The sequence below is a fragment of the Salmo salar genome, chromosome ssa18 (assembly GCF_905237065.1).
Source record: "Salmo salar chromosome ssa18, Ssal_v3.1, whole genome shotgun sequence".
Taxonomy (NCBI): domain Eukaryota; kingdom Metazoa; phylum Chordata; class Actinopteri; order Salmoniformes; family Salmonidae; genus Salmo; species Salmo salar.
The window spans coordinates 70,898,780-71,042,958 of record NC_059459.1 but is presented as its reverse complement, the minus strand read 5'-3'; the positions used below and the strand labels follow the sequence as shown (position 1 = coordinate 71,042,958).

The 144,179-nt window shown below is 43.4% G+C and overlaps 4 protein-coding genes, 2 long non-coding RNA genes and 1 other non-coding gene across 18 annotated transcripts in view; 4 read left to right on the top strand and 3 right to left on the bottom strand.

Moving 5' to 3' along the window:
- Positions 1-6,618: 6,618 nt before the first annotated feature.
- On the top strand, positions 6,619-7,565 carry LOC123728666 (uncharacterized). The gene is made up of 3 exons (XM_045700601.1): positions 6,619-6,685; positions 6,898-7,217; positions 7,344-7,565. The coding sequence occupies exons 1-3, from the start codon at positions 6,619-6,621 to the stop codon at positions 7,563-7,565; spliced, it is 609 nt and encodes a 202-aa protein (XP_045556557.1).
- Positions 7,566-10,127: 2,562 nt separating this feature from the next.
- LOC106596604 (uncharacterized) lies at positions 10,128-14,334 on the top strand. Its single transcript, XR_001326720.2, has 4 exons — positions 10,128-10,220; positions 11,780-11,804; positions 12,023-12,139; positions 13,008-14,334. It is a non-coding gene; the product is annotated as an uncharacterized lncRNA (long non-coding RNA).
- Positions 14,335-37,386: 23,052 nt separating this feature from the next.
- On the top strand, positions 37,387-43,940 carry LOC106578004 (uncharacterized). Its single transcript, XR_001322256.2, has 3 exons — positions 37,387-37,580; positions 42,219-42,326; positions 42,831-43,940. It is a non-coding gene; the product is annotated as an uncharacterized protein (transcript).
- An 11,994-nt stretch (positions 43,941-55,934) lies between these two features.
- Positions 55,935-93,816, bottom strand: ndrg2 (NDRG family member 2). The gene is made up of 16 exons (XM_014156516.2): positions 93,328-93,816; positions 69,477-69,570; positions 67,300-67,341; positions 66,980-67,085; positions 66,605-66,725; positions 66,389-66,451; positions 66,076-66,136; positions 63,722-63,808; positions 62,653-62,709; positions 61,037-61,140; positions 60,664-60,702; positions 60,482-60,533; positions 60,316-60,363; positions 59,661-59,696; positions 59,482-59,533; positions 55,935-59,232 (listed from the first exon to the last, which is right to left on the bottom strand). Exons 2-16 carry the CDS (start codon positions 69,549-69,551, stop codon positions 59,069-59,071), a joined length of 1,107 nt encoding a protein of 368 aa, XP_014011991.1. The 5' UTR covers positions 69,552-69,570; positions 93,328-93,816; the 3' UTR covers positions 55,935-59,068.
- A 57-nt stretch (positions 93,817-93,873) lies between these two features.
- LOC106577999 (uncharacterized) lies at positions 93,874-111,156 on the top strand. The gene is made up of 3 exons (XR_001322254.2): positions 93,874-94,013; positions 110,081-110,176; positions 110,679-111,156. It is a non-coding gene; the product is annotated as an uncharacterized lncRNA (long non-coding RNA).
- A 16,167-nt stretch (positions 111,157-127,323) lies between these two features.
- hnrnpc (heterogeneous nuclear ribonucleoprotein C) lies at positions 127,324-137,724 on the bottom strand. 9 transcript variants are annotated; one of them, XM_045701446.1, is made up of 12 exons: positions 137,560-137,709; positions 137,347-137,420; positions 135,920-135,953; positions 132,525-132,578; positions 131,941-132,057; positions 130,843-130,970; positions 130,551-130,623; positions 130,331-130,378; positions 130,050-130,252; positions 129,069-129,182; positions 128,794-128,942; positions 127,324-128,465 (listed from the first exon to the last, which is right to left on the bottom strand). In XM_045701446.1, the coding sequence occupies exons 4-12, from the start codon at positions 132,527-132,529 to the stop codon at positions 128,382-128,384; spliced, it is 921 nt and encodes a 306-aa protein (XP_045557402.1). In that variant the 5' UTR covers positions 132,530-132,578; positions 135,920-135,953; positions 137,347-137,420; positions 137,560-137,709; the 3' UTR covers positions 127,324-128,381. The 9 variants fall into 9 exon arrangements, with proteins under 9 accessions (XP_045557402.1, XP_014011984.1, XP_014011982.1 ...); XM_014156509.2 differs by having other exon boundaries at positions 131,941-132,060; positions 137,560-137,708; XM_014156507.2 differs by lacking the exon at positions 137,347-137,420 and having other exon boundaries at positions 131,941-132,060; positions 137,560-137,724.
- Positions 137,725-139,003: 1,279 nt separating this feature from the next.
- Positions 139,004-144,179, bottom strand: part of LOC106578003 (FH1/FH2 domain-containing protein 1) — a 6,398-nt gene continuing 1,222 nt past the window's right edge. The window contains exons 2-9 of one of the 4 annotated variants that reach the window (XR_006760503.1): positions 143,780-143,920; positions 143,297-143,479; positions 142,765-142,884; positions 142,069-142,230; positions 141,635-141,826; positions 140,920-141,160; positions 139,468-139,576; positions 139,004-139,324 (exon numbers count right to left, since the gene is read on the bottom strand). Coding sequence is in view for 3 of the 4 variants with exons in the window: in XM_045701443.1 (XP_045557399.1) it covers positions 139,296-139,324; positions 139,468-139,576; positions 140,920-141,265; positions 141,600-141,826; positions 142,069-142,230; positions 142,765-142,884; positions 143,297-143,479; positions 143,780-143,920 (1,317 nt within the window). In the remaining variant the exon portion in view is untranslated. Of the gene's footprint in view, positions 139,325-139,467; positions 139,577-140,919; positions 141,266-141,599; positions 141,827-142,068; positions 142,231-142,764; positions 142,885-143,296; positions 143,480-143,779; positions 143,921-144,179 lie in introns of all 4 variants that reach the window. The other 3 variants (XM_045701443.1, XM_014156517.2, XM_045701444.1) reach the window with 3 other exon arrangements.

Sequence of the window (144,179 nt, the reverse complement as noted above, 5' to 3'; positions counted from 1 at the left end):
ATCAACATTTTGTAGAGAGTGGCCTGGGGTGGTTTAGCTATAATCATCAACATTTTGTAGAGAGTGTCCTGGGGTTGTTTAGCTGTAATCATCAACATTTTGTAGAGAGTGGCCTGGGGTGGTTTAGCTATAATCATCAACATTTTGTAGAGAGTGGCCTGGGGTGGTTTAGTTATAATCATCAACATTTTGTAGAGAGTGGCCTGGGGTGGTTTAGCTATAATCATCAACATTTTGTAGAGAGTGGCCTGGGGTGGTTTAGCTATAATCATCAACATTTTGTAGAGAGTGGCCTGGGGTGGTTTAGCTATAATCATCAACATTTTGTAGAGAGTGGCCTGGGGTGGTTTATCTATAATCATCAACATTTTGTAGAGAGTGGCCTGGGGTGGTTTAGCTATAATCATCAACATTTTGTAGAGAGTGGCCTGGGGTGGTTTATCTATAATCATCAACATTTTGTAGAGAGTGGCCTGGGGTGGTCTAGCTATAATCATCAACATTTTGTAGAGAGTGGCCTGGGGTGGTTTAGCTATAATCATCAACATTTTGTAGAGAGTGGCCTGGGGTTGTTTAGCTATAATCATCAACATTTTGTAGAGAGTGTCCTGGGGTGGTTTAGCTATAATCATCAACATTTTGTAGAGAGTGGCCTGGGGTGGTTTAGCTATAATCATCAACATTTTGTAGAGAGTGGCCTGGGGTGGTTTAGCTATAATCATCAACATTTTGTAGAGAGTGGCCTGGGGTGGTTTAGCTGTAATCATCAACATTTTGTAGAGAGTGGCCTGGGGTGGTTTAGTTATAATCATCAACATTTTGTAGAGAGTGTCCTGGGGTGGTTTAGCTGTAATCATCAACATTTTGTAGAGAGTGGCCTGGGGTGGTTTAGCTATAATCATCAACATTTTGTAGAGAGTGGCCTGGGGTGGTTTAGCTATAATCATCAACATTTTGTAGAGTGGCCTGGGGTGGATTAGTTGTAATCATCAACATTTTGTAGAGAGTGGCCTGGGGTGGTTTAGCTGTAATCATCAACATTTTGTAGAGAGTGGCCTGGGGTGGTTTAGCTGTAATCATCAACATTTTGTAGAGAGTGGCCTGGGGTGGTTTCGCTATAATCATCAACATTTTGTAGAGAGTGGCCTGGGGTGGTTTAGCTATAATCATCAACATTTTGTAGAGAGTGGCCTGGGGTGGTTTAGCTGTAATCATCAACATTTTGTAGAGAGTGTCCTGGGGTGGTTTAGCTATAATCATCAACATTTTGTAGAGAGTGGCCTGGGGTTGTTTCGCTATAATCATCAACATTTTGTAGAGAGTGGCCTGGGGAGGTTTAGCTATAATCATCAACATTTTGTAGAGAGTGGCCTGGGGTGGTTTAGTTGTAATCATCAACATTTTGTAGAGAGTGGCCTGGGGTGGTTTAGCTATAATCATCAACATTTTGTAGAGAGTGGCCTGGGGTGGTTTAGTTGTAATCATCAACATTTTGTAGAGAGTGGCCTGGGGTGGTTTCGCTATAATCATCAACATTTTGTAGAGTGTCTTGGGGTGGTTTAACTGTAATCATCAACATTTTGTAGAGAGTGGCCTGGGGTGGTTTAGCTGTAATCATCAACATTTTGTAGAGAGTGGCCTGGGGTGGTTTAGCTATAATCATCAACATTTTGTAGAGAGTGGCCTGGGGTGGTTTAGCTATAATCATCAACATTTTGTAGAGAGTGGCCTGGGGTGGTTTAGTTGTAATCATCAACATTTTGTAGAGAGTGGCCTGGGGTGGTTTCGCTATAATCATCAACATTTTGTAGAGTGTCTTGGGGTGGTTTAACTGTAATCATCAACATTTTGTAGAGAGTGGCCTGGGGTGGTTTAGCTGTAATCATCAACATTTTGTAGAGAGTGGCCTGGGGTGGTTTAGCTATAATCATCAACATTTTGTAGAGAGTGGCCTGGGGTGGTTTAGTTATAATCATCAACATTTTGTAGAGAGTGTCCTGGGGTGGTTTAGCTGTAATCATCAACATTTTGTAGAGAGTGGCCTGGGGTGGTTTAGCTATAATCATCAACATTTTGTAGAGAGTGGCCTGGGGTGGTTTAGCTATAATCATCAACATTTTGTAGAGAGTGGCCTGGGGTGGTTTAGCTGTAATCATCAACATTTTGTAGAGAGTGGCCTGGGGTGGTTTAGTTGTAATCATCAACATTTTGTAGAGAGTAGCCTGGGGTGGTTTAGCTGTAATCATCAACATTTTGTAGAGAGTGGCCTGGGGTGGTTTAACTGTAATCACCAACTATTGTGTGTGTGTGTGTGTGTGTGTGTGTGTGTGTGTGTGTGTGTGTGTGTGTGTGTGTGTGTGTGTGTGTGTGTGTGTGTGTGTGTGTGTGTGTGTGTGTGTGTGTGTGTGTGTGTGTGTGTGTGTGTGTGATGGGGTAAGAGATTTGTACTAAGCTAATGAGATCAACAGTAAATACAACAGGTTGTAACTGTAGGAGTTGTTTTGGTTTATGTTTCATGTAATGTGTTGTGTATATGTTGTCTGTCAAGGGTAATTTTAGCTTGTTTGTACACTAGAGGGTGTAATATGTTGGGGTCAATAAAGGGGACAACAGTAACGTTTGGAAAGCTAATTCTTGTGGATGCATTATGGACGGCTCTCTCCTGTGCCAATGGCTTTTCATAGGTAATTGCCACTACAGCAACTTTAACATAACACTACACTTACTTTTGGGAACTTATTTGGTTTCTCTACCTCCTGAAAGTTTAAGATTGCAGTGATTGGTGAAGAATTCCCCATGGAATACACAATTAGTGCTTGAAGATCAAATACTGAGGAAGTGTCACGTCCTGGCCAGTATAAGGTTAATTGTTTTGTAGTTTGGTCAGGACGTGGCAGAGGGTATTTGTTTTATGTGGTTCGGGGTGGTGTGTTTGTGTAAAGGGTGTTTGATTTAGTATTTCCGGGTTTTTGGTTGATGGTCTATGTGTTTGTATTCTATGGTTAGTCTGGTGTGTGTGTTTCTATGTTTGGTTAATTGGGGTTGGGACTCTCAGTTAAAGGCAGGTGTTGTCTATCTGCCTTTGATTGAGAGTCCCATATATTAGGTTGTGTTTGTGTGTGTGATTTGTGGGTGATTGTTCTGTGCTTAGCCGTGTGCCTAGTCAGACTGTTATTGTCGTTCGTTCGTTTTTCGTGTTTGTTATTTTGTATGTTCATTTTGAGAGTAATTAAAAATCAAGATGAGCATTCACGTACCTGCTGCGTTTTGGTCCTCATTCACCGACGACAACCGTGACAGAATCACCCACCACTCAAGGACCAAGCAGCAGAAGAAGGAGCAGAGGGACTTCGAGTTGGACTGGCGGGAGAAATGGACCTGGGAGGAAGTTCTGGACGGGGCCGGACCTTGGCACCAGGCTGGGGATTATCGACGCCCGCAGTGGGAAATTGAGGCAGCCAAGGCAGAGAGGCGGTGGTAGAGGCCATGGACGCGCTGAAGGAGAAGCACGAGAGGCACCCCCAATAATTTTTTTGGGGGGGGCACACGGGTAGTTTGGCTAGGCGTAAGAAGAGCCGGAAGCCAGCTATCCGTGGTTATATGGAGGAGCGTATGGGGTGGAGAGCGCTATGTTTCACTGAGGAGCGCACTATCTCACCCATACGCACGCACAGTCCGGTGCGCGTTATTCCAGCCCCTCGCAGGTGCCGTGCTAGAGCGGGCATCCAGCCTGGTAGGAGGATGCCTGCGCAGCGCATCTGGTCGCCGGTACGCCTCCGAGGACCAGGCTACCCAACTCCCGCTCTACGCACGGCTACCATCAGGCCCCTGCACAGCCCAGTCTGCCCTGTACGAGCACCCCGCTCGTACAGGGCTACTAGTTCCATCCAGCCAAGACGGGTTGTGCAGGAGGTAAGATCGAGACCGACTGTGCGCCTCCATAGCCCTGGGTTTCCAGCTCCTGTCTCTCGTGCGGACCCGGAAGTGCGTCAACCCAGTCCAACTCGTCCTGTTCCTGCTCCCCGCACTAGCCTGGAGGTGCGTGTACATAATCTGGTAAGCCCAGTACCAGCACCACGCACCAGGCTACAAGTGCGTCAACCCAGCCACGCCAGTCAACAGTCACCAGAGCTGCCCGCCAGTCAACAGTCGTCACCAGAGCTGCCCGCCAGTCAACAGTCGTCACCAGAGCTGCCCGCCAGTCAACAGTCGTCACCAGAGCTGCCCGCCAGTCAACAGTCGTCACCAGAGCTGCCCGCCAGTCAACAGTCGTCACCAGAGCTGCCCGCCAGTCAACAGTCGTCACCAGAGCTGCCCGCCAGTCAACAGTCGTCACCAGAGCTGCCCGCCAGTCAACAGTCGTCACCAGAGCTGCCCGCCAGTCAACAGTCGTCACCAGAGCTGCCCGCCAGTCAACAGTCGTCACCAGAGCTGCCCGCCAGTCAACAGTCGTCACCAGAGCTGCCCGCCAGTCAACAGTCGTCACCAGAGCTGCCCGCCAGTCAACAGTCGTCACCAGAGCTGCCCGCCAGTCAACAGTCGTCACCAGAGCTGCCCGCCAGTCAACAGTCGTCACCAGAGCTGCCCGCCACTCAACAGTCGTCAGAGCTGCCCGCCACTCAACAGTCGTCAGAGCTGCCCGCCAGTCAACAGTCGTCAGAGCTGCCCGCCAGTCAACAGTCGTCAGAGCTGCCCGCCAGTCAACAGTCGTCAGAGCTGCCCGCCTGTCAACAGTCGCCAGAGAGGTCGGACTGCGCTGAACTGCCGGAGTGGCCGGACTGCGCTGAACTGCCGGAGTGGCCGGACTGCCCTGAACGTCCCGAGTGGCCGGACTGCCCTGAACGTCCCGAGTGGCCGGACTGCCCTGAACGTCCCGAGTGGCCGGACTGCCCTGAACGTCCCGAGTGGCCGGACTGCCCTGAACGTCCCGAGTGGCCGGACTGCCCTGAACGTCCCGAGTGGCCGGACTGCCCTGAACGTCCCGAGTGGCCGGACTGCCCTGAACGTCCCGAGTGGCCGGACTGCCCTGAACATCCCGAGTGGCCGGACTGCCCAGACTGCCCCGAGTGGCCGGACTGCCCAGACTGCCCCGAGTGGCCGGACTGCCCCGAGTGGCCGGACTGCCCAGACTGCCCCGAGTGGCCGGACTGCCCAGACTGCCCCGAGTGGCCGGACTGCCCAGACTGCCCCGAGTGGCCGGACTGCCCAGACTGCCCCGAGTTGCCGGACTGCCCAGACTGTCCCGAGCTGCCGGACTGCCCAGACTGTCCCGAGCTGCCAGACTGCCCTGAGCCGGAGCCACCTCCAGAAATAGGTGGGTTGGGGAGGGGGGGTGTAGCACAGTGCCGTCATTGACGGCAGCCACCCTCCCTTCCCTCCCTTTAGAAAAGGGGAATTTTTTTTGGTGTTGCTTGGGGTTATTTTTTGTTAAGGTGCTTCTGGGGTAGCACCTTTAAGGGGGGGGGTACTGTCACGTCCTGGCCAGTATAAGGTTAATTGTTTTGTAGTTTGGTCAGGATGTGGCAGAGGGTATTTGTTTTATGTGGTTCGGGGTGGTGTGTTTGTGTAAAGGGTGTTTGATTTAGTATTTCCGGGTTTTTGGTTGATGGTCTATGTGTTTGTATTCTATGGTTAGTCTGGTGTGTGTGTTTCTATGTTTGGTTAATTGGGGTTGGGACTCTCAGTTGAAGGCAGGTGTTGTCTATCTGCCTTTGATTGAGAGTCCCATATATTAGGTTGTGTTTGTGTGTGTGATTTGTGGGTGATTGTTCCGTGCTTAGCCGTGTGCCTAGTCAGACTGTTATTGTCGTTCGTTCGTTTTTCGTGTTTGTTATTTTGTATGTTCATTTTGAGAGTAATTAAAAATCAAGATGAGCATTCACGTACCTGCTGCGTTTTGGTCCTCATTCACCGACGACAACCGTGACAGGAAGTGAAGTTGTACTGATAATAATTAGAAGTATAATTTCTCAGTGAAACCCTGTTTTGAATCCAGTGTCTCTTATGGGCTGCATGTCTGTCTGCCTGTCTGGACAATTGTTCCTAGATGCAGTTTGTTGATATTTGAAGTTGTGTCTTGACTGCTGACATTACGGATGGAATCAGCCTGTTTAGAATGCTTTACATTGTTCAGAATTGCTCTTGTAGACTCCTGATCTACCAGACTGTTCAGGGTTTTCAGTCGTTAACAAACATTACCATCTCTGGATCAATTATACTGTCTCCACTGGACCTAACTAGTACAGTGAGTATGTTTGACAGGGGATTATCACTGGTGGAACATTTTAAAAAATATAGTCTTCTGTTGAAATAGAAACACCATAATGTGTTACATTTCTGTCAGTGAATGTTATGTGAAATAGAGTCAGTGAGTCAAGTTAATGTTAAGGGATGGATGTGTTTAGAAAAAAATGTTTCTTCTCCTTAAAAGATCTCTACAGAACATTCCACGTATAGTTTCTCACCTACATCTACATGAATCAAAGCACGTCATGTCCCCCAAGAAGATAGGTTTATCAATTTCCTCCTGTGTGATGAGCCTCTCTCTCCAGAATACAACTAAGAGCTGCAGCTTATGGTGAACCATCTTTACAGGGAGACAATCTAACAAGGTGAAACATGGAAGTCCAACCAGCTTGTGATGGCAGCGATTCAAGTGATGACAGTATGGAATTACACCCTCTGAGTGAGTAAGATTTTTTTCATGTAAGTTTTAAAAAATGAACACATTTTATTGACTATCTCTTAATTACTTCTGGACTGTAATGCAAGATCTATTGACACTTGTACCCTTCTGAAAGCACAATGTAACATTTCGTTTTAAATTTAACTGGGATTTATAACAGGTCTTTTTGTGATCTTTATTAATTACTGTCTAACTACACCCCTTGTTTGCAGTGTCTTCTTCTGACCTGCCAATCAAACTAGTTGAAAATATCACAATATTCAAAAACCTTCTTGATGAAAGAATAAATGATCTGCAAGCAAACGTGAATGAGCTTTGTGAGATAGCTGATCATTTTGAAGCTATGCACCGGGAAACCACCATAGGTAGTCTGTCTGGTAGTGTTATTGGATCAGTTGGAGGAATCACCGCTATAGTGGATACCATCCTGGCTCCCTTCACTCTGGGTGCCTCCCTGATCATCACTGGGGTGGGTGTTGGGGTGTCTGTCGCTGGTGGAGTCACTGGTGCTGTGTCTAACATTACTGACATGGCAAGTACATCCACAGATTGACTGACCATTGACAGAATTGTGAAAGAAATCCAGGTGAAGATGGAACCAACTGTGGAAAACCTAGATAATATCAATTTGAGTTTCAAGTCTCTACCCACATTTCAGAAAGATGCTGCATTTAAGGCAGGAAGATGTTCAACCAATTTTGCACCAGAACTAGTCCGCATTATTTGGTTTGCAACAATTGGCAAAGGGGCTGCCCAGGCGTCTAGAACTGTGCGAGTGGCAGGTGCATTGTCAGGGGTTCTCTCTGGCCTATTTCTTGCTATGGAAATTTTCTTCATCGCCAAAGAATCCATGGAAATCCATCAAATTAATCAGCATTAAAGTGAAGCGAATCAGCACCGAAGTGAACCAACAAAGTCTGACACACTGAAATTCATTGCGTGTCGGTCAGGGAAACAGCTGAACGTTATCAACAGACAATAGATGCATTTAAACCTTGAGAATAGAACTTGACAAATAAATGACAGTAATAAAGTCTACATTCATCCACTTGTTCTTTTTGTACCACAATATGTTAAGTGCTTCTATGTGAATTGTGGGACATTTACTCTGTAATACTTTTAATTTATTCAAAATTCATAAGCAGCATTGACAGGGGTGATCTCTTAGTTCTTGACATAATCTCATTGTCAAGGATACCAATAAGCTCAGTGAAATGGATAAGTTTGTTCAGAAAGTCATGGAAATGTCTGATAAGTATGAGCAGATCATTTTTGGGGAATTGATAAGAAATCAAATCAAATTTTATTTGTCACATGTGCTGAAAACTACATGTGTAGACCTTACCGTAAAATTCTTACCTACAGGCCCTTATTGTAAAAAAAAAAGTAATTATGAAAACATTTGCTAAGTAAACTAAAAGTAAAAAACTAACACAATAAAATAACAATAATGAGGTTATATACAAGGGGTACCGGTACCGAGTCAATGTGCAGGGATACAGGTTAGTCAAGGTAATATGTACATTTTGGTAGGGGTAAAGGGACTATGCATAGATAATAAACAGAGACTAGCAGGAGCATATGTGAAGGAATGTGAATGTATGAATAAATATTAATAATACAGGGGTTAATACAAATAGTCCTGGTAGCCATTTGGTTAACTGTTCAGGAGTCTTATGGCTTGGGAGGTAGAAGCTGTTCACAAGCCTTTTGGTCCTAGACTTGGCCCTCCGGTACAGCTTGCCGTGCGGTAGCAGAGAGAACAGTCTATGACTTGGCTGGCTGGAGTCTTTGACAATTATTAGTGCCTTCCTCTGACACCGCCTGGAATAGTGGTCCTGGACGGCAGGAAGCTTGGCCCCAGTGATGTACTGGGCTGTACACACTACCCTCTGTAGCGCCTTGTGTTCAGATGCCGAGCAGTTGCCATACCAAGCGGTGATGCAACCAGTCAAGATGCTCTCAATGGTGCAGCTGTAGAACCTTTTTAGAATTTGAGGACCCATGCCAAGTCTCCTGAGGTGCAATAGGTGTTGTCGTGCCGTCTTCACGATTGTCTTGGTGTGTTTGGACCATGATAGTTTCTTAGTGATGTGGTCACCAAGGAACTTGAAGCCTTGACCCATTCCTCTACAGCCCTGTTGATGTAAATGGGTGTGTGCTCAGCCCTCCTTTCCTGTAGTTCAAGATCAGCTCCTTTGTCTTGCTCATGTTGAGGGAGAGGTTGTTGTCCTTGCACCACACTGCCAGCTCTCTGACCTCCATATAGGCTGTCTCATCATTGTCGGAGATCAGGCCTACCACCATTGTGTCATGGTAAACTTAATGATGGTGTTGGAGTTGTGCTTGGCCACGCAGTCATGGGTGATCAGAGAGTACAGGAGGGGACTAAGCGCGCACCCCTGAGTGGCCCCCGTGTTTAGGATCAGCGTCTCAGTTGTGTTGTTGCCTACCCTTACCACCTGGGGGTGGCCCATCAGGAAGTCCAGGATTGTGTTATGGGGTACTACAGTATTGTTGTCCCTCTTCTGTTATGGGGTACTACAGTATTGTTGTCCCTCTGTGGTGTTATGGGGTACTACAGTAATGATGTCCCTCTGTGGTGTTATGGGGTACTACAGTATTGATGTCCCTCTGTGGTGTTATGGGGTACTACAGTATTGCTGTCCCTCTATGGGGTTTTACTGTATTGCTGTCCTTCTATGGTGTTATGGGGTACTACAGTATTGCTGTCATTCTGTGGTGTTATTGGGTACTTCAGTATTGTTGTCCCTCTATGGTTTTATGGGGTACTACAGTATTTGGTGGAACTGTCCCTCTGTGGTGTTATGGGGTACTACAGTATGTGGTGATATTGTCCCTCTATGGTGTTATGGGATGGTACTGTCCCTCTGTGGTGTTATGGGGTACTACAGTATGTGGTGATATTGTCCCTCTATGGTGTTATGGGATGGTACTGTCCCTCTGTGGTGTTATGGGATACTACAGTATTTGGTGGTAGAGTGTGGACCTTGTTATCAAGTCAAGTGAACAGGTGAATTAATATGACAGGTGAATTAAGCAGATTGTTTTTGCTTTTTTCCCACACATCCCTATTCTGTTAAATGTTAAAAAAAAATATGATTCTCACAATAACATGCATTTGCGTAAACATGTCTTTGACTGCATTTATCTATGACTGAAATCAAGCAATGAATATTGTTGACATTACACCGTGATCAAGTTACTTTGACTCCTAACATCACAGTCATGGGTCAGACCAGTAAATGGTAATGTTTAACTACTGTACTAAAATCCTCACAGTGTAGCAGTAAACACAGGTGCTTTCTGGTACCTGCATGGACAATGTCTCAAGTGAACATTGATACACTCAGTCATCATTAAGTCATAAAATAACTCCTTATCAATGATGGACCTTGATTTGTGATTGGACACAACTGTTGTTTTTATTTTCAGAATCCAGAATCTCCAACACAGTCAAGTTGTTACTCCTCTGGATAACCCATTGTACCTCCACTGCACCTAACTAAACACTGTGAGTATGAAATGATTTCCACTGGTGTAGTTGTAGGAAATGTAAATTGTTCTGTTCTAATGTTGCATTAATATAGAACTATTCATGAAAATGTGTGTGTATGTAAGAGTGTATATGTCATACTGTGCCAGGCCACACCTGTTACTGTGCTACTTGGTGGACAGCTATGGCCTCTTTCATCAACATGTCTGTAGAAAATGTTTATATTTACAGCGAATTTGATGTGAGATGTATTATTATATATCATGTTGAGTTCAGCTCATGAATCAATTTATAGTCTTCAAGAATCAATGAGGTTGACATTTTAGTCATTTAGCAGATGCTCTTATCCAGAGTATCTTACAGCAGTGAGAGCATACATTTGCATACTTTTTTCATACTTGACATCAAATATGCACGATGATGCATACATACATACATACATATGATATAATATGTACTGCGTGACTACTTGACTGTGTGTTTACACCAACAAATCAGTCTGTAATTTACCTCTTCAAATTATTTAATATAGTAGTAAAATTGTCTGACATTTGATCCTGATACAGATAGAAAAAGTAAAAAATGACTACAAAACCCATCTCTATCTATCTGGCATTGGGAGTCATCACACCTTCTGAGCAATTATATTGTATTTTTTCTACTGTATTTGCAATATTTATTGTAATTACTTTGCGAACACTTAAAGACGTCCTCCAGCTATTTTGGAATGTTTACTGTTGAAAAGTGATACAGTAAAGTACACACACTAAAGAGTAAAAAAATATGTGTTTTGACACAAACTTCATTAGAGGAGTTGATCTGATGGGAATCTGTGATGTCATTGGCCTCCCCTGTGCATGAGGAACAATAGAGGAGCACTACACTCTTAGAAAAAAAGGTGCTATCTAGAACCAAAAAGGGTTCCTCGGCTCTCCCCATAGGAGAAGCCTTTGAATAAACCCTTTTGGTTCCAGGTAGAACCCTTTTGGTTCCAGGTAGAACCCTTTTGGTTCCAGGTAGAACCCTTTTGGTTCTAGGTAGAACCCTTTTGGTTCCAGGTAGAACCCTTTTGGGTTCCATATAAAAGCCTTTCCACAGAGGGTTCTACATGGAACCAAAAAGGGTGCTCCAGAACCCTTTTGGAACCCTTTTTTCTAAGAGCGTAGACAACAAAAGAGGAAAGACCCCCACTTGTGCCATGTCATGACTTACCCGGACCACCTATTGGGCCTTTTGTTAAGTAAATCTGGTGATAAATGAGGTGAAAAGGAGACTCGAGTGTCACTTAAAGGGGCCATCTGCAGTTGCTACATACATTTTTGGACATATAAATTAATGATATGTACCCATTGATTTTTGAAGAATATAACTTATAAATGCATAATGTGCTGATTGGTGCTTTAACAATATGTATAACATTGTGTTCAGACATTTATAAACTTGTTACAGGATTGTATATTACAATTGAAAAGCATATACAAAATGTATAATAATACCAAAAGTAAAGGTTTGAATTATCCCTTAAGTAATAATGTAACAAGTATTTCCATTTAATTAATCAGAATGTTCTCCCATAGTCTCATCATTTTGGCTTCTTTGAAGGTAAGACCAATCGAAGATACTGTGATTATATGAAAATTATGAACATTGATTAAATGTATTTAATGTGTTAATTGTACAAGTGAATTGTAGGTGTCTGTCATATTTCCTCAACTATCTACATATTCTAAAACACTTCAAATGAGACTGAGAGAATAGATTAATACTTTAACACAGTTTTTGTTTCTCTTTATGAATCACTGTCTACCTACATCCTCCAGTGGGATTGAAGTCTTCCTCTGCTCTGAAAACCCCAACTCCAAGCATGGAAACGAGAACTCAGTCAGACAGTCATGATAAGGATTCAAGTGATGACAGTATGGATTCACCACCTTTTAGTGAGTAAGATTGTATGGAATAAAAAATAAATAAAATAGCTTCAAGGACGCTTAAGCCCACAGCAATAGAATTTTATAGTATCACAATTCTGTGGACATCTCTTAAAAATATTATTGGACTATGCTTAAACTGAATTAAAAGAACACTAAAATAAAATAATGGGAAATGATTAAGTGTAATCCAGTATTATGTGCATGCAATACTAAAACCTTTACAATGGCAAGGCCAATGGCCAGGTTTAATTCATAATGAACACATTGTTCAACTCATCTTTACCTAAAATCCACATTAAAGTCGCAACGATTAGACACAGATGAAGTGTAGTCCTACGCTTACGCCAAGAATGAATTTCACTTTAAATCAAGAAATATAATAGTTTTGTTTTAGTTGAAATTATTAGAAATATTCCTTTATAATGCTTCAGCCTCATAAAAAAAAACAATAAAATATAGGTGTGATCCAGTTTTAAAGCTTGTTTTGCCGGAGCAGGGATGAACACATTTTCCAACACTATCTACTGTAATCTTTACAGTGGTGTAACATATGAAGTTAAGCAATGGTTAATTAGATTGGACAGATTAGTACAAGAAATCTGGCTATTACTGTGGTGGGATTTCTTTGTGGATACGTATCAGTGTAACACTGGGCTACCATTGCATGTCTGGTATATTTAATCAGGTTTGACAGATAAGTTACTCTTTTAGATTTTTTCTTGATCTGGGTGAGTGTGTTCTTTCTATGAATAACTGTCTGACTATGGCTGGGATTTAATACAAGGTTTTAGAGAAGCGCACTGCCCTTGACTTACGTCATTTGTGCTAAAGCCAACAGTGACAGTGAATGAATGTATGTCTTTTTGTTTTTCAGTGTCTTCATCTGATCCTCCGAATCAAAACCTCGGGTCACTCCATCAAAACATCAGCTCATACAACAGACTCCTTGATGAGACTAAAAATGATCTGAAAACATTGGCAGATGAATTTACAATGATAGCTGAAAAGATCAAATTGGAGAAAAATAAAAGAGGGTCTCCTTACAAGAGCAAGGAGGCTATTGCAGTATATACGGCTGGGGGAGTGTGCGCAGGAGTGGGATGCTTGCTTGCCCCCTTCACAGGGTTTTTCTCTGTTGCCGGTGCAGGGGTGGGCATCACGTTGTCTATTTTGGCTGCTGTTATTTTATACTTTAGAAGAATTATTAGTGACGTCACAAACCAAGAGACCTTGGCGGATTATGAGAAAAAGTTCTTGGCCAAGAGTGGACCAATTGTGGATCATCTGTATTGTATCGATGAAGATATTAAAGAATTTGTTAGAATGTCCTCCATGTCCCCAGCTGGAGATGAGCCACATCAGTTTAAGAGTGCATCTGAACTGAGTGCTAGAATTCTTAGTGAAGCAGTAGACTTGAAAAGGGAGTTATCTGTCTTCTCAGGTATTGTTAGTGTTATCTTTGGTGATGTCAGAGAGATCGGCAGTGGCCGTGATATTGGTTCAGAGTTTATGACAAGTATCAAGAAATCATCTGAATTGTGTCAGGAGACTATAAGCAAATGTGAAAAGATGAGAGAAGAACTTGAAAACATGTCTGATTCATGAGGAACAAAGTACAAATGAATAATTAGTTAAAATAAACCAATTAGTTGCAATAAATCATTATCATTACCTGGCATGATCTTGGGCATCATCCAGATCGCTGAAAACAATGATATTGAAAGAGAGATCCCTGGGAGAATAGAGATTCAGCTAGGCTCAGTCAGAAAACTATAGATGACTTTGGAACAACGACAAGAGAAAAATAATGTTAGAAATAGAAGAATATTCTGAAATTGGGTTTAGATTTTGTTTACTCAGCTTATCTCCCCTCCATCATACAGTGTATTATGTTACCCTAAGGATAGTGTAAATAATTCAGCATATTAATGTTTAAAAAAATCTATTTTGTAAAATGTACTGTGCGTGATGTTATATGAGTAACACATTGCAAGGTAACATTTAATTTTACATTGTTGTTAAATGTATTGAAGTGTATGAAAATGTACAGTTAGCTTGAACTAACTTTTGTAAAATACACATGACGCTTGAGTGACAAGTGAACTTCAAGTGAACTTTTAAATGAATTTATTTTGAGAAAATATATGTACAGTCAACTTGAACTAAAGAAAAATAAAATAAATACATATTTGTTTAACAAATACCTGCTTTCAATTTTACATTTCCATCACTCTTTGAAATATGTGTAACATTGTAGCCTTATTAGGGTAAGGTTTGGGATATTAGGGCATAGCTGTAGGATTTCTTTGCTGGAATGTACTATGGCTTGTTCCAATAGCACCACAGGACCTAGATCAAGACTAGCCTGACTGAAGTACGTTCCACATGACTACACATAAAGGCTGGTGTTAGCAAGACTGGTTGATTCGATTTAACACTCCACATGTAAATGTACACTATGTACATGTAGGTTTAGGAAAACATAATGTTCTCTGAAAATATCAGCGATCCCCCAACAGTCAGAGTAAATTGAGATTCTTGGAGATTCACATGATATCCTGCAAGGGGAATATTATATGGAATGTCGAGAGAAATGGACATGGGAAGAAATTCTGGACGGGGCTGGACCTTGGCACCAGGCTGGGGAATACCGTCACCCACGTGAGGAAATAGAGGCAGCCAAGGCGGAGAGGCGTCAGTACGAGGCCTTGTACGCGCTGAGGGAGAAGCACGAGAGGCACCCCCAAGAAATGTTTTGGGGGGGGTCACACGGGTAAATTGGCTGGGCCAAGGGTGAGCCCTAAGCCAGCTCCCCATGCTTATATGGAGGATCGTATGGAGTGGAGGGCGCCGAGTTTTGCAGAAGTGACCACGATCTCGCCCATACGCACGCACAGTCCAGTGCGAGTTATCCCAGCCCCTCGCAAATGCCGTGCTAGAGTGGGCATCCAGCCTGGTAGGAGGATGCCTGCGCAGCGCATCTGGTCACCGGTGCGCCTCCTAGGACCAGGCTACCCTACGCCCGCTCTACGCACGGCAACCATCCGGCCCCTTCACAGCCCAGTTCGCCCTGTACCAGCACTCCGCTCATACAGGGCTACTAGTTCCATCCAGCCAGGACAGGTTGTGCCGGAGGTGCGATCAAGACAGCCTGTGCACCTCCATGGCCCGGTGTTTCCAGTTCCTGCTTCTCGTGCTGACCCTGAGGTGCGAACCCCTAGTCTGGCACGTCCAGTACCAGCACCACGCATCAAGCTTCCAGGGAGTCCGCCCAGTCCTACTCAGCCTGTTCCCGCTCCTCGCACTAGCCCTGAGGTGCGTGTCCCCAAACTGGCACTTCCAGTACCAGCACCACGCATCAGGCTTCTAGTGCGTAAACCCAGTCCTACTCGGCTGGTTCCTGCTCCCCGCATTAGTCCTGAGGTGCGTGTCCCCAGGCTGGTACCTTCACTACCAGCCCCACGCATCAGGCTTTCAGTGCGTCAGCCCAGCCTCGAGCTTCCGACGACAGTGCTTCGTCCAGAGTGTCCGGCAACAGTGCCCCGTCCAGAGGGTCCGGAGACAGTGCCCCGTCCAGAGTATCCGACAACAGTGCCCCGTCCAGAGTATTCGGCAACAATCCCCCGTCCAGAGTATCTGACAACAGTACCCCGTCCTGAGTATCCGGTAAGAGTGTCAAGCCCGGAACCAAGGGAGACGGCCCACTGTGCAGAACCGAGTGAGACGGTCCACAGTTCGGAGAGGTGTGAATGGGTCTACAGTCCGGAACCGAGCAAGACGGCCTACAGTCCGGAACCTAACGAGAGGGCCTACGGTCCGGAACAGAGTGAGTCTGCCTACAGCTCGGAACCGGATGAGTCTGCCTACGGTCCGGAACCGAGCGAGTCTGCCTACAGTCCGGAGCCGAAGGAGTCTGCCTACAGCTCGGAACCGAAGGAGTCTGCTTATGGTCCGAAACAGAGTGAGTCTGCCTACAGTCTGGATCTTCTGGAGTCGGCCCACAGTCCGGAGACATTCTACAGCCCTGAACATTCTGCAGGGGTGGACTGGTCAGGGGGTGGCTGTAGACTAGAACCTGAGCCACCTCCAGTATAGGTGGGTTGGGGAGGGGGGGTGTAGCACAGCCACCCTCCCTTCCCTCCCTTTAGTTAGGGGTTATTATTATTTTTTTTTAAGGTGCATACGGTGTCCGCACCTTTGGGGGGGGGGGTAATGTCACGTCCTGACCAGTATTAGGGATTATTTGTATTGTAGTTTGGTCAGGACGTGGCAGAGGGTATTTGTTTTATGTGATCCGGGGGTTATGTGTAGTGTAGAGGGGTGTTATATTTATGTGTTCCGGGGTTTGGGTGTATGTTTTGGTTTTCTAGGGTTTTCTGGTTTGTGTATTTCTTTGTTGTCTGTGTGGCTCTCGATCAGGAACAGCTGTACTTCGTTGTTCCTGATTGAGAGTCATATATTAGGAGCTTGTTTTCACCTGGGTTTTTGTGGGTAGTTGATTTTGCACTGCTGTGATATAGCCTGTAGAACAGTCGGTTTGTCCTTCGTTATTTTCTTGTTTTTCCGTCTTTTCATTATTTTATCAATTATGATGTTGAGCACGCAACCCGCTGCCCCTTGGTCTTCTCTACAGTACGACAACCGTGACAGTAACACCACACACCCACACACAAAATATGTGACTACCGCACAAATCACTTTCCATGCCCCTCATCACATTACAATATGTTTTTAAGTAAAACTAACACCAAGTTACACTGAACGCTGACAAAAATACTAATTTTTATAAATGTCTCATTAAATGCCCTTTTGAAGGACTTGTTGCAATTACAGCAAATTAAAGAATACAGGAGGGATGCTGAAAAACAAACAAAGAAACTCGTAATTTGGAATAGTACAGTTTCCACTCTGATATTTTATATGCATACAGTAGGTGCCTACTCCTTGAGATAGGCTGTGAAAAATATTCTTGTAAACAGTTACCATTTGAATAAAAGGTGGGTTGTAGATCTAGAAAGTTCATATTTACCTACTGAACAGGATCTACTGTACAAACTTAAGTGATAATGCCCGAGAAGCCAGGGTTCGGAGGATATATTGGCACGGGTGTTGTTAGATCCGAGACGAAGTTGAGGCCCGAGATGAAGTCCCCACCCCCTCTAATTTCCTTAATTTTGAGGCTGGAGTCAAATAACTTCTGTGGCACACATCAGCGTCAAATACTTTCTATAGAACAAAGTTCACGTCAGGATAGGCAACCGAAATTAATAATTCATGTCTGTGTGTTAAAAGAAACAGAGGAGGGAGTAGGGCGGCATCTTGCCGGGGGCTTCGCCCAGGGACCCATACAAGGGGGCTTCGCCCAGGGACCCATACAAGGGGGGTTCGCCCAGGACGCTGAAGGGGGGGGTTTCCCAGGGCACCATACAAGCTAGAACCGCCACATACACTTGAAACAAATAGACAAACCGAAAACTGCAGAAAAAAATGCTTTCTGCTACTAAGATCAGTGAAATGTAGGCTATACTGACAACGGAGTGAAGAGCAGAAATCTCAACTAGCAAGCAAGTCACAGCAATGAAGAACTCGAAGGGGGGAGAATTCTGGCAGTGGGGAGATTTTCAGCCAGATTTTCTGCTGGTCGTTCGTTCTATAGGTTTGGTTGCCAGAGACGCAACCCAGTCATTCAGTATTTTTGTTCTGTATCTATGGACGCGACCCAGTCCTAAATGTTCCATTGCCATATTGACTGGCAACGTTTTTATCCCTTGCTTGCTACCCAACTACGGCTAACTTACAATCACGTCAAACAGTGCAGCCAGAATGACACCGAAGTAGCTGAATTTGCATTTGTTTAACTGTTTTCTAATGACGTTTAATTGGATACATCCATAACAATGAGCTAATGATGCGCAATTCCACCTGGCATAGAAAATGTGCTCTCTCGTCAGGACACTGTTGTTCAGAGGAGCTAGACAACAACACAGCTAAAACAATCAATTCAAACTGAAGCTGGAAAGACTTCAAACTAGCTGCACTGCGTTTCGTTTGACCTGTTTTTTATTGATAGTTATTTGTATATATCCATCAAAATTACGCTGATTCATGATTTCGACTGGCTGAGAAACACTGCCTACCTGCCTGTCTTATCCCGACTCCTGACATGTTCATTACTATAGGACAGCTGGAGATTGAATTTTAATATTGAAACAATGTTGCAAATGTCGGAGAGATAGACAGCAAGTTTATTGCAAATCCACAGGCCGGAGCCCTCCTCTGCGCCGATGTCCAGTCCAGGCACGGCGTCCAGTCCCGCTCCAAGGCCGGAGCCTTCCTCTGCGCCGGTGCCCAGTCCAGGCACGGCGACCAACTCAGCTCCATGGCCAGGCCTTCCTCGGCACCGGTGCCCAGTCCGGGTGCGGCGTTCAACCCAGCTCCATGGCCGGACCCGTGGTCTGGGCGGGGGCAAAGTCCCGCACCAGAGCCGCCACCGACGTTAGATGCCCACCCAGACCCTCCCCTATTGAGTCAGGTTTTGCGGCCGGAGTCCACACCTTTGGGGGAGGGGGGGGTACTGTCACGCCCTGACCATAGAGAGCCTTTTATTCTCTATGTTGGTTAGGTCGGGGTGTGACTAGGGTGGGTTATCTAGGTTGTTGTATGTCTATGTTGGCCTGGTATGGTTCCCAATCAGAGGCAGCTGTTTATCGTTGTCTCTGATTGGGGATCATATTTAGGCAGACATTTCCCCACTGTGTTTTGTGGGATCTTAATTTGAGTTAGTGCATGTAGCACCTCTGTCGTTACGGTTAGTTGTTTGTTTCCTCTGTTGTTTTTTTGTAAAGTTTCACACAAATAAAGATGTGGAACTCAGAGCACGCTGCGCCTTGGTCCGTCTCTCTACACAACCGTAACACCCGGTTTTTAAACCTTATCTACAGATATGTATTGTTAATTATAGGTCTATATATTCTGCATTGTCAAGTGCCTGGAAATTAAATGATATTACTTACCGGTACCTTTATTTAACTAGACAAGTCAGTTAAGAACAAATTCTTATTTTCAATGATGGCCTAGGAACAGTGGGTTAACTGCCTTGTTCAGGGGCAGAACGACAGATTTGTACCTTGTCAGCTCGGAGATTCGATCTTGCAATCTTCCAGTTACTAGTCCAACGCTCTAACCACTAACCCCATACAACAATGTTTAAGACTAAACACAAAGATATTTTAAGACATCTGTATTGATAATTGAATGTGTCTGTTTAAGGTGTTGTACTTGTTGGTTCTTACCTCCTACATGATTTGTCACACAGTTTCATCATGATAACATGTGTAACCTAACTAGCACATTATTGATTTGGTTGACTTTCATTGAGGTGACATCATAAAGGTTTTCTGTGATTGTATTGACTAGGTCCTGAGCTCAGTAAGGGGAATTTCCAATGCTGTAGTTTAACTTAAAAGATGTCTATATTATGCTGATATTTTGTAACTTTTGTAATATATTTAGTCGTTTGGGGTGAATAAAAATTACAGTTAGTACAGAATGTGTACTAACGGGGGAGGGGGTGTATGCCTTATGATTAACGATCTCGTGGTGTAATCATAACAACATACAGGAACTCAAGTCCTTTTGTTCACCTGACCTAGAATTCCTTACAATCAAATCCCGACCGCATTATCTACCAAACTAATTATCTTCGATTATAATCACAGCCGTGTATATCAATAGCCAGACGGCATCCCTAGCCGCATCCTCAGAGCATGCGCAAACCAGCTGGCTGGTCTGTTTACGGACATATTCAATCAATCCCTATCCCAGTCTGCTTTTCCCACATGCTTCAAGAGGGAAACCATTGTTCCTGTCCCCAAGAAAGCTAAGGTAACTGAGCTAAACGACTATCACCCCGTAGCATTCACTTCTGTCATCATGAAGTGCTTTGAGAGACTAGTCATGGATCATATCACCTCCACCCTACCTGTTACCCTAGACCCACTTCAGTTTGCTTACCGCCCCAATAGGTCCACAGACGACACAATCACACTGCACACTGCCCTATCCCATCTGGACAAGAGGAATACTTATGTAAGAATGCTGTTCATTGACTACAGCTCAGCATTTAACACCATAGTACCCTCCAAACTCGTCATTAAGCTCGAGACCCTGGGTCTCGACCCCGCCCTTTGCAACTGGGTCCTGGACGTTCTGACGGGCCGCCCCCAGGTGGTGAGGGTAGGAAACAACATCTCCACCCCGCTGATCCTCAACACTGGGGCCCCACAAGGGTGCGTTCTCAGCCCTCTCCTGTACTCCCTGTTCACCTATGACTGCGTGGCCATGCACGCCTCCAACTCAATCATCAAGTTTGCAGACGACACTAAGGTGGTAGGCTTGATTACCAACAATTACGAGACGGCCTACAGGGATGAGGTCAGGGCCCTCGGAGTGTTGTGTCAGGAAAATAACCTCACACTCAACGTCAACAAAACAAAGGAGATGATCGTAGACTTCAGGAAACAGCAGAGGGAGCACCCCCCTATCCACATCGACAGGATAGTAGTGGAGAAGGTGGAAAGTTTTAACTTCCTTGGTTTACACATCGCGGACAAACTGAAATGGTCCACCCACACAGACAGCATGGTGAAGAAGAAATTTGGCTTGTCACCAAAAACACTCACAAACTTTTACAGATGCACAATCGAGAGCATTCTGTCGGGCTGTATCACCGCCTGGTACGGCAACTGCTCCACCCACAACCGTAAGGCTCTCCAGAGGGTTGTGCGGTCTGCACAACGCATCACCGGGGGCAAACTACCTGCCCTCCAGGACACCTACACCACCCGATGTCACAGGAAGGCCAAAAAGATCATCAAGGACAACAGCCACCCGAGCCACTGCCTGTTCACCCCACTATCATCCAGAAGGCGAGGTCAGTACAGGTGCATCAAAGCTGGGACCGAGAGACTGAAAAACAGCTTCTATCTCAAGTCCATCAGACTGTTAAACAGCCATCACTAACATTGAGTGGCTGCTGCCAACATACTGACTCAAATCTCTAGCCACTTTAATAATAATGAATAATTGGATGTAATAAATGTATCACTAGTCACTTTAAACAATGCCACAATGCTCCCTGGGCCACAATGCTCCCTGGGCTTTTTGGCCCAGGGAGCCATACAAGCTAGAACTGCCACTGATAACAGGTTATACAGAGAGAGGAGTTGGGTTTCTCTTGCTATGCCAGGAAGTACTATTGTTCTCTGTAGTAAAATGCAGCGTGTGGTGGGATTTGTGTCGGTCAGCAACGAGGGGAACCACGGCAACATAACAAGTATATGGATAAGTACAGCAGAAGACACCTGATTGGTTGATGTCGTTCTCAAACAAAAACATAGCCTACACACAATATACATTCATACACATGTTTGTACAAGCAATTCCCAATCTCCTCTCTGATGTAAACTCACTCCAATATCCTCTCTGATGTAAACTCACTCCAATGTCATTTTGAATATGACAAATTGGACTAATAAAGAAAAGAACATAGTCAAGATTTCTTCTTGTCTTTTATTACTACTCAGTAATGTTTTAGGTTGTTCATTTTATTACACAGACAAATTAGCCACACAAGTACATTTGATTGTGTTCTGTTATAAAAATGTTGTGAATAATTCATATTATTCTCCCATTTGTTTAGTGCTGTTGCTAAAAAAGTTACACAAGAACTAACACACTGTTGTCTAACTTGAGAGCACACTGAGGCGGTAAACTAACACTTCACTTAATAAAACTAAATGGTCAACAACAAAATAGGAAAATAGTGTATGACTGAAGGAAAAACGAGAGTGAAAAATGAAGTGTATTCTGTAATTGGGTCAAATAACAGTGTGTTCAGTCCATTGGTTAGGATCAGGGCAGTGTTAAGCTTCAATCGTATAAAACTGTTTTTAGCTTTGACTTTGAGTATATGACAAGTCTACAAAACTTCTAAATGTTCTAACTGGCAATCATACAGAGAAGGGTTCCTATAGTATGACTTGATGAGTGTGGACAGTCACCCTCTAGGTTTAGGGTGTAGTGTAAGGGTGTAGGGTTAGGGAGTTGGCAGTGTAGGGGCTGGTTCATTGTTGATTTATAAGAAGGTCCAATGGGACAGGGGATGGGTTCTATCCTATCTTCATCTCACCTCTTAAATTGTGCTTAGAACGTATGAGAGCTTTCAAATGCACACACACTTGCACGGCACATAAACACAGTCACAAACGTGCCCAAACACCCAGGAACACACAAAGAGTCACACAATAATGCCTTATTTCACACTCCCTTTTCTATATGGATACCTCAATACTCTAGTCCAGTACTGTCCACTCCACATACCTCCTGACTTCAGAGAGACATGCTATTGGTTCTCTCAGCTGATAGTCAAACAGACAGACGTGGTATTGGTTCGCTCAGCTGTCAGTCATGGTCAGTGCATCACTATAGAGCTATGCAATGCCTACATCTAGCTATCAAACAACATGTACAGTGTGCTTGTTCAACAAGGTATTAGCTATCTTATCTCTTTGATGAAGACTAAAGTATGTTAGTAGTGAGGTATATGCAGGCTGGAATAGGGGGAAGTTGCCCCATAGATGCTGATCTTGGGTCAGTTTAGCATTTTCTTCACTAATGGTTAAGGTTAGGATTGGTGGAGGGGAAGCGTATTGATAAAATAATTTTCTATCCTAATGATAATAATTAACAATCATTAAACTTTGACTAATCCCCAAGGTTTGTAAGACAATGGGTTAATAATTAGGCAAAGACTCAGCTTTTTGCAAAAGGTTCATTCAGCTTTATTCAGAGAACGTTCTGAGGTCCAAATAACAAAACATCATTATATACCAGGCTCCTCATTTACACACACTCCTCCACACAAACAGTAGATAACCTACGCACATATATACACACAAATATTAGATGTATGTTTCACTCCCCGGATTTCTCACAACCGTTAATCACTATCCAGCGCTGCCCATTCCTTCCCCCCGAGATTAGAGAAACCTTGGAGATATCTCCCTGTTTAAACACACACACATTTTGTCCCGGCCTCCCACTAGACCTTATGGGACTAACCATTCAGTACATTAATTATTCATTATCCATGCTACATAACTACTAATTTAATAATGGATTATTGATTCATTTACCTTTATTAGATAATTCTCTTATCACGTATCAATAAGCGTGGAGGGGGAATTGTCCAATAAGCGTAAAGCCTATTGGACAAACTCAGTGACCCCTGCTGGTCGAGTCTGGGACTGCCAGCAGCATTGGAAGCACTTGTTACTGATTTACTAGTGTAGGAGTTAACAATGTCACTCTTCTTCATCCATCCTCATCATCGTCATCAGCTAATCTTTCCCAAAAGCTTAATAACAAACACACATGTGCACATGTGCACACACACACACACACACACACACACACACACACACACACACACACACACACACACACACACACATACATTCACACCCCCCAACAAACCCATATTTGCATACAGGAGAAAAGGAAACATTCTGTCTATATTCACATTGGCTGAAATCAGATCAGTCAAGCAGATGATCCACACAGTCAAACAACCACACCCCTCTTACCCGCCCACCCCAATCCCCTCATGGGAACAAAAATGTGTCACTTGAACAGGGCTAATGGAAGACATGATCTACCTGGCAACAGTGAGGAGGAAGTAGACTTTCATTGGCTGTTGCTATGGTTAAGGTTCCCATGACCAATGAGAAGCCTCACCCTTTCACTGAGGCAAGTTACAAAAAGCAACAATACAAAAAATCATAACAAATTGATTAAAGGAGTTGACATTTTCATTATAAGTATTTCTGCTAAAGTCTTTTCTTCTATTTCATAATACATAATTGTCAGTATAATTATTAATAGCATCAATATCATAGTCATATTTGTCATTATCATAATTATTACTATTGGTTAACACTACGGTGAGGTCACCACAGACCCCTCCCACTCCATAGGTTAAAGGGCTCTATTGGCTGACAGACTTTCCAATAGAGGGAGGGAGAGAGGACTGGCCTACGCCCCTAAAATGCCCTTCCCTTGCTACCCTTTTTTCTATATTCCCTTGTTCCTAAATTCTCCCTTTCTTCCATTCCCTATTTTCATTTATCCATTCCCTCTATCCTTCGCTGTCTAGGTGAAGATCTCTCTCTCTCTTTCTCTAAAGAGAAAGGTGAGAAACTTACTTGAAGTTGCTGTTACGGTCAATGATCAGATCCCTGCGGCTGTAAGAGAGGAAAGGAGGAAGGGGAGGTTACACTAGTGTAGCTTTGTGTGTGTTTGTGTGTGTGTTTGTGTGTGTGTGTATTCTTGTGCACAAGAACAGTAAATAAACAAACATTTGACCAACTGGGGACATTTTGTTGGTCCCCACACGGTCAAATGCTATTTCTAGGGGGTTTAGGGTTAAGGTTAGAATTAGTGTTAGGATTAGGTTTCTTCTAAACCTAGGGTTAGTTTTAGGGTTAGGGTTAAGGTTAGGTTTTTGGGTTGAGGTTAGGGAAAGAGCACGGGTTAGGGGTTAGGGAAAATAGGATTTTGAATGGGACTGTGTATGTGTGTACCTGTTGTAGCTTCTCCAGAACAGCTCAATGTTGATGAGGTTTGGGGCTTTAGAGATGCGATCTCTGTGTGACCTCACCAGGTCTGCATTCGCTGACATCTCCTCCTATAAACCAAGACACAAATTACACAACAGTATTGTGCTTACTAAACTTTATTATCAGCAAACTTCACATGTGTAAATATTTCTATGAACATAATAAGATTAAAAAACTGAGACATAAACTGAACAGGTTCCATAGACGTGACTAACAGAAATGGAATAATGTGTCCCTGAACATAGGGGGGGTCAAATCAAAAGTAACAGTCAGTATCTGGTGTGGCCACCAGCTGCATTAAGTACTGCAGTGCATCTCCTCATGGACTGCACCAGATTTGCCAGTTCTTGCTGTGAGATGTTACCCCACTCTTCCACCAAAGCACCTGCAAGTTCCCAGACATTTCAGGGGGGAATGGCCCTAGCCCTCACCCTCCAATCCAACAGGTCCCAGACGTGCTCAATGGGATTGAGATCCGGGCTCTTCGCTGGCCATGACAGAACACTGACATTACTATCTTGCAGGAAATCACGCACTGAACGAGCAGTATGGCTGGTGGCATTGTCATGCTGGAGGGTCATGTCAGGATGAGCCTGGACAGAAGGGTACCACATGAGGGAGGATGATGTCTTCCCTGTAACGCACAGCGTTGAGAATGCCTGAAATGACAACAAACTCAGTCCGTTGACGATAAATGCGAATCCGACCATCACCCCTGGTGAGACAAAACCGCGACTCGTCAGTGAAGAGCACATTTTGCCAGTCCTGTCTGGTACAGCAACGGTGGGTTTCTGCCCATAGGCGACGTTGTGCCAGTGCTGTCTGGTGAGGACCTGCCTTACAACAGGCCTACAAGCCCTCAGTCCAGCCTCTCTCCGCCTATTACGGACAGTCTGAGCACTGATGGAGGGATTGTGCGTTCCTGGTGTAACTCGGGCAGTTGTTGTTGCCATCCTGTACCTGTCCCGCAGGTGTGATGTTCGGATGTACCGATCCTGTGCAGGTGTTGTTACAGGTGGTCTGCCACTGCGAGGACGATCAGCTGTCCGTCCTGTCTCCTTGTAGTGCTGTCTTAGGCATCTCACAGTACGGACATTGAAATGTATTGCCCTGGCCACATCTGCAGTCCTCATGCCTCCTTGCAGCATGCCTAAGGCACGTTCACGCAGATGAGCAGGGACCCTGGCCATCTTTCTTTTGGTGTTTTTCAGAGTCAGTAGAAAGGCCTCTTTAGTGTCCTAAGTTTTCATAAATGTGACATTAATTGCCTACTGTCTGTAAGCTGTTTGTGTCTTCATTACCGTTCCACAGGTGCATGTACATTAATTGTTTATGGTTCATTGAACAAGCATGGGAAACAGTGTTTAAACCCTTTTCAATGAAGATCTGTGAAGTTATTTGGATTTTTATGAATTATCTTTGAAAGACAGGGTCTTTTTTTGCTGAGTTTATGTCCATACTATGTCAAATATTGTGTGTTTTATAGGATAAAGATAGATAGTTCAATAGTAAAAAAACATCAGGTTACAGTCTATAATAACACACACAATCTTTTTTACCACACACATACACACAGACACACGCATACACACACACACACAAACCTGGCTGAAGAGATGACTCAGGATTTGCTCTGTGAGGGAGGAGGTCAGGGTAGTGATCTAGAGACAGACAGACAGATAGACAGACAGACAGACAGACAGACAGACAGACAGACAGACAGACAGACAGACAGACAGACAGACAGACAGACAGACAGACAGACAGACAGACAGACAGACAGACAGACAGACAGAGAGACAGACAGACAGACAGACAGACAGACAGACAGACAGACAGACAGACAGACAGACAGACAGACAGACAGACAGACAGATAGATAGACAGACAGACAGACAGACAGACAGACAGACAGACAGACAGACAGACAGACAGACAGACAGACAGACAGACAGACAGACAGACAGACAGACAGACAGACAGACAGACAGACAGACAGACAGACAGACAGAGAGATAAGAAAAAGTAATAACAGCTTAGTCAATATCATACAGCACAGTAACACCACCATGAATACAATTCCACTCGCTGTTTTCCTCCTCTAAACGCTACTTGATGAACTTGAATAAGATTTTGGACTGATATTGGATCTAATAGTCAAATTGATGGAAATGCTGCTAGTATTCATGAACATATGAACATTTATGAACCCACCACCTCCTGTTCCCCTTATCCTACAGTCGTGGAGAAACCAACTTTTAGTGTTCAGAGATAAAACACTTCAGTTCTGACTGGAGTGGAAGGTGGTATGGAGTCTTCAGAGGGGTAAGGATAATTAGGAGTCTGAAACTAGGGGATTTGGTGGTCAATATAATTACTGAGGATAATAGCAGACAATTTTGCCACTTCTTTTGCCATGCGCTTCAATTTAAGCCTACTAGAAAGTGTGTACCCTCAGGCCTGGAGGGAAGCAAAAGTCATTCCTACCTATGGGAGATTGTGCAGTACTACATAGAGCCATGACTACATTAAACTCTATTCCACATCAAGTAACTGATGCAAGCAGTAGAATTTGATTTAAAAAACATATAGCGGGGACTGTGAAGAGACATAGGCACAGACACATGCACACACACAATAACATACGCACTATACACACACGTACACATGGATTTTGTGTGTGGTGAGCAGAGGCCTGAAGGCACACACTTAATGTGCTCTGAATGTATTGTGATGTTTTTAAAATGTTAAAAACTGCCTTTATTTTGCTGGACCCTGGGAGGTGTAGCTGCTGCCGTGGCAACAGCTAATGGGGATCCATAATAAACACAAATACAAAATAACATTCTGGGCTTCTGAGTAATGATAATTTTTAACACTAATGTTGCCTGTAATCATCAACATTTTGTAGAGAGTGGCCTGGGGTGGTTTAGCTATAATCATCAACATTTTGTAGAGAGTGGCCTGGGGTGGTTTAGTTATAATCATCAACATTTTGTAGAGAGTGGCCTGGGGTGGTTTAGCTGTAATCATCAACATTTTGTAGAGAGTGGCCTGGGGTGGTTTAGCTAATCATCAACATTTTGTAGAGAGTGGCCTGGGGTGGTTTAGCTGTAATCATCAACATTTTGTAGAGAGTGTCCTGGGGTGGTTTAACTGTAATCATCAACATTTTGTAGAGAGTGGCCTGGGGTGGTTTAGCTATAATCATCAACATTTTGTAGAGAGTGGCCTGGGGTGGTTTAGCTATAATCATCAACATTTTGTAGAGAGTGGCCTGGGGTGGTTTAGCTATAATCATCAACATTTTGTAGAGAGTGGCCTGGGGTGGTTTAGCTGTAATCATCAACATTTTGTAGAGAGTGGCCTGGGGTGGTTTAGTTATAATCATCAACATTTTGTAGAGAGTGTCCTGGGGTGGTTTAGCTATAATCATCAACATTTTGTAGAGAGTGGCCTGGGGTGGTTTAGCTGTAATCATCAACATTTTGTAGAGAGTGGCCTGGGGTGGTTTAGCTATAATCATCAACATTTTGTAGAGAGTGGCCTGGGGTGGTTTAACTGTAATCATCAACATTTTGTAGAGAGTGGCCTGGGGTGGTTTAACTGTAATCATCAACATTTTGTAGAGAGTGTCCTGGGGTGGTTTAGCTATAATCATCAACATTTTGTAGAGAGTGGCCTGGGGTGGTTTAGCTAATCATCAACATTTTGTAGAGAGTAGCCTGGGGTGGTTTAGCTATAATCATCAACATTTTGTAGAGAGTGGCCTGGGGTGGTTTAGCTGTAATCATCAACATTTTGTAGAGAGTGGCCTGGGGTGGTTTAGCTATAATCATCAACATTTTGTAGAGAGTGGCCTGGGGTGGTTTAGCTATAATCATCAACATTTTGTAGAGAGTGGCCTGTGGTGGTTTAGCTATAATCATCAACATTTTGTAGAGAGTGGCCTGGGGTGGTTTAGCTATAATCATCAACATTTTGTAGAGAGTGGCCTGGGGTGGTTTAGCTATAATCATCAACATTTTGTAGAGAGTGGCCTGGGGTGGTTTAGTTATAATCATCAACATTTTGTAGAGAGTGGCCTGGGGTGGTTTAGCTGTAATCATCAACATTTTGTAGAGAGTGGCCTGGGGTGGTTTATCTATAATCATCAACATTTTGTAGAGAGTGTCCTGGGGTGGTTTATCTATAATCATCAACATTTTGTAGAGAGTGGCCTGGGGTGGTTTATCTATAATCATCAACATTTTGTAGAGAGTGGCCTGGGGTGGTTTAGCTATAATCATCAACATTTTGTAGAGAGTGTCCTGGGGTGGTTTAGCTATAATCATCAACATTTTGTAGAGAGTGTCCTGGGGTGGTTTAGCTATAATCATCAACATTTTGTAGAGTGGCCTGGGGTGGTTTAGCTGTAATCATCAACATTTTGTAGAGAGTGGCCTGGGGTGGTTTAGTTGTAATCATCAACATTTTGTAGAGAGTGGCCTGGGGTGGTTTAACTGTAATCATCAACATTTTGTAGAGAGTGGCCTGGGGTGGTTTAGCTATAATCATCAACATTTTGTAGAGTGGCCTGGGGTGGTTTAGCTGTAATCATCAACATTTTGTAGAGAGTGGCCTGGGGTGGTTTAGTTGTAATCATCAACATTTTGTAGAGAGTGGCCTGGGGTGGTTTAACTGTAATCATCAACATTTTGTAGAGAGTGGCCTGGGGTGGTTTAGCTATAATCATCAACATTTTGTAGAGAGTGTCCTGGGGTGGTTTAGCTATAATCATCAACATTTTGTAGAGAGTGGCCTGGGGTGGTTTAGCTATAATCATCAACATTTTGTAGAGAGTGGCCTGGGGTGGTTTAGCTAATCATCAACATTTTGTAGAGAGTGTCCTAGGGTGGTTTAGCTATAATCATCAACATTTTGTAGAGAGTGTCCTGGGGTGGTTTAGCTATAATCATCAACATTTTGTAGAGAGTGGCCTGGGGTGGTTTAGCTAATCATCAACATTTTGTAGAGAGTGGCCTGGGGTGGTTTAGCTATAATCATCAACATTTTGTAGAGAGTGTCCTGGGGTGGTTTAGCTATAATCATCAACATTTTGTAGAGAGTGGCCTGGGGTGGTTTAGCTATAATCATCAACATTTTGTAGAGAGTGGCCTGGGGTGGTTTAGCTATAATCATCAACATTCTGTAGAGAGTGGCCTGGGGTGGTTTAGTTATACTCATCAACATTTTGTAGAGAGTGGCCTGGGGTGGTTTAGCTGTAATCATCAACATTTTGTAGAGAGTGGCCTGGGGTGGTTTAGCTATAATCATCAACATTTTGTAGAGAGTGGCCTGGGGTGGTTTAGCTATAATCATCAACATTTTGTAGAGAGTGTCCTGGGGTTGTTTAGCTGTAATCATCAACATTTTGTAGAGAGTGGCCTGGGGTGGTTTAGCTGTAATCATCAACATTTTGTAGAGAGTGGCCTGGGGTGGTTTAGCTATAATCATCAACATTTTGTAGAGAGTGGCCTGGGGTGGTTTAGCTATAATCATCAACATTTTGTAGAGAGTGGCCTGGGGTGGTTTAGCTATAATCATCAACATTTTGTAGAGAGTGGCCTGGGGTGGTTTAGTTATAATCATCAACATTTTGTAGAGAGTGGCCTGGGGTGGTTTAGCTATAATCATCAACATTTTGTAGAGAGTGGCCTGGGGTGGTTTAGCTATAATCATCAACATTTTGTAGAGAGTGGCCTGGGGTGGTTTAGCTATAATCATCAACATTTTGTAGAGAGTGGCCTGGGGTGGTTTATCTATAATCATCAACATTTTGTAGAGAGTGGCCTGGGGTGGTTTAGCTATAATCATCAACATTTTGTAGAGAGTGGCCTGGGGTGGTTTATCTATAATCATCAACATTTTGTAGAGAGTGGCCTGGGGTGGTCTAGCTATAATCATCAACATTTTGTAGAGAGTGGCCTGGGGTGGTTTAGCTATAATCATCAACATTTTGTAGAGAGTGGCCTGGGGTTGTTTAGCTATAATCATCAACATTTTGTAGAGAGTGTCCTGGGGTGGTTTAGCTATAATCATCAACATTTTGTAGAGAGTAGCCTGGGGTGGTTTAGCTGTAATCATCAACATTTTGTAGAGAGTGGCCTGGGGTGGTTTAGCTGTAATCATCAACATTTTGTAGAGAGTGTCCTGGGGTGGTTTAGCTATAATCATCAACATTTTGTAGAGAGTGGCCTGGGGTGGTTTAGCTGTAATCATCAACATTTTGTAGAGAGTGGCCTGGGGTGGTTTAGCTATAATCATCAACATTTTGTAGAGAGTGGCCTGGGGTGGTTTAGCTATAATCATCAACATTTTGTAGAGTGGCCTGGGGTGGATTAGTTGTAATCATCAACATTTTGTAGAGAGTGGCCTGGGGTGGTTTAGCTGTAATCATCAACATTTTGTAGAGAGTGGCCTGGGGTGGTTTAGCTGTAATCATCAACATTTTGTAGAGAGTGGCCTGGGGTGGTTTCGCTATAATCATCAACATTTTGTAGAGAGTGGCCTGGGGTGGTTTAGCTATAATCATCAACATTTTGTAGAGAGTGGCCTGGGGTGGTTTAGCTGTAATCATCAACATTTTGTAGAGAGTGTCCTGGGGTGGTTTAGCTATAATCATCAACATTTTGTAGAGAGTGGCCTGGGGTTGTTTCGCTATAATCATCAACATTTTGTAGAGAGTGGCCTGGGGAGGTTTAGCTATAATCATCAACATTTTGTAGAGAGTGGCCTGGGGTGGTTTAGTTGTAATCATCAACATTTTGTAGAGAGTGGCCTGGGGTGGTTTAGCTATAATCATCAACATTTTGTAGAGAGTGGCCTGGGGTGGTTTAGTTGTAATCATCAACATTTTGTAGAGAGTGGCCTGGGGTGGTTTCGCTATAATCATCAACATTTTGTAGAGTGTCTTGGGGTGGTTTAACTGTAATCATCAACATTTTGTAGAGAGTGGCCTGGGGTGGTTTAGCTGTAATCATCAACATTTTGTAGAGAGTGGCCTGGGGTGGTTTAGCTATAATCATCAACATTTTGTAGAGAGTGGCCTGGGGTGGTTTAGCTATAATCATCAACATTTTGTAGAGAGTGGCCTGGGGTGGTTTAGCTATAATCATCAACATTTTGTAGAGAGTGGCCTGGGGTGGTTTAGTTGTAATCATCAACATTTTGTAGAGAGTGGCCTGGGGTGGTTTCGCTATAATCATCAACATTTTGTAGAGTGTCTTGGGGTGGTTTAACTGTAATCATCAACATTTTGTAGAGAGTGGCCTGGGGTGGTTTAGCTGTAATCATCAACATTTTGTAGAGAGTGGCCTGGGGTGGTTTAGCTATAATCATCAACATTTTGTAGAGAGTGGCCTGGGGTGGTTTAGTTATAATCATCAACATTTTGTAGAGAGTGTCCTGGGGTGGTTTAGCTGTAATCATCAACATTTTGTAGAGAGTGGCCTGGGGTGGTTTAGCTATAATCATCAACATTTTGTAGAGAGTGGCCTGGGGTGGTTTAGCTATAATCATCAACATTTTGTAGAGAGTGGCCTGGGGTGGTTTAGCTGTAATCATCAACATTTTGTAGAGAGTGGCCTGGGGTGGTTTAGTTGTAATCATCAACATTTTGTAGAGAGTAGCCTGGGGTGGTTTAGCTGTAATCATCAACATTTTGTAGAGAGTGGCCTGGGGTGGTTTAACTGTAATCACCAACTATTGTGTGTGTGTGTGTGTGTGTGTGTGTGTGTGTGTGTGTGTGTGTGTGTGTGTGTGTGTGTGTGTGTGTGTGTGTGTGTGTGTGTGTGTGTGTGTGTGTGTGTGTGTGTGTGTGTGTGTGTGTGTGTGTGATGGGGTAAGAGATTTGTACTAAGCTAATGAGATCAACAGTAAATACAACAGGTTGTAACTGTAGGAGTTGTTTTGGTTTATGTTTCATGTAATGTGTTGTGTATATGTTGTCTGTCAAGGGTCATTTTAGCTTGTTTGTACACTAGAGGGTGTAATATGTTGGGGTCAATAAAGGGGACAACAGTAACGTTTGGAAAGCTAATTCTTGTGGATGCATTATGGACGGCTCTCTCCTGTGCCAATGGCTTTTCATAGGTAATTGCCACTACAGCAACTTTAACATAACACTACACTTACTTTTGGGAACTTATTTGGTTTCTCTACCTCCTGAAAGTTTAAGATTGCAGTGATTGGTGAAGAATTCCCCATGGAATACACAATTAGTGCTTGAAGATCAAATACTGAGGAAGTGTCACGTCCTGGCCAGTATAAGGTTAATTGTTTTGTAGTTTGGTCAGGACGTGGCAGAGGGTATTTGTTTTATGTGGTTCGGGGTGGTGTGTTTGTGTAAAGGGTGTTTGATTTAGTATTTCCGGGTTTTTGGTTGATGGTCTATGTGTTTGTATTCTATGGTTAGTCTGGTGTGTGTGTTTCTATGTTTGGTTAATTGGGGTTGGGACTCTCAGTTAAAGGCAGGTGTTGTCTATCTGCCTTTGATTGAGAGTCCCATATATTAGGTTGTGTTTGTGTGTGTGATTTGTGGGTGATTGTTCTGTGCTTAGCCGTGTGCCTAGTCAGACTGTTATTGTCGTTCGTTTTTCGTGTTTGTTATTTTGTATGTTCATTTTGAGAGTAATTAAAAATCAAGATGAGCATTCACGTACCTGCTGCGTTTTGGTCCTCATTCACCGACGACAACCGTGACAGGAAGTGAAGTTGTACTGATAATAATTAGAAGTATAATTTCTCAGTGAAACCCTGTTTTGAATCCAGTGTCTCTTATGGGCTGCATGTCTGTCTGCCTGTCTGGACAATTGTTCCTAGATGCAGTTTGTTGATATTTGAAGTTGTGTCTTGACTGCTGACATTACGGATGGAATCAGCCTGTTTAGAATGCTTTACATTGTTCAGAATTGCTCTTGTAGACTCCTGATCTACCAGACTGTTCAGGGTTTTCAGTCGTTAACAAACATTACCATCTCTGGATCAATTATACTGTCTCCACTGGACCTAACTAGTACAGTGAGTATGTTTGACAGGGGATTATCACTGGTGGAACATTTTAAAAATATAGTCTTCTGTTGAAATAGAAACACCATAATGTGTTACATTTCTGTCAGTGAATGTTATGTGAAATAGAGTCAGTGAGTCAAGTTAATGTTAAGGGATGGATGTGTTTAGAAAAAAATGTTTCTTCTCCTTAAAAGATCTCTACAGAACATTCCACGTATAGTTTCTCACCTACATCTACATGAATCAAAGCACGTCATGTCCCCCAAGAAGATAGGTTTATCAATTTCCTCCTGTGTGATGAGCCTCTCTCTCCAGAATACAACTAAGAGCTGCAGCTTATGGTGAACCATCTTTACAGGGAGACAATCTAACAAGGTGAAACATGGAAGTCCAACCAGCTTGTGATGGCAGCGATTCAAGTGATGACAGTATGGAATTACACCCTCTGAGTGAGTAAGATTTTTTTCATGTAAGTTTTAAAAAATGAACACATTTTATTGACTATCTCTTAATTACTTCTGGACTGTAATGCAAGATCTATTGACACTTGTACCCTTCTGAAAGCACAATGTAACATTTCGTTTTAAATTTAACTGGGATTTATAACAGGTCTTTTTGTGATCTTTATTAATTACTGTCTAACTACACCCCTTGTTTGCAGTGTCTTCTTCTGACCTGCCAATCAAACTAGTTGAAAATATCACAATATTCAAAAACCTTCTTGATGAAAGAATAAATGATCTGCAAGCAAACGTGAATGAGCTTTGTGAGATAGCTGATCATTTTGAAGCTATGCACCGGGAAACCACCATAGGTAGTCTGTCTGGTAGTGTTATTGGATCAGTTGGAGGAATCACCGCTATAGTGGATACCATCCTGGCTCCCTTCACTCTGGGTGCCTCCCTGATCATCACTGGGTGTTGGGGTGTCTGTCGCTGGTGGAGTCACTGGTGCTGTGTCTGACATTACTGACATGGCAAGTACATCCACAGATTGACTGACCATTGACAGAATTGTGAAAGAAATCCAGGTGAAGATGGAACCAACTGTGGAAAACCTAGATAATATCAATTTGAGTTTCAAGTCTCTACCCACATTTCAGAAAGATGCTGCATTTAAAGCAGGAAGATGTGCAACCAATTTTGCACCAGAACTAGTCCGCATTATTTGGTTTGCAACAATTGGCAAAGGGGCTGCCCAGGCGTCTAGAACTGTGCGAGTGGCAGGTGCATTGTCAGGGGTTCTCTCTGGCCTATTTCTTGCTATGGAAATTTTCTTCATCGCCAAAGAATCCATGGAAATCCATCAAATTAATCAGCATTAAAGTGAAGCGAATCAGCACCGAAGTGAACCAACAAAGTCTGACACATTGAAATTCATTGCGTGTCGGTCAGGGAAACAGCTGAACGTTATCAACAGACAATAGATGCATTTAAACCTTGAGAATAGAACTTGACAAATAAATGACAGTAATAAAGTCTACATTCATCCACTTGTTCTTTTTGTACCACAATATGTTAAGTGCTTCTATGTGAATTGTGGGACATTTACTCTGTAATACTTTTAATTTATTCAAAATTCATAAGCAGCATTGACAGGGGTGATCTCTTAGTTCTTGACATAATCTCATTGTCAAGGATACCAATAAGCTCAGTGAAATGGATAAGTTTGTTCAGAAAGTCATGGAAATGTCTGATAAGTATGAGCAGATCATTTTTGGGGAATTGATAAGAAATCAAATCAAATTTTATTTGTCACATGTGCTGAAAACTACATGTGTAGACCTTACCGTAAAATTCTTACCTACAGGCCCTTATTGTAAAAAAAAAAGTAATTATGAAAACATTTGCTAAGTAAACTAAAAGTAAAAAACTAACACAATAAAATAACAATAATGAGGTTATATACAAGGGGTACCGGTACCGAGTCAATGTGCAGGGATACAGGTTAGTCAAGGTAATATGTACATTTTGGTAGGGGTAAAGGGACTATGCATAGATAATAAACAGAGACTAGCAGGAGCATATGTGAAGGAATGTGAATGTATGAATAAATATTAATAATACAGGGGTTAATACAAATAGTCCTGGTAGCCATTTGGTTAACTGTTCAGGAGTCTTATGGCTTGGGAGGTAGAAGCTGTTCACAAGCCTTTTGGTCCTAGACTTGGCCCTCCGGTACAGCTTGCCGTGCGGTAGCAGAGAGAACAGTCTATGACTTGGGTGGCTGGAGTCTTTGACAATTATTAGTGCCTTCCTCTGACACCGTCTGGAATAGTGGTCCTGGACGGCAGGAAGCTTGGCCCCAGTGATGTACTGGGCTGTACACTACCCTCTGTAGCGCCTTGTGTTCAGATGCCGAGCAGTTGCCATACCAAGCGGTGATGCAACCAGTCAAGATGCTCTCAATGGTGCAGCTGTAGAACCTTTTTAGAATTTGAGGACCCATGCCAAGTCTCCTGAGGTGCAATAGGTGTTGTCGTGCCATCTTCACGATTGTCTTGGTGTGTTTGGACCATGATAGTTTCTTAGTGATGTGGTCACCAAGGAACTTGAAGCCTTGACCCATTCCTCTACAGCCCTGTTGATGTAAATGGGTGTGTGCTCAGCCCTCCTTTCCTGTAGTTCAAGATCAGCTCCTTTGTCTTGCTCATGTTGAGGGAGAGGTTGTTGTCCTTGCACCACACTGCCAGCTCTCTGACCTCCATATAGGCTGTCTCATCATTGTCGGAGATCAGGCCTACCACCATTGTGTCATGGTAAACTTAATGATGGTGTTGGAGTTGTGCTTGGCCACGCAGTCATGGGTGATCAGAGAGTACAGGAGGGGACTAAGCACGCACCCCTGAGTGGCCCTCGTGTTTAGGATCAGCGTCTCAGTTGTGTTGTTGCCTATCCTTACCACCTGGGGGTGGCCCATCAGGAAGTCCAGGATTGTGTTATGGGGTACTACAGTATTGTTGTCCCTCTGTGGTGTTATGGGGTACTACAGTATTGATGTCCCTCTGTGGTGTTATGGGGTACTACAGTTTTGCTGTCCCTCTGTGGTGTTATGGGGTACTACAGTATTGCTGTCATTCTGTGGTGTTATTGGGTACTTCAGTATTGTTGTCACTCTATGGGGTACTACAGTATTTGGTGGAACTGTCCCTCTGTGGTGTTATGGGATACTACAGTATTTGGTGGTAGTGTGGACCTTATTATCAAGTCAAGTGAACAGGTGAATTAATATGACAGGTGAATTAAGCAGATTGTTTTTGCTTTTTTCCCACACATCCCTATTCTGTTAAATGTAAAAAAAAAAATATGATTCTCACAATAACATGCATTTGCGTAAACATGTCTTTGACTGCATTTATCTATGACTGAAATCAAGCAATGAGTATTGTTGACATTACACCGTGATCAAGTTACTTTGACTCCTAACATCACAGTCATGGGTCAGACCAGTAAATGGTAATGTTTAACTATTGTACTAAAATCCTCACAGTGTAGCAGTAAACACAGGTGCTTTCTGGTACCTGCATGGACAATGTCTCAAGTGAACATTGATACTCAGTCATCATTAAGTCATAAAATAACTCCTTATCAATGATGAACCTTGATTTGTGATTGGACACAACTGTTGTTTTTATTTTCAGAATCCAGAATCTCCAACACAGTCAAGTTGTTACTCCTCTGGATAACCCATTGTACCTCCACTGCACCTAACTAAACACTGTGAGTATGAAATGATTTCCACTGGTGTAGTTGTAGGAAATGTAAACTGTTCTGTTCTAATGTTGCATTAATATAGAACTATTCATGAAAATGCTGTATATGTAAAAGTATGTTTCTACGTCATACATTGTTTCAAGCCACTCCTTGCAACAAATCTGATGTGAGATTCATGTGAGATGAATTATTATATTTTGGGTTAATATAATGATGCAAGTTATATTCCTCAAGAATCAACGGTGTATATCATTAATTGAAATGACCTTCGAACAGCAGTAAATATAGCAGATTGTAACTAACATAACACTTGGCCTCCAGTTCTCCTTACTGTACCTCCCTAAAGCTGAAGTGTGCAGTTATTGGTGGAGAATTCCCCATTGAATACACAATTAATGATTGAAGTTTGAATACCGAGGAAGTGAAGTTGTACTGATAATAATTAGAAGTATAATTTCTCAATGAAACCCTGTTTTGAATCCAGTGTCTCTTATTGGCTGCATGTATCTGTGCCTGTCTGGACAATTGTTCCTAGATGCAGTTTGTTGAGATTTGAGGCTGTCTTGACTGCTGACAATATGGCTGTAATCAGCTTTTTAGAATGCTTTACATTGTACACCCTAACAGGCCTTTGAACCCTGATACACCGGAACCAATTACAGTGCGCCCACTCTGTAGTAATAAACTGTACTGCAGTTTGAGGGGTAAGTGTGGCTTGTAGGACGGAGTTACTTGGACTTGCAGTCAGTGAACCATAATTGAATTCTTGAGAGATTAAGTGCAGATTTTTTTATGCACCTTTCCCACAATTGTTTTAATATTTTTTTTTGTTATTTAACCTTTATTTAACTAGGCAAGTCAGTTAAGAACAAATTCTTATTAACAATGATGGCCTACTTGTAAAGTCCCCTCAGTCAAACCCTCCCCTAACCCGGATGACGCTGGGCCTATTGTGCACCGCCCTATGGGACTCCCGATCATAGCCGGTTGTGATGCAGCCCGGGATCGAACCCGGCTCTGTAGTGACACCTCTACTACTGGGATGCAGTGCCTTAGACCGCTGCGCCACGCGGGAGGAAAACAATTATTTCCACATCCACAAAATATATCATATCTATACAAATACGGACATTATCATGTATGTGCCTAAACATATATTTGACTGCACTTTGAAAACATATAATAAGTCTCTGGCATTTCACCCTGATCAAGTGACTTTTACTTTCAGAATGACTGGTGTGAGGCCGACCTAGAATGTTAATATTTAAATTCTGAACCCTTCTCCACAAAAGAAAAAAAATTATGATAGAGGTATTGCATTTAATCCTTATCATGTCGCTGTTTGAATCAAAGGTGATGGACATAACAAGTAAATGTTCAACTAAAAGCAGTAACACTAAGACAGGTGGTCTATATTATGTTGTCCTGAAGAGGCATAAATCTTTTATAGTGAAAACCATGACACTTTCAACTGGTGGTGATGTGCAGTGTGATGTAAGTGTATCTAGTTATTTGACTTTAACAACAGGTGCAGTGTGGCTATGTAGGTCGTTGGAAGCTCAATACTACAATTAACTAATCCTACAATTCTTTCCTTGGGCATGTTTTTACCAGAATAGTAAAAACTGTTTAGTTGAAATGATTCGACTGCACCTGTAGGCAATAATTCAAAACTGCCTTGCCCTTCATTTCCCATATATATTGATTAATATAAAAACATTATAAATATCTATAAATGAAATGCACATACACACTACAAATACACTACAAATGTAGTGTCTTCAGAAAATATTCACACCCCTTTACTTTTTCCACATTGTGTTGTGTTACAGCCTGAATTTAAAAGGGATTCAATTGAGATTTTGTCTCGCTGATCTACGTACAATACCTCATAATTTCAAAGTGGAATTTGGTTTGTTGAGCATTTTTTAAATTAAAAAAAATAAACGCTGAAATGTCTTGAGTCATTAGTATTCAACTTCTTTCTTATTTCAAGCCTAAATAAGTTCAGGAGTAAACATTTGCTGAAAAAGTCACATCAGTTGCATGGACTTATTCTGTGTTCAATAAAAGTGGTGAACATGATTTTAGAATAACTACCCCATTGCTGTATCCCACACATACAATTATCTGTAAGTTCCCTCAATCAATAGTGAATTTTAAGCACCTATTCAACCACAAAGACCAGGGAGGTTTTTCAATGCCTTGCAAAGAATTGTTAGATAAAAAAAGCAGAATATCCCTTTGAGCATGGTGAATTTATGAATTAGGCTTTGAATGGTTTATCAATGCACCCAGTCACTACAAAGATACAGGCAGAGAGGAAGGAAACTGCTCAGGGACTTCACCATGAGGCCAGTGGTGATTTTAAAACATTGAAAACTTTAGAGAGTATAATGGTTGTGATTTGAGAACTGAGGATGGATCAACAACATCGTAGTTACTCCAAAATACTAACGTAAATGACGGAGTGAAAAGAAGGAAGCCTGTACAGAATAAACATATTCCAATACATGCATCCTGTTTGCAACAAGGCACTTAAGTAATCCTGGATAAAAAAAAATGGCAAAGAAATTAACTTTTGTCCTAAATACAAAGCATTATAGTTGTGGATATCACTGAGTACCACTCTTCATATTTTCAAGCATGGTGATGGATGCTTCATGTTATGGGTATGCTTGTCATTGGCAAGTACTAGGGAGCTTTGTAGGATAAACATACATGGAATACAGCTAAGCACAGGCAAAATCCTAGAGGGAAACCTGGCTCAGTCTTCTTTCCAACAGACACTGGGAGACATTTACCTTTCAGCAGGACAATAACCTAAAACACAAGGCCAAATCTACATTGGTGTTGCTTACCAAGACAGCATTGAATGTTCCTGAGTGGCCTAGTTACAGTGTTGACTTAAATCATCTTGAAAATCTATGGCAAGAATTGAAGATGTATTTCTATCAATGATCAACAACCAACTTGATTGTTCTTGACATTTGTTTTAAGAATAATGGGCAAATATTGTACAACCCAGATGTGCAAATCTTAACTTCCCCCAAACATACTCACAGCTGTAATTGCTGCCAAAGGTGTTTCTAAAATGTATCGTCTCAGGGGGTGAATAATTATATAATCAAGATATATTAGTTGTTTCTTTCTTTTTTCTTTCTATTTTTATAAATGTTAGAATTCTTCCACTTATATATTGCAGAGTAATTTTTGTAGATTGTTGACCAAAAATGACAAATCCATTTTAACCCCATTTTGTAACACAGAATGTGGAAAAAGCGAAGCGTGTGAATACTTTCTGAAGGTGCTGTAGCTACATTTTGGTAACACTTCAGTCCACTACATCCTCCTGTCTGATGATCCATCATTGTGTTCCATCTGCTTATACAGCCTCTCTCCAGAATACGACTGAGAGCTTATGCAACCAACATTTCCACGTGGGGCCCATATGGGTTAATGAATGACTGTTCCAAGGGCCCAATGAGAGAAACCCAACAGGAACCCACAAAATGTTGTCCTCAGTATCCACTTTGGCCCCACATGTGGTTGCCATGTTGGTCTTTGTGTGGGTTCACGTCGGTCTTATTGAGGGACCCCATCTGGTTATAGGGTGGGTGTGTAGTGTAACCTATATGGGCAAGAAGTAGACTGTAAATGTGGTTTTCAATTGGGACCAAACTGGTTTTGTTCTCAGTCTCCATGCAGGCCCCAGATGTTGCTGCCTAAGCAAGCTTTCCTAACCCTCTACAGTCTAAGCCCTGCCTAAGCTAACATGTGGAAAAGTTTTAAGAAGGTCATACTACCTATTTGATTTAGAATTTCCAGACCCCTTGAAGAATATATATATTTTTTAAAGAATGAAAAATGTAATTTGGCCTTAGGGCTATTAGCCCATACAAACGCATTGAATAACAGATTCATTACATGGAACAACAGATGGTCCCCCAAAAAATCTAAAGCAAGTTTGTTCTGAAGTGTCTGTCCTATATCTAAAAGATATAAGAACAGGATTTCTTATTGTTTTTTATGTATTTGATCCCTTATTTTTAGCACTAAACTGTCTTCATATATACTTCCATAATTATTTTAACTGGTACCAGACGAGTCTTGTGAGGCCTGTGGGCGTCCTAGAGAAAAACAACAGACATGTACATGTTAGTGTGGAGCCCAAACTGTTCAGATGCTACAGACAGAAGTTGGCAGATCGTATCGACTTCAGACGAGACCCATGACACTTGTTTGGACACTGCAGATTATTTTATGAGAAGACTGATGTTCGGGATGTCTCATGGTTTAATTAACAAACTCCGTTCTAGCTCTGCCACCTTTCACCTCAGATGAGGAAGTGTGACATCGGCAGATGTGGTAGATTGAGATGCATCCAATGCAAAAGGATATCTCTGTCTTAAACGGACAGATTTTTGGGGGGGATGTTTTTATTATGCTAATATGATTTCTGAAGGGCAATTCTAGGGGGTTAAGAGATGACAGAAGCAGTTTTCTTTATCAAATAAATTAATGTTTATTTATAGCACATGCTCAGATCCTATTTTCTCAACTATCTACACATGCTAAAACACTTCAAATATGACTGAGATAAAAGGTTAATATTTTAACACTGTTCTTTGTCTCTTTCTCCAGTGGGATTGAAGTCATCTGCTCCCCCCAAATCCATCAAAGCAGAAAATAACCTGTCAGTCCATCATGAGAGTGGTTCAACTGACGACAGTATGGAATCACCATATGACGGTGAGTAAGATTTTATGGAGCAGTTTCACCTGTTAGCCCATTACTACATTATATTATCGAGGCAAATTTCTGTGGACATCAATTAAATAATGTCTAGGACTATTCTTAAACAAAATTCAAAGAATACTAAAATAATTATTTATGTGTAATCCAGTATTATTTGCACAATTATTAAACAATTTGGAGGTTTAATTTAGGATTAACGCATTGTTCAACTGATCTTTTCTACCCATAATCAACATTAGGTGCAACCCATACGTTTTGTGTCCATTGTATGGTACTGAATTATTTGATGGTTACAGGAATGACCAAAGTAAATTATATTTAATCCATGATTCACATGCGATTTATTATTTTGCGTAAGGGAATTGTCTTTATGTTGTCAAAACTCATGTGTTTACATAGCAATTAGCAATGTGATTTTTTTATTACCTAAATGGAATATGGCAGGTCTTTTGTATTCATTTCATGGAGCAATGTCTAAATAAACACTCTGTTTTTCAGAGAGATTGAAAAAACTGAAAAAGGAATTTGAGGAAAGTGTTGAAGTATTCAGACACCTCCTTGATGAACATTTGAAGGACCTTCAGGCAAAAGTGAAAGAGCTTCGTCAGATAGCTGACAGTTATGAGAATTGGTACCGTGCCACTACTAGAGGTAGTCTGGCAGGGGGTGTTATGGGGGCAGCTGGAGGGATCACTACTTTAGTAGGCCTTGGCCTGGCTCCATTCACTTTAGGCACCTCCATGGTTGTTGCCGGGGCGGGTATGGTGATGGGTGTAACTGGTGGGATTACTGGCGCTGCTTCTACCATCACCAGCATGGTGAGTCAACGAAGCGACCGACAGAACATTCAGAACATTCAGAAACATTTTCTGGAAAAAGTCAAACCAATTGAGGAAAGCTTGAGTAAAATCAACTGGAAAGTTGAAGAATTAAAGGCAATGGCCAATGATGCAGCTAAAACAGGGTTTGGAATTTGTAAAATAGCAGGTAATCTGGCTTTTTTAGATGACTTTGCAAATATTGCCAAACTAAGTGCCTCATCTGCTAAATCTGTCCGTGTAGCAGCATCATTGACAGCGGTGCTCTCTGGCCTACTCCTAGTTCTTGACATAATCTCTATTGTCAAGGATGCCAAGGAACTTTATGCAATGGAAAATGGAAACCAAATTCAGTCAGACACACTGAGCTTTATTCGGACAATCAGGGACATGGCTGAACAGTATGAGCAGACACTAAAAACGTTTGAACAGACAAAGGAAGAACTTCTTCGAAAAAAATGTTGATTAAGAAAATACATATATTTAAATTAAAATAATCTGATTATATTGCTTGAAAGGGGTCTGATTTTACAGTTGAAGTAGGAAGTTTACATACACCTTAGCCAACTACATTTAAACTCTGTTTTTCACAATTCCTAACAATTAATCCTAGTAAAAATTCCCTGTCTTAGGTCAGTTAGGATCACCACTTAATTTTAAGAATGTGAAGTGTCAGAATAGTAGTAGAGAATGATTTATTTCACCTTTTATTTCTTTCATCACATTCCCAGTGGGTCAGCAGTTCACATACACTCAATTAGTATTTCGGTAGCATTGCCTTTAAATTGTTTAACTTGTGTCAAACGTTTCGGGTAGCCTTCACAAGCTTCCCACAATAAGTTGGGTGAATTTTGGCCCATTCTTCCTGATAGAGCTGGTGTAACTGATTCAGGTTTGTAGGCCTCCTTGCTCGCACACGCTTTTTCAGTTCTGGCCAAAAATGTTCTATAGGATTGAGGTTAGGGCTTTGTGATGGCCACTCCAATAACTTGACTTTGTTGTCCTTAAGCCATTTTGCCACAACTTTGGAAGTATGCTTGGGGTCATTGTCCATTTGGAAGACCCATTTGCGACCAAGCTTTAACTTCCTGACTGATGTCTTGAAATGTTCTGTCAATATATCCACATAATTTTCCTGCCTCATGAAGCCATCTATTTTGTGAAGTCCCTCCTGCAGCAAAGCACCCCCACAACATGGTACTGCCACCCCTGTGCTTCACAGTTGGGATGGGGTTCTTCGGCTTGCAAGCCTCCCCCTTTTCCCCCCAAACATAACGATGGTCATTATGGCCAAACAGTTATCTTTTTATTTCATCAGACCAGTGGACATTTCTCCAAAAAAGTACGATCTTTGTCCCCATTTGCAGTTGCAAACCATAGTCTGGCTTTTTTATGGTGGTTTTGGAGCAGTGGCTTCTTCCTTGCTGAGTGGCCTTTCAGGTTATGTCGATATAGGACTCGTTTTACTGTGGATATAGATACTTTTGTACCTTTTTCCTCCAGCATGGAGGTCGTTTCACTGTTGTTCTGGGATTGATTTGCACTTTTCACACCAAAGTAGGTTCATCTCTAGGAGACAGAACGCGTCTCCTTCCTGAGCGGTATGACGACTGCGTGGTCCCATGGTGTTTATATTTGCGTACTATTGTTTGTACAGATGAACGTGGTACCTTCAGGCATTTGGAAATTGCTCCCAAGTATGAACCAGACTTGTGGAGGTCTACAATTTTTTTTCTGAGGTCTTGGCTGATTTCTTTTAATTTTCCCATGATGTCAAGCAAAGAGGCACTGAGTTTGAAGGTAGGCCTTAAAATACATCCACAGATACACCTCCAATTGTCTCAAATTTTGTCAATTAGCCTATCAGAAGCTTCTAAATCCATGACATCATTTTCTGGAATTTTCCAAGCTGTTTAAAGGCACAGTAAACTTAGTGTATGTAAACTTCTGACCCACTGGAATTGTGATACAGTGAGTTATAAGTGAAATAATCTGTCTGTAAACAATTGTTGGAAAAATTACTTGTCATACACAAAGTAGATGTCCTAATTGACTAGCCAAAACTATAGTTTGTTAACAAGAAATTTGTGGAGTGGTTGAAAATCGAGTTTTAATGACTCCAACCTAAGTGTATGTAAACTTCCGACTTCAACTGTATAATTATGTTCAGAGAAAATAATTTATTTGACAAAGGTAACTGTATCCTGGGTTTAGAATTGTAGTGTATGAACTATGTATATGGACTTATCAAGATATATGGTGGTATTATCCATTACATATGGTCTATCTTGATTTTATATTTGTACAGAAACATATTGTGTTTGATCTTTCTTACCTTTTATAATGTTATTTGTTAAACACTTTGAACTGAATTTGTTAAAAGAAATGTGCTAATGTGTGTTTGATTGCTTGGTTTTATCTACTTGAATTTAAAAAATGACTAATGTATACATTGAAATGTAAATGGCTACAAATAGTTCGTAATGTAGCTACAGTATGTGTCCTGAGGATGTACAAGTAAAAATGTAAATGTCAAATATGCATTTGAACTGTAAATATCAACATAATATTCTGGTGTGTTTAATCTGCTAGCTCCCAATGTACCGTATGTGCAATACTTTGAGGAAGCCATGTACCGTAAATTCCGGACTATAAGCCGCAACTTTTTTCCCACGCTTTGAACATCGCGGCTTAAACAATGACGCGGCTAATATATGGATTTTTCCCGCTTTAAATGTTTTGTTCTCCAAAAAAACACATTCTGTGACGTGCTCAGTTTTTTGGCGGCATGAAGCTTTCATTAGACCAATGAAATTGCCGAACGGGTTAAGGGCAAACAACTTTTTTGTTTACTGTTTAGATTAAGTCGAGCGCTCTCAAACTTCCCATCATTCTGATTACGGTAGTCATTTTGTCACCCTCATCATGGCAAAGACACGGAGAAATGCATATGATGCAGCTTTCAAGTTGAAGGCGATTGATCTGGCTGTTGGAAAAGGAAATAGAGCTGCTGCACGGGAGCTTGGTCTTAATGAGTCGATGATAAGACGTTGGAAACAGCAGCGTGAGGAATTGACTCAGTGCAAAAAGACAACTAAAGCTTACTGCAATTTTTTATTTTTGTTACAAACCATGTTTCGTTAAAGCCTATTTATTTTTGTTACAAGCCGTGTTTCGTTAAAGCCTATTTATTTTTGTTACAAGCCGTGTTTCGTTAAGGCCTGTGTAAAGTTCATTTGTTTGAATGTACCGGTAGGCACCTGCAGCTTATAGACATGTGCGGCTTATTTATGTTCAAAATAATATCTTTTTTTAAATTCAGTGGGTGCGGCTTATATTCAGGTGCGCTTAATAGTCCGGAAATTATGGTAAGCAATGTTCATTATTGATGTTTATTTTCTCCTTTTAATTTTTTAAGTACTTTGAAATGCGTCATCTGTTAGAAATGTGCCATATAAATGAAGTTAGATTATATTTTTTATTTTTAAATGTTCACCTTTATTTAACCAGGTAGGCAAGTTGAGAACAAGTTCTCATTTACAATTGCAACTTGGCCAAGATAAAGCAAAGCAGTTCAACACATACAACAACACAGAGTTACACATAGCGTAAAACAAACATACAATCAATAATACAGTAGAAAAATAAGTCTATATACAATGTGAGCAAATGAGGTGAGATAAGGGAGGTAAAGGCAAAAAAGGCCATGGTGGCAAAGTAAATACAATATAGCAAGTAAAACACTGGAATGGTAGATTTGTAGTGGAAGAAAGTGCAAAGTAGAAATAGAAATAATGGGGTGCAAAGGAGCAAAATAAATAAATACAGTAGGGGAAGTTGTTTGGGCTAAATTATAGATGGGCTATGTGCAGTGATCTGTGAGCTGCTCTGACAGCTGGTGCTTAAAGCTAGTGAGGGAGATAAGTGTTTCCAGTTTCAGAGATTTTTGTAGTTCGTTCCAGTCATTGGATTAGACTTAACTTTTGTCTCTTATGAAAAGTACATTAACAGCAAATGTCAGCAAACTATTCATTTGAAATTAAGGTATTATTTAATGAATACACGTGTATAGTCAAATATTGTATAACAAATGTATTTGCTGATGCTTTTCACTGATAAAATAAAAAGTCATGATCAACAACAAAGCCTATTTTTGTCTAATAATTTTTTCCAAAACCTACTTGAAGGTAACAGCGCTCAATGTTGCCCCTAGTGGCCAGTTTCCACGTCATCACCTAACGTCCTCAGACATGGATGGACTTCGAATACTGACTTGTAACACGGGTGACCTGACTGTTATATCCTGTGTTGTATTCTCCACTTCCTCATCACCTGCTCCAAAAGGACCATAGGGCCCACATCAAGACACCTGTAAGACCACACACAAAAGATGTGACTATTGTACAAGTCACTCTCCAGTCCCGCCCCACATTACAATACGAAACATTAAGGATGACTGCTCTTTCCATTACATAGACTGACCAGGTGAAAGCTATAATAGTTTATAGATGTCACTTGTTAAATCCACTTCAATCAGTGTAGATGAAGTGAAGGAGACAGGTTAAAGAGGATTTTTAAGCCTTGAGATAATTGAGACACTAATTATGTAGGTGTGCCATTCAGAGGGTGAATAGGCTAGACAAAATATTTAAGTGTCTTTGAATGGTGTATGGTAGTAGGTGCCAGGCGCACCGGTTTGTGTCAAGAACTGCAAAGCTGCTGGGTTTTTCACGCCCAACAGTTTTCTGTGCGTATCAATAATGGTCCACCTCCCAAAGGACATTCAGCCAACTTCACACAACTGTAGGAAGCATTGGAGTCAACATGGGCTAACATCCCTGTGGAATGCTTGTAGAGTCCATGCACCAACGAATTGAGGCTGTTCTGAGAGCAAAGTGGGGGGGTGGTATGCAACTCAATATTAGGAAGGTGTTCCAAAAGTTTGATATGCTCAGTGTACTTTGAAGTAAAACTAACACCAAGTCACACAAAAATACACATGGAAAAAAAAAACACCAACGAAATGTATTTGTCTTGATAAATGCTTTTTTTATTACTTGGTGGAAATACAGCAAATGATAAAATAACAGAAGGGATGCTCAAAAACAAGAATTCAGTTTCCACTCTGATGTTTGTGCATACAGTGGGTGCCTAAAATGACTTTCAGTACAGCTGGTCAACACACAATGCTACAGGACACACCTTCTATACACAATCATTCATAAAGGTTCATTCTTTCCCATACAGTAGACTTCAGTTTCTCTCAGACAAACCTCAACCATCATCACCTCTAGATGTTCTACTACCACCAGACCTGCAGTAATTCAGCTGAGTATGTTTAGACAGAAGTTTATGATTGGTGCTGTTGAGGTGAATGTATGTATAGTCTGTTCATTTGAGACTTTTACTATTTGCAATCGAGTCAGTTTTAGGGATCTATATGGACAGTACTTATATATGCATATTCATATCCTGTGTGTGTGTGTGTGTGTGTGTGTGTGTGTGTGTGCCAATATCCTAAAGTTTTTGTGCCAGGCCACAGTCTACCCAGTTTTCTTTACATTATTACATAATTCATTTACATTACATTTACATTTAAGTCATTTAGCAGACGCTCTTATCCAGAGCAACTTACAAATTGGTGCATTCACCTTATGATATCCAGTTGAACAACCACTTTACAATAGTGCATCTAAATCTTTTAAGGGGGGGGTTAGAAGGATTACTTTATCCTATCCTAGGTATTCCTTAAAGAGGTGGGGTTTCAGGTGTCTCCGGAAGGTGGTGATTGACTCCGCTGTCCTGGCGTCGTGAGGGAGCTTGTTCCACCATTGGGGTGCCAGAGCAGCGAACAGTTTTGACTGGGCTGAGTGGGAACTGTGCTTCCTCAGAGGTAGGGGGGCCAGCAGGCCAGAGGTGGATGAACGCAGTGCCCTTGTTTGGGTGTAGGGCCTGATCAGAGCCTGAAGGTATGGAGGTGCCGTTCCCTTCACAGCTCCGTTGGCAATCACCATGGTCTTGTAGCGGATGCGAGCTTCAACTGGAAGCCAGTGGAGAGAGCGGAGGAGCGGGCTGACGTGAGAGAACTTGGGAAGGTTGAACACCAGACGGGCTGCGGCGTTCTGGATGAGTTGTAGGGGTTTAATGGCACAGGCAGGGAGCCCAGCCAACAGCGAGTTGCAGTAATCCAGACGGGAGATGACAAGTGCCTGGATTAGGACCTGCGCCGCTTCCTGTGTGAGGCAGGGTCGTAATTCGAATCAAGATCCATCCCTTGACTTTAGAACAATGACAGGATAATTAAAAAATACTATCAGGTTAATTACAAGGAAGCAAGGAATACTATGTGCCCTGCTCTTTGGTGTTAAGTGGTACTACAGTATTGGTGGTAGAGTGGGAGGGGAGAGTCGCTCTTAGCTGAGTTGACTGTGCTAGTTAGATACCTTTAGTGAGCCAAAATCTAAGAAATGTATTAAGCAGACTAGTTCATTATTAATCTGTAACATATAATTACAATACTCACAGTTAACATGTATGTGCCTAAACATGTTTGACTGTACTTTTGAAAACAAGTACTGATTCTATGACATTTCACCCTGATCAAATTACTTTCACTTCCAGGACCACAGGCGTAGTGCGGAACTAAAAGTTGATATTTAGCTGCTTAATCCTTAGATAAAGGGGTCATTGATATCTAACTGTAATCAATAGACATTAAAACACACACCTCCACAATGTCTCGCTGTGGGATTAATAGCTTTATCACTGAGCAATAGTTCTCAACAACTTTTCACCACTACTGGTGTAGGTTCCAACGTCCTTGTGTTCTATCTGTTTCCTCTCTCTCCAGAACACAACTAAGAGCTGCAGCTTCTCTCTGGTGAACCGTCTTACAGGAACACAACTTAGCAAAGTCAGATATGGCAACTGGTGCAAGGAGATGGAGCATGGAGAACCCCCCCCCCGCCCACCTCTTAATAAGTCATATTTATTTACTTTAAAAAAATGGACTATGAAGAAAATAAACTATTTTTCTATTTAAATACATGATTAAGTGTAATTCTGTATAATGTGTAGGCAGAGGCCTAGTTAAATTAAAATGTTTTTCAACACTACCTGAGATGTTAAAAGTTGCTTAACATTAAACATATGGTGCATGTTAATGTAGGCTTCAAGTTCAAGAACTCAAACGTATTGATTGTGGGTTTATGTTTTTCCTCTGGATGACACTGTCTGACTACATCTTCTGTTTTTCACTATCTGATGATCAACGAAAACTCAATGACAGCATAACATCATTCAAGAAACTCAACAACAACAAAATATTTATAAAAATAGCAGATGAGTTTAAAACGACAGCCGGTGATGTTGAAAATATTCAGGAGAATGCTTCTACAGTCAGGAAGCCTGGGATTGGAATTGGGATAAGTGGCTTAGTGGCAGTATGTCTAGCCCCCTTTACAGGAGGTGTGGCCCTGCTTGTTGGATCTGTGTTGGTTGCAGCTGGTGGAGATCATTTTCGTTCTTAATCAACATTGACGATGTTAAGAAAGGTGTATAAGAATTCCAAGATAGTATTCAACAAACTGTTGAATTCCTGAAACAAATCAAAGTAAATATTAAAGCATTAGAGGGAATGTCCTCCAGTGCATCCATGACGGTAGCTGGAGGTCTAAGTAGAGCAGAAGAAGTCATCTGTCTGCTTGAGAGAGTGGCTGAACTGAGTGACATAATTGTGCGTCGAGAAGAAGAATTGAACGTGGTGTTAGTTACCATCTACCGTATTTTTGACATGTTCATGGCCATCTTCAGGATACCTAAGGATGATGCTCTTGAAAGAGAGTTTGTTTACAATATCAGAACATCAGCTGAGATGTGTCAGAATAGTATAAATGACTTTAAAGAAATGACAGGAGAATTTGACAAGCTGTCAGATTGCTTAGAAGCTTTTAAAAACTGAAAACAATCAGGTCATACACTGAGACATGATAGATGTGAGCATCAGAAAGAGACCAGGGACTCACTGGGACTGAAATCAGATCTGGCATTTCTAACACACCAGATCATTCTCCTTGAGGCCCCCATTATTTGCCTAATAATGGTCATTCTGCATTAAAACATATTAAGACAGACCTACAGGGTAAAAGAAGGAATTATTGCTGGCCCGTTTCTTCTTGATTGAACAAACTGCTCTCATTTGTCAATGCTGTGGTGCCTAACACATCTGTATGATGCACAGTTGATTGAACATCTACTTTAACTGAAATATGTGTAACATTTGTTTCTGAGTGTGAATATATAGAGTACGTTTAGTTTGTTTCTGCTGGAGAGGTGTGTTTCTCCTTCGATGCCAAATGTTGATCACAGTGTAGTCCACAATATACTATGGTTTATCCCAATAGCAGAGAGAGAGAGATAGTGTGTGAGAGAGAGAGCGATAGAGTGAGATAATTTATAAGTTGTCAAGCTGTCAACAACCCCTCACCAGTGAGAGTAAGTTGAGATTCTTGGAGACTGGAGAAGGAGTTGAGTATCATCTCTGCTCCATCATTATAGTACTAGTTACGGCTGTTGTCTTTGAGACGTTGGTAGTTGATAAAGTGGTACTCCTACCAGTAGATGTAGTCTTGATCGTAGTATATACTGACCATGTAAATAAATGACCAGTTTTGAATGTTGTTAGAGGAATAGTGTTTGTTGTTGCCATAGTGACAGCTGTGGTTGTTACACCAGATTCAGTCGTTGCTCTTGTTGTAGCTGTTGATATGAGTGTCACAACATGGGAAGTTGTAACTCTTCAGTTGGCCGTTGCATTTACATGTGCAGCTGTATCCTCTGTGGTGGTTGTCTCATCAGACGTGGTTGAAAATGGAGAGATGGTGTTTGTACTTGCTGCTGTAGTTACAGATATGAATGTAGTAACTGTTTCTATAGATATAGACATACTGTTGCTGTAGTGGTGGTAAATGGTGTGGTTGTTGAAACAATTTAGGTGACATCTTTGAGTTTTGTGTAAAGCAATTTCCGTACCCATGGTTTTAATCTCGCTTGTAATTGAAGTGGAGGTTGTAGTAGGAGAGATGGAGGTTGTTGTAGTGGAGATGGAGGTTGTAGTAGTGGAGATGGAGGTTGTAGTAGTGGAGATGGAGGTTGTAGTAGGAGAAATGGAGGTTGTAGTAGGAGAGATGGAGGTTGTAGTAGGAGAGATGAAGGTTGTAGTAGGAGAGATGGAGGTTGTAGTAGGAGAGATGGAGGTTGTAGTAGGAGAGATGAAGGTTGTAGTAGGAGAGATGGAGGTTGCAGTAGGAGAGTTGGAGGTTGTAGTAGGAGAGTTGGAGGTTGTAGTAGGAGAGTTGGAGATTGTAGTAGGAGAGATGGAGGTTGTAGTAGGAGAGATGGAGGTTGTAGTAGGAGAGATGGAGGTTGTAGTAGGAGAGTTGGAGGTTGTAGTAGGAGAGTTGGAGATTGTAGTAGGAGAGATGGAGGTTGTAGTAGGAGAGATGGAGGTTGTAGTAGGAGAGATGGAGGTTGTAGTAGGAGAGATGGAGGTTGTAGTAGGAGAGATGGAGGTTGTAGTAGTGGCTGTTGTAGTGGTGGTTTTATTTTTACAGGTGTACGCTCACCGGCAGAGTAGAACAATATGAAAACAACAAATGCTCCATCTTCAAGTGACCAACAATACAATAAGTATTTCTATAATGCCTATACCAATGTTATGAATGTCTTATAAACAAACCTGAGTAAATGATTGTAAAGGTTAAAGGTTTCATGTATTGTTAGGGTTGCAAAAATCTGGTAATTTAAAAAAAAAGTCCCAGGTTTTCCAGAATCCTGGTTTTAATTCCCAGAATAAGCAGGAATAAGGAGGAAATGTAGCATCTTCCAACCAGGAGTTCTGGAATATCTGGGAATTTGGGGAAAGTTACCCGGTTATAAAACCCTCTCTACAGATTTGTATTGTTAATTATAGGTCTATATATTCTGCATTGTCAAGTGCCTGGAAATTAAATGATATTACTTACCTTTATTTAACTAGGCAAGTCAGTTAAGAACAAATTCTTATTTTCATTGACGGCCTAGGAACAGTGGGTTAACTGCCTTGTTCAGGGGCAAAACGACATATCTTGTCAGCTCGGGGATTCGATCTTGCAACCTTCCGGTTACTAGTCCAACGCGCTAACCACTAGGCTAACTGCCCCCCCATATAACCATGTTTAAGACTAAACACAAAGATATTTTAACACATTTGTATTGATAATTGAATGTGTCTATTTAAGGTGTAGTACTTGTTGGTTCTTACCTCCTACATGATTTTTCACACAGTTTCATCATGATAACGTGTGTAGCAAAACGATTACAACCTAACTAGGTCCTGAGCTCAGTAAGGGGAATTTCCAATGCTGTAGGTTAACTTAAAAGACATCTATATTATGCAGATATTTTGTAATATATTTAGTCTTTTGGGGTGAATAAAAATTACAGTCAGTACAGAATGTGTACAGAATGTGTACTAACGGGGTGGGGTTGTATGCCTTACGATTAACGACTCGTGGTGTAATCATAACAAGTCCTTTTGTTCACCTGACCTAGAATTCCTTACAATCAAATGCCGACCGCATTATCTACCAAAAATTATCTTAGATTATAATCACAGCCGTGTATATCCCTAGCCAGACGGCATCCCTAGCCGCGTCCTCAGAGCATGCGCAGACCAGCTGGCTGGTGTGTTTATGGACATATTCAATCAATCCCTATCCCAGTCTGCTGTCCCCACATGCTTCAAGAGGGCCACCATTGTTCCTGTCCCCAAGAAAGCTAAGGTAACTGAGCTAAACGACTATGGCCCCATAGCATTCACTCCTGTAATCATGAAGTGCTTTGAGAGACCAGTCATGGATAATATCACCTCCACCCTACCGGACACCCTAGACCCACTCCAATTTGCCTGCCGCCCCAATAGGTCCACTGTTACGGATACAGGTATCCTGTGTATGTATCCTGTGTGTGTATTTTCTTTCCTTCTGCCCTATTCACAGGTATCCTGTGTGTGTATTTTCTTTCCTTCTGCCCTATTCACAGGTGCCGCCAATCAGTCACCAATCTGTCACCAATCAGTCGCTAATCTGAAGACACACCTGCTCCTTTTCACTTACCCAAACCAGACGACACTACAGCGGTAGTGAGGTGAGGGCTCTCGGAGTGTGGTGTCAGGAAAATAACCTCACACTCCACGTCAACAAAACAAAGGAGATGATCGTAGATAGTGCCTCTTCAACCTCAGGAGGCTGAAGAAATTTGGCTCGTCACCGAAAACACTCTCAAACTTTTACAGATGCACAATCGAGAGCATCCTGTCGGGCTGTATCACCCCCTGGTACGGCAACTGCTCCGCCCACAACCGCAAGGCTCTCCAGAGGGTAGTGAGGTCTGCACAACGCATCACCGGGGGCAAACTACCTGCCCTCCAGGATATCTACATCACCCGATGTCACAGGAAGGCCAAAAAGATAATCAAGGACAACAGCCACCCGAGCCACTGCCTGTTCACCCCACTATCATCCAGAAGGCGAGGTCAGTACAGGTGCATCAAAGCTGGGACTGAGAGACTGAAAAACAGCTTCTATCTCAAGGCCATCAGACTGTTAAACAGCCATCACTAACATTGAGTGGCTGCTGCCAACCTACTGACTCAAATCTCTAGCCACTTTAATAATGAATAATTGGATGTAATAAATGTATCACTAGTCACTTTAAACAATGGCACTTTATGTAATGATTACATACCCTACATTACTCACCTCATATGTATATACTGTACTCTATACCATCTACTGCATCTTGCCTATGCCGCACGGCCATCACTCATCCATATATTTATATGTACATATTCTTATTCATACCTTTATACTTGTGTGTGTGTGTGTGTATAAGATAGTTTAATTTTAGATACTTGTTAGATTCTGCACTGTCGAACTAAATACACATTTCGCTACACTCGCAATAACGACTGCTAACCATGTGTATGTGACCAATAAAATGTGATTTATTTGAATGGTGCTTTTTGGCCCAGGGAGCCATACAAGCTGGAACCTAAACTGATAACAGGTTATACAGAGAGAGGAGTTGGGTTTCTCTTGCTATGCCAGGAAGTACTGTTGTTCTCTAGTAAAATGCAGCGTGTGGTGGGATTTGTGTCGGTCAGCAACGAGGGGAACCACAGCAACATAAGTGTATGGATAAGTACAGCAGAAGACACCTGATTGGTTGATGTCGTTCTCAAACAAAAACATTGTCTATTGTGTGTAGGCTTTCATACACGTTTGTACAAGCAATTCCAAATGTCCTCTCTGATGTAAACTCACTCCAATGTCCTCTCTGATGTAAACTCACTCCAATGTCCTCTCTGATGTAAACTCACTCCAATGTCCTCTCTGATGTAAACTCACTCCAATGTCCTCTCTGATGTAAACTCACTCCAATCTCCTCTCTGATGTAAACTCACTCCAATGTCCTCTCTGATGTAAACTCACTCCAATCTCCTCTCTGATGTAAACTCACTCCAATGTCCTCTCTGATGTAAACTCACTCCAATGTCCTCTCTGATGTAAACTCACTCCAATCTCCTCTCTGATGTAAACTCACTCCAATGTCCTCTCTGATGTAAACTCACTCCAATCTCCTCTCTGATGTAAACTCACTCCAATCTCCTCTCTGATGTAAACTCACTCCAATGTCATTTTGAATATCACAAATTGGACTAATAAAGAAAAGAACATAGTCAAGATTTCTTCTTGTCTTTTATTACTACTCAGTAATGTTTTAGGTTGTTCATTTTATTACACAGACAAATTAGCCACACAAGTACATTTGATTGTGTTCTGTTATTTTTTAAAATTTTTGTTAATCATTTATATTATTCTCCCTTTTGTTTAGTGCTGTTGCTAAAAAAGTTACACAAGAACTAACACACTGTTGTCTAACTTGTGAGCACACGGTAAACTAACACTTCACTTAATAAAACGAAATGGTCAACAACAAAATAGGAAAATAAGAGTATGATTGAAGTAAAAACAAAAAGAAGAAATGGACAAGTGTACATTCACACAGCCCCGCCCACTGTCAATTCAAACAGTAAGCTCCCCCTTCTCCCTTTATTGGTAAACTATTAGGCTCCACCCATTTCCCCTTTGTTAGTCGAGGCTCCCATTCCAGATTGGTTGATTCTCAATGCAAGACTAGGAGGAGCCTAAATATCATTAACATAACATTCCAATTTATCTAGGAACATCATCATCACCCCCATCATCATCATCACAATACTCTTCTCATCCGACCTATCCTCAGTATCTTCATCAACAACCATCCAACCAGACTACTATAAAAAGACAGGAAGGGGGAGGAACTCTAAAGAGAATCGGAAAGAAACGAGCAAACAGGTTTGTAAAATTCAAAGTAATTATTTTTAAATGTTATATAAGCCATATTAATGATTGCACTGAACTATGGAAACCAAACACACACATTGCACGCACACACACATTCACACACTCGAAAACCTACACACAGCTCTCCAAGTGTATTCTGTAATTGAGTCAAATAACAGTGTGTTCAGTCCATTGGTTAGGATCAGGGCAGTGTTAAGCTTCACATGAATGTACTTTTAGTCTATGACCTTTTACTATATGTAGATCACATGAACAATTTAAAATTCAGTTTTCACTGAAAGTGTATTACAATCCTATAAAACAATCGTATAAAACTGTTTTTAGCTTTGACTTTGAGTATATGACAAGTCTACAACACTTCTAAATGTTCTAACTGGCAATCATACAAAGAAGGGTTCGTATAGTATGACTTGATGAGTGTGGACAGTCACCCTCTAGGTTTAGGGTGTAGTGTAAGGGTGTAGGGTTAGGGAGTTGGCAGTGTAGGGGCTGGTTCATTGTTGATTTATAAGAAGGTCCAATGGGACAGGGGATGGGTTCTATCCTATACTCATCTCACCTCTTAAATTGTGCTTAGAACGTATGAGAGCTTTCAAATGCACACACACTTGCACGGCACATAAACACAGTCACAAACACGCACAAACACCCAGGAACACACAAAGAGTCACACAATAATGCCTTATTTCACACTCCCTTTTCTATATGGATACCTCAATACTCTAGTCCAGTACTGTCCACTCCACATACCTCCTGACTTCAGAGAGACATGCTATTGGTTCTCTCAGCTGACAGTCAAACAGACAGACGTGGTATTGGTTTGCTCAGCTGTCAGTCATGGTCAGTGCATCACTATAGGGCTATGCAATGCCTACATCTAGCTATCACACAACATGTACAGTGTGCTTGTTCAACAAGGTATTTGCTATCTTATCTCTTTGATGAAGACTAAAGTATGTTAGTAGTGAGGTATATGCAGGCTGGAATAGGGGGAAGTTGCCCCATAGATGCTGATCTTGGGTCAGTTTAGCATTTTCTTCACTAATGGTTAAGGTTAGGATTGGTGGAGGGGAAGCGTATCCTAGATCTGTACCTAGAGGGGAACTTCACTCCATAGCATGCAGGTACTGTACATGTATGTATGTATGTCGTCATAAAGCCTATTGGACAAACACAGTGACCCCTGCTGGTCGAGTCTGGGACTGCCAGCAGCATTGGAAGCACTTGTTACTGATTTACTAGTGTAGGAGTTAACAATGTCACTCTTCTTCATCCATCCTCATCATCGTCATCTGCTAATCTTTGCCCAAAAGCTTAATAACAAACACACATGTGCACACACACACACACACACCCCAACAAACCCATATTTGCATACAAAAGAAAAGGAAACATTCTGTCTATATTCACATTGGCTGAAATCAGATCAGTCAAGCAGATGATCCACACAGTCAAACAACCACACCCCTCTTACCCGCCCACCCCAATCCCCTCATGGGAACAAAAATGTGTCACTTGAACAGGGCTAATGGAAGACATGATCTACCCGGCAACAGTGAGGAGGAAGTAGACTTTCATTGGCTGTTGCTATGGTTAAGGTTCCCATGACCAATGAGAAGCCTCACCCTTTCACTGAGGCAAGTTACAAAAAGCAACAATACAAAAAAATCATAACAAATTGATTAAAGGAGTTGACAGTCACACATTTTCATTATAAGTATTTCTGCTAAAGTCTTTTCTTCTATTTCATAATATTTCAAACTTTAAAATTAAAGAGAAACATTGTTATAACGTTACTATTACATCATTGTCAGTATAATTATTAATAGCATTAATATCATAGTCATATTTGTCATTATCATAATTATTACTATTGGTTAACACTACGGTGAGGTCACCACAGACCCCTCCCACTCCATAGGTTAAAGGGCTCTATTGGCTGACAGACTTTCCAATAGAGGGAGGGAGAGAGGACTGGCCTACGCCCCTAAAATGCCCTTTCCTTGCTACCCTTTTTTCTATATTCCCTTGTTCCTAAATTCTCCCTTTCTTCCATTCCCTATTTTCATTTATCCATTCCCTCTATCCTTCGCTGTCTAGGTGAAGATCTCTCTCTCTCTTTCTCTAAAGAGATGAATAGATGAGGTTGAGATGAATTGTGGGAGGACAGTGTTTTAGAATGAGATGAATTGTGGGAGGACAGTGTTTTAGTAACGGTCTTTCATTTTCCCTCTGTCCCTCTACTTTTACAATATCTACTTTTGCATATCTCTCCCTCTGTCTGTCTGTCTCTTTCTGTTAGCTGGTCTGGGGGAATGACAGGTTTAAGAGATGTGGGAGTGGGTTAGTGACAAATGCTATCATCCCACTCTCACCCACCACCCATACATCTAGCTCTCCATCCCTCTAGCTCTCCAGCTCTCCATCCATCCATCTCTCTCTCTCTCTCTCTCTCTCTCCTCTCTCTCTCTCTTCAGCAGGACACCTCCATGGTATGGGAGGGGCTGGGGGGCATCTGCCCGCCCTGAGAGCTCTGAGACAGGGTACGAGAACGCTGACGCTCCCCGTCCATGGAGTAGGAGGAAGACAGTGAGGCGGTGCGCGAACGAGACAGACGGGTCATAATGGACGATGCCACTGTGGGAGAGGGAGGAGGTAAAAGTGAAAGGGAGGAGGTAAAAGAGAAAGGGAGAGGGTAAAAGAGAGAGAAAGAGGGTGAGATGGAGAGGAAAAGAGAGAGAGAGAGGGGGGAGATGGCAAAAAAGAGAGAGGGGACAGAGAGGAGAGGAGAGAGGGGAAGGTTATTAGATTGATATAGAGAGAAAGTAGCACAATAGGTCACAGTAGTTCCTCATTGCCACAGATTAGAAACTGAGGAGAACTTACTGTAGCCCATCCCCTGAATGAAGTACTTGAACGCCTCAGTCAGTTTGCTGGGCTGTAAGCAGACAATAAGATCCATCATATGTATAGGTAATGTAGAAGAAGATATGTATATGTAATGTATAGATAAACATTGTGTGGTGTATCTGAATCGTAACACAGTTAAGTGTGAAATGTGTTACCTGGGTGAGTTGGGGAAGACCACCAGCATCGGCCATCTGAGGAAGAAGAGGATGACAGAAAGGTTAGGATGTATTGCATTGACAGAGAGGTCTGATACCGATGCCAGAGCTACGTGGCAGCAACTAAAGCCCCATTTATACCTGGTTCTAACTTGCATCCGTTGTCCTGATCTTGTCCTCATTCTGATTGTGCCCACATTTTCAGACAGGTGTAGACGATTAAAGACACATTGTGATCCGATTGTGATCCCATCTTCCTGACCACCTCCGGGGGAGTCAGGCATGCATTGTGTCTGGATATCTTACAAGTGTAGACGGATATGGACAGTGAAACTATTTAAATCATAATTTTTCTGCCTTCTAAAATCATTGACAGGTGGCACCTTTGACTTATGGCATCAATGTGTCTTAAAATCAATATTATTTTGAAAGAATAGCTGTAAAAAAATAAAAAAATAAACGCATATAGGGAGGGACCAGGAAATCTGGTGGCAATGCAGACAGTGGCCGGATATGAGACACATTTTAATACCATACTTCTGAAAACGTGGGCACAATCAGAATGTGGACAAGATCAGGACAAACGATGCATGTCAGCAGCAGGTAAAAACAAGGCTATTATGCCAGACCAAAGGGATGAGTAGAGCTTGAGTACCTTGAGGAATGAGGTTGTTGTTGGGTCCAGTTTGCTGTTGCACTCCACCTGGTGGACAAGAACAGAATAACACATTTATTATATCATACCACGACATTCACATTACCGGTGTTCGATGGTTAAATTGTAGGAACATACTGAGGTCTAACGTATGTAGAGGACTTACAGCAGCCTCCTCATGAGGTGCCTGATCCCCAACCACCAGCATCACGGGACACCTGAGAGAGAGAGAGAGAAAAAGAGAGAACAAGAGAGAACAAGAGAGAACAAGAGAGAAAAAGAGAGAGATCGAGTGAGAGACATATTCCATACTGTTGTCACAGCTGATTTAAGGGGTGAGAAACTTACTTGAAGTTGCTGTTACGGTCAATGATCAGATCCCTGCGGCTGTAAGAGAGGAAAGGAGGAATGGGAGGTTACACTAGTGTAGCTTTGTGTGTGTTTGTGTGTGTGTGTGTGTGTGTATTCTTGTGGGGACCAGAAGTCCCCACAAGAACAGTAAATAAACAAACATTTGACCAACTGGGGACATTTTGTTGGTCCCCACACAGTCAAATGCTATTTCTAGGGGGTTTAGGGTTAAGGTTAGAATTAGTGTTAGGATTAGAAGCTAGGGTTAGTTTTAGGGTTAAGGTTAGGTTTTTGGGTTGAGGTTAGGGAAAGAGCACGGGTTAGGGGTTAGGGAAAATAGGATTTTGAATGGGACTGTGTATGTGTGTACCTGTTGTAGCTTCTCCAGAACAGCTCAATGTTGATGAGGTTTGGGGCTTTGGAGATGCGATCTCTGTGTGACCTCACCAGGTCTGCATTTGCTGACATCTCCTCCTATAAACCAAGACACAAATTACACAACAGTATTGTCCTTACTAAACTCAGGCAAAAAATAAACGTCCTCTCACTGTCAACTGCGTTTATTTTCAGCAAACTTAACATGTGTAAATATTTGTAAGAACATAACAAGATTCAACAACTGAGACATAAACTGAACAAGTTCCACAGACATGTGACTAACAGAAATTGAATAATGTTTCCCTGAACAAAGGGGGGGTCAAAATCAAAAGTAACAGTCAGTATCTGGTGTGGCCACCAGCTGCATTAAGTACTGCAGTGCATCTCCTTATGGACTGCACCAGATTTGCCAGTTCTTGCTGTGAGATGTTACCCCACTCTTCCACCAAGGCACCTGCAAGTTCCCGGACATTTCAGGGGGGAATGGCCCTAGCCCTCACCCCCCGATCCAACAGGTCCCAGACGTGCTCAATGGGATTGAGATCCGGGCTCTTCGCTGGCCATGGCAGAACACTGACATTCCTATCTTGCAGGAAATCACGCACAGAACGAGCAGTATGGCTGGTGGCATTGTCATGCTGGAGGGTCATGTCAGGATGAGCCTGCGGGAAGAGTACCACATGAGGGAGGAGGATGTCTTCCCTGTAACGCACAGCGTTGAGATTGCCTGAAATGACAACAAACTCAGTCCGTTGACGATAAATGCGAATCCGACCATCATACCTGTTGAGACAAAACCGCGACTCGTCAGCGAAGAGCACATTTTGCCAGTCCTGTCTGGTCCAGCGACGGTGGGTTTGTGAGAGTCCAGCCTCTCTGCCCCTATTGCGGACAGTCTGAGCACTGATGGAGGGATTGTGCGTTCCTGGTGTAACTCGGGCAGTTGTTGTTGCCATCCTGTACCTGTCCCGCAGGTGTGATGTTCGGATGTACCGATCCTGTGCAGGTGTTGTTGCACGTGGTCTGCCACTGCGAGGACGATCAGCTGTCCGTCCTGTCTCCTTGTAGTGTTGTCTTAGGCGTCTCGCAGTACGGACATTGCAATTTATTGCCCTGGCCACATCTGCAGTCCTCATGCCTCCTTGCAGCATGCCTAAGGCACGTTCACGCAGATGAGCAGGGACCCTGGGCATCTTTCTTTTGGTGTTTTTCAGAGCCAGTAGAAAGGCCTCTTTAGTGTCCTAAGTTTCCATAACTGTGACATTAATTGCCTACCATCTGTGAGCTGTTAGTGTCTTAACGACCATTCCACAGGTGCATGTTCATTAATTGTTTATGGTTCATTGAACAAGCATGGGAAACAGTGTTTAAACCCTTTACAATGAAGATCTGTGAAGTTATTTGGATTTTTACGAATTATCTTTGAAAGACAGAGTCTTTTTTTGCCAAGTTTATGTCCTTACTATGTCAAATATTGTGTGTTTTATAGGATAAAGATAGATAGTTCAATAGTAAAAAAAACATCAGGTTACAGTCTATAATAACACACACAGTCTTTTTTACCACACACATACACACACACACACGCATACACACACACACACAAACCTGGCTGAAGAGATGACTCAGGATCTGCTCTGTGAGGGAGGAGGTCAGGGTAGTGATCTAGAGACAGACAGACAGACAGACAGACAGACAGACAGACAGACAGACAGACAGACAGACAGACAGACAGACAGACAGACAGACAGATAAGAAAAAGTAATAACAGCTTAGTCAATATCATACAGCACAGTAACACCACCATGAATACAATTCCACTCGCTGTTTTCCTCCTCTAAACGCTACTTGATGAACTTGAATAAGATTTTGGACTGATATTGGATCTAATAGTCAAATTGATGGAAATGCTGCTAGTATTCATGAACATATGAACATTTATGAACCCACCACCTCCTGTTCCCCTTATCCTACAGTCGTGGAGAAACCAACTTTTAGTGTTCAGAGATAAAACACTTCAGTTCTGACTGGAGTGGAAGGTGGTATGGAGTCTTCAGAGGGGTAAGGATGATTAGGAGTCTGAAACTAGGGGATTTGGTGGTCAATATAATTACTGAGGATAATAGCAGACAATTTTGCCACTTCTTTTTGCCATGCGCTTCAATTTAAGCCTACTAGAAAGTGTGTACCCTCAGGCCTGGAGGGAAGCAAAAGTCATTCCTACCTATGGGAGATCGTGCAGTACTACATAAGAGCCATGACTACATGAAACTCTATTCCACATCAAGTAACTGATGCAAGCAGTAAAATTTGATTTAAAAAAACAGATAAAAATACACCTCATGGAACAGTAGGGACTGTGAAGCAACACAAACATAGGCACAGACACATGCACACACACAATAACATACGCACTATACACACACACACACGGATTTAGTACTGTAGATATGTGGTGAGTAGTGGCCTGAAGGCACACACATAATGTGCTGTGAATGAAATGTAATGTTTTTAAAATGGTATATACTGCCTTTATTTTGCTGGACCCCAGGAAGTGTAGTTGCAAATGGGATCCATAATAAATACAAAAGAACCTTCTGGGCTTCTGAGTAATGATACTATTTAATACAAAAGACTTTAAAATATATATTTTTAAACATATTAAATGGACAGTAACCTTCTGGGCCGCCCAGTCCATCCACCCTCTGGTCTCAGGGTCCATGTTGATGAGAACCAGACCTTCAACTGAGTCTGGATGGGCCATCTGAGAGAGAGAGAGAGAGAGAGAGAGAGAGAGAGAGAGAGAGAGACACAGACACACAGGCAGGCAGGCAGGCAGACAGACAGACAGACAGACAGACAGACAGAGAATGACAGAGAGAGAGAGAGAGAGAGAGAGAATGAAAGAGAGAGAGAGAATGAAAGCGAGAGAGAGAGAACAAAAGCGAGAGTAAAACATTTGTCAGTATTAACAGTGCTTTCGGAAAGTATTCAGACCCTTTGACTTTTTCCACAGTTTGTTACACTACAGCCATATTCTTACATGGATTCAATCTTTTTTTGTTGTTGTTGCAATCTACACATAATACCCCATAACGACAAAGCGAAAACAGGTTTTTAGATACACAGAAATACCTTATTTACAAAAGTATTCATACCATTTGCTATGAGACCCAAAATTGAGATCAGGTGCAGCATTGAAGGTCCCCAAGAACACAGTGGCTCCATCATTCTTAAATGGAAGAAGTTTGGAACCACCAAGGCCTTCATTGTAAATAAGAATCTGTTCTTATATAAAATAAAATCTAATAATTAAAATGACTAGATCTGGCCGCCCGACCAAACTGAGCAATCGGGGGAGATGGGCCTTGGTCACGGAGCTGACCCAGAACCGGATGGTCACTCTGACAGAGCTCTAGAGTTCCTCTGTGGAGATGGGAGAACAACCATCTCTGCAGTACTTCACCAATCAGGCCTTTCTGGTAGAGTGGCCAGACGGAAGCCACTCCTCAGTAAAAGGCACATGACAGCTCGCTTGGAGTTTGCCAAAAGGCACCTAAAGGGGGCGGGGGTCGACCAGTTTCATTATTGCAATAATTAATCGATATTAAATAAAGATGATTGTTTGAAGAAATGACCAATTCTTTCTCAGTACTGAATTTCCACGGCAATAGTTCATATATAGTATGTTTAGACTGCTGAATTGTATGAATTGACAAAAAGAAGCAAGCACTGGGATACACTGAGGAGATAACTATATAGCAATATTTTGCTAATGCTATTTGCTCTTTTGCTAAGGCAGGCTCAACCAAAACTATGTTCTCTCTGCTCAGACTGGGCTTACAAACTTGCGTAAATCATATTTGATTCACACAAGCAGCGGGTGAGCTTTAGATCTCACACGTTATATTCTGAATGTTGCTGTCATCCTCATCTGATAGAAGGCGACCTGCTGAATATAGCACAGCTTTAAACTAATCTTTGAATGTGATTTTGTCAGGTTTAAAATACATTTTGTTGACAGCTCTGTCTCTCAAGACAAAACAGTGGTTTAGTCATCTACCATTTCATCCATGTTTAACGACACAGTCAAGTCTCTACTTCCTGATTGGGTCTAAACACACTTTAACACATTTATTTTGCAGACCCTCTGCTCTAATAGAAATCAATTAGAAATTGCAATTGCTCTTATGACCTGTCGGTGGAGAACATGGAGATAACTTAGCAACTTAGCAACCAAACACATTCGTGTTTAAATTATTATTATTTTTTAATATTGTTTGATGCTAATTCTCACTACACATAGACATAGGGTTTACATGCCTAGAGTAATGCCTCGTAATGCTTGTTAATGGTTTGTAACTTAAGCTTTATGCCTTGTATGTGAATCCATTCATTTTACAAAGTTATTAAAATAGTACTTGATTTGATATTCACTTCTCATGACCATTCCTTGATCTTAGCCAGCTAAACCCATAATAGCTGATTGTACCTGGTTCAACGTTAGGCTCTGGCCTATTGCTCTTCATCTAATGGAGTCAGATCATTCATTTAATGGGCTAATTGCTTAGCCTTACTACGGATCACATTTGAGGGTTTACTAGAATGTTAAATGGAGTCCGATATACGTTCTAATAGACTTTGTCCATTAATTGCTTAGTCTTATTATGGGTCTAATATGGGGTATATATAATATGGTTATATGATAAATATTACCCCACTACACTAACACATGTTAGTTCAATGCACAGACTAGTACCAAGAGACTACATAACAGAACTAACAGCATAGTATACTTAAGCAATATTGCTATTATTGTTATTATTGTTATTGCTAATTTAAACTGGTTACCAACTTAATTAAAGCAGTAAAAAGTCATTTTGGTAATACCTGTTGTATATGGTCTGATATACCACGTCTTTCAGCCAATCAGCATTCAGTGCTCGAACTACCGTGTTTATAATGTGATTTATGGCAGGGCAGCTGTATGAACTGATACAGGGGGAAGTAACATGATAAGAACACACTCACTGTGAACCTGGAGAGAATGTAAGAACCAGATCCCACTCCAATTCCGATGACAGTACGGAAACTAGAACAGGGAGTACAGACTTAAGTGATAGTGTTTCTGATAGTAACAACATGGATAGACATGTCTGGACTGTAATATACATCTGTATTTCAGTACAAAGTACCGACTTAGTGACAGAGTTTCTGTTAGTGACCACGTCTGTTGTGAATGACAGTAGACATTTGAGAATACTAAGTAATCCATTTTTTGGTGGTGGACAAGACAGTAAACAAGCAAGTATTATGTAATGACGATGAAATAAGTCTGACTCACTTGAAATATGTCAGGACAGCAGGGATCATCTCTGCAATTTGCTCCATGGACGGATATTGGTATCTAAGACACATGAGCGAGAACATGTTTATATGAACAGTTAAATACACACACACACACACACACACACACACACACACACACACACACACACACACACACACACACACACACACACACACACACACACACACACACACACACACACACACACACCCCATAGGATAGGCAGTGGCCCCCTCCTCTTGGCCAGGAGCATCGATGTGGACCAGGGTAAAGTTCTTCACTATCTCCTGCATCTCCTCAAACTTAAACAGAGGAGAGAAGCAGCTTTTACCTGGCAGAGAGAGAGATACAGAGAGAGAGAAAGAGAATGGGAACGATAGAGAAAGAAAAAGTGAAAGTCAGAACTTGAAAAGCATAAATCATTCACCATAAAAAAGAAAAAAACTGAAGAAAGGGCAGTCGCAGAACTGAAGAGAAACTCAAAATTAAAAAAGGCATATTGCTGTATGGGATGACTGAGGAAAGGGAAACAAAGCAGAGATGAAAGGTAAAGACAGAGTAATAGAAGGAGAGAGAGAGACTCACTGTCCAGGCCCACGTCGTGGAAGGTCAGGATGGCGGGACGGCGTGTGTTGGAGGTTCCATGGAGAGTCACGTGGAGGAGACCATGTGGAGTCTCAATACTGTGTTCCTGAGAGGGAGGGAGAGAGAGTTACACACATAAACTACCATAACACTAAGCTACACACACACACACACACACACTCAAATATACACAGTGAACATTCTTCCACATACAGAAATAAAACCATACACACACAAACATATGTTGAACAAACATACTTTCACTGACACAAGACACGACACATACATACACACGGTCATTTATTCAGAAACAGTGTTACCTGGCCCTGGTCCAACAGTATGCGAGCTGCAGCCTCAGCATCCTACAAAGATGGAGAAAACCGTTCAGGTCTCTATTGGTTTTGGGTACAACGGTAGGCAGAACCAGACATATTTCTGACACACAATATCATTGTGAAATACATCTGGGAACCTCTCTGGGAAGATCATTGTGAAATGAATATGTACAGCTGTTCATTGGAAAATACTTTTCACAGTATCAACCCACTAACATGAGTCCTGTGCCCGTCTTCAAAAAGTAGGGTCAGTTTCTATCTTTTACATCATAATGAATAAGATCAACGTATTATGATTATGGACACGGCGGACCTGAAGTCTTAGATTAGCACTCCTACTCTGAGACACTTTTGGAATATGGTCCTGGATCATTCATTTGAGTCTGTAATTCCCCTAACAGTCCACCGTCAGCAGATGGCAGCACTGAGACAACACATCTCAACCCTCCTCTCCAGCTCTGTTCTGCACAACAACAGAAGAAGAGCTTCTCATCTTACACACCCTCAGGGCTATGACATCAACCAAGCTCTCATGTCTGAGCCAGCCTAGACCAGCAGCTACACAAGTACACACACGAGAACACATGCAGTCACACATGCACACACACACCCCTTAACTTTGTCTACATTTTGTTGCCGATTTAAAATGTATTAAATTAAGATGTTTTTTGTCACACGCAATACACCATAATGTCAAAGTGGAATTATGTTTTTAGACATTTTAAAAATGTTTTAAATGGCTAGCTGAAATGTCTTGAGTCAATAAGTATTCAACCCCTTTGTTATGGCAAGGCTAAATATGTTCAGGAGTAAAAATGTGCTTAACAAGTCACATAATAGGTTGCATGGGCTATAATGGTGTTTAACATGATTTTTGATCCCTGTACCCCACACATACAATTATTTGTAAGGTCCCTCAGTCCAGCAGTGAATTTCAAACACAGATTCAACCACAAAGACCAGGGAGGTTTCACAATACCACGCAAAGAAGGACACCTATTGGTAGATGGCAAAAAATAAATAAGTAGACATTGAATATCCCTCTGAGCATGGTGAAGTTATTAATCACACTATGGACGGTGTATCAATACATCCAGTCACTACAAAGATACGGGCGTCCTTCCTAACTCAGTTGCCGGAGATGAAGGAGATTTCACCATGACTTTAAAACAGTTACAGTTTAACGGCTGTGATAGGAGACAACTGAGGATGGATCAACAACATTGTAGTTACTGCACAATACTACCCTAACTGACAGAGTGAAAAGAAGGAAGCCTGTACAAAATAAAAAGATTCCAAAACATGCATCCTGTTTGAAATAAGGCACTTAAGTAAAACTGCAAAAGATGTGGCAAAGAAATGTACTTTATGTCCTGAATACAAAGTGTTATGTTTGGGGTAAATCCAACGCAACACATCACTGAGTAGCACTTTTCATATTTTCAAGCATGGTGGTGGCTGCATCATGTTATGGGTATGCTTATCTTCGGCAAGGACTAGTTAATTTATGATAAAAATAAACGGAACAGAGATAAGCATAGGAAAAATCCTAGAGGAAAACCTGGTTCAGTCTGCTTTCCAACACCTTTCAGCAGGAAAATAACCTAAAACACAAGGTCAAATATACACTGGAGTTGCTTACCAAGACGGCATTGAATGTTCCTGAGTGGCCTAGTACTGACTTAAATCAGCTTGAAAATCTATTGCAAGACTTGAAAATGGCTTTGTAGCAATGATCAAAAACCAACTTGACAGAGTTTGAAGAATTTTTCAATAATGTGCAAATATTATACAATCCAGATGTGCAAAGCGTTTAGAAATGTACCCAGAAAGACTCACAGCTGTAATCACTGCCAAAGGTGATTCTAACATGTATTGACTCAGGGGGATGAATACTTATCTAAATCAAGATATATTAGTATTTTTTATTTAACAAATCTTATACTTTTTCTTCCAATTTGATATTACAGAGTATTCTGTGTAGATCGTTGACAAAAAAAAAGACAATTCAATCCATTTTAATCCCACATTGTAACACAACAAAATGTGGAAGAAATCAAGTGGTGTAAATACTTTCTGAAGGCTGGATGTGTCAGCCTGCATGCGGCAGCGTGTATGTATGTGTGTATGTGCCTGTGTGTGTGTACAGCATGTGTGTGTACCTTTGTAGGATCGGGCTGACCAGGAAGTAAAGGTTTTTCCTCTGTGATGGCGATCTCCTGCATCTCCGTCGTCATGGCGTCACTTGTTCAAGTCCTAGAGAAGATAAACACGTTTATGAATGAATAGACATCACAATTCAAGCGTCTCTCTAACGTGCACGCACACACACACACACACACACACACACTCTGCCTTTATCCACTGGGACTTTCGCAGTTCCGCGGGACTTCATGGAAGTGATTTACTAATTAAAGTTAGCAATATAATTAACTGGGAAGAATAAGGGATGATGGAGGGATAGCGTGAGAGAGAGAGAGAGAGAGAGGACAGAACAAGCAGAGAGGGATGTACGTAGGCCACATTAGGCAGAATGCAGTGCCAAGGTGACATTATTCAACTGTAATCCCAGTGTGTGTGTGTGTGGCCCCTAAGGTGCCTGTGTGTCTCAAACACAGAGAACATCCCTCAACACTCTGCCCGTCTCTCTCTATCTCCCCCCTACATATCTCTCTACACAGCGACTTGGAGGTTGAGTACTCCTGAATCGTCTTAATATAATCATCACTGTCACTGTTTGATAAATACCACATCATCAACTTGTGAGCCTAATATAGCCTGTTTTTGTATTCTTTCCATATCAAAACGACCATGCCCAAAACAGTAGCCTGTCTGAAATGAGGAAGTGCACATTGAAAGCTGATGGATGATGACATGGCGGGTTGTAGCTTGGCTTGTGGCTAACCATTGGCACATCCCTTCCCTAGATTTGTGTTTTCTATTCCATTAGGCTGTTGCAATTTAGGGACAAGATATCCCTCAGAGAAGAAGAAGGTTACGTTTTTAAATATGTTACCCATTTCAGGAAATTAATCATTCTCATCAATATGTGTTTTTTGGCTGAAACGCCTCCTGGAACATGTGGACTTTCATGTGCCTTAATAACAAACTTGTATGCATCTGTAAATACAAATACAAATGTTAAATTACAAGCCTAGTTGGTTCAGCCACAGAAAAATACAAGAACCATCCCGCTTGCCATGGATGGACTGGACATGCCCGAGAGATGAGTTCGGATTGGTCTGCCATGTAGCATGCTTCTGTCTATAACATGAGCTTCTCAGTATGTGCAGATAATCCTTGCTACCGCAGCTTTTTTGAAAGATATCATGGAGAACTGCAAGTGTTTCTACTGCTCTCAACAACATTGCTGCCCTGAATTTAGCAGGTGCTATTGACAAAGATCAGTGGGAAAAAGTTGTGACGGACTACTTTCTTGAGGACGATCGTGCATACTGACTCTCTCTGACTTCGAAAATGAACGAGAAGATGAGGAAATCCCTGATTTATGTATAACATTTTTAATGAATGAGAAGATGAGGAAATCCCTGATTTATGTATAACATTTTTTTAAAAAGGAACCAGACAATGTAGAGTCTTCTGATGTTGCTTCAAGATGTCCACCATTGTTCCTGTACCCAAGAAAGCAAAGGTAACTGAACGAAATGACTATCGCCTTTGCCTTGTAGCACTCACTTCTGACATCAAGAAGTGCTTTGAGAAACTAGTCAAGGATCATATCACCTCTACCTTACCTGACACCCTAGACCCACTGCAATTTGCTTACCACCCCACTCCACAGACTATGCAATCGCCATCACACTGCACACTGCTCTAGCCCATCTGGACAAGAGGAATACCTATATAAGAATGCTGTTCATTGACTATAGCTCAGCATTCAACACCATAGTACACACCAAGCTCATCATTAAGCTCGCGGCCCTGGGTCTGAACCCCGCCCTGTGCAACTGGGTTCTGGACTTCCTGACGGGCCGCCCCCAGGTGGTGAAGGTAGGAAACACACACCACCACTTCGCTGATCCTCAACACTGGGGCCCCACAAGGATGCGTGCTCAGCCCTCTCCTGTACTCCCTGTTCACCCATGACTGCATGGCCACGCACGCCTCCAACTCAATCATCAAGTTTGCAGACGACACAACAGTAGTAGGCCTGATTACCAACAATGAGGAGGAGGTGAGGGCCCTGGGATTGTGGTGCCAGGATAAAAACCTCACCCAACGTCAACAAAACAAAGGAGCTGATCGTGGACTTCAGGAAACAGCAGAGGGAGCAGCCCCCTATCCACATCGACTGGAGCACCGTGGAGAAGGAAACAAGGCGCAACAGCGCCTCTTCAACATCAGGAGGCTGAAGAAATGTGGCATGGCACATAAACCCTTACAAACTTTTACAGATGCACAATTGAGAGCATCCTGTTGGGCTGTATCACCGCCTGGTACGGCAATTGCACCGCCCTCAACTGCAGGGCTCTCCAGAGGGTGGTGCGATCTGCCCAACGCATCACCGGGGAAAAAGTACCTGCCCTCCAGGACACCGACAGCACCCGATGAAACATGGAAGGCCAAAAAGATCATTAAGGACAAAAAGCACCTGAGCCACTGCCTGTTCACCGCGCTATCATCCAGAAGGCAAGGTCAGTACAAGTGCATCAAAGCTTGGACCGAGAGATTGAAAAACAGTTTCTATTTCAAGGCCATCAGACTGTTAAATAGACATCACTAGCACATTAGAGGCTGCTGCCCTATATACAGACTTGAAATCACTGGCCACTTTAATAATTGGAACACTAGTCACTTTAATAATGTTTATATGTCTTGCATTACTCATCTCATATGTATATACTGTATTCTATTCTACTGTATCTCTGTCTATGGCGCTCTGATATTGCTCGTCCAAATATTTATATATTCTTAATCCCATTCCTTTACTTTGGATTGTGTGTATTGTTAGATATTACTTGTTAGATATTACTGCACTGTTGGGAGCTAGAAACACAAGCATTTCTCTACACCCGCAATAACATCTGCTAAACACGTGTATGTGACAAATAGAATGTGATTTGATGACAGTGATGGGGAAGAAATGCTGATCAACAGTGTTGTTGTCATGGAAGAAGTTGACCGAGTTTTGAAATCAGTGAAACATTAGCTGGCTGGCTCGCTAGCTAACGTTACATGTATGATCTGTGTAGTAATATTATTTGTATCTCAGAAATCTTTTGCATTGCTAGTTATGGCCTAATGTCAGCTAGCTAGTTAACATTGAACCTTGTTGGTTAGCTTTAGCTACCTGCAGATTCATACTACAGCATTTCATGCATGGTGGCTAGCTAGCTAATTTTCCCCACAACTGCAGACACTCTCTAGCGGTTGGAGAATTAAATCACCTTGATCTCAACATTTAAATGGACTGAAAAATAACTGTACGTTTTGCGACTTAAGACACCCTTCTAGCTAGTTGACCACCGATTTTCATTGCAGTTTATGTAAGTTAAGTTAGGTTTTATTTATATATATATATATATATATATATAGACATATACACACACACACACATTTTGTGGGACACGCTGTATATAGGAAAGTTGACTGCGGGACAGACCACACATCATTTAATATCCAACTTTTTACCTAAATTATTCATACTCATTTATGTTAGTATTAAACTGTTATCTACGTTCTCAAAACATAAGATTCATCTGTAAAACAAATAATGACACATTATTTGGTTACAATGCTGAATAAGATTTTTAAGAGTCTACAGGAGGGCGCACCAGGCTACGCAATGAAAAGTTGACAGGCAAGTCATTTTTTTTACTGGAAGACGAGCCAACTATCTAGTAAACACTTCGGATATGAGGTTATTGTCTCTTTTTTGAACAAAATTAAACGGATATATCATGTAATTTAACAAAATAGTAAGGTGGCCAATAACTGGGTATGCCGATAATACCGGACTTACTTTGTTTACTAAACCGCTTATCAAATAGTAGTATTTCCACTGAAATGTCAAACATGCTAATTGCTAACACGTTAGCTAACATTTTTACAACACCAATAATCACAAAACATTGACGGCTTGATCACAAGATAACACTGTTGAAGGTAATATACTTCTCAAAAACGCTGTTGAATATGCCGATAATATGGGGTGCTACAATATGACCATCCATTTGTATTGCTAGTACTGTATGGCTTGGCATTATGGTTCATTGTTTAGCAGCTAATTTACATGTCCAAACAAGACTCCACTTCACCAGATGAGTACATGGCCCATCAAGTTAGCCAGGTGTGTCTTGGGGTGATGACGGCCATTTATTTTATTTAATGAACATGTGAACAGGTGTAGACATTTGAGACCCATCCACGTAGCTAGATGTGGCTGGGGGATGGCTATATAGCCTCTCTTTCACATGACCCATCAATTTAGACAAGTGTGTCTGGGTAAGCATCATCTAATAATGATAAATATATTATCTGGACACTTTCTGTTTTTGATATTGCTACTATGCAAGTAACCATTTCACACATTAAAAAATACACCTTCTGTATCCTGTGCATGTCACAAATAAACATATTTATTTGATATAGTGTGTGTTTACCGAAGATGGTAATGTGAAGAACAACATGACCTGCACCAAAGTCAGATTAGGATGTAGGCCAAAGACTAGATAAAGTGTATTTTTACATGGAGTTTTTCCTTATTGTAGACTACTATCTTCACCACTTTTACTCTTGAAATCTTTGGTTGTTTACTACACTACCTTGCTCACTCTGCTAAGCACATGGCCACACATGTGAATCCTTAAAGAGATGGGTGAGGCTAAGGCTTAAGAGGGTGTGAACAATGCTGAATGGGTGTAGACAAAGAAGAGCTCTCCAGTATGTGTACCAAAACATTCAAGGCTAATTTTGTCAAAAGTGGGGTTACAAGTTTATCAACTTTCAAAGCAGAACTACTTTCCCATTGTTGCTCAACTGCAGTGTTTTTGTAGAATCTCAACTTTTATCCAATGTGAAAAACACAATTTCAAATGTTGCTACATGAGACTGAAAAGGGGTGCTGGGTCACATATATAGATTTGTATGACATTTTCAATTTTTAGACAGAGAGGATAGAGCGAGAGAGAGGATGACAGTGGGTGAAGATAGAGGTTGTTTTAAAGGACAGTAGGCTGGATTCCAACCCTTGCTGACAGCATAGATACGTGAGCCGGATGCGGCGATGCTACCACATCACAAGCGTCTTTATTCCACTCCATTATTCAGAATGTAGAAGATATTTTATCCCCTTCATAATATTATTACTTTCAAATACTGAAATTAACATTTTAATAGCGAGCGACTAGATGTCAAATCTAATGCCACATGACAGGAAAGTAATTGTATGGAATGGTAACGGAATAATAATCAGAGAGACAATCACCCGGTACAATTTGGTTGTACACAAGTAATTAATTACAATACAAGCCATAATCTTGGATAACAATGTCAATCAGCTCTCTGCAAATCAACAAACAGTGACATCATCCCAAATTCCCTATATAGTGCACTACTTCAGACTGGAGCTCTACACAGGCAGCAGCATTGCATCCCACTGTTTCACAAAATGATCAGCCACAATGTGTCATGTGCCAGAGCTAGTTGGTTAGCTATCGACTGGAATGTGGCAATCATTCAGTCATGTGACTAGCCGCTAGGTTGATTATGCATAAGCCTCTCTCTCTCTCATCACAACCATTAAACTCTTTAACTGTTTTAAAGTTAACACTGGCCTCATGGTGAGTGCCCTTCTTTGCGAGGCATTGGAAAACCTTCCTGGTCTTTGTGGTTGAATCTCGATGCTCGACTGAGGGACCTTACAGATAATTTTATGAGTTGGGTACAGAGATGAGGTAGTCATTAAAAAAAAATCATGTAAACAGTATTATTGCACACAGAGCGAGTCTATTCAATGTATTAGGTAACTTGTTAAGCTCATTTTTACTCTTGAATTTATTTAGGGCTGCCATGAAGGGGTTGAATACTTGCTGATTCAAGACATTTCAGCTTGTCATTTGTAATTAATTTGTAAAACTATTGAAAAACATTCCACTTTGAACTTGGTCTAGGCCAGTGACAAAACAATCGCAATTTTAAAAAAAATTCAAGGGGTATGAATACTTTCTTAAGGCACTGTATGTATATACAGCCAATTTGTCATTTGCTATCTCTCTCTGTTCATTTCTCTTTTGCTCCCACCCTCCTTCTATCTCTGTCCGCCCCTCTTTATCTCTTCTCTCTCTCTCGGTCTCTCTCTTTTCCTCTATTGCCCTCTCTCTCTCAAGCACACTCTCTCACCCTCTCACTCCCTCATTCTCCCTGTGTGTGAGTCAGTGTGTTTTAGAGCGTGTAAAAATGGTTAAACTGCACAGGAGGGACCGTCTGTCACTACATAGAGATGGAGTGAGAGAGGGAGAGAGAGAGATGGGGAGCTAAGAGACTGTTGGCTGCTGAACCCCCCCCCTATCTTTCTATGTATATCTCTGTCTCTAGCTCTCAACAGTTTGCTCTTTGTATTATGGATGTTATTCAACAGCTGCTTAGCTTCCGTTATCGGTCCTGAAGCGCTTGGTAGCCTGACACGCAAATCAGCTTTTACGCATCAGGAAATAGCTCTCGCTGGATAATTGTGTTTACACAGGCTTTGGATATAATCTGACCGTTCGGTAGAGTAGTCAGTACAGCGGCCATATGTAACTCAATGTGTTCAGTTTAAAAATCATGAAGCTTATGTAGGCGGCATGATTGCGTTCAGGAGGGCGCAACATTCTGAAAACGTGAGATAGAAATGTTGCGCACTGCACAGCAAATACTCCCAGTGTTAAAGCAACACTGAGAGTGTGAAATATAAAACTGGTCCAGTGTCTATACAGGTCCACACTTATCAGTGTTAAAATTAACACATTGCTTTGTGTAAAGCCATATTTGAATATTTCCCAGAGTGCCTTGCCTTTCGAGTGAATTGTAGAGTTATCACCCATGACTGTATTTGTTTGTGAAGAGACATTTTTTTGTTGCATTCATCCATTTTCAGTACTGTGACCTTCACTAAGTGAGATCCTTATCAAATATTTTATCATTAAGGCTTGCCTGACTTCTACTTGTTCCTGGGCAGCCGCTACACAGCGTTACATCGCACTCTTGCCACCTCCCCGGTCAACAACAAGACCCAGGCCCTCGTACGGTTCTGGCTGGGATCTTACCTCAGGACCCTGAGGCTGATCCCGGTCGACCTGCGAGCCCCAGTCTCTTTCCTGCTCCCCACACACTACGTCCAGCTCCAAATGTTTTTAAGACATTTTAAACTGGAAAAAGAGGCAGTCACGGTTTTAACTAAACACCGCTCTCTTCTCTCTCTTGTGCAGTAGCGGGAACCAGTGTGTCCAGTGCGCGGGCTTGCTACAGGCGAGCCCACAACAGTTTGGCGCAACGTGGCCCATCCTGCTAGGCTGAACCGGCACCGGGACCTGTCCTGGATGGTCGCCCATGAGATCCTCTCGGTCAGGGCCGTTATGCACTCCCGGGGGCATGGTGAGGACACCCGCATGCCCCCGACCAGGCTGCGGCCAAGATGAGTTAGTGGGGCACTCACAGCCGCCAGGGACCTGTGGAAGGAAGCAGGCCCCCTGGTCTCCCCGTGTCTGCCAGCAGGGGAGGACCTAACGTCCCAGCTCGTGCTGTATGGGGTGGGCCGAAGGCCTATTCCACCGAAGGTCTTCACCAAGCTCTGGCCCACCCTCACGTGTCTGAAGGATGCACTGTGGTCCTCCCGCAACCTGCTGGTAGCGAAACGAGTAGAGACCACCCTGGGGTGGTACAGAAGAAAGGGGGCCTCGACCCCAGGCGAAGGGTCCCCCACAACACCCAAGGCCCCGGCGGCCACGGCCTGACAGTGCTGCGGCTCCTAGGGCGATGCGCCTAGGGGAGGCATCTCCTCTGGGCCCCGACGGACAGGACGGAAATTGATTCGGAGGAGCAGGAGGAGGCGAGTTTGATAAGGACTCACCCTGTTCCTGTACAAAGGACCGAAGACAGCCTTTTAACAAAGTGACTTTTTGACATGTTTTTCATGTCTTAAAAATGTTTTACCTTAGTTAAACCATTTGTACACATTTTAAATGGCTTTTACAGAACTGGATGTTTTTTTTTACCAGAAAAAGTACTTTTATTCATGGTTGTTTCTAACAACATGTACTTTTTAACAAATGTAAAATTAAAATACTGTGTTTTATACTTTTATGTCGTTTTTATGTGTATAAAATGATGTGCAAAAATATGAGCTGTTTTAAAGGAAATGCAACAATAAAACTTTTCCAAAAGAAAAAAAAAATCATTAAAATTAAAAAGGATTTAACACAATACAACACACATTTCATAAGGACTTAATTTGAGGGCCTAGTTTTACCCTAATAGAGTGGCCTGAAACTCATGATTTACAGGCAACATCAGACCTCCAAGTCACATTATCCTGACTTGCAAAGTGATGTGTAATTCAAGTTTCAATGTCACATGCACAAGTACAGTGAAATGCCTTTCTTGTAAGCTCTAACCCCAACAATGCAGTAATCAATAACAATGTAATACTAAAAATAACAAGGTAGAACAAAAACACAAGTTATAAAATAAGAAGAACACAATGAACACGAAGTAAGCTATATACAGGGTCAGTTCCAGTACCATATTTACAATGGGCAGGGATACTGGAGTGATAGATATGTATAGGGGTAAGGTGACTAGACATCAGGATATATGATAAACAGAGTAGCAGAAGCGTAGATGACGATAGTATGTGAGTTGGTGTGCATGTGTGTAGAGTCAGTATAGAGGTCCTGGATGGCAAGGAGCCCGGTCCGAGTGATGTACCAGGCTGTCCGCACCACCCTCTGTAGTGTTATGCGATCGTGGGCGGTGCTACTTCCATACCAAGCAGTGATGCAGCCAGTCAAGATGCTCTCAATGGTACAGCTCTATAACTTTTTGAGGATTTGAGGGCCCATGCCAAACCTTTTCAACCTCCTGAGGGGGAAGAGGCGTTGTCACGCCTTCTTCACGACTGTAAGCATGTGTGTGGACCATTTTTAGTTCCTAGTGATTTAGACACAAAAGAACTTGAAACTTTCGACTTGCTCCACTGCAGTCCTGTCGATGTGGATGGGCGCGTGCTCGACCCCCATTTTCTGTAGTCCACTATCAGCTCCTTGGTCGTACTGACGTTGAGGGAGAGGTTGTTGTTCCAGCCCCACACTACCAGGTCACTGACCTCCTCCCTGTAGGCTGTCTCATTGTCGCCAGTGATCAGGCCTACCACCATCGTTTCGTTAGCAAACATGATGATGGTGTTGGAGTCATGCGTGGCCAGACAGTCGTGGGTGAACAGTGAATACAGGAGGGGACTAAGCACACACTCCTGAGGGTCAGCATGGCGGAGTTGATGTTGCCTACCCTCACCACCTGAGGTTGGCCTGTCAGGAAGTACAGGATCCAGTTGCAGAGGGAGGTGTTCAGTCCCAGGTTCCTAAGCTTGGTCATGAGTTTGGAGGGGACAATGGTGTTCTGGGGGACAAGAATGGGGACATGAATGTGGGGATTACAGACTGGGACAAGAAGAGGTTGAAAATTACCGTGAAAATGCCTGCCAGCTGTTCTGCACATGCTCCTGAGAACGCGCCCTGGAATACCATCGGTTGACCTGATTAAAGACTTCCCTTACGTCGGCCTTAGAGCGAGATCATCCAATCTTCTGAGTCATTGGCGGCCCTCACATCCGGCACAATCTTGTTATTGTCAAAGTGTGCATATAATGCATTGAGTTTGTCTGGTAGAGAGGCATCATTGGGCAGATCATGGCTGGGTCTTCCTTCGTAATCCGTAATGACTGTAGCCTCTGCCACATGCGGCGGGTGTCAGAGCCTATGTAGTATGATTCCATCTAATTCCTATATTGACCTTTTGCTCTGCGGAGGTCATATTGTGTACTTGTTCCTGTCCTCAGCCATAGCCTCAGGGTTGTCTGCGATAGACCTGTGTGCGGCAGCACTATCCTTTAGTTTATCGTCAACCTCAGTGTTAATCCAGGGCCTTTGATTGGGGAAGCAGCGAACCTTTACTGTGGGGACAATGTCGATAATGCATTTCCTAATGAAGCCGGTGATGGAGGTGGTTAGCATGTTGATGTAATCGGCGGAGTCCCGAAACATATTCCAATCAGTATAATCAGCATAATCCTGTAGCATAATCTATGATTCTGGTGACCATTTCACTACAGAGCGAGTGACGGGTAATTCTTGTTTGAGCTTCTGCTTGTAAACAGGAACCAGAAGTACGGAGTCATGATCTGATTTGCCGAATGGCCGACAAGGGAGGGCCTTGCATGCTTGCTTGTGGGTAGAATAACAGTGTCCTAGGACTTTATCTCCCCTAGTGGTGAGGGAGACGTGTTGATGTAAATTGGGTATCACATTTCTTAACGACGTGGAATTAAAATTCACCGGCAACCAGAATAGCAGACTCTGGATGTAAGTAGTTTTTTGTAAATGTTTTCATATTTCATATAAAAAAAGTTTTTTTATCATTTTATTTTTGACTTTGCACCCCTTTTTCTCCCCACTTTTGTGATATCCAATTGGTAGGTACAGTCTTGTCCCATCGCTGCAACTCCCGCACAGACTCGGGAGAGGCAGAGGTCGAGAGCCATGCGTCCACCGAAACACGACCCTGCCAAGCTGCACTGCTTCTTGACACAGTACTCACTTAACCCGGAAGCCAGCCGCACCAATGTGTCGGAGGAAACACCGTAAACTGGCGACCGAAGTCAATGTGCAGGCTATAACTGCTTGGTTATAGCCTGGTACAGTTCGTTAAGTGCCAGCTTGTTATTTTTCTTGTCCTGAGGTGGTATGTATTCAAAAGTCACGATAATAGCTGAAAACTCCCTCGGGAGGTAAAGGGTCAGCATTTGACCATCAGGTATTCCAAGACGGGTGAACGAGTCAGCACACAAGCTGTTGATGATTTCCCCAACTGCACTGTCCTGTCCCCACGGTGAATGGAGAAGCCATCGAGTTGTATAGCCAGGGGGGTATCTTGTTCAAGAGACATCTTTCTGAAAAGCAGAGAATATTGCAGTTTCGAGAGTCCGGTTGGTTGCAAATCCGAGGTCATCCATCTTATTATCAAGTGGCTGTACATTGGCAAGTCGGTTGGAAGAAATGATAGCGGATACCCTTTGTGAAAATAGAAAAAAATCATTAAATAGCAAAGTTGGCTCGGAGCTTTCAATATGGTGGCCATCCAGTCCGGCGCCATCTTACATCTTGGAACCCAGCCAGCGTGGGGATATCCAACAGTTATCATTTTTATTCACCCCAAACCTGCATTCAGAATGACTGCCGGGTTGGGGAGACTAAGACATAAGACTACCCAGCAGTGTTTCCCAATCTCTGTCCTGGGGACTCCAAGAGGTGAACGTTTTGGTTTTTGACCTAGTACTACACAGCTGATTCAAATAATTAAAGCGTAATGATGAGTTAATTATGTAAAATCATCTGTGTAGCGCCAGGGCAAAAACCAAAACGTGCACGCCTTGGGGTCTCCATGACCGAGTTTGGGAAACCATGCCCTGAAGTATCTAAACTGGAACAACCATTTCAGTAACGGGTGCAATAAGTATAGATATTGAAATATTGAAACAAACAATTCAAAAATGTAACTGTAATAGAGCATGCTGGGAAATATGAGAATGGCGGACGTGGTTTTGATTTAACGCTGGTTGTCTTTACACCAACACTGGGGTTATTTTACACAAATTAGTGTTAATTTAACACCTGAATCAACACTAGAAATCGTACACTATAAAATCAACACAAGGTAACAATGGCCAATTCCATATGCTCACTCCATAGAAGTATATCTGTTCTACATAATATATTTCTATCTGATCTATCTGATATTTATATTATTATGCTCTCCAGTGAATGCAACCCAGGTATGAGGAATACTGTAAGTGTAGCTTCAGTGAAGTAAACACTTGTTGATTTACCATCAAGGACTACAATATTACTCTGTGATAGAATAGTTCAGCTCTCTCAAGTGAGCTTTGACTGCCACGGTGCCAGGTCTTTGAACCGCTATCAGGCAGCCTTGGACCAATATGCGAAATGTCAACAACCTTTCGAACCATTCTACCTCATTACTCTGCCAACTGGATAGACTTCTTCCACTACAGAGACTACCAAGTGTTACAAGGAGTAGTGACACAGATATGGGCCTCTAACCATCAGGCGTCTCAGAGTACAAAAACTGATCAAGGATCAGGTCCTCCCTGTTCATAATAATTTGATTCATTATGATCTAAATCGCTGATCCTAGATCAGCTCAGCACTTCTTCTCTGAGACGCTTGATAAATATGAGCCCAGATCTCTCGATTGGTTCTGCCAACAGAAGAGGATCATCAATCTGAAGAGGATCATGAATCAGAACAGAACAGAAGAACATAGAAACACAGCTAAAGGATCAGTGAGTAATCTGAGGAAACAAATCTTTCTGGATGCTTTTCACCACACAATCTCATCTCCCTCAAGTGGATGCTATTCTTTAGCTTTCCAGAAATCACATCTTTCTGTTGTGGAGTGGATGGTATTTACGTGGCTACAGTAGATATTGCTTTGATACAAGGTAATACAGGTCAGTGCCCTTGAGATCAGCTGTGTCCCTTCCAGGTCTCTGTTGGTTCTCTGTTCACCCTTCATTGATCAATCATTGACTGACTGGCCAGAGAGCCAACTCCACACACCTGGCCTTTAGACAACAGACAGCTATCCCCTGGCCTTTAGACAACAGACGACATTCCCCTGGCCTTTAGTCAACAGACGACATCACCCCTGGCCTTTAGTCAACAGACGACATACCCCTGGCCTTTAGTCCACAGACGACATACCCCTGGCCTTTAGTCAACAGACGACACACCCCTGGCCTTTAGTCAACAGACGACATACCCCTGGCCTTTAGTCAACAGACGACACACCCCTGGCCTTTAGTCAACAGGTGACACACCCCTGGCCTTTAGTCAACAGACGACATACCCCCTGGCCTTTAGTCAACAGACGACACACCCCTGGCCTGTAGTCAACAGACGACACACCCCTGGCCTGTAGTCAACAGACGACACACATTTTACCTATTATAGGCCATAGTGAACAGAGCCTGATGAAAACCTGTGGACTCTACAGCCCTCAAGGACCAGAGTTATGGACACCCGTTCTATTAGAATTACCCTGACACAGTTATCTGCCTATTGAAATCAACAATTATTATTTTTTATTTTATGTATTTTTTCTATGAAAAAGCACTGTTATAGTAAGTGAATCCCTGTGGGAGAATATCAGAGTTGTGGAGTCGTACGTTACTTTTCCATTATTTGAACTTATTTCTGGGTGGCTCCAGGATATTCGGTCTCTACCTTTATCTATAGCTCACGTGCTGCTGTTCACTGAGGCGTGTCCCTGTACTGCTATGTTTCTGCTGGGTGCTGATAACGCGACTGTACAGATACAGCTCACACACCCAGGTGTGTGCGTTTGTGTGTGTGGAAATGTGTGTGGCTTACTCAGCCTGCATTGTTCAACCCCTCTGAGAGGCCAGTCAGTCTCTAAAAACACCTGCAGTCAGACATGAGCTGAATAACTAACAGAGCACCTGGATCTCACTCTCTCTTTTCTCAATAATATATCTATTTTATCTCTAGCTCTCACTCTCTCCCTCTCTTGCCCTCTGCATTCATCTTTCTCTTACCTCTCTCTAATACCTTTGTCTATCTGTCTGTTTCTCCGTCTGCTTTCACTCTCTCTCCACCTTTCTCTGTCACCTTCTCTCTCTGTATTTTATAACTCTCCCCCTATTCTTCACCCCTTGCTCCCTTGTTATTCCCCCTCTCTCTTTATTTCCCCTCCCGCTCCTTTTTATCTCCTTTTTATATCTCTCTCTCTCTCTCTCTCTCTCTCTCTCTTCATCCAACAACAAGCTTCCAGTGTAATGGAAAGCGGGGTAAACAATCATGTTGGCAGGGGCTCCCCTTTCTCATTTGGCTTCTCTTTCTACTGGCTATGCGCCTGACAAACAACACACACACACAAACACACACACTGAGGCAGTCTAAATTTGGAATGTAGGGTGAAAGGTTGAGATGTTTAAGGTTAAACTATTTGCTGTGTAGTGTGTGTGTGTGTGTGTGTGTGTGTGTGTGTGTGTGTGTGTGTGTGTGTGTGTGTGTGTGTGTGTGTGTGTGTGTGTGTGTGTTCTCAAGGGTATGCAACATGAGAGGGGGATTAATAGCTAAATAAGATTTCAGATTTTGTAGAGGGAGTGGGGACGAATCAGAGATTCTCAGACAGTTCTTCCAGGTTCAACTGTGTAATACAATGCAAAGGAAGGGTTGTGCTTCAACGAATACATGGCCTATTATATACAGTTGAAGTCAGAAGTTTACATACCCAAATACATTTCAACTCAGTTTTTCACAATTCCTGACATTTAATCCTAGTAAAAATTCCCTGTCTTAGGTCAGTTAGGATAACCACTATATTTTAAGAATGTGAAATGTCAGAATAATAGTAGAGAGAATGATTTATTTCAGCTTTTGTTTCTTTCATCAAATTCCCAGTTGGTCAGAAGTTTACATACACTCAATTAGTATTTGGTAGCATTGCCTTTAAATTGTTTAATTTGGGTCAAACGTTTCGGGTAGCCTTCCACAAGCTTCCCACAATAAGTTGGGTGAATTTTGGCCCATTCCTCCTGACAGTGCTGGTGTAACGGAGTAAGGTTTGTAGGCCTCCTTGCTCGCACCTGCTTTTTCAGTTCTGCCCACAAATTTTCAATAGGATTGAGGTCAGGGCTTTGTGATGGCCACTCCAATACCTTGACTTTGTTGTCCTTAAGCCATTTTGCCACAACTTTGGGAGAATACTTGGGGTCATTGTCCATTTGGAAGACCCATTTGCAACCAAGCTTTAACTTCCTGACTGATGTCTTGAGATGTTGCTTCAATATATCCACATAATTTTCCTGCCTCATGATGACATCTATTTTGTGAAGTGCACCAGTCCCTCCTGCAGCAAAGCACCCCCACAACGTGATGGTGCCACCCCCGTGCTTCACGGTTGGGATAGTGTTCTTTGGCTTGCAAGCCTCCCCCTTTTTCCCCCAAACATAACAATGGTCATTATGGCCAAACAGTTCTATTTTTGTTTCATCAGACCAGAGGACATTTCTCCAAAAAGTACGATATTTGTCCCCATGCAGTTGCAAACCGTAGTCTGTCTTTTTTATGGCGGTTTTGGAGCAGTGGCTTCTTCCTTGCTGAGCGGCCTTTCAGGTTATGTCGATATAGGAGTCGTTTTACTGTAGATATAGATACTTTTGTGCCTGTTTCCTCCAGCATCTTCACAAGGTCCTTTGCTGTTGTTCTGGGATTGATTTGCACTTTCCGCACCAAAATACGTTCATCTCTAGGAGACAGAACGGGTCTCCTTCCTGAGCAGTATGACGACTGCGTGGTTCCATGGTGTTTATACCTGCATACTATTGTTTGCACAGATGACTGTGGTACCTTCAGGTGTTTGGAAATTGCTCCCAAGGATGAACCAGATTTATGGAGGTTACAATTTATTTTCTGAGGGCTTGGCTGATATCTTTTGATTTTCCCATGATGTCAAGCAAAGAGGCACTGAGCTTGAAGGTAGGCCTTGAAATACATCCACAGGTACACCTCCAATTGATTCAAAGTATGTCAATTAGCCCATCAGAAGCTTCTAAAGCCATGACATCATTTTCTGGAATTTTCCAAGCTGTTTAAAGGCACAGTCAACTTGGTGTATGTAAACTTCTGACCCACTGGAATTGTGATACAGTGAAATAATCTGTCTGTAAACAATTGCGTCATGCACAAAGTAGATGTCCTAACTGACTTGCCAAAACTATAGTTTGTTCACAAGAAATTTGTGGAGTGGTTGAAAACCGAGTTGTTACTGACTCCAACCTAAGTGTATGTAAACTTCCGACTTCAACTGTAGAAAGGCTTCTGAAGTTTATAATTTCCACTTTTAAATTTCAGACCTGATTTTCCCTTGCGAAGAATGTATCAACCCACACAAATATGTCCATTAATTATAATCCCCATAATAATTCACATTTCCTGTTGCTGCAGGATTATTTTCCTGCTGTAGCAAACTCTCGAATGAAGATCCTACATCTTTACTGCCCATAATAAACAGAGCTCTCTTCTAAAGGAATTCCTCAGCTGTGCTGATCGTCTAAGAATAGCACAACATCTATACAGAAGTGAAGGGTTAAAACACACACAGTAATTGAGATTACAACATGGATATACTGTATATTGGATCATAATAATGAAGATATTGCTTAAATTCTCGGTCTTCGGTATTCAGGGGGTTGTTGTTGTTTTTCCAACATGTCCGCTATGTGTTTGCAGGTTGTCATTTATTGTCATGAATCTTGCCCTGTAGGCAGCTCTGCAGAGTGGTCTCCAGCTGACACAGATACAGCAACCTGCTCTTTGTCTTCCATACTGTGTGTGTGTGTGTGTGTGTGTGTGTGTGTGTGTGTGTGTGTGTGTGTGTGTGTGTGTAAGCTTTTCTGTGTCTGCAAGCGTGAGAGTAAAGATCTGTTCGGTTCTGAACAAGTATGCCTTTGAGAAGAGGCAAAACAAAGAGAGAGAGAGAAAGAAGGACAAAATGTCTAAAGGAATAGAACAAGCGACTCTAGCCACCATGGAGATATTGAGAGGTGCCAAAGCTCTCTCTCTCTCTCTCTCAGGATGAGGTAAACATAGATTGCCTATGCTTCTAAATAAGAAACTGTAGAAAAGGACGGCTATCTCTCTCTCTCCACTCTCTCTCTCAATATCAATCTTTTCTGTCTGTCACTCAACGCTTCACACTGTTTTCTTTTCATTTCTGTGAGACCGTTATGGTGAACCTGTTCATGAATATCGCTCGTTCACTTCCTTGACAAACACACACAGGCACCCCTTTCCCTCCAAACACACACACACAGGCAGAGCCCCCCCCTTCCCTCCAAACACACAGGCAGATCTCCCCTTTCCCTCCAAACACACACAGGCAGACGCCCCCTTCCCCCCAAACACACACATACATACATACATACATACACACACACACAAACATATTTGACCTTTACGCTAGGGGATATTGCTATACAGATGTAGGATCTTAATTTGAGACAGTTTGCTACAGCAGGGAAATAATTCTGCAGCAACAGGAAGTGTGAATGATGTGAATGATTATGTGGAATATAAATAATTAACATTTTTGTAGGGATTGACACATTATTCGTTAGAGCAAATCAAGTCTAAAAATGTAAGTGCAATTACAAACTTCAGAAGCCTTTTTAAAACTCAAATATGCCATGCAGGAAATTCTCATCAACAAAAGAGTGATCAAATTAAGGTCTTGCATCTGTTGCCAATCCAGATAGCCAGATATGAACAGTAGCTATAGGAGGCCACCAGGGAGCTGCCAGATATCTTGGCAGCGTTTAGTGAGGAAGTCTGCAAAGCCAAAAAAAATCAAACGCCTAACTTCAGTGTGAATGACAAATTGAATCTAAATTAGTCTCTCCAAATCAAATGCACATCGTGCTCGTATAATGTTATGTTATTGACAATAGTGAGAAAGTGAATGATACAAAGCCCAATATACAGTAAACCATACCTATAGTGTAAACAACAACGTGAAGTCAAAGTCCAATCGCTTATAAATATTGTATGTATATATATATATATATATACTGCTCAAAAAAATAAAGGGAACACTTAAACAACACAATGTAACTCCAAGTCAATCACACTTCTGTGAAATCAAACTGTCCACTTAGGAAGCAACACTGATTGACAATAAATTTCACATGCTGTTGTGCAAATGGAATAGACAACAGGTGGAAATTATAGGCAATTAGCAAGACAGCCCCAATAAAGGAGTGGTTCTGCAGGTGGTAACCACAGACCACTTCTCAGTTCCTATGCTTCCTGGCTGATGTTTTGGTCACTTTTGAATGCTGGCAGTGCTTTCACTCTAGTGGTAGCATGAGATGGAGTCTTCAACCCACACAAGTGGCTCAGGTAGTGCAGTTCATCCAGGATGGCACATCAATGCGAGCTGTGGCAAGAAGGTTTGCTGTGTCTGTCAGAGTAGTGTCCAGAGCATGGAGGCGCTACCAGGAGACAGGCCAGTACATCAGGAGACGTGGAGGAGGCCGTAGGAGGGCAACAACCCAGCAGCAGGACCGCTACCTCCGCCTTTGTGCAAGGAGGAGCACTGCCAGAGCCCTGCAAAATGACCTCCAGCAGGCCACAAATGTGCATGTGTCTGCTCAAACGGTCAGAAACAGACTCCATGAGGGTGGTATGAGGGCCCGACGTCCACAGGTGGGGGTTGTGCTTACAGCCCAACACCGTGCAGGACGTTTGGCATTTGCCAGAGAACACCAAGATTGGTAAATTCGCCACTGGCGCCCTGTGCTCTTCACAGATGAAAGCAGGTTCACACTGAGCACATGTGACAGACGTGACAGGGTCTGGAGACGCCGTGGAGAACGTTCTGCTGCCTGCAACATCCTCCAGCATGACCGGTTTGGCGTTCGGTCAGTCATGGTGTGGGGTGGCATTTCTTTGGGGGGCCGCACAGCCCTCCATGTGCTCGCCAGAGGTAGCCTGACTGCCATTAGGTACCGAGATGAGATCCTCAGACCCTTTGTGAGACCATATGCTGGTGCGGTTGGCCCTGGGTTCCTCCTAATGCAAGACAATGCTAGACCTCATGTGGCTGGAGTGTGTCAGCAGTTCCTGCAAGAGGAAGGCATTGATGCTATGGACTGGCCCGCCCGTTCCCCAGACCTGAATCCAATTGAGCACATCTGGGACATCATGTCTCGCTCCATCCACCAACGCCACGTTGCACCACAGACTGTCCAGGAGTTGGCGGATGCTTTAGTCCAGGTCTGGGAGGAGATCCCTCAGGACACCATCCGCCACCTCATCAGGAGCATGCCCAGGCGTTGTAGGGAGGTCATACAGGCACGTGGAGGCCACACACACTACTGAGCCTCATTTTGACTTGTTTTATGGACATTACATCAAACTTGGATCAGCCTGTAGTGTGGTTTTCCACTTTAATTTTGAGTGTGACTCCAAATCCAGACCTCCATGGGTTGATAAATTGGATTTCCATTGATTATTTTTGTGTGATTTTGTTGTCAGCACATTCAACTATGTAAAGATAAAAGTATTTAATAAGATTATTTCATTCATTCAGATCTAGGATGTGTTATTTCAGTGTTCCCTTTATTTTTTTGAGCAGTGTATATATATATATATATATATATATATGCAGCTGATCGCAACAGAAACCATTTAACTTTAAACCACAACTTCCATCAGATGTCTACAAATCTGACTGCAGCGTACATCAGACAGTGGCATCAAAACAACATTTTCAGAAATGAGCAGCAGCAATGTGATCTGTAATCTACTGCTAGGGCTTGATAGCTATTGACTAGACAGTAAAAAAATAATGGAGAGAGCTGTGATTATGGACTGGTAGTACATTAAGAAAACTGATGGGAGGCTTTTGCTCAGTGGGCCAACACAGGACCAGGGTTCGAATCCCGGACGGTCACAGGAGCGTAGGGTATCCACCATGCATGTAGAGAATAAATAGAGAGCTTGTCTGGACATCGAATCCTCAAAAAGTTCTACAGCTGCCCCATCGAGAGCATTCTGACTGGTTGCGTCACTGCATGGTATGGCAACTGCTCGGCCTCCGACCGCAAGGCACTACACATAGGGTAGTGCGAACAGCCCAGTACATCACTGGGGCCAAGCTTCCTGCCATCCAGGACCTCTATACCAGGCGGTGTCAGAGGAAGGCCCTAAAAATTGTCAAAGACTCCAGCCACCCTAGTCATAAACTGTTCTCTCTGCTACCGCACGGCAAGCAGTACCGGAGCGCCAAGTCTAGATCCAAGATGCTTCAAAACAGCTTCAACTCACAAACCATAAGACTCCTGAACATCTAATCAAATGGCTATCTCGACTATTTGCACCCCCCCCCTTTTACGCTGCTGCTACTCTCTGTTTGTTATCTATGCATAGTCACTTTAATAACTCTACCTACATGTACATATTACCTCAATTACCTTGACTAACCGGTGCCCCCGCACACTGACTCTGTACTGGTACCCCCTGTATATAGCCTCGGTATTGTAATTTTACTGCTGCTCTTTAATTATTTGTTTTAATTATTTTTCTTACAACTGCATTGTTGGTTAAGGGCTTGTAAGTAAGCATTTCACTGTAAGGTCTACACGTGTGGTATTCGGCGCATGTGACAAATAAAATGTGATTTCATTTGAAATCAGAGTAGTAATTTGTGAGCCGATACATTGACCTTTTTCTGAGAGGATATGTGGAACATATTACTGTTCTCTAAATAGGAGGGACTCTCCTGTTCTCAATTTGCCTTACTGTCTATAGACTAGCAGAGGCACCGACAACACCCGTTTTACTTTCACAGAGAGTACTCTCTGAACGCTTTAGTTCAGGGAGTTGGAGTACTGAGTTGTTGTTGTTGTCTTGTTCTGGATGGCAACCGTCTACATTCATGCTGTTAATTCAACCAGTCGTGTGTGTGTGTGTGTGTGTGTGTGTGTGTGTGTGTGTGTGTGTGTGTGTGTGTGTGTGTGTGTGTGTGTACGTGTGTGTAGTTATGGACACCAATTACCAGTAAAGCCTCTAAATGAACAATGAATACAGAGATTCATGTGCTGGAGATTGGTTGGTTATGTAAAATGACAAGTATATGAAAAGGAGATATGATTGTCTGAATAACAGATTGTGTGGCTGGAGAACCAAAACACATATAACACATCCCAAATGACACCCTATTCACAATGTAGTGCACTACCTTTGACCAGAGCACTGTGGGACTGTGTAGGGAACAGTGTGCTCTTTGGGATGCATCCATACAGTAACTAATGGGTGTTGTTACAGCAGCCTAATGTGGTGCTATATTGTAAAAAACCTTAGTTAAACTGTGATGGTGTTTTCAAAATGCAATGACATGTTGAGACTGGGTTACAAAACATGAGTCAATAGGAGTTGTGAAAGAGATCATTAGATACATTGGGGGGGGGGATCTAAAATGGATACACCCACCCCCCCACACACCCACCCACCCACCCACCCACCCACACACACACACACCCACACCTCCACCCACCCACACAACTACACCAGCCTCAGTCCCACACAAACACCACGTCTCTCTCTCACACAAACACACACACTCTCCCCATAACACAAACACACTCTCCCCCTAACACAAACACTCTCTCCCCCTAACACAAACACTCTCTCCCCCTCACACACAAACACACTCTCCCCCTCACACACACCTGAGGGCAGCACCAAAACAACACAAGGTCCAACCCTACAACCCATAGCTAAATGGACCCAGCATGTGAAACATGAATGAAGGAGGGAAGCATGGTGGGTTGTGATGGTTATAAATAGGATTGTGTTGAGCGGCTGTAAGAGCAGTGTGTGTGTGTGTGTGTGTGTGTGTGTGTGTGGGAACAGACAGGGTATTATACTGGTTGGCCTATCTGTGTCTGGCCCTGAGCCACTGGGAACACAGAGTAAATACTGAGATATACAGTACTGCACATGGATACAGACAGAAAACTCACTGACACTGTCAACACAGCTAGCAGGGAACACAGTTAAGAGACAGGTACTGTACACTGACGTACACAGTCAACACACTAACACAATAGCACAGCTAAATGAGACATTCAGTACTGTAGAGGGATACAGATATAACTCACTGACACAGTCAACACAGCTAAAGGAGAGACACCGTCTTCCATATAGGGCGTTACTCTCAACCACACACTATGTAGAAAAGTGTGTGCCATTTTAGACACCACTATCCTGAACACCGACAGCACATAGCCTACCCCGATCTAGACACATAGCCTACCCGATCTAGACACATAGCCTACCCCGATATAGACACATAGCCTACCCGATCTAGACACATAGCCTACCCGATCTAGACACATAGCCTACCCCGATCTAGACACATAGCCTACCCCGATCTAAACACATAGCCTACCCCGATCTAGACACATAGCCTACCCGATCTAGACACATAGCCTACCCCGATCTAGACACATAGCCTACCCCGATCTAGACACATAGCCTACCCCGATATAGACACATAGCCTACCCCGATATAGACACATAGCCTACCCCGATATAGACACACAGCCTACCCCGATATAGACACATAGCCTACCCCGATATAGACACATAGCCTACCCCGATCTAGACACATAGCCTACCCCGATCTAGACACATAGCCTACCCGATCTAGACACATAGCCTACCCCGATATAGACACATAGTCTACCCGATCTAGACACATAGCCTACCCGACATAGACAAAAATAAGTAGCTCCAAATGGACCTTAGGTAGCCTACCCCACCCACTACACACTGCTGGGAATGCCAATGTCTCAATATCTCTATGCCAAATATGTTTGCAAGCAAGTGTGTGTGTGGTGTGTGTGTGAACAACATTGAATACGTCTTTAAATGCTGTATGACTCATTGTGTGTGTGTGTGTGTGTGTGTGTGTGTGTGTGTGTGTGTGTGTGTGTGTGTGTGTGTGTGTGTGTGTGTGCGCGCTTGTGGAAGCCTGTGCTGTGGCTTCCGTGAGCAGAGCAAGGGGGCAGCCTATTGGCCTAGATGTGCACGCACAACTGAAGCCTTCCCTATTGCCTGTGTGTCATTCTTTTAATCAAAACACTTTGATTTTCGTCCTGCCAATGCCATGGTTTGTGGCTGCAGCACGTATATGTTCATTTGCTGTAATCGAACTATATCAAATCTCTGAAAGGTCCGAAAAATAACATGAACGCACACGAGTTGACATGCTGGGCGAGCAGAGCGCGACACACCTCCATTTGACATTGACACACATTTCCCACGTGTCGCGCACACACCGCGCGCATACAGCCTCACGCGGGTCTATCCCCATCCCCCAGCCCGAGACACACAAATACACAGACAAAAACAGAAGGTATAACCATATTATATGGGGGGAGGGGTGGGTGTTATCTCTGTCTGGGGAGTGAAAACACTGAACAAAGACCGTCAATGGCAACGCCACAAGTGCGCGCGCACACACACACCTACCCCTTCTTGCCGTCGTGAAAAAATGACATATTTATCCCTATATCCCATTGTTAGTGATAATAAACAGAGCGCCATGCTAAACCAGGCACTGTTTACAAGTACCCTATACCAGTGCATGTTTTGACTCAGCGGGGTAAAGACGGGGGTCACAGCTCAAATGATCATAACAAACTGTAACATTATTCTCAGCGTGCACACTGTTGCAGAATAGGGAAAAAATGCATTTATATACCCGAATTTGGTGGATAAATGGCATGTTCTCGCTCCGTCCATCAAAACCTTTTGTCCTAAATGGGTTGTTTTTTACTTGCATTGCTGGCCTATACCAGTGCATGTTTTGACTCAGCGGGGTAAAGACTGGGGTCACAGCTCAAATGATCATAACAAACTGTAACATTATTCTCATCATGCACACTGTTGCAGAATGTAAAATAATATGCATTTATGTACGAATTTGGTGAATAAATGGCATGCTCTCACTCTGCCCATCAAAATCTTTTGTCCTAAACGTGTTGTTTTTTACTTGCATTGCTACACGACTGTTGAGGTTATTTGAAAATTATGACAAAAGACTTGCCTAAAATTACACGAAAAAACGAAACACTAACACTATGTTATTAACAATTATTTTGTGAAATAACAATAGTGTACTTACCTTAAGTCAACAAAAAATTCTGACAAAATAAAGACGTCTAAAGAAATAACGTTATGCAAATGACACAACTCTTGTCTCTTTTTCAGTGATTTCTTGTTTTCACACTTGTCCCTCGGATGCTCCCAACAATCTTTCTTGATATTTCAATTTCTTCCACCTCCGTTATTTTTCGCTGACCGTTCTTCAGTTTCACAGGGCTTTATTTTTTTTTTAAATGTTGTTTTACCGTTCTTTCAGGAAAAGAAATATGGACCCGTCAATCAAGAGACACGGATAACGTTACTTTACTACGATTTAGGGGAGGGACAACTATGGCTTTATGAAAAGTAACCGTTAGGAGGCCAATATTTAGCATATATTTAATAAAAGCGTTCAAATTGCAAGACTATCCTAAATTGACAACTACAATGGTTATCTAACGACTAAATGGCGATGTGATATTGGCGAAAGCTCTTCGTCTAAGTCTCGGCTCCCCCCCTCTCACGGGTGATGGTAGGCGCCTGTTGTTGAAATAGCTTGTGCAACAAAACGCCCACGCATTCCAAGGTTCTGGTTACAGCTTTGAGGTAGATACGATGATGCGAAAAACAGTGCTATTGGGGATGTGCCAAAAGAACAAATATACACAACTCAAAGTAAAACAGAGAGAAATGGCAAAGGATGTTTTTGTGAAGGATGTCAAAGGGGTAAGCTACCGGGTAGGAAAGCGAGGCAGGGAATGGTGTTTGGATCCTGGAAAGCTTAGTGCAGAGGTGTTGTGTCGGAATGGTTTGAGATAAACGGATTAACTGAAGGCTACTAAACTTTTCGATCCTTGGAGACATAATGCTATTTTTGGGGGAACTTTTTGTTTTGTTAGATTTTATGTGATTGGGGTGTGACAAGTTGGGTATCCAATACATTTTTCTCTCTCAATTCACATATGTTTACATTGCCTAATCAAGGGAAATGGATAATAAACAAAGGTGAAATAAACTAACAGTAAACATTACACTAAAAAACTGTGTACAGTGTTGTAACAATATTCAAATAGTTGAATTACAAAACGGAAAACAAACAGATACATTTGGGTTGTATATACAGTGGCGTTTGTGCCTCACTGGTTGCCATTTTCTTGTAGCTTGACAACTCACACAATTCTTCCACTGCACTGTCGTGCACTACATACATACAAGTCTGAGAATTCCACAATTTCTAAAGGTGCTACACAGGATTTAATTTTACATTTTTACATTGCAATTTCAGAAAACGTCCATAATATACACTATATATACAAAGTATGTGGAAACCCCAATAAATGAGTTGATTCAGCTATTTCAGGCACACCCGTTGCTGACAGGTGTATAAAATTGAGTATACCGCCATGCAATCTCCATAGACAAACATTGTCAGTAGAATGGCCTAACTGAAGAGCTCAGTGACTTTCAACGTGCCACCGTCATAGGATGCCACCTTTCCAACAAGTCAGTTTGTCAAATTTCTGCCCTGCTACAACTGCCCCGGTCAACTGTAAGTGCTGTTATTGTGAAGTGGAAACGTCTAGGAGCAACATCGGCTCAGCCACGAGGTAGTAATCTCACAAAACGGGACCACTGAAAGCGTGTGGTGCGTAAAAATCATCTATCCTCGGTTGCAACACTCACTACCGACTTCCAAACTGCTTCTGGAAGCAACGTCAGCTTAAGAACTGTTCATCGGGAGCTTTGTTAAATGGGTTTCCATGGCCAAGCAGCTGCACACAAGCCTAAGATTACCATGTGCAATGCCAAGCGTCAGCTGGAGTGGTGTAAAGCTCACCACCATTGGACTCTGGATCAGTGGAAAAGCGTTCTCTAGAGTGATAAATCATGCTTCGCCATCTGGCAATCCAACGGACAAATCTGGGTTTGGCAGATACCAGGAGAACTCTACCTGCCCCAATACATAGTGCCAACTGTAAAGTTTGGTGAAGGAGGAATAATGATCTGGGGATGTTTGTCATGGTTCTAGCCAGGCCCCTTAGTTCCAGTGAAGGCAAATCTTAAAATGCTCATGATTTTGGAAGATGTTCGACGAGCAGGTGTCCACATACTTTTGGTCATGTAGCGTCTCTGCAGTAATAGTGGAATGATAGTGTTTCACAGTATTACTTACCCATTGTTGTGATTGGCTGTGATATTCACCTATTGATTCCTCCCACCGGAGTGACATGTGTTGTCAAAATGGGAAAGCTGTTTTGACTTTTTGGCTGTGTTATCTAGTGGAAATTGGGTCAAGCTGCCAATGTAGAAAGTGCTCTGTCATTACCTGGTTGCAAAGATTCTTCTTAATTTCAGTTTGTGTTGGGGGGAAAAGCACTGAATAGTATAGGTAATCATTTTACCATCTAAATCACTGTGAAATATTTTTCACCGAAAATATCATTTCACAGCTGTTTGAAGCTGGTGAAGCAAAAGTAAAGGGCTGAAGCGCGAGTCTCCGCCATGTCACAGGGACTTAGAATTATTTTTTTTTTTATCTAGACAAGTCAGTTAAAGTTAAGAACAAATTCTTATTTACAATGACGGCCTACACCGGCCAAACCCAAACGATGCTGGGCCAATTGTGCGCCGCTCTATGGGACTCCCAATCACGGCCAGTTGTGCTACAGCTTGGATTTGAACCAGGGTGTCTGTAGTGACGCCTGTAGCACAGAGATGCAGTGCCTTAGACCGCTGCGCCACTCTGAAAATGGGATGTGGGGGAGGAGAGATTTGTTTTGAATGTAGCCCAGTGTTGTTGCAATTCACCTAGCTTCCACATAGAGGAGGAATTCTGAGAAATTGTATGTGTAGTGTCTTTAAGTTGTTTGTGGTGACGAGGGGCGTTGAACAAAACAATGTCATCAGCGATTGGATCATCTCTAACCAATAAAAGTATGTAAGCCCAATGAGACATTCAAACCGCTGCTTTAAATCAAATCAAATCAAATTGTATTAGTCACATGCTCCGAATACAACAGGTGTAGACCTTACAGTGAAATGCTTACTTACAAGCCCCTAACCAACAGTGCAGTTTCAAAAAATATGATTAAGAATAAGAGATAAAAGTAACAAGTAATTAAAGAGCAGCAGTAAAAAAATAACAATTTATACAGGTGGGTGCCGGTACAGAGTCAATGTGCAGGGGCACCGGTTAGTTGAGGTAGTATGTACATGTAGGTAGAGTTAATTAAAGTGACTATGCATAGATGACAACAGAGAGTGGCAGTGGTGTGGAGGGGGGTGCGAATAGTCTGGGTAGCCATTTGACTAGACGTTCAGGAGTGTTATTGCTTAGGTGTAGAAGCTGTTTAGAAGCCGCTTGGACCTAGACTTGGTGCTCCGGTACCGCTTGCCGTGTGGGAGCAGAGAGAACAGTCTATGACTAGGGTGGCTGGAGTCTCTGACAATTTTTAGGGCCTTCCTCTGACACCGCCTGGTATAGAGTTCCTGGATGGCAGGAAGCTTGGCCCCAGTGATGTACTGGGCTGTTCTCACTACCCTCTGTTGCCATACCAGGCAGTGATGCAACCAGTCAGGATGCTCTCAATGGTGCATCTGTAGAACCTTTTGAGGACCCATGCCAAATCTTTTCAGTCTCCTGAGGGGGAATAGGTTTTGTCGTGTCCGCTTCATGACTGTCATGGTGTGCTTGGACCATGTTAGTTTGTTGATGTGGACACCAAGGAACTTGAAGCTCTCAACCTGCTCCATCGATGAGAATGGGGGCGTGCTCGGTCCTCTTTTTTCAGTAGTCCAAAATCATCTCTTTTGTCTTGATCACGTTGAGGGAGAGGTTGTTGTCCTGGCACCACATGGCCAGGTCTCTGACCTCCTCCCTATAGACTCTCTGGTTGTTGTCGGTGATCAGGCCTACCACTGTTGTGTCATTGGCAAATTTAATGATGGTGTTGGAGTCGTGCCTGGCCGTTCAGTCATGAGTGAACAGGGAGTACAGGAGGGGGCTGAACACGCACCCCTGAGGGGCCCCTGTGTTGAGGATCAACGTGGTGGATGTGTTGTTACTTACCCTTACCACGTGGGGGTGTCCCGTCAGGAAGTCCAGGATCCAGTTGCAGAGGGAGGTGTTTAGTCCCAGGGTCCTTAGCTTAGTGATGAGCTTTGGGGGCATTATGGTGTTGAACGCTGAGCTGTTGTCAATGAATAGCATTCTCACATAGGTGTTCCTTTTGTCCAGGTGGGAAAGGGCGGTGTGGAGTGCACTAGAGACTGCATCGTCTGTGGATCGGTTGGGGCGGTATGCAAATTGGAGTGGGTCTAGGGTTTCTGGGATGATGTTGTTGATATGAGCCATGACCAGCCTTTCAAAGCACTTCATGTCTACAGACGTGAGTGCTACGGGTCGGTAGTCATTTAGGCAGGTTACCTTAGTGTTCTTGGGCACAGGCACTATGGTGGTCTGCTTAAACATGTTGGTATTACAGACTCGGACAGGGATCGAGTCTGAGTCTGCTAGTTGGTAAGCGCATGCTCGGAGTACATGTCCTGGTAATCCGTCTGGCCCTGCAGCCTTGTGAATGTGGACCTGTCTAAAGGTCTTACTCACATCGGCTGTGGAGAGTGTGATCACACAGTCTTACGGTACAGCTGGTACTCTCATGCATGTTTCAGTGTTATTTGCCTCAAAGCGAGCATAGAAGTAGTTTAGCTCGTCGGGTAGGCTCGTGTCACTGGGCAGCTCTCGGCTGTGCTTCCCTTTGTAGTCTGTAATAGTTTGCAGGACCTGCCACATCCGACGAGCGTTAGAGCCGGTGTAGTATGACTCAATCTTTGTCCGGTATTGACGCCTTGCCTGTTTGATGGTTCATCGGAGGGCATAGCGGGATTTCTTATAAGCTTCCGGGTTAGAGTCCCGCTCTTTGAAAGCGGCAGTTCTAGCCTTTAGCTCAGTGCGGATGTTGCCTGTAATCCATGGCTTCTGGTTGGGGTATGTACGTACAGTCAATGTGAGGACGACGTCATCGATGCACTTATTGATGAAGCCAATGACAGATGTGGTTTACTCCTCAATGCCATTAGAGGAATCCCGGAACATATTCCAGTCTGTGCTAGAAAAACAGTCCTGTAGCTTTGCATCTGCTTCATCTGACCACTTTTTTATTGATCTAGTCACTGATGTTTCCACGTGTGGTCTGGCTCTGGCCCAACCTAACAGTTTATGGACAAATCAGATGGCCCCGAATGGGTTTGAATTCGGTGAAGGGTCAGGGAGGAACTCAGATCCAGACTCACTGCAGAGAAGAAACTAATGTCTGTGGCCGGAGCAAGGAGTCTGGGTAGCCAGGCAACTTTTCTTATGGTAGAAAGTCACATATCTTGCTGCTGTGATGGCACACTGTGATTTTTCACCCAACAGATATGGGAGTTTATCAAAATTGGATTTGTTTTTGAATTCTTTGTGGGTCTGTAATCTGAGGGAAATATGTGTCTCTTATAGTCATACATTTGGCAGGAGGTTAGGAAGTACAGCTCAGTTTCTACTAGAGGTCGAGCGATTAATCGGAATGGCCGATTAATTAGGGCCGATTTCAAGTTGTCATAACAATCGGTAATCGGAATTTTTGGACACCGATTTGCCGTTTTTTAATTATTTTTATAATTTTTATATATATATATTTAACTAGGCAAGTCAGTTAAGTACACATTCTTATTTTCAATGACGGGCTAGGAACGGCGGGTTAACTGCCTTGTTCAGGGGCAGAACGATAGACTTTTACCTTGTCAGCTCGAGGATTCAATCTTGCAACCTTACGGTTAACTAGTCCAACGCTCTAACCACCTGCTTTACATTGCACTCCACAAGGAGCCTGCCTGTTACGCGAATGCAGTAAGAAGCCAAGGTAAGTTGCTAGCTAGCATTAAACTTATCTTATAAAAAACAATCAATCAATCATAATCACTAGTTAACTACACATGGTTGATGATATTACTAGTTTATCTAGCCTGTCCTGCGTTGCATATAATCAATGCGGTGCGCATTTGCGAAAAAGGACTGTCATTGCTCCAACGTGTACCTAACCATAAAAATCAATGTCTTTCTTAAAATCAATACACAAGTATATATTTTTAAACCTGCATATTTAGTTAATATTGCCTGCTAACATGAATTTCTTTTAACTAGGGAAAATGTGTCACCTCTTGCAACAGAGTCAGGGTATATGCAGCAGTTTGGGCCGCCTGGCTCGTTGCGAACTGTGTGAAGACTATTTCTTCCTAACAAAGACAGCCAACTTCGCCAAATGGGAGATGATTTAACAAAAGCGCATTTGCAAAAAAAGCACAATCGTTGCACAACTGTACCTAACCATAAACATCAATGCCTTTCTTAAAATCAATACACAGAAGTATATATTTTTAAACCTGCATATTTAGCTAAAAGAAATCCAGGTTAGCAGGCAATATTAACCAGGTGAAATTCTGTCACTTCTCTTGCGTTCATTGCTCGCAGAGTCAGGGTATATGCAACAGTTTGGGCCGCCTGGCTCGTTGCGAATTAATTTGCCAGAATTGTACGTAATTATGACATAATATTGAAGGTTGTGCAATGTAACAGGAATATTTAGACTTAAGGATGCCACCCGTTAGATAAAATACGGAACAGTTCCGTATTTCACTGAAAGAAAAAACGTTTTGTTTACGAGATTATAGTTTCCGGATTCGACCATATTAATGACCTAAGGCTCGTATTTCTGCGTGTTTATTATATTATAATTAAGTCTATGATTTGATAGAGTAGTCTGACTGAGCGGTGGTAGGCAGCAGCAGGCTCGTAAGCATTCATTCAAACAGCACTTTCGTGCGTTTTGCCAGCAGCTCTTCGCTGTACTTCAAGCATTGCGCTGTTTATGACTTCAAGCCTATCAACTCCCAAGATTATGCTGGTGTAACTGATGTGAAATGGCTAGCTAGTTAGCGGGGTGCACGCTAATAGAGTTTCAAATGTCACTCGCTCTGAGACTTGGAGTAGTTGTTCCTCTTGCTCCTTATGGGTAACGCTGCTTCGAGGGTGGCTGTTGTCGATGTGTTCCTGGTTCGAGCCCAGGTAGGAGCGAGGAGAGGGACGGAAGCTATACTCTTACACTGACAATACTAAAGTGCCTATAAGAACATCCAATAGTCAAAGGTATATGAAATACAAATCATATAGAGAGAAATAGTCCTATAATTCCTATAATAACTACAACCTAAAACTTTTTACTTGGGAATATTGAAGACTCATGTTAAAAGGAACCACCAGCTTTCATATGTTCTCATGTTCTGAGCAAGGAAGTTAAACGTTAGCTTTCTTACATGGCACATATTGCACTTTTACTTTCTTCTCCAACACTTTGTTTTTGCATTATTTAAACCAAATTGAACATGTTTCATTATTTATTTGAGGCTAAATTGATTTTATTGATGTATTATATTAAGTTAAAATAAGTGTTCATTCAGTATTGTTGTAATTGTCAGTATTACAAATAAATAAAAAGAATCGGCCGATTAATCGGCATTGGCTTTTTTTTGGGGTCCTCCAATAATCGGTATCGGCGTAAAAAATCATAATCGTTCAACCTCTAGTTTCTACCTTATTTTGTGGGTGGTGTGCACATTGCCTGTCTTCTCTCGAGCCAGGTCTGCCTATGACGGCCTCTCAATAGCAAGTCTATGCTGAGTCTGCACATAGTCAAAGCTTTTTTTACATTTTGGGTCAGTCACAGTGGTCAGGTATTCTGCCACTGTGTACTCTGTTTAGGTCGAAATAGCATTCCAGTTTGTTCTGTTTTTTTGGTTAATTCTTGCCAATTTGTCAAGTAATTATCTTTTTGTTTTATCATGATTTGGTTGGGTCTAATTGTGTTGCGCTCTCTCTCGGTCTCTCACTCGCTCTCTCTCACACACACACACACACACACACACACACACACACACACACACACACACACACACACACACACACACACACACACACACACACAGATCCTCATTAAGTTACAGTGACACACCACAGACTCATTTCTGTTGGCATGATGCACCACAAACACCCTCCTCTCCCAGTCTCCCTCAAGTTACCTCCAACTCCAGTCAACAGCAGCATCTGATGAGACATCATTTCAGTTCTCCCAAAAAATTGAATGCAATAAAAAACATCTAACACACAGTCATTTACAGTTGTAAACTCACAAGGACCATTCAGCTGGTCTTATCAGCCTCAAGCAGCCACGATTCGGTTGAAAGGGCTTAGGGGTCGATTTGGATTGGGAAATAGACTGCCTTAGCCATCCTTCATTTTAACAGTGACATCCATGAGACATATTTATGCATTAGAATTTGCAGGCAGTTAACGTGATCGAACCTTGAAGCGTAGGACATACAGATAGTGGAAACCATGTGCAGCCTAAATCCTTCGAACCGTTCAACATCCCATCAAAATGAATACAGTGACCTTGACCATGTGTCAGAAGGTGGTTTTTAGAGGAGTGTCCCAACCCACACAGGTCACTATGACATAGACAGGTCAAATATCATTCACAGGAAATGGTTTGAAAGTCAACCGTGGAAACTCCCCATGGAAAACATGCCAGTTCAGTTTGGAGCGCAGTTTGCCAAGTCAGTGTATAAATCTTAATGTCAACAAATGAGTCGTGTTAGTTACAGTCAAGAAAATAATACATTATCATCAACTCAACAGTCCAATTTGACAAGGTACCATAGCTTACTTAACCACACAATGAAATACAGGAACAGCCGTTGGCTTTAGAGCAGGGAAATAAAAGGTGTTTTATTTATTTGGTTGATAAGGATATCGCAGACCAACTGTTGAACCAGGAACTAGGCCACTTGAAGTGCAGAATGGAACAATATAGGAATTGTTTTGGCACTGAGAAGCAAGCACTGTGCTTCAAATACATTTTTATTGGTCACATACACATGGTTAGCAGATGTTATTGCGAGTGTAGCAAAGTGCTTGTGCGTCTAGTTCCGACAGTGCAGCAATATCTAACGAGTAGTGTGTGTGTGTGTGTGTGCGTGCATCCGTGCTTGCCTTTAAAAATCATGTGCAGGACTTTAAAAAACATCAAACCGTTGATCAATTATTCAACTGGTAGCTTTTTGAGCAGTCCATCCATATGTCCATGTTGTTCATTTCCCCAACCTCCCCACTCCCACTTCATTATCTGAATGTGTGCCGATCAAATAACAGTCCTCACACAGTATTGATCCACCAGACATTGGTTCAAACAATATTAGAAATCGTACAAATCTTCCGCTGTGCTTGATCAAGCTTTACACAACTTGCAGACTTGTTTACGCTGCTGTGCGTTTTTGTTGCCGATCTTACTTTGATACCTGACGGTTTTTTACTTTTTCATTACCGTATATTTTTACTTTTTCCCTCACTCAACTTTTTTCCTCACTCAACTTTTTTCATTCATCCCCGGAGGTTTTATCTGGACATGGTTCGTCAGGACTTCAAACAGCCGAAGCTAAGTAACATTAACATGATGCCTTCTAATTGCAGTCGTTGTACTTATAATATACAGGAGAACGATCGCCTTACGGCAAGGATAGCTGTGCTGCAAGCCCAGCTTCAGACGCGATCGTTAGGCAAGGGTAATTTCAGTGTAGGAAAGGATGAAACAGCGTCTGTGCCACCAGTAAGTACAGATAGTAACGTTAGTATAAACCCCCTCGCACGGTCCCCGCGGCCGGACATCTTTCTCATGGCTTCTGGAGGGAAACGCTGTAGGAATGCTCAACCGGTGTCGCTTATTCAGCCGACAGAAACTTTCAACCGGTTCTCCCCATTAAGCGAGTCGGAGTCGGAGGCCGAGACTTCTCTGGTCTCTACTCCTCCCGTTGTGGGGTCTGAGACGCCCGACGGCTCCCACCATTAGCTCTGACAAATTGAAAACCCTAGTCATTGGCGACTCCATTACCCGCAGTATTAGACTTAAAACCAATCATCCAGCGATCATACACTGTTTACCAGGGGGCAGGGCTACCGACGTTAAGGCTAATCTAAAGACGGTGCTGGCTAAAGCTAAAACTGGCGAGTGTAGAGAGTATAGAGATATTGTTATCCACGTCGGCACCAACGATGTTAGGATGAAACAGTCAGAGGTCACCAAGCGCAACATAGCTTCAGCGTGTAAATCAGCTAGAAAGATGTGTCGGCATCGATTAATTGTCTCTGGCCCCCTCCCAGTTAGGGGGAGTGATGAGCTCTACAGCAGAGTCTCACAACTCAATCGCTGGTTGAAAACTGTTTTCTGCCCCTCCCAAAAGATAGAATTTGTAGATAATTGGCCCTCTTTCTGGGACTCACCCACAAACAGGACCAAGCCTGGCCTGTTGAGGAGTGACGGACTCCATCCTAGCTGGAGGGGTGCTCTCATCTTATCTACGAACATAGACAGGGCTCTAACTCCTCTAGCTCCACAATGAAATAGGGTGCAGGCCAGGCAGCAGGCTGTTAGCCAGCCTGCCAGCTTAGTGGAGTCTGCCACTAGCACAGTCAGTGTAGTCAGCTCAGCTTCCCCCATTGAGACCGTGTCTGTGCCTCGATCTAGGTTGGGCAAAATTAAAAATGGCGGTGTTCGCTTTAGCAATCTCACTAGTATAAAGACCTCCTCCATTCCTGCCATTATTGAAAGAGATTGTGATACCTCACATCTCAAAATTGGGTTACTTAATGTTAGATCCCTCACTTCCAAGGCAGTTATAGTCAATGAACTAATCACTGATAATAATCTTGATGTGATTGGCCTGACTGAAACATGGCTTAAGCCTGATGAATTTACTGTGTTAAATGAGGCCTCACCCCCAGGTTACATTAGTGACCATACCCCCGTGCATCCGGCAAAGGCGGAGGTGTTGCTAACATTTACGATAGCAAATTTCAATTTACAAAAAAAAAACAACAATGACGTTTTCGTCTTTTGAGCTTCTAGTCATGAAATCTATGCAGCCTACTCACTCACTTTTTATAGCTACTGTTTATAGGCCTCCTGGGCCATATGCAGTGTTCCTCACTGAGTTCCCTGAATTCCTATCGGATCTTGTAGTCATAGCAGATAATATTCTAATTTTTGGTGACTTTAACATTCACATGGAAAAGTCCACAGACCCACTCCAAAAGGCTTTCGGAGCCATCATCGACTCAGTGGGTTTTGTCCAACATGTCTCTGGACCTACTCACTGCCACAGTCATACTCTGGACCTAGTTTTGTCCCATGGAATAAATGTTGTGGATCTAAATGTTTTTCCTCATAATCCTGGACTATCGGACCACCATTTTATTACGTTTGCAATTGCAACAAATAATCTGCTCAGACCCCAACCAAGGAGCATTAAAAGTCGTGCTATAAATTCTCAGACAACCCAAAGATTCCTTGATGCCCTTCCAGACTGCCTCTGCCTACCCAAGGACGTCAGAGGACAAAAATCAGTTAACCACCTAACCGAGGAACTCAATTTAACCTTGCGCAATACCCTAGATGCAGTTGCACCCCTAAAAACTAAAAACATCTGTCATAAGAAACTAGCTCCCTGGTATACAGAAAATACACGAGCTCTGAAGCAAGCTTCCAGAAAATTGGAACGGAAATGGCGCCACACCAAACTGGAAGTCTTCCGACTAGCTTGGAAAGACAGTACCGTGCAGTATCGAAGAGCCCTTACTGCTGCTCGATCATCCTATTTTTCCAACTTAATTGAGGAAAATAAGAACAATCCGAAATTTCTTTTTGATACTGTCGCAAAGCTAACTAAAAAGCAGCCTTCGCAAATGGAGGATGGCTTTCACTTCAGCAGTAATAAATTTATGAACTTCTTTGAGGAAAAGATCATGATCATTAGAAAGCAAATTACAGACTCCTCTTTAAATCTGGGTATTCCTCCAAAGCTCCATTGTCCTGAGTCTGCACAACTCTGCCAGGACCTAGGATCAAGGGAGATACTAAAGTGTTTTAGTACTATATCTCTTGACGCAATGATGAAAATAATCATGGCCTCCAAACCCTCAAGCTGCATACTGGACCCTATTCCAACTAAACTACTGAAAGAGCTGCTTCCTGTGCTTGGCCCTCCTATGTTGAACATAATAAACGGCTCTCTATCCACCGGATGTGTACCAAGCTCACTAAAAGTGGCAGTAATAAAGCCTCTCTTGAAAAAGCCGAATCTTGATCCAGAAATTATAAAAAACTATCGGCCTATATCGAATCTTCCATTCCTCTCCAAAATTTTAGAAAAAGCTGTTGCACAGCAACTGACTGCCTTCCTGAAGACAAACAATGTATACGAAACGCTTCAGTCTGGTTTTAGACCCCATCATAGCACTGAGACTGCACTTGTGAAGGTGGTAAATGACCTTTTAATGACGTCAGACCGAGGCTCTGCATCTGTCCTCGTGCTCCTAGATCTTAGTGCCGCTTTTGATACCATCGATCACCACATTCTTTTGGAGAGATTGGAAACCCAAATTGGTCTACATGGACAAGTTCTGGCCTGGTTTAGATCTTATCTGTCGGAAAGATATCAGTTTGTCTCTGTGAATGGTTTGTCCTCTGACAAATCAATTGTAAATTTCGGTGTTCCTCAAGGTTCCGTTTTAGGACCACTATTGTTTTCACTATATATTTTACCTCTTGGGGATGTCATTCGAAAACATAATGTTAAATTTCACTGCTATGCGGACGACACACAGCTGTACATTTCAATGAAACATGGTGAAGCCCCAAAATTGCCCTCGCTAGAAGCCTGTGTTTCAGACATAAAGAAGTGGATGGCTGCAAACTTTCTACTTTTAAACTCGGACAAAACAGAGATGCTTGTTCTAGGTCCCAAGAAACAAAGAGATCTTCTGTTGAATCTGACAATTAATCTGGATGGTTGTACAGTCGTCTCAAATAAAACTGTGAAGGACCTCGGCGTTACTCTGGACCCTGATCTCTCTTTTGAAGAACATATCAAGACTGTTTCAAGGACAGCTTTTTTCCATCTACGTAACATTGCAAAAATCAGAAATTTTCTGTCCAAAAATGACGCAGAAAAATTAATCCATGCTTTTGTTACTTCTAGGCTGGACTACTGCAATGCTCTACTTTCCGGCTACCCGGATAAAGCACTAAATAAACTTCAGTTAGTGCTAAATACGGCTGCTAGAATCCTGACTAGAACCAAAAAATTTGATCATATTACTCCAGTGTTAGCCTCCCTACACTGGCTTCCTGTTAAGGCAAGGGCTGATTTCAAGGTTTTACTGCTAACCTACAAAGCATTACATGGGCTTGCTCCTACCTATCTTTCCGATTTGGTCCTGCCGTACATACCTACACGTACGCTACGGTCACAAGACGCAGGCCTCCTAATTGTCCCTAGAATTTCTAAGCAAACGGCTGGAGGTAGGGCTTTCTCCTATAGAGCTCCATTTTTATGGAATGGTCTGCCTACCAATGTGAGAGACGCAGACTCAGTCTCAACCTTTAAGTCTTTACTGAAGACTTATCTCTTCAGTAGGTCCTATGATTAAGTATAGTCTGGCCCAGGAGTGTGAAGGTGAACGGAAAGGCTGGAGCAACGAACCGCCCTTGCTGTCTCTGCCTTGCCGGTTCCCCCTCTTTCCACTGGGATTCTCTGCCTCTAACCCTTTTACAGAGGCTGAGTCACTGGCCTACTGGTGTTCTTCCATGCCGTCCATGGGAGGGGTGCGTCACTTGAGTGGGTTGAGTCACTGACGTGGTCTTCCTGTCTGGGTTGGCGCCCCCCCTTGGGTTGTGCCATGGCGGAGATCGTTGTGGGCTATACTCGGCCTTGTCTTAGGACGGTAAGTTGGTGGTTGGAGACATCCCTCTAGTGGTGTGGGGGCTGTGCTTTGGCAAAGTGGGTGGGGTTATATCCTGCCTGTTTGGCCCTGTCCGGGGTATCATCGGATGGGGCCACAGTGTCTTCTGATCCCTCCTGTCTCAGCCTCCAGTATTTATGCTGCAGTAGTTTATGTGTCGGGGGCTAGGGTCAGTCTGTTACATCTGGAGTATTTCTCTTGTCTTATCCGGTGTCCTGTGTGTATTTAAATATGCTCTCTCTAATTCTCTCTTTCTCTCTTTCTGTCTTTCTCTCGGAGGACCTGAGCCCTAGGACCATGCCTCAGGACTACCTGGTATGATGACTCCTTGCTGTCCCCAGTCCACCTGGCCGTGCTGCTGCTCCAGTTTCAACTGTTCTGCCTGCGGCTATGGAACCCTGACCTGTTCACCGGACGTGCTTGTTGCACCCTCGACAACTACTATGATTATTATTATTTGACCATGCTGGTCATTTATGAACATTTTAACATTTTAACATTTTGACCATGTTCTGTTTTAATATCCACCCTGCACAGCCAGAAGAGGACTGGCCACCCCTCATAGCCTGGTTCCTCTCTAGGTTTCTTCCTAGGTTTTTGGCCTTTCTAGGGAGTTTTTCCTAGGGAGTTTTTCCTAGCCACCGTGCTTCTTTCACATGCTTTGCTTGCTGTTTGGGGTTTTAGGCTGGGTTTCTGTACAGCACTTTGAGAATATCAGCTGATGTACGAAGGGCTATATAAAAATAAATTTGATTTGATTTGATTTGATTTACCTGGCACAATGGAACCAATGTAACATTCCCAAAAGTGAAAATCATCCACCCCGCCCGTCTGTCACTCCAGATTAATCCAACACTCAAGGCATTTTGAAATATTTTGAATACTATTTGAACCCAGGTCTGTCTGCTGGACAGGGCTGTAGTCAATTATAGTGTAGTGATGATGAGATTGGAGCTGTTGTTAGACTTCTGTCTAACAAAGAAGAGTCCTGTTTCAGTCTGACTGATGATCTATGTTTCCATCTAACCCAGCCTCATAACAACATGTCCTTCTTCTGCCAAATGAATAGTCAGAAATCTCATTCCAGCTGTTCACAATGTCCCTCCATCCCAGTCTTTCAGGGTCCTACATTCCAGCAGATATCCTCCCAATGTAAAACATGTTTACATTGCCAAAGCAAGTGCAGTAGATAAAAAGCTGAAGAGAAATATACAACAACAAATGTACAGTAAACATTACACTCACAAACTCTCTCTCTTGTTCCGTCCTTCAGATGATCACAGCAAACTCAAAGTCAGTGAATTCCGATTCCTTGTTCCACATGATGATCACCAGGACTTTGGGCCTAAGCGTGACAATCACCTTCATCATCATTGTGTTTGAATATTGCCTCTTCTCTTACTCTCAGAGCTTTGCTGCACTTGATCCCTGATCTTGTTGCAAGGTCCCAGTTTAATCCGTTTAACTGACTCCTAATTTTCCCGTCTTGGTCATTTCTCTCTCGCTCTCTCTCCTGGTGTTTTTGCCCTGATGGTTTCTTAGATCTTCAGAATATTGCCTCCTCTTCCTCAAATGATTATTGATGATGTTCTGGATGTGGTGTTTCAGACTGATTGCTTTGCTCCCCTCGTTCTCTGATGTCCCTGATCAGCTGCAGGCTCCTTTTAATCTGTTTATCTTAACCCCGCCACCACCTCTTGCCCACCTCCCTCGGCTCCATCCTACCCCGTCGCCATTTAACCTCTCCGTGCTGCACTCTGTTCCTGCTGTCCTTGTTACAGAGAAACAGGGTTAATGTATATATGTAGGATCTTAATTTGAGCCAGTTTGCTAAAGAAGGAAAATAATCCTGCAGCAACAGGAAATGTGAATTATTATGTGGATTAAAATGAATGGACATTTTTGTAGGGAGTTGATGTATTTTTTGTTAGGGCAAATCAAGTATGGAATTGCAAAGTGGAAATTACAAACTTTAGAGGCATTTTGTAAACTAAATACACTATACGTTTGCGTTTCCTGCTGTGCAGGAAAATTCTCAGCAACATAAGAGTGATCAAATTAAGATCCTGCATCTGTAGTTCCACAGAAAGGGAAAAACAACAGGAAACAACTCAATGGTAATGATCCAGGCCCACTCACCACTCTCAGCTTTCTCCCTCTCTCAACCCAAATGGCTCATATGATGTTCTGTTTGGGACCACAATACTGACAGAGACTTTAAATGCAGTATGGTTGGTGTATTAAGCTGAATGTCTTTGGGGTTTGAGGAAGTTCCTTCTCAGGAATTTAAAGTTATTTGTATTAAAATGAATTGAATGAAGTTGTTTTATTTAAGATGTGAGCCTTAAAGATGTGTTACGAGAAAAACAAGTTAGCATTACTTTGCAGAAATCGCTGATTACCTTCCTGACTTTCTCCTCATCTAAGATGTTTTTTAATGGACATCCACCTTCTACATTTTTTTTCTACATTTTTTAAAATAAATAGATCAAATATAATTTTACAGGAACATTTACAAACTCAGCAACTCCACAAAAGTATAAAAGAAAGGAGATGAGACACCGCAACAACAATAACAAAAAACAGTGATTACAGAACGGCAGTTTTTGCGGTTGCATTGCTGAGCTTTCTTACCAAGTGGCGCAGCGGTCTAAGGCACTGCATCTCAATGCAAGAGCTGTCACTACAGTCTCTGGTTCGAATCCAGGCGGAATCACATCCAGCTGTGATTGGGAGTCCCCATAGGGCAGCAAAAATTGGCCAAGCATCGTCCGGGTTTGGCCGGGGTAGACTGTCATTGTAAATAAGAATTTGTTCTTAATTAACTGACTTGCCTAGTTATATAAAGGTTAAATAAATAATAAGGTTGAAAAGTTATTGACCTTTGCTGTTAATTTGATTACAGCTCAAGCATCAACGTTGAAAGCTGTAGAGAACCAGATGAAAGCTGTAGAGAACGAGATAGACCAGCTGCAGAAAGACAAGATGACGAAAATGTGAAGTATGGTTTCCATTATTATAATTTCAAAATTAAAATGTGCTGAAAATGTTAAATAGTCTTATTTGTGAAGTTGTCTTCTCCTTGTGAACAGTAGGTACCAGTAAGCTACAAACATGTTTTGTTTCCTGTTCTTGTCTCTTATACCTACCAAGGTAGCTTTTTCAGTTTGACTTTAAGGTGAAACTCTTGGGCCACATGACACCACAATCATATTAGTCTAGAAAAAAGTCAATATAGACATTGGCAACGGATACAACACAAACACAGGTACTTTAATGTTTTGTGACATTTTCTCTCATTGTTATTTTTATAAAACATATGCTTTCCCTTATCCACATTTGTCTTTCCTCTCTCTCCCTCGCTCTCCTCTCTCCCTTGCTCTCTCTCTCTGTCCCTCCCTCTCTCTCTCCCTCGCTTTCCTCCCACTCTCCCCCTCCCCCTCGCGCTCTCTCTCTCTTTCTCTCTCGCTCTCTCTCTCTCTCTCTCTCTCTCTCTGTCACAGGGATCTTTACAGCTCCAGTTGAAGGACTGCTTCAAGAGAAAAACCATTCGAATGAATGTGATGAAGGATGGAGCAGCTATTGGATATGATCACAACTCCAGTGATGACATAGCGAGCAACGGGTTCATGGTGTCCATGGAGGTCAGATATCAGGTCTGGATGACCCTCATCAGTCACACTCACATTCTTGGTGAGGAACTATTGACCACATTCAATGGCTTTCTGCTCTTCCCCATGTGAGTAGAGAGCCGGTGTGAGAAGGCTATCCATTGCACCTTGCATATGTGTCTTTACAGCCAATGTAAGAAAAGTAATCTTTGCATTATACATGAATAGCTAACGAATAATGTCCGTGCTATATTGAATTTACATTACATGTGCAATATGTAATGACACATCTTTATTTTTGTTCTGATTGAAGATAATGTAAAGAAAGCATTTATTTGATCAAACAAATAAAATATATTCACAGCAAGAATGTTCTTAGCTTTGTAGCTGTGGTAACTGCATTATAGGGACACACACAGTCCATCTGAAACACTATTTCACTACACTGAAACATGGTATTAACATATTCTGTTTGACCCTAACCCTGGAGATTAAATAAGTATGTTGTTATTGTTGTGTGTGTGTCTGAGAGAGAGAGAATTAACAAAAAAACAGAGTAAACTAGAATGCTATTTGGCCCTAAACAGAGAGTACACAGTGGCAGAATACCTGACAACTGTGACACTGTGACAAGCTTTGACTATGTACAGACTCAGTGAGCATAGCCTTGCTATTGAGAGAGGCCACAGTAGGCAGAACTGGCTCTCAAGAAAAGACAGGCTATGTGCACACTGCCCACAAAATGACGTGGAAACTGAGCTGCACTTCCTAACCACCTGCTAAATGTATGACCATATTAGAGGCACATATTTCCCTCAGATTACACAGACCTACAAAGAATTCAAAAACAAATCTAATGTTTATAAACTCCCATATCTATTGGGTGAAATACCACAGTGTGCCATCACAGCAGCAAGATTTGTGACCTGTTGCCACAAGAAAAGGGCAACCAGTTAAGAACAAACACCATTATAAATACAACACATATTTATGTTTATTTATTTACCAGTGACTAGGTCAATAAAGAAGTGGTCAGATGACGCAGATGCTAAGCTACAGGACTGTTTTGCTAGCACAGACTGGAACATGTTCCGGGATTCTTCCGTTGGCAATGAGGAGTACACCACATCAGTCACTGGCTTCATCAAAGTGCATTGATGACGTCGTCCCCACAGTGACTGTATGTACATACCCCAACCAGAAGCCATGGATTACAGGCAACATCCGCACTGAGCTAATGGGTAGAGCTGCCACTTTCAAGGAGCGGGACTCTAACCCGGAAGCTTATAAGAAATCCCGCTATGCCCTCTGACGAACCATCAAACAGGCAAACTGTCAATACAGGACTAAGATTGAATCGTACTACACTGGCTCCGACGCTCGTCGGATGTGGCAGGGCTTGCAAACTATTACAGACTACAAAGGGAAGCACAGCCGCGAGCTGCCCAGTGACACGAGACTACCAGACGAGCTAAATTACTTCTATGCTCGCTTTGAGGCAAGCAACACTGAAGCATGCATGAGAGCATCAGCTGTTCTGGACGACTGTGTGATCACGCTCTCCGTAGACGACCTTTCAACAGGTCAACATTCACAAGTCCACAGGGCCAGATGGATTACCAGGACTAGTACTCTGAGCATGCGCTGACCAACTGGAAAGTGTCTTCACTGATGTTTTCAACCAGTCCCTGACTGAGTCTGTAATACCAACAAGTTTCAAGCAGACCACCATAGTCCCTGTGCCCAAGAACACTAAGGTAACCGGCCTAAATGACCACCGACCCATAGCACACACATCTGTAGCCATGAAGTGCTTTGAAAGGCTGGTCATGGCTGACATCAAACCATTATCCCAGAAACCCTAAACCCACTCTAATTTACATACCGCTCCAACAGATCCACAGATGATGCAATCTCTATTGCACTCCACACTGCCCCTTCCCACCTGGACAAAAGGAACACCCATGTGAGAATGCTATTCATTGACTACAGCTCAGCATTCAACACCATAGTGCCCTCAAAGCTCATCACTAAGCTAAGGACCCTGGGACTAAACACCTCCCTCTGCAACTGAATCCTGGACTTCCTGATGGGCCGCCCCCAGGTGTTAAGGGTAGATAACAACACATCTGCCACGCTGATCCTCAACACGGGGCCCCTCAGGGGTGTGTGCTCAGTCCCCTCCTGTACTCCCTGTTCACTCATGACTGCATCGCCAGGCATGACTCCAACGCCATCATTAAGTTTGCAGACGACACAACAGTGGTAGGCCTGATCACCGACAACGACGAAACAGCCTATAGGGAGGAGGTCAGAGACCTGGCCATGTGGTGCCAGGATAACAACCTCTCCCTTTACGTGATCAAGAGATGATTGTGGACTATAGGAAAAGAGGACCGAGTACGCCCCCATTGTCATCGATGGGGCTGTAGAGGAACAGGTTGAGAGCTTCAAGTTCCTTGGTGTCCACATCACTAACAAACTAACATGGTCCAAACACACCAAAACAGTCATGAAGTGGGCACGACAAAACCTATTCCCCCTCAGGAGACTGAAAAGATTTGGCATGGGTCCTCAGATCCTCAAAAAGTTCTACATTTGCACCATCGAGAGCATCCTGACTAGTTGCATCACTGCTTGGTATGGCAACTGCTCAGCCTCCGACTGCAATGCACTACAGAGGGTAGTGCGTACGGCCCAGTACATCACCGGAGCCAAGCTTCCTGCCATCCAGGACAACTATTCAAGGCGGTGTCAGAGGAAGGCCCTAAAAATGGTCGAAGACTACAGCCACCCTAGTCATTGACTGTTCTCTCTGCTACCGCACGGCAAGCGGTACCGGAGCGCCAAGTCTAGGTCCAAAAGGCTTCTTAATAGCTTCTACCCCCAAGTCATAAGCCTCCTGAACAGCTAATCAAATGTCTACCCAGACTATTTGCATTGTCCCCCCCTTCGCTCTTTTACGCTGCTGCTACTCTCTGTTTATTATCTATACATAGTCACTTTGACTCTACCTACATGTGCATATTAACTCAATTACCTTGACGAACCGGTGCCCCTGCACATTGACTCTGTACCGGTACCCCCTGTATATAGCCTCACTACTGTTATTTTACTGCTGCTCTTTAATAATTTTTACTTATCTATTTTTTACTTAACACATATTTTTCTTAAAACTGCATTGTTGGTTAAGGGCTTGTAAGTAAACATTTCACTGTAAGACATTTTACATTTACATTTACATTTTAGTCATTTAGCAGACGCTCTTATCCAGAGCGACTTACAGTAGTGAATGCATACATTTCATACAATTTCATACATTTTTTTGCTGGCCCCCCGTGGGAATCGAACCCACAACCCTGGCGTTGCAAACACCATGCTCTACCAACTGAGCTACAGGGAAGGCTACAGGGAAGGTAGACCAGGTAAGGTCTACACCTGCGCATTCGACAAATAACATTTGATTTGATTTAATTTGATTTGTGTTGTTGAGACAGCTGCATAACATTGGGAGGAGAGGAGGGGGTGGAGAGGAGGGTGGAGAGGAGAAGGGAAAGAGGGGGGAGTGTCTGGTGTGTTTGTTTTCTTGAGGAAGTGGCAGCTAGGGGGTGTGTCCCTGCTCCGCTGTGATTGGGAGTGACGTCACAACATCCTGCCTGACCTACTTAAAGCAGAGGCAGTCACTATGACATCAGGGCTGTCTTTCACTGCCCCTCTCTCCATCTGTCCCACTCTCTGTCTCTGTCTCTCTGTCTCTCTGTCTGTCTGTGCCCCTTCTCTCTTTTCCACTCTCTCTCTGATCCTTTCTCTCTTGCTCCCAGGAGCGGTGCGTGGGTAAAATCACTGGGGATGCCAGAAAAAAAAGCCATATTACAACCTATGTGTTGTGATAATTGCGTTGTTTGCTCAATAACCTGTTAGTTCATATGCCTTGACACCGTGATATAGAGTATAGGCCTAAAGGCAGAGACAATAAGAAGACACAGTTTAATAACAAAACCAGAGAGCAACATCTGTCTGGTGAAGTCCACAAAGAATATTGCATGTAACAAACAGTTACATGACCAAGCAAGTTAATGTTTCTGAGATTTTTGGACCACTTAACAGCTATTGATTTCGAACCACGGTCATTTTTAACGAAAAGTCGCAAAGAAAACAGGAGGTGCCTCCACTATTCCAGCACCATTTCAACTTCAACATCATCAAATCACCTATACTTACTCCAGTAACAACTAAAAGATGCAAAAAACAGTTTAGCCCAATCAATGTAAGCTAAATATGATGTGGCTGTCCATAGTTCTGACTGTGCGCGTGTGTGCATGTAGAAAAAACATCTGACTCTTCCAACTTGTAGAGAAACGCCAGTGCCATCCTCCTCTTTCATGTTGACAAAACGGTCTATCACTCTGTCATACAGTACACGCTTTTAGTTTTTGTTGTCCTCTGCTACCTGACTAAAATGCTTGCTCGCTAGCCTAACTTCCATTCATGGGCAACGTTAGCTAGTTAACATTAGCCTTCTACATCTAGCTACATATGGAACTTCCATCCTCTCAGGCCAGGGGCACAATGTATGAATTAATGGTTGGATCAGAATCGCCGTAATAATCATTGGCCGCTACGGAGAATGAAGTAAAATCACAAGTCCAAATCCCTATCTCCACCCCTTGGCTAATTTAGGAAAGGGACGATTTTAGCTGGCCAGCTAGCAACCAGAGGACAACACAATGACATGAAAAAATTCAAGTTGTTTCTGCCAATGACATACGCTCTCAATGCGATTTGATAGGAGTAACACCAAATCCAAACTTGCTTCACTTAACACTCATTTTTGGTGCGCCAGGACCATTCACAGTTGAGCTCACTCAGTTTAGCTCAACGCTGATTTGGCTATTATTTTATAATTTTTTTATCATGGGAGGCCAAATGCTCGCTGGCTTCACTTGCATTCAATGCTACGGGTGGCAACAATGTCATACTCTTTTGGACCAGACAGCATCAGATAGACGGCCTACACATACAGAGACAGAGGGGGAGCTGTTTCGCTCGTTTGGATGCTTTCTCCGGTGAGATATATTCAGCCTCTTGCGAAATTAAGGAAAATTAACAAACACAGAGAGACGAAAGATACATCTTTTTTTTTGGGGGGGAAGCTTGACTTCCCACGGCATGCATGAATACATGTCACTGCTTGCTCCCACCATCCCTCTGTCTCTGTCCCCCCCCTCTCGCTATCGCTTTCTTTTTCTCTCTCACTCCTCTGTCTCTCTCTCTCTGTTTCCACCCTTTGTTCATCTCTCCTCCCCCTCTCTGATGGCTCTGTATAGGTCTGTGTGTCTCTGTCCTGTATGTATGTATGTTGCAACATAACATCATGCCTGACCTACTTAAAGCAGAGGCAGTCACCATGTTCCTTTCACTGCCTCTCTCTCTCCTTCTTTCCCAATCTATCTCTCCCACTTTCACAATCTCTCTCTGTCCCTCCCTCTGTCTTTTCCTCTCCCTAGCTCTATTCTCTCTTTTTTTGTTAATCTCTCTTTTTTCACCCTCTGTCTCTGTTCCTATTGGGTGCTTTGCTCTCTCTACTGCCCCCACCCTCTCTCTCTACTGCCCCCACCCTCTCTCTCTACTGCCCCCACCGTCTCGCTCTCTACTGCCCCCACCCTCTCTCTCTACTGCCCCCACCCTCTCTCTCTCTCTCTACTGTCCCCACCCTCTCTCTCTCTACTGCCCCCACCCTCGCTCTCTACTGCCCCCACCCTCGCTCTCTACTGCCCCCACCCTCTCTCTCTCTACTGTCCCCACCCTCTCTCTCTCTACTGCCCCCACCCTCTCTCTCTCTACTGTCGCCACTCTCTCTCTCTACTGCCCCCACCCTCTCTCTCTACTGCCCCCACCCTCTCTCGCTCTACTGCCCCCACCCTCTCTCTCTACTGCCCCCACCCTCTCTCTCTCTACTGCCCCCACCCTCTCTCTCTCTCTACTGCCCCCACCCTCTCTCTCTCTCTACTGCCCCCCACCCTCTCTCTCTCTACTGCCCCCACCCTCTCTCTCTCTACTGCCCCCACCGTCTCTCTCTCTACTGCCCCATCGTCTCTCTCTCTACTGCCCCATCGTCTCTCTCTCTACTGCCCCACCCTCTCTCTCTCTACTGCCCCACCCTCTCTCTCTCTACTGCCCCCACACTCTCTCTCTACTGCCCCCACCCTCTCTCTCTCTCTCTACTGCCCCCACCCTCTCTCTCACTACTGCCCCCACCCTCTCTCTCTCTACTGGCTCCCACCCTTCCTCTCTCTACTGCCCCACCGTCTCCCTCTCTCTACTGCCCCCACCCTCTCTCTCTCTACTGCCCCAACGTCTCCCGCTCTCTACTGCCCCAACGTCTCCCGCTCTCTACTGCCCCACCCTCTCTCTCTCTACTGCCCCCACACTCTCTCTCTACTGCCCCCACCCCTCTCTCTCTCTCTACTGCCCCCACCCTCTCTCTCACTACTGCCCCCACCCTCTCTCTCTCTACTGGCTCCCACCCTTCCTCTCCCTACTGCCCCACCGTCTCCCTCTCTCTACTGCCCCAACGTCTCCCTCTCTCTACTGCCCCAACGTCTCCCGCTCTCTACTGCCCCCCACCCTCTCTCTCTCTACTGCCCCAACGTCTCCCGCTCTCTACTGCCCCAACGTCTCCCGCTCTCTACTGCCCCCACCCTCTCTCTCTACTGCCCACACCCTCTCTCGCTCTACTGCCCCCACCCTCTCTCTCTACTGCCCCCACCCTCTCTCTCTCTACTGCCCCCACCCTCTCTCTCTCTCTACTGCCCCCACCCTCTCTCTCTCTCTACTGCCCCCACCCTCTCTCTCTCTACTGCCCCTACCCTCTCTCTCTCTACTGCCCCCACCGTCTCTCTCTCTACTGCCCCATCGTCTCTCTCTCTACTGCCCCATCGTCTCCCGCTCTCTACTGCCCCACCCTCTCTCTCTCTACTGCCCCACCCTCTCTCTCTCTACTGCCCCCACACTCTCTCTCTACTGCCCCCACCCTCTCTCTCTCTCTCTACTGCCCCCACCCTCTCTCTCACTACTGCCCCCACCCTCTCTCTCTCTACTGGCTCCCACCCTTCCTCTCTCTACTGCCCCACCGTCTCCCTCTCTCTACTGCCCCCACCCTCTCTCTCTCTACTGCCCCAACGTCTCCCGCTCTCTACTGCCCCAACGTCTCCCGCTCTCTACTGCCCCACCCTCTCTCTCTCTACTGCCCCCACACTCTCTCTCTACTGCCCCCACCCTCTCTCTCTCTCTCTACTGCCCCCACCCTCTCTCTCACTACTGCCCCCACCCTCTCTCTCTCTACTGGCTCCCACCCTTCCTCTCCCTACTGCCCCACCGTCTCCCTCTCTCTACTGCCCCAACGTCTCCCTCTCTCTACTGCCCCAACGTCTCCCGCTCTCTACTGCCCCCCACCCTCTCTCTCTCTACTGCCCCAACGTCTCCCGCTCTCTACTGCCCCAACGTCTCCCGCTCTCTACTGCCCCCCACCCTCTCTCTCTCTACTTCCCCCACCCTCTCTCTACTGCCCCCACCCTCTCCCTACTGCCCCCACCCTCTCTCTCTCTCTCTACTGCCCCCCACCCTCTCTCTCTCTACTTCCCCCACCCTCTCTCTCTCTCTACTGCCCCCACACTCTCTCTCTACTGCCCCCACCCTCTCTCTCTCTACTGCCCCACCCTCTCTCTCTCTACTGCCCCCACCCTCTCTCTCTCTACTGCCCCCACCCGCTCTCTCTCTACTGCCCCCACCCTCTCTCTCTACTGCCCCCCACCCTCTCTCTCTCTACTTCCCCCACCTCTCTCTCTACTTCCCCCACCCTCTCTCTCTCTACTTCCCCCACCCTCTCTCTCTCTACTGCCCTAACGTCTCCCTCTCTCTACTGCCCCCACCCTCTCTCTCTCTCTACTGCCCCCACCCTCTCTCTCTCTCTACTGCCCCAACGTCTCCCGCTCTCTACTGCCCCCACCCTTTCGCTCTCTACTGCCCCCCACCCTCTCTCTCTCTCTACTTCCCCCCACCTCTCTCTCTACTTCCCCCACCCTCTCTCTCTCTACTTCCCCCACCCTCTCTCTCTCTACTGCCCTAACGTCTCCCTCTCTCTACTGCCCCCACCCTCTCTCTCTCTCTACTGCCCCCACCCTCTCTCTCTCTCTACTGCCCCAACGTCTCCCGCTCTCTACTGCCCCCACCCTTTCGCTCTCTACTGCCCCCCACCCTCTCTCTCTCTACTGCCCCCACCCTCCCTCTCTCTACTGCCCCCACCCTCCCTCTTTCTACTGCCCCCCACCCTCTCTCTCTCTACTGCCCCCACCCTCCCTCTCTCTACTGCCCCCACCCTCCCTCTTTCTACTGCCCCCACCCTCTCTCTCTCTACTGCCCCCACCCTCTCCCTACTGCCCCCACCCTCTCTCTCTCTCTACTGCCCCCCACCCTCTCTCTCTCTACTTCCCCACCCTCTCTCTCTCTCTACTGCCCCCACACTCTCTCTCTCTACTGCCCCCACCCTCTCTCTCTCTACTGCCCCACCCTCTCTCTCTCTACTGCCCCCACCCTCTCTCTCTCTACTGCCCCCCACCCGCTCTCTCTCTACTGCCCCCACCCTCTCTCTCTACTGCCCCCCACCCTCTCTCTCTTTACTTCCCCCCCACCTCTCTCTCTCTACTTCCCCCACCCTCTCTCTCTCTACTTCCCCCACCCTCTCTCTCTCTACTGCCCTAACGTCTCCCTCTCTCTACTGCCCCCACCCTCTCTCTCTCTCTTACTGCCCCCACCCTCTCTCTCTCTCTACTGCCCCAACGTCTCCCGCTCTCTACTGCCCCCACCCTTTCGCTCTCTACTGCCCCCACCCTCCCTCTCTCTACTGCCCCCACCCTCTCTCTCTCTACTGCCCCCTACCCTCTCTCTCTCTACTGCCCCCACCCTCTCTCTCTCTACTGGCCCCACCCTCTCCCTCTTTCTCCTGCCTCCACCCTGTCTCTCTCTCTCTACTGCCCCCACCCTCTCTCTACTGCCCCCACCATCTCTCTCTCTACTGCCACTACCCTCTCTCTCACTTCTGCCCCCACCCTGTCTCTCACTTCTGCCCCCACCCTCGCTCTCTCTCTCGCCGTCCCCCTCTCTCTCTCTACTGCCCCCACCCTCTCTCTACTGCCCCCACCCTCGCTCTATTGCCCCCCACCCTCTCTCTCTCTACTTCCCCCCACCCTCTCTCTCTACTGCCCCCACCGTCTCTCCTCTCTCTCTCTCTCTCTACTGCCCCACCCTCTCTCTCTCTACTGCCCCCACCCTCCATCTCTCTCTGTCCCACTCCCTCGCTCTCTGTCCCCCTCTCTCTCTCTACTGCCCCCTACCTCCACCCTCCCTCTCTCTCTGTCCCCCTCTCTCTCTATTTTTCACTCTCGCTCTGTTCCTTTCTCTCTTGCTCTCACCCTCAGAACAGGAGCATCCGGTAAGATCCGTGGGGGTGTGTCTCTTTGTCAACAAAGACTGGTGCGCAATCTCTAATATTAAGGAAGCCTTGAGGTTCTACTCGCCTGAGTTAGAAAACCTCATGATAAGCTGTAGACCATATTATTTACCAATATATTTTTCGTAGCTGTCTATTTACCACCACAAACCGATGCTTGCACTAAGACCACACTCAACAAGCTGTATAGGGTCATAAGCAAACAAGAAAATGCTCATCCAGAGGCGGCGCTCCTAGTGGCTGGTGATTTTAACACAGGAAAACTGAAATCCGTTTTACCCCAATTCTACCAGCATGTCACCTGTGCAACTAGTCACCTTTACTCCAAAAACAGAGACGCATACAAAGCTCTCCCTCGGCCTCCATTTTGCAAATGAGAGAAATAAGCTTTTTGTGCTAATGGAACATTTCTGGGATCTTTTATATCAGCTCATGAAATATGGGACCAACACAAATAATTACCAGGACCATCTGCATGTACCCTTTTTGCACTAACTCTTTTTGACTCTATTCATAGACACAGGACTCTTTTCTTCTCTCTTGCCAACCCCCCAGCCCCACACACACACACATGGCCACTGTTGCCAATACCCTATTTTCAACAGATTAAATATATATTGATGCATGCTGGAAGCTCATTGACATAATCCTATTATTTTCCAAAAATTGGTTTACATGGTACATTTTCTGTAGCTTGCAAATTCTGTGTACACATCTATTCGTGACATCCACTTTATTTATGTTTTATTCACAAGCCGATTCCTGGTAGTGGTGGAGTGGATTATGTTATACAGGGATATTCCTGATTGACTATCTATTCTCTCTCTCTCTCTCTCTCTGGTACTAATCTGGAACAACAGTCAGTATTGTTTGACTTCAACAATGGCTCAGGAGGGAGAGAGAGAGAACGTGCTAATGACAGAGAGGACGTATGGAGGGAGGAATATAAAAACGAGTCTGCAAGGGACAGCATCAAGGAAAGAGGGAGAAAGACAGATATAGCTAATCCTCTCTCTTCCTCCCTCCCTCCCTGCACATCTTCAAAGGGAGAAAAAAGGCAGGAAACAAAACAGCCCTAAGCACCACCTCCACATCTTCTCTCCTCCTTTCTCTAAGACTGCACTTTTACAGACAGACTCCCTGTCTTCTTCCCTCTCTTTTCTTGTAACGTGTTCCCTCTCTCCCTCCTCTCTCCCTCCCTTCTGTCCCCCTCGACCTGTTCCTCTCCTCTCCCTCCCTCCCTTCTGTCCCCCTTGACATGTTCCTCTCCTCTCCCTCCCTTCTGTCCCTCTCGACCTGTTCCTCTCCTCTCCCTCCCTCCCTTCTGTCCCCCTCGACATGTTCCTGTCCTCTCCCTCCCTTCTGTCCCCCTCGACATGTTCCTGTCCTGTCCTCTCCCTCCCTTCTGTCCCTCTCAACCTGTTTCTCTCCTCTCCCTCCCTTTCTTCTGTCCCCCTCGACATGTTCCTGTCCTCTCCCTCCCTTCTGTCCCCCTCGACATGTTCCTGTCCTCTCCCTCCCTTCTGTCCCTCTCAACCTGTTTCTCTCCTCTCCCTCCCTTTCTTCTGTCCCCCTCGACATGTTCCTGTCCTCTCCCTCCCTTCTGTCCCCCTCGACATGTTCCTGTCCTCTCCCTCCCTTCTGTCCCTCTCAACCTGTTTCTCTCCTCTCCCTCCCTTTCTTCTGTCCCCCTCGACATGTTCCTCTCCTCTCACCACTGTTTTTTTTCTCTTCTGGAGTTCTCTTCTCATTGACATTCAGTCCAGCTCTGAGGCTAGTCACAGGGCAACCACAGCACAATACCATTCTCAAACACAAATTACGCACACACACACGCACGCATGGACACGTACACACACAAGAATAGACACACATGCATGCATGGACACGTGCACACACAAGAATACACACACACGCATGCATGGACACGTACACACACAAGAATACACAGGCACGCTTGCATGGACACGTACATACACAAGAATACACACGCATGCATGGACACGTACACACACAAGAATACACAGGCACGCATGCATGGACACGTACATACACAAGAATACACACGCATGCATGGACACGTACACATACAAGAACACACACACGCGCATGCATGGACACGTACACACACAATAATACACAGACGCACATGCATGCACGGGCACTACACACACACACACACTTCCCAGTGGGAGACACTGATAAAAGGGTTTAGAGCTCCATCTCTCCCTCTCTTCTCCTCTCTTCCTCTTTCTGTCGCTCCCTGTCCCATGACCCCCCTGTTGCTCCTCTTTCATCTCTCTCTTCTCTCACACCCTTCGCATCCCCCTCTCTTCTCATCTCCCACTCACTCTCTTTTAGCCCCAATGACCTCTCTTCAGGTTACATTCTATCATTTAACTTAGATGGAAAGCTACTGAGGATGGTAGCTGACTCTATAGCCACTCCTATCTGTCATATTTTTAATCTGAGCCTAGAGGAAAGTCTTTGTCCTCAGGCCTGGAGGGAAGCCAAAGTAATTCCGCTACCCAAGAGCGGTAAAGTGGCCTTTACTGGTTCTAACAGCAGACCTATAAGCTTGCTGCCAGCTCTTAGCAAACTGTTGGAAAAAATTGTGTTTGACCAAATACAATCCTATTTCTCTGTAAACAAATTAACAACAGACTTTCAGCATGATTATAGAGAAGGGCACTCAACACGTACTGCACTGACACAAATGACTGATGATTGGTTGAAAGAAATTGATAATAAGAAGATTGTGGGAGCTGTACTGTTAGATTTCAGTGCAGCCTTTGATATTATTGACCATAACCTGTTGTTGAAAAAACGTATGTGTTATGGCTTTTCAACCTATGCCATATTGTGGATTCAGAGCTATATATCTAATAGAATTCAAATGGTTTTGTTGGAAGCTTCTCTAATGTCAAACATGTAAAGTATGCTGTACCACAGGGCAGCTCTCTAGGCCCTCTACTCTTTTCTATTTTTTTAACAGTGACCTGCCACTGGCATTAAACAAAGCATGTGTGTCCATGTATGCTGATGATTCAACAATATACACATCAGCAACCACAGATAATGAAGTCACTGAAACCTTTTACAAAGAGTTGCAGTCTGTTTTGGAATGGGTCGCCAGTAATAAACTGGTCCTGAACATCTCTAAAACTAAGAGCATTGTATTTGGTACAAATCATTCCTTAAATTCTAGACCTCAGCTGAATCTGGTAATAAATGGTGTGGCTGTTGAACAAGTTGACAGAGAGGACGTATGGAGGGAGGAATATAAAAACGAGTCTGCAAGGGACAGCATCAAGGAAAGAGGGAGAAAGACAGATATAGCTAATCCTCTCTCTCTCTCCCTGCACATCTTCAAAGGGAGAAAAAAGGCAGGAAACAAAACAGCCCTAAGCACCACCTCCACATCTTCTCTCCTCCTTTCTCTAAGACTGCACTTTAACAGACAGACTCCCTGTCTTCTTCCCTCTCTTTTCTTGTAACGTGTTCCCTCTCTCCCTCCTCTCTCCCTCCCTTCTGTCCCCCTCGACCTGTTCCTCTCCTCTCCCTCCCTCCCTTCTGTCCCCCTCGACATGTTCCTCTCCTCTCCCTCCCTCCCTTCTGTCCCCCTCGACATGTTCCTCTCCTCTCCCTCCCTTCTGTCCCTCTCGACCTGTTCCTCTCCTCTCCCTCCCTTCTGTCCCCCTCGACCTGTTCCTCTCCTCTCCCTCCCTCCCTTCTGTCCCCCTCGACATGTTCCTCTCCTCTCCCTCCCTCCCTTCTGTCCCCCCTCGACATGTTCCTCTCCTCTCCCTCCCTTCTGTCCCCCTCGACATGTTCCTCTCCTCTCCCTCCCTCCCTTCTGTCCCACTCGACATGTTCCTCTCCTCTCCCTCCCTTCTGTCCCCCTCGACCTGTTCCTCTCCTCTCCCTCCCTCCCTTCTGTCCCCCTTCGACATGTTCCTCTCCTCTCCCTCCCTTCTGTCCCCCCTCGACCTGTTCCTCTCCTCTCCCTCCCTCCCTTCTGTCCCCCTTGACATGTTCCTCTCCTCTCCCTCCCTCCCTTCTGTCCCCCCTCGACCTGTTCCTCTCCTCTCCCTCCCTTCTGTCCCCCTCGACCTGTTCCTCTCCTCTCCCTCCCTTCTGTCCCTCTCGACCTGTTCCTCTCCTCTCCCTCCCTTCTGTCCCCCTCGACATGTTCCTCTCCTCTCCCTCCCTCCCTTCTGTCCCCCTCGACCTGTTCCTCTCCTCTCCCTCCCTCCCTTCTGTCCCCCCTCGACCTGTTCCTCTCCTCTCCCTCCCTTCTGTCCCCCTCGACCTGTTCCTCTCCTCTCCCTCCCTCCCTTCTGTCCCCCCTCGACATGTTCCTCTCCTCTCCCTCCCTCCCTTCTGTCCCCCTCGACCTGTTCCTCTCCTCTCCCTCCCTCCCTTCTGTCCCACTCGACATGTTCCTCTCCTCTCCCTCCCTTCTGTCCCTCTCGACCTGTTCCTCTCCTCTCCCTCCCTTTCTTCTGTAATTTAGTTGAGGAGACTAAATTACTTGGCATTACTTTATATTGTAAACTGTCATGGTCAAAACATTGGTTGTAAAGATGGGGAGAGGTCTGGCCGTAATAAAGAGATGCTCTTCTTTTTTGACACCACACTCCAAAAAAGCAAGTTTTGCAGGCTCTAGTTTTGTCTTATCTTGATTATTGTCCAGTCATGTGGTCCAGTGCTGGAAGGAAAGACCTAGTTAAGCTGCAGTTTGCTCAGAACAGTGCAGCACATTTTGCTTTGAATTGTAATCAGAGGGCTGATATAAATACTACGCATGCCAGTCTCTCTTGGCTAAGACCTGAGGAGAGACTGACTGCATCACTTCTTTTTTATAAGAAACATTGTGTTGTAAATCCCAAATTGTTTGCATTGTCAACTTACACACAGCTCTGACACACACACTCACTTATCCCACCAGACATGCCACCAGGGGTCTTTTCACAGTCCCCAAATCCAGAACAAATTCTAAAAAATGTACAGTATTATATAGAGCCCTAATTGTATGGAACTTCCATCTCATATTACTCAAATAAACAGCAAACCTGTTTTTTTTAAAAACGATAAAGCAACACCTCGAGGCACAACTCCTCTCCCCTATTTCACCTAGATAGTTTGTGTGTATGCATTGATATGTAGGCTACGTGTGCCTTTAAAAACATTTATGTAGTTCTGTCTTTGAGCGGTTCTTGTCTATTGCTGTTCTGTATTATACCATTATGTATTATGTTTGTTTTGTGTGGACCCCAGGAAGAGTAGCTGCTGCTTTTGCAACAGCCAATGGGGATCCTAATAAAATACCAAATACCATTGAACTATTCCTTCCTCCCAACCAACCACCTGATACTGAATGTTGTCTAGTCGTTGCCATCTCTACCTCCCAACCAACCACCTGATATTGAATGTTGTCTAGTCGTTGCCATCTCTACCTCCCAACCAACCACCTGATACAGAATGTTGTCTAGTCGTTGCCATCTCTACCTCCCAACCAACCACCTGATACTGAATGTTGTCTAGTGGTTGCCATCCCTACCTCCCAACCAACCACCTGATACTGAATGTTGACTAGTAGTAAATCAAATTTATTTATAAAGACCTTCTTACATCAGCTGATATCTCAAAGTGCTGTACAGAAACCCAGCCTAAAACCCCAAATGGTAAGCAATGCAGGTGTAGAAGCACGGTGGCTAGGGAAAAACTCCCTAGAAAGGCCAGAACCTAGGAAGAAACCTAGAGAGGAACCAGGCTATATTATAATCCAATATACAGATAGCTGCCAAAATAAAGGAAACACCAACAAAGTTTCTTAATAGTGTGTTGGGCCACCAGAACAGCTTAAATGCACCGTGGCATATATTCTAAAAATGTCAAACTCTATTGGATGCGACACCATTCTTCCACGAGAAATTCCATAATTTGGTCTTTTGCTGATGGTGATGGAAAACAGCGTCTCAGGCACCGCTCCAGAATCTCCGGTAAGTGTTCACGTCGGTTGAGAGCTGATGACACACACACAGTCCCTATGCTCCTTTGATACCCATCTTTCAAAGTCACTAAGATCTTTTCTTCTAGTCCTGGTAGTCAGAATAATGGGCAACTGAGCATTTTTATTTATGACCCTAAGCATGATGGGATGTTAATTACTTAACTCAGGAACCACACCTGTGTGGAAGCATCTGCTTTCAATATACTTTATATCCCTCATTTACTCATGTGTTTACCTGTATATCCATAGTGATCTCAAGTACTGTGTGTCAGATACTGCGTGTTTTAACCCTTCACTTCCGCTCAGATGTCTGTGCCATTCTCAGAAAGGTCAGCATAGCTGAGGAATTCCTCTGGAAGAGAGCTCTGCTTATTCAGGCTGGTCTCAGACTAGACGTAACATAGTAAATGAATATACGGGACACTCATTAGTATGAAATGTTGCATTTGGTAGGGTTACATAAGGCAAAAACAAAAAGGAGGGTGGTTAGTCGGGGTAGCATTTGAGATAATTAGCAACTACTTAATATTTTTAGAATGTTAGCTAACCCTTCCAATAACCCCTAGCCTTGCTAATGTTAGCCACTTAACACTAGCTTTGGCCACCTAGTCAAAATTAGCTAAGAAAATGTTTAAATTTGTAACATATCATGCAACATGGATGGACATTCACAAATTAATACATGCCACACTAAATGTAACAAAGTATTATACTAATTTCATTTTAGAAAATTTCAATTTACTATGTTACTTCTACCCCTGAGACCAGGTTGGCTTATTCTGAGCAGTGCTGAGGGAAGCAGTCCTGGCTTATTTCAGGCATTAAGGACCTGACAAGACACATTCTCCTGGAAGGGGAACACAAGTAGTTAACCACTTGTTTACCATGTATTTTGAGTTACCATGTCTTATGTTAATGACATATCTGGCTGAGTAGTTTTAATCTGTTAACCTATAATTAGCAGAAACATGCACCATACACACATCTTGATTACAAACAGCTCAAAGACATTCTGGCCTGGAGCATTCCCACTTGGAAGTTTTTAATTCACAAGCACAGTCCAAGTAATGGTCAACTGAAATCACACGGCAACCGAGACAAACACACCAACATGGATAACGTCCATTACAGAACTCAAGGTTATACTAAGTCAAACTCTGTATTTCCCGACACAAATAAGTAAGCTAAAAAAGAAACAAGCAAAACCATTCAGGGCAAAGAAAACGGCATACATTAGACAATCCTGGCATGAAATCTTCCTATACGTGTCTGTTTCATTGTTTACCATTTTTATAATATGTAAATTGTAAAATCTTCCAACTCCAGCACCACATTTCACGGTAGCCTAGGTGTGTAAAAATGTCATTGCACAGTGCCACCTGCTGGTGGACACAGCAGGTGCCAAGATCCTCCAGTCCAGTGGTTTTAAAACCTCTCGGGACCCCCAGATGTTTCACAATGTTGTGGAGCCCTGAACTAACTCGCCTGATTGTCCTAGTCAATAGCTTGATGATTAGTTGAATCAGGTGTGCTAGCTGTGGAATAGATCAAAAACATGGAACGACTGGGGGTCTCTGAGGAGAGGTTTGAGATCCACTGTATCCGGACTAGTACAACTACAATAAAACCATTTTTCAAGATACATACGATATACATAAAGAAAATCTTTGATCGGGGGCCAAATAATTAGCCTGGTCCACCATCCTGACTGCTGCGCACGCTCTCTCGTTTCATTTCACTTCACAAATAATGTAAATGGAGAGATCAGGATGGCCGTATGAGGCTACAAACTAATACAGCGGAGAGAAATCCAAAGAGAAGAAAAGGGACAGATATTTGCTTGACATAACTGGTAGAGTGTTACTGAATGTGTAGGTGAGCACACGTTCAGAATGGTACAGTACATGGTGGAAATGTCCATATGAATACCGAGTTCAGTAGGAACAGCTGTCCATGTACTGCATGTGTGTTGCTATGTAATTATACACATTTCCTTTTGTGTATGTCAGGGAGTGTGTGTGTGTGTGTGTGTGTGTATGCATGTGTGTGCGAACAGACAATCTTGCGGTGTTTAAGAGTCGTCTCCGTTGGCGCTATCTCCATCATCCTCACCTTCCTCCTCTTCATCGTCATCTTCCCTTCCTCGACTCTTCACCTGCAGAGAACATTCAATAACCTGATATTAGACACTGATTCCCAAAATGTCACCCAATATGGTGCACTACTTTCTACCAGGACCTGGTCAAAATTAGCGCACTATATAGGAAATAAGGGTGCCAGTTGGGATGCACACACACTACACCTCAAACTCTTTTCTATTCCGCTCCATTCCCCCTCAAGTACTGATCTCGCCTCTCCTAAATCTCCGCCCCCTCAGTTTGCTCCGCTCTCTAATCCCACGCTCACCTCCGCCACCCCCCTCTCGCCTCCTCTCCTCCTTCATCCCCCTCTCACCACCTCCTCCTCCTTCATCCCCCTCTCACCTCCTCCTCCTCCAGTAGGTCTCCCTCCTCCTCTTCTGAGTCATTGAGCAGTTGGCTCTCCCTCTCCCTCTTCAAGCTCTCCTCCTTCTTTCCTCCGCAGTGGAGAGGAGACACCTCTCCGAGTTCCGGCTTCCCACTACTCTTCATGTCTGGAGAGTGAGGGGGATGGGAGGGAGAGGTTTATTGATAAACAAAAATGTGTTGTTTCATACCTAATGTTTGAAAATGCAGTGGGCAACAAGTGTACTTCCTCACTAGTGTCTGTCCCGTCCTACCTAACTTCTTGGTGTGGTCCTTCTCCATGCGCTCCAGACTCTCCAGCAGGTAGTCCACCTTGTGTTTGATCTGGGTCAGCTCTCTCTTGATGGTCTGCAGGTCGTCTGCCTTCACTGGGTTAGAGAGAGGGGACAGAAAGAGTCACGCATACATTAACAGTAGGTATGGATTTCACTTCCATATAATGAAATTCATGTGTCTACAGGGTAAATGACCGGAGTCAATTCAGAGTTAGTAAGTGTGTGGTTATATTGGGTGTAGTGGGGCTTGCAATACCAGCATTGTGGGTTTGATTCACGGGACCACCCATACGTAAAAACACATGCAAGCATGAGTAAGTCGCTTTGGATTAAAGCATCTGCTAAAATGGCAAATATTATCATATACTCGAGTATAAAATACATTAAGAACACCTGCTCTTTCCATGCCATAGACTGCCCAGGTGAACCCAGGTGAAAGATATGATCCCTTATTGATGTCACTTGTTAAATCCACTTCAATCAGTGTAGATGAAGGGGGGGAGACAGGTTAAAGAAGGATTTTTAAACCATGATACATGGATTGTGTATGTGTGCCATTCAGAGGGTGAATGAGCAAGACCAAAGATTTGGGTGCCTTTAAACTGGGTATGATAGTAGGTGCCAGGCGCACCGGTTTGTGTCAAGAACTGCAACGCTGCTGGGTTTTTCATGCTCAATAGTTTCCCGTGTGTTTCAAGAATGGTCCACCCCCCCAAAGGACATCCAGACACAACTGTGGGAAGCATTGGAATCAACATGGGCCAGCATCCCTGTGGAACGCTTTTCAACACCTTGTAAAGTCCATGCCCTGACGAATTGATGCTGTTCTGAGTGCAAGGGGGGTGGGGGTGCGACTCAATATTAGGAAGGTGTTCCTGATGTCTGGTATACTCAGTGTATGTCGTCACTGTGGGAAGTGTCAAAAGCATCTGTAATTCCGTGTGTGTGTGTGGTACTGACTGGTGCGTGAGGTGGAGACCCTGCTCTGGCTGCTCCTGGAGGATGAGAAGTTGGTCTTGGTGCGTCGGCTGCCCCCTGCTCCTCCACCTCCTCTTCCTCCACCGCCTCCACTCAAACTGACCCGGGGCCGCTTGGAGGGGATCACCGCCCGGGACAGGGGGGGAGGAGGTGGAGGGGGCACACGGGACTGGTACGGGTACATCCTACAACAGCAAAACAAACATTCATTCTTTATCCCTTTTGTCAGTACAGGGTGTGGCAACCGAGAAAGGAAGACTCACCGGTCATAGTAATCTCTCTGGAAGTCATATTCCAAATCAAATGAAGAACTGAGGAAGAAAGCAAAGAGGGAGAGAGAAACAAAAGAGAGGGACAGAGAGAGAGAGTGAGACAGCACGGTTGGAACAGTAGATTGCATAGTTCAACATTTACATGTATTTATTTTTATACAAAAAGGATTGACTGGAGCACTTGGTAAACATCCTATTTAAATTCACACACCTGTACATATCTCCCGCAGAGCGCTTCACAGTCTTCAATCTCTGATGCTTCGGTTCACAAGCAAGGTTAATGTCTGAGAGAGAGGAGGGGGGGGAGACAAAGAGCAAAGAAAGAAGGAAAATTAGAGAAAGTTTAATCAAGATGGGGCTCAAATTAGAGAAAGTTTCATCAAGATGGGGCTCAAATCCAAATGATCACATCTACATATACTATGCCTTCAGAAGAGGGAAACCTATTGGAGGTAAAGGGAAGACATAGAAGAAGGAGCGGAAAACGCAGCCCAGGTTCTTACCCAGCACCTGTCCTACGATCATTCTCCCATCCTCGCCCCCTACGGCGGCCCGGGCATTCCTCTCATTGGCGTACTGGACAAAGGCGAACCCCTTGTGCACGGAGCAGCCCACTATCTTGCCGTACTTGCTGAAGATAAAGAAGGTTACATTATTGCCCAATGTACAACGAATGGAAACTTGTCTTCTGCTACATCCCAACCCCTCCATAGAAACATGTACACAGGGGCTGGAGAGGTGGGAGCAGAGATTAGCCATAGTACTAGGCTTGCAAAATTCCGGTAACTTTTCAAAGTTTTCCAGTAATCGTGATTAGATGATTCCGGATTTCCTGCTTATTCCCCTCCTGATTCTGGAAAATGTTCCAACCAGAATATACACTGAACAAAAATATAAAACGCAACATGTAAAGTGTTGGTCCCATGTTTAATGAGCTGAAATAAAAGATACCATACATTTTCCACACACACAAAAGCTTATTTCTCTCCAATTGTTTTGCACAAATTTGTTTACATCCCTGCTGGTGAGCATTTCTACCTTGCCAAGATAATCCATCCACCTGACAGGTGTGGCATATCAAGAAGCTTACTAAACAGCATGATCATTACACAGGTGCACCTTGTGCTGGGGACAATAAGAGGCCACTCTAAAATGTGCAGTTGTCACAACACAATGCCACAGATGTCTCAAGTTGAGGGAGTGTGCAATTGGCATGCCGGCTGCAGGAATGTCCACCAGAGCCTTTGCCAAAGAAATGAACGTTCATTTCTCTACCATAAGCTGCCTCTAACGTCATTTTAGAGAATTTCTGTCTGTAATAAAAGCCCTTTTGTGGGGGAAAAAATTATTTCTGATTGCCTGGGCCTGGCTGCCAAGTGGGTGGGCCTATGGCTGCGCAGTCATGTGAAATCCATAGATTAGGGCCTAATTTATTTATATTGACTGATTTCCTTATATGAACTGTAACTAAGTAAAATCTCTGAAAATGTTTCATGTTGCATTTATATTTTGTTCAGTAATATATATATATATAAAAGGGGAATTTAAGAGAAAGTTAGTGGAATTGTGCAACCCTGCATAGTACTGTCCATGCTCCCGACCTGAAGATGGCCTCCACGTCTGCCTTGGTGACCAGGAGAGTGTTGAGGTTCCCAATGAAGACCCGGGAGTTGAGGGAGCGAGGGTCAGTCTTGTTGGTAACGTTGCCAGCCATCAAGCTACTGGTGGTGGGACACCGTTGTTTATGAGAAGGGGATGAAAGGAGAAGAGCAGGGAAACAGAGGGGAGAGAGAGAGACATATAAGCTGAGTGTGTGGATATGCGTGTCTGTGACCGTGTGCCTGTTTGAGGATGCTTTTCAACATAAACTGGACCTGATTTCAGAGTGTGTGTGTGTGTCTATACACAGACACACACACAGTTGTTTAAAACAAGCATCACCTTCATTGTGTATGTAGGTCACTTTGGGTGATGGCTCACAGTACATGGTGACTGTATAGGTGGACTTTCATGTGCCTATAATCTAATGTAATGGTTTGTTCACAGGAAGGTGGGGGTTGTCATTGTCACATACACACACACACAATGTTTGTCAACAGCCATTCTGCACAGATTTCAGGGTTTAAAGCCTTCTGTTCCTATATCTATAGAACATATAGGCAGGGTTGAAATAGCCAGAACTCACTCCATATTGCCTGTACCCTGGACGGTCGTGGTCTGCCTGCCTGCCTACCTGTTTCTGTTGGAGAGAAGAGTGTCATTATTGGTCAGCCGAGCCGGAGCTCAGCAATGCATTGTGGGAGATGTATTGCATCTACAGGGAGGGGGCGATGTCTCTAGAATGAGAAAAGTCTCCAGAAGTTCAGTATTTCTTGTTTTTTGGATCAGTGCTGCCCCCATGAGGTACTTGAGGGGAAAAATATACCACACACATAAAAAACAAATGTTGTGGCAGTAAATGAAGAAGTAGCGCCCCAAAAACCTGTTGGACAAATAGTATTATCATAACAAACAAGACTTAGCATGACAAAGTACCTGAGCATACTGCAGTCATTAGATACACAAACAATATGATCCACGGCTGGCATGACAAGATCAGAGACGCTAAACAATAGAATGACTGCATCCCATGCCACCCTATACCATACATAACGCACTATAGGGGCTCAAAGGGCTCCAGTCAAAAGTAGTGAACTTTGGAGGGAATAGACTGCTATTTGGATACATCCAATAGTATATTAGCTACCATGTGTACTCTTGACGCATGACTTCTCAAATGTCTGTGAACTACATTAACAGGAAGTGATTTAAGTCAGTGTCTTTCATTATTAGACTTTTTTTGTGGTAAATTGAAACAAAAGTCCCAATTGGCACCCTATATAGTGCACTGCTCCTAACCAGGGCCCATAGGGCTACGGTCAAAAGTAGTGTACTTTACAGGGAACAAATAGGGTGTCATTTGGGATGTAGCCAAGGGATATGTTATTACGTGGTGTGGGGAGGACATTCTCAAATGTCTGTCTTTGTAAATCCCAAAGCAGAGCCCCTCGTGGCTGGTGTCCACTTTCATAATGATAAAAATAGAAGGCTCCACAGCGCTCTCTGTACGGTGGACACGCACACATTTCAGATTACACTGCCGTGTTGGGTCTGGGTGTCTATCCAAAAGCTTAATGCACTTTTCAGTTAGTGATTTTGGCTAGGATGGGTTGTCACGCCTGGCCAGTTGACAAGGCTGGGTTAGTACCTACCAGGGTCGATGAGGGGAGAACGCAGGCAGGTCATGTGACCCTAGTAAGAGGTGATATAACACGCACAGCTGTGACTATTATGGGCTGGAGAGGGACATAATCCTAGAGTCTAAATAATCTCTCCTTTCTCCCGAAGTGTGCCGTTGTTCCCCACAAATATAAAAAGCATTGTATTGGCATAGGCCAGTGGGAGTTCCACTACATTTATTATTTGAGTCATTTTCTTTCAAGAGGAAGAGATAATTGGGACATGGCCCTAGTCTGGTTGATTCCAAAACTGAAATGTGGTACTACATGGTGTTGATTGTGATATGGGGGGAATCAATAGTTACATATCAGAACATTATTTTTGACAACAGTCTATAGTTTTGACAATATTGCAATATAATTTGTGCTAGTTGGCTGTACCAAAACAACGCTATTTTTTGGAACGTCGAATCGCAATAAAATGACCATACATAACTTATTGGCACCTGTATGGTGATAATATCGTATCGTGATGTCCCTTGCCTTATTGGTGATACTATAAAGCAATCAGGCTCATAGTTCCCTTCACTTCCCATTTAGATATTTTACAAGAAGTGAAAAGACACACCACATGTAGAATTGTTTAAGAGCGCAGAACAGTTTAGGTTTATATTCAAGGATTTCATAGGTGTGCGTGTGTGTCTGTGTGTGTGTTGTGCTTCAACATTTGTCACGTATGCCAACATCTCCAGTTAACAAGTAGTTAGGTCAGTATTTCTCAACTCCTGGTAAGTTGGGGGATCCGGTTTCTCAGTAGCCCCTTCGATGGTTTTACCCGTCACCGATTTTGTCAGTTACAGTGCCATCAGAAAGTATTCATACTTATTTCACATGTTGTGTTACAGCCTGAATTTAAAAATCAAATATTCTCAGCCATCTACACACAACATAATGACAAAGTGAAAACATGTTTTTAGACACGTTTTCTTAATTAATTATCTCATTTACATAAGTATTGTCAACCCGGAGTCAAAACGTTGTAGAAGCGCCTTTAGCAGGGACTACAGCTGTGTCTTTCTGGGTAAGTCTAAGATTGTGCAACATCTGCCCAATATTCTTTAAGCTCTGTCCAATTGGTTGTTGATCATTGCTAGGCAACCATGTTCAGGTCTTGCCATTCATTTTTAAATAGATTTAAATCAAAACTGTAAATTGGCCACTGTCATCTTGGTAAACAACTCCAGTGCAGATTTGGCCTTGAGTTTTAGGTTATTGTCCTCTTGAAAGGTTAATTCATTTCCCAGTGTCTGATTGAAAGCAGACTAAACCAGGTTTTCCTCTAGGATTTGGTCTGGATGCATTTAAAAAAAAAAAGAATTTGTACACTACTCCTTCTTTTCACTCCGTCAATTAGGTTAGTATTGTAACTACAATGTTGTTGATCCATTCTACGATCACAGCCATTAAATTATGTAACTGTTTTAAAGTGAACATTAGCATCATGGTGAAATCCCTGAGCGGTTTCCTTCCTCTTTGGAAACTGAGTTAGGAAGGATGCCTGTATCTTTGTAGTGACTGGGTATATTGATACACCATCCAAAGTGTATTTATTAACTTCACCATGCTCAAAGGGATATTAAATGTCTGTTTTATTTATTTTTTACCTTTCTTTGTGAGGCATTGGAAAACCCCTAATCTTTGTAGTTGAATCCGTTTGAAATTCACTGCTCGACTGAGGGACCTTACAGATAATTGTTTGTGTGGGGTACAGAGGGGAGGTAATCATTCAAAAATCATGTAGAACATTATTATTGCACACAGTCAGTACATTTTTACACCTGAACTTATTTAGTTTGCCATAACAATGGGGTTGAATACATTTCAGCTTTTCATTTGATTAAATTTGTAAAAATTCCATTACAAATAATCCTAATGACATTATGGGGTATTGTGTGTAGGCCAGTGATTTATATATATATATTTTTTTTTTTAATCTAAATTTAATCAATTTTAAATTCAGGTTGTGTAAAAACAAAATATGGAAAAAGTCAAGGGGTGTGAATACTTTCTGTAGGTGACCAATTTCTAGTTTTATTATAATTTTTTTAATCAAGAAAAAAAAAAAGGTGGGAAAGTAGGGGTTCAATGTGAAATGCAAACTACTAGGCTACTCAAAACTACAAAAACAAATGGACAGTAGTGATAGGCCATCACAACACAAAAGCAGCAGAAAACTACTTGCTTTAGGGATTTCCAAAAGGAGAAAAAAAGGCTACTTCACAAAGGCAGAAAGAAAAAACTAAACTAGATTCAAAATCGATGTCAACGTGGAGGTGGGAAAAAAAACAGGAGACCAACTTACGATTTGTCGCTGCTCAAAAAAGATGCCTCAAAAACTAAAAAAAGGGAAACAAAAAATGTAAATTAGAAGAGAACACCTGTAATGTTGAACTGAACCCATAATCAGAGGCTACTAACTATGCTAATGATATAAGATTTTGAAACAAATCATTGTGATTGTGTTAGTGGCCATATACATGTATAGGCTAAGTGGTAACCATCTGTACATAATGTGGTGTGGGGTCAGGTGCACACCTCTTAAACTGTGTCAAGATCACATATTCCTTTCCTTCAAGACTTCTGGCCCTGTATTCACAAAGCATCTCAGAGTAGCTGTGCTGATCTAGGATCAGTTTTAGATTACAATGACTGGATGGGAGGGGGGGGGGACCTGATCCTAGACCACCACTAGTCAGAGACGCTTTGTGAATGTGGGCCCAGACCAGCAGGACTTGATTAAAACAATGAAAAAAAAAGAGAAAAAAAAAATACGATTTAGTCCAACTAGTCAGTTCTCTGTAGTGAAGGGAAGGAAGCCATTTGAGAGAATTAGGACACAGCCGGTAGGTCTACTAGTTAGGGCTTGTAAATAAAAAGGTCTGGGTAAGGCCTACAGAGATGAGGTGATCAACAACAACAAATTTTAAAAAACTGTATCCACTGGTGCAAAATCATCTCCCTGAAATTGTCATAGTAACAGTGCGTCTTCACATCATCAATGCATACCAACACTGCCTTTAAGCACAGGAGATTTCCTACATAAGAAGCTTTGTTCACCGATCAGCTCTAGTAGGCCTAATGGACGTTGATCACATAGTAGTCTGACTACAACTATTTCAACAGGCTACACATTTGAATAATGGTCAATAGAAGCACAAATTATGGATGCATGAAATCTCATTCTGCACAATATTTTAATTATTCATATCACAAAATGCAATGCCAGGGTAGTCTATTTCTCGATTTAACAAATGTCTTTGCTTACACAATACACCGTATTGTTTGTATTCCAGTGCAAACGAACGCCCACTTTCACTCTTCATAGTGAAAAAAGATAATGCCTCAGAAATTACGTCATTGTTTCGAGAAATAGGGCTAATGCAGAGAGCACTGTTGCGAACCTCAAAAATAAGAAAGCCAAAAAGAAAACGTTGGTAATATTTCTGAGCAGTCAACTTCAACAACCGAAATTCATGTTACAGGGTCTTAAAATGAAAAGGTTGAACAGTATAAAAACCCTTTTAAAAACGTCATTCCTGGGAGGGGAAAAGACGACCATGATGTTGACCACATACTACTAGGCCTAATCATTTGTCCAGTCAGATTGGAAACAACCTTCGATCTTTCTTCACATAAAAATATTACCATAAACACACAAAATGCTCTTATGGTAAACTTGGAAAAATGAAGGTTCAAAAGTCCTAATTCGAAAAGTAAAGCAAAAATTACCGCTGTGTAGAGAGCTAACCAATACTAGTCACGCGCAGCCTGTTTTCCACCCGTCGCTGCAACAAAATGCACGCCTTTAAAAGCCAACACAAATTCAGAGAATGCAGTCAGAAAAATCCATTAAAAACAAAAAATAAAAAGTCCGAAAGAGATCAGTTCAAAGAAAAAAAAAAAAAAAAATTCTGAAAAATGTTCTCTTTTCAAAATACTCACCAGGAGCTCAATTATTGAAAAATGAGTACAATTTCGACGTTGTGTTGGTTGGTGTCTTATATGATCCGTTTCCAATTCAGTAGGCTGATTGTACTGTACCTTGAACCAGTTAACACGAAATGGCGCTGTGGCTACGCATAGCCGTATGTTCACTCCTTATCCGGAATACTGGTATCTTATTGGATCTACTCAGGAGAACGTGACTTAAATCTCTTCGGGAATTGGTTGATATATCACTAAGCCCCGCCTAAGAGGCGCCTCCACATTCCATCTTTGAACAGTAGACTACCATCTGACTGAAACAATGCACACATGCATAGAAGTGCAACAATATCCTCCACTACAAAATAACACATATATACTGAACAAAAATATAAACGCAACATACAACAGTTTAACTATTTTACTGAATTACAGCTCATATAAGGAAATCAGTCAATTGAAATTAATTAATTAGGCCCTAATCCATGGATTTCACAGCAGAGCAGAGGCACAGCCATGGGTAGGGCTGGGAAGGCATAGGCCCACCCACTGGAGAGCCAGGCCCACCCGCTGGGGAGCTAGGCCCAGCCAATCAGAATGAGTTTTTCCCCACAAAAGTGCTTTTTTACTAAAATAAATACTCAGTTTCATCAGCTGTCCGGTTGGCTGGTCTCAGACGATCCCGCTGGAGAAGAAGGCGGATGTGGATCCTGGGCTGGCGTGGTTACACGTGGTCTGCAGTTGTGAGGCCGGTGGGGCGTACTGCCAACTTCTCGAAAACGACGTTGGATGGGGCTTATGGTAGATAAATGAACATTCAATTCTCTGGCAATAGCTCTGGTGGACATTCCTGCAGTCAGCATGCCAATTGCATCATCCCTCAAGACTTGAGACATCTTTGGCATTGTGTTGTGTGACAAAACTGCACATTTTAGAGTGGCCTTTTATTGTCCCCAGCGCAAGGTGCACTTGTGTAATGATCATGCTGTTTAATAAGGTTCTTGATATACCACACCTGTCAGGTGGATGGATTATCTTGGCAAAGGAGAAATGCTCACTAACAGGGATGTAAACAAATCTGTGCACAAAATTGGAGAGAAATACGCTTTTTGTGTGTATGGAACATTTGTGGGATCTTTTATTTCAGTTCATGAAACACGGGACCAATACCAATGTTGCGTTTATATTTTTGTTTAGTGTGGATCAGTGGAGGTTCCTCAGAAGTGGAAGGGGAGGACCATCCTCTTCAGTGAATAATATATATTTTTTTAAGTATAGTATATGTTGGTAGAAAAATGTATGTTGAATGTCTTGAATGCATTTTCTGACAACAAAAACATAGTGACATTATTGATGTCACTAACACAGAAAATACGTGTGTAAAAAGGAAATCCATGTTTGGCAAGGTTTTTATGTTTCACATACATGTATATATAGAAATATGAAACATTTGTCAAAAATATTTTTCATGTCTACACATATATTTACACATGTATTTATTTTCAATACTGCTGTGTTAGTCTGACTGTGGATAAGATTGTGTTTGTGTCTGAGAATAAGTAGGCCTATGTGCTTGTTGAAGTGCACGACAGAATATTTTATAGCATTGTAGCATACAACATGCAGGGACTATGGTATGCTAAACTGTATGCATTTACAGTGACTATAGTCACCTGTGTAGTAATAACAATGCATGATTCTACAAACAGATGTAGACAGAAACGCAGGACAGACGACACACTTCAGTTCATATGTCACCACTTTAGCTTCCGGGAGAGTCGACCTGAAACACCAAGAAATAGGTAAGGTGAGTTTGTGTCTGTGTGTGTGTGTGTGTGTGTGTGTGTGTGTGTGTGTGTGTGTGTGTGTGTGTGTGTGTGTGTGTGTGGCGTGCGCATGTGTGTGTGTGTGTGTGTGTGTGTGTACCTCTGATATCAGTCTTCTTACTGCGATGGCGTGGAAGGGTAGAATCTAACTGAAAGTCAGATTCTGGGGTCTTCAATACTTCCTCTAGTTTGCACTGCTCCAAGCTCTCCTGACGAATTAACAACACACAGTTATGAAAATGAAAAATTCATAATACATATTTTATTCAGCTACTTATAATTGATGTATACATGTGTAGTTCCACTTAAAGCTGGAAATCTGCCACATCCATTTGCAATATGACTATGTCTAAGTAGCTTTACACAAGCCTTAACTCATGAGGCTGTTTCTGTAGCATGAGGCAGCTTCATGTACAAGTACACCCTCTGGACAGGACTGTAGTCTATCACAATGCATTATTCCCAATCTAACTCCTTAATGCTGAGTGCCAAGCAGAGATGCATCAGCTCCCATTTTTCCATTCTTTGGTATAAGTCAGCTGGGGATTGAACTCACAACCTTGCAATCTCAGGGCAGACACTCTAACCACAAGGCCACTGAGTTAGTAACAACAACGACAAAGACGTTACTTCAGACAACGAACCCGTTTTTTCCCCTCGGACTGTTTCAGCTGTTTTTTCCCCTCCCTGTTTCAGCTGTTTTTTCCCCTCGGACTGTTTCAGCTGTTTTTTCCCCTCGGACTGTTTCAGCTGTTTTTTCCCCTCGGACTGTTTCAGCTGTTTTTTCCCCTCCCTGTTTCAGCTGTTTTTTCCCCTCGGACTGTTTCAGCTGTTTTTTCCCCTCGGACTGTTTCAGCTGTTTTTTCCCCTCCCTGTTTCAGCTGTTTTTTCCCCTCGGACTGTTTCAGCTGTTTTTTCCCCTCCCTGTTTCAGCTGTTTTTTCCCCTCCCTGTTTCAGCTGTTTTTTCCCCTCGGACTGTTTCAGCTGTTTTTTCCCCTCCCTGTTTCAGCTGTTTTTTCCCCTCGGACTGTTTCAGCTGTTTTTTCCCCTCCCTGTTTCAGCTGTTTTTTCCCCTCGGACTGTTTCAGCTGTTTTTTCCCCTCGGACTGTTTCAGCTGTTTTTTCCCCTCCCTGTTTCAGCTGTTTTTTCCCCTCGGACTGTTTCAGCTGTTTTTTCCCCTCGGACTGTTTCAGCTGTTTTTTCCCCTCCCTGTTTCAGCTGTTTTTTCCCCTCGGACTGTTTCAGCTGTTTTTTCCCCTCGGACTGTTTCAGCTGTTTTTTCCCCTCGGACTGTTTCAGCTGTTTTTTCCCCTCCCTGTTTCAGCTGTTTTTTCCCCTCGGACTGTTTCAGCTGTTTTTTCCCCTCCCTGTTTCAGCTGTTTTTTCCCCTCGGACTGTTTCAGCTGTTTTTTCCCCTCGGACTGTTTCAGCTGTTTTTTCCCCTCCCTGTTTCGGCTGTTTGCTTCTATTTGGTTCCTACTGAATACACTCCTGGTTTTAGTGACACTGTCACTTCTCTCCCTCTCTCTCGCTCTCCCATCAGTCTCTACCTGAGAAGGTGTCTGGTGGTGGTGGTGGGGATGGTAGTGGTGTTTGTGGTTAGGTGCAGGTGAGCTGGGATTCTCTCCTCCTTTCTCTCGCTCCCTCTCTCTTTCCCTTTGTTGCAGGATGGAGAGACGGGTGGCTCTGTATTCCAGGGAGAAGTCACTGACGGTCTTACAGAAGTCCTCCGCATTCGTCTCTCTCACCATCGTACGAGAGTAACCCAGAAACAAAAGGAATGAGTGAAACCTGCAGATAGATAGAGCGAGAGAGAGAGAGTAGAGAGAAAGAGAAAAAGAGAGAGAGAGAGAAGAGAGGGAGAGAGAGACGGAGATATAGAGAGAAAGAGAGATGCTGAGAGAAGAAGAGAGAGAGGGAGAGAGATATATATAGAGAGAGACAGAGAGAGATAGAGAGGGAAAGAGAGAAAAATAGAGGGAGAAAACGTGTGAGAGGAAGAGAGAGAGAGAGAGGGAGGAAAAGAGAGAGAGAAACAACAACAATCACCCAATTTTAGTGTCATAGCTGCTTATTCCAGATTTATGAATCTCTAAACTAATCAAATCAACTTTAGAAACTACTTATAACCCTTTATACATAGTTTTAAGCGTACCTTAATGTAAAGAATTGTATTAGGTCATGTAAGTAAAGTTACACTCTTACACAAGTTACAATATTCAGACATCACCTGTTGATAACCCTCCGATGGACAGCTCTCAGTACCTTCAGCCTGTCCTCACATTCCTTCAGGAACGTAGGTAACCTCTGTCGCAGGGTGCCCTCCCGCTCCCCTCCTCTGTCCCGTCCTCCTCTCTTCTTCTCATCCTCCCGTTCTAGCAGACGCAGCTGGTCCCATGAGGATTTGCAAAGGGCCTCCAGCTGTGAGAGGCTGGACTGGACCTGGGTGTAGTCACACTGGGAGAGAGACAGGGGAGGGTTGAGATCAGAGTGGTCACACACACACACATTCACGCTAACATACACGTAGATATACACTACTCCCTCTCTCTCTCTCTCTCTCTCTCTCTCTCTCTCGCACACACACACACACACACACACACACACACACACACACACACACACACACACACACACACACACACACACACACACACACACACACACACACACACACACACACACACACACACACACACCTTGCTGGTGCGGGTGACAGAGGTGATATCAGAGTAGAGGTCTGAGGACTGTGGGTAGAGCTGCAGGAGCAGAACACACATATGGTACAGCAGAGGCTGACGGGAGTGTGTATCTCTGACCTGAGACAGCTTCCCCAGGTAACTCAACTCAAAACCACCGGCCTAAAGAGAGGGAGAGAGAGAGGGGGAGAGACAGGGAGAGAGAGGGCGAGAGAGACAGGGAGGGAGAGTGAGAGAGGGGGGAGAGCGAGAGAGAGAGAGAGAGAGAGAGAGAGAGAGAGAGAGAGAGAGAGAGAGAGAGAGACAGGGAGGAGAGAGAGAGGGAGAGAGACAGAGAGGGAGGGAGAGAGGGAGAGAGAAGGACAGAGAGGAAGGGGGAGAGAGAGAGAGAGAGAGTGGGAGAGAGAGAGAGAGGCGAGAAAGAAAGTTAGATTGCTAGGATTTAGACCAGGGTTTCCCAAACTCGGTCCTGGGGACCTCAAGGGGTGCACGCTTTGGTTTTTGCCATAGCACTACACAGCTGATTCAAATAATCAACTAATCATCAAGCTTTGATCATTTGAATCAGCTGTGTAGTGTAAAAAAAAAAAGAAAGACAAGTGCACCGAGGGAAGCGCAATAGATCACTGCAACAACAACAGTGAAAAAATAGGAACTAGACTAATACAAAGGAGTTGATGGTGGTATGTTGTTCACCTTGCATCCATTGAGGAAGTTACCAATGGCTAGCACAGTGGCCAAGATGCATCTAAAGGTCTGATTGGCTGCCAGCTGTTCCATGGCAAGCTTCAGGTGGAAGAGAGGCTCTGCAATTTCCTGGTTATATAAATAACATACAGCAATAGGTAAGCAACACATTCACAATAAGTGTCAAAACTGTCAAATAACTTCAGTGCACACAAATATTAAGACGACAGAGTTGTATTCATTAGTACACAAACATATAAAAAACGTTTTTTGGGGAAAAAACAAGTATTTCTTATTGGACGTTATTGAACGCTTATTGGAAGTTCAAGTAGTCCCTCTGTGTTTCAATACGTTTTCTTCAGTTTGTTGCCTAATGAATGCCACCCTGCATCACACTTCAAAGTTTAAAACCTCTACAACTCCTCCGCAATAAACCATAATGCCACAAGGTGACAGCCTCTTATCCATCCATCCATCCATCCTCCACCTCCTCTAATCACTCATTATGCCTTCCATTTTATGACACTCAGACACCACCTACTCTTTCCATGGTGTCATAGTCCAGAGCGAAAGCCCAGAGCTGAAGCCTGGGGCTCAGGTAAGTGATCTCCCCCAGGGTTAGGAGACAGAGCTCAGCTGGGGCCAGAGGCGAGTGGGGGGACTCGGCCTGGGCCTTCCTGATCAGAGACAGCTCCTCTTCACTGGGGACCAGGGACTGGAGACGCTGGATGGAGAGAGAGAGAAGGGATTTAGATGGGTGTGAAAGTCAGTGGAGAAGGTATGCCTGTAGTAAGGTACAGGCTGATGTACTGTGGTAGAGATGAGTTCGCAGTAAGTGGAGTATAAATTAGTCCTACTAGTATAAGATGCAGTGAGGAAGGTGACATACAGCATAATACTATTTGCCTCATTGTATTTTCAATGTTGACTTTGCAATGGTTTATGAGTTATCAGTGAAAGGTCACTATATATGCAGTCAAAATATACAGTGAGTCATGATAGTCGTCTGTAGTGGAGACTCAACCTGTACGTCCTCTCTGTCCAGAACACTACAGTCCATGGTGTAAATGGCAGGAGGCAGCAGGTGGGGAGGAGGGAGGCTACTGAGGGCAATTGTGATGATGTTACTCCGTTTCACCCCCAGAACTGAGACAGACGGCAGCTTCTGGAAGAGAGGGGTGGGTGGAGAGAGAGGGAGAGAGGGAGATGGTAGAGTCCAGTCATACACAGTGATCACCAACCCTGTCCTTGAGAGCTGAATGGTTTGTAGTTGTTTGCACCAGTCCCAGTTGATTCCACTGTGTTAGTGCTGTACACTTTGTTCCTCTCAAAGTACACCAACATTAGCCAGAATAGCTTACAAAATTAGCCTTACATAATTATCCAGAGCACCAAGAAATTGGATTGAAGAGCACTCAAGAGAG

Coding starts and splice junctions, on each gene's coding strand:
- LOC123728666 (XM_045700601.1), top strand. CDS start 6,619: ATGGAAGTCCAACCAGCTTGTGATGGCAGCGATTCAAGTGATGACAGT. Junction 6,686..6,897: donor TATGGAATTACACCCTCTGA/GTGAGTAAGATT, acceptor CCTTGTTTGCAG/TGTCTTCTTCTGACCTGCCA. Junction 7,218..7,343: donor TGTCTAACATTACTGACATG/GCAAGTACATCC, acceptor CCCACATTTCAG/AAAGATGCTGCATTTAAGGC.
- ndrg2 (XM_014156516.2), bottom strand. CDS start 69,551: ATGACGACGGAGATGCAGGAGATCGCCATCACAGAGGAAAAACCTTTA. Junction 67,342..69,476: donor GTCAGCCCGATCCTACAAAG/GTACACACACAT, acceptor CCATCTTTGTAG/GATGCTGAGGCTGCAGCTCG. Junction 62,710..63,721: donor TGGACTGGGCGGCCCAGAAG/GTTACTGTCCAT, acceptor GTCTGTCTCTAG/ATCACTACCCTGACCTCCTC.
- hnrnpc (XM_014156507.2), bottom strand. Junction 130,253..130,330: donor CAGAGAGATTACTATGACCG/GTGAGTCTTCCT, acceptor TTGCTGTTGTAG/GATGTACCCGTACCAGTCCC. Junction 129,183..130,049: donor GGTCTCCACCTCACGCACCA/GTCAGTACCACA, acceptor TCTCTAACCCAG/TGAAGGCAGACGACCTGCAG.